The 144,179-nt window shown below is 40.4% G+C and overlaps 1 protein-coding gene across 2 annotated transcripts; it reads right to left on the bottom strand.

Annotated features, from left to right (window-relative positions):
• Positions 1-13,198: 13,198 nt before the first annotated feature.
• Positions 13,199-67,974, bottom strand: PTBP2 (polypyrimidine tract binding protein 2). 2 transcript variants are annotated; one of them, XM_082483630.1, is made up of 13 exons: positions 67,954-67,974; positions 54,750-54,825; positions 42,219-42,391; positions 41,632-41,775; positions 37,774-37,938; positions 37,587-37,697; positions 28,364-28,559; positions 18,286-18,425; positions 16,786-16,819; positions 16,242-16,334; positions 15,638-15,854; positions 15,458-15,535; positions 13,199-15,305 (listed from the first exon to the last, which is right to left on the bottom strand). In XM_082483630.1, exons 2-13 carry the CDS (start codon positions 54,769-54,771, stop codon positions 15,176-15,178), a joined length of 1,503 nt encoding a protein of 500 aa, XP_082339756.1. In that variant the 5' UTR covers positions 54,772-54,825; positions 67,954-67,974; the 3' UTR covers positions 13,199-15,175. The 2 variants fall into 2 exon arrangements, with proteins under 2 accessions (XP_082339756.1, XP_082339755.1); XM_082483629.1 differs by having other exon boundaries at positions 18,286-18,440.
• Positions 67,975-144,179: the final 76,205 nt, after the last annotated feature.

A 144,179-nucleotide genomic window follows, 5' to 3' on the forward strand; every position in this document is an offset into this window, starting at 1 on the left:
CAACTTGGGTGGTGTGGCTGGGGCCCTTGCCAGTGAAGACAGTGGCAAAAAAGTAATTGAGTATCTCGGCCTTCTCCATGTCTCAGGTGACCAGGTCTCCTGTTTACTTCCTTCATGAGAGGGCCCACATTTTCCCTAGTCTTCATTTTATCACTGACATCGCTGTAGAAGCCTTCTTGTTCCCCTTGACATCCCTGACCAGATTTAACTCCACCTGGGCCTTAGCTTTCCTAACCTGATCCCTGGCTGCTCGGACAATTTCTCTGTATTCCTCCCAGGCTACCTGTCCTTGCTTCCACCCTCTGTAGGCTTCCTTTTTCTGATTGAGATTGTCCAGGACCTCCTTGTTCATCCATGCAGGCCTCCTGGCATTTTTGCCTGACTTCCTCTTCACTGGAATACATCATTCCTGAGCTTGGAGGAGGTCGTCCTTGAATATTAACCAGCTTTCTTGGTCTCCTCTTCCCTCCAGGGCTTTATTCCATGGGACTCTGCCAAGCAGATCCCTCAAGAGGCCAAAGTCTGCTCTCCTGAAATCCAGCTTGCTGTGTGCCCTCCTCGTCACCCAAAGGATCTTGAACTCCACCATCTCATGATTACCACAGCCAAGGCTGTCTTTGAGCTTCACATTCCCCACCAGCCACTCCTTGTTGGTGAAAACAAGGTCCAGCATAGCACCTCTCCTCGTTGGCTCCTCTGTCACTTGGAGAAGGACATTATCATCAACACACTCCAAGAACCTTCTTGATTGCTTATTCCCTGCTGTGCTGTTCCTCTGACAGATACTGGGGTAGTTAAATTCCCTAGGCCATGTTAGGACTAAGACCTGTGTACCCACCTAAAACATAGGTGTAAAGTATCCTTCTGGCGTCTAGGACTAAACAAAGTTTCAAAGAGGCCACGACTAGAAGACAGCACTGTCAAAAAGAACTGCTGTGGGGCTGAGCCCTTGCTTTCCAGGACCCAGAGGTCTCTCAGAGAAATTACGGGCAAGACTCAATGCCAGTTACCTGTCAGTGTGATCTCTGGAGTTCCGTGTATCCAGTTTTGTCATCTTCTTTTTGCTACAGTCCGTCTCTAATACTTTTCTGGTATGTAGGGGAATCTCAAGCAAGTCTGGCAGTGTGATACACACGACAGCTCCAGAGCTCCCTTCCCCCAATTAAATACAAGCCTGTAAAGAAAGTCTGGGTACCTGCAATCCAACTGGAAATCCTGGAAGCTAAGACCTTATTTTCTGCCAAGCTTCAGTGGTTAGTTCAGGGTGAACAGCATCAAATACTGAAGCTCAGAGAGCCCCACCAGGAGGAACTGAAGTTCTCTCTAGCAAGGAACAAGGAGTCACAACTTAGTCCGTAACTTCAGGAGCATTAGCAGTTCTGTAGCATCTTGTTCTTCCTTATGTTAAAGCTCCCCTCACTTTCATTCAACAACAAACTACTGTCCTGCTCACTATTTTTAATTAATTGCTTTTATTTACCAGATTTTACATTTGTTAATCTGATCAATATCAAATTAACCTCACCTTCAAGGTCATTAGTGAACACGCTGAAAGAAACTGTTTTCAGAAAGCCCCGAGAGCAGCACGTACATCCTCCCTGTTTGACACTAGCAATCACCCTCTCTCCTGGCAATTGATCCTTCGTCATCGCTAGCCCTTCCTTGAGTATGTCAGTAGATTTTTGTGATCTAAAAAACCCTAAACTAACTAGCAATCCTGCCATATCCAATTGGTACCTTGCCTGAGAAACAGGCCCAGGCAGGTGTGGTGGGTCAGAACCCTCAAAAAACTCTTTTGGCTTTTCACATCAATAAAATGGAAAGTTTTGGAGTGTTTTTTGAAGCATTGCTACCACCATTGTAACATTATCCAGCAAAATTTAAAGTCTTATTTCATCCTGTATATACTTTGGGGTCAGTACCGGGTCCAGTCCTGTTCAATATATCCATCAATGACCTGTATGAAGGGATAGAGCGTACCATCAGCAAGTTTGCTGATGACACAAAACTGGGAGGGGTGGCTGACACACCAGAAGGCTGTGCTGCCTTACAGCGTGACCTGGACAGGCTGGAGAGTTGGGCAGAGAGAAACCTTATGAAATTCAACAAGGGCAAGTGTAGGGTACTGCATTTGGGGAGGAATAACCCCATGCATCAGTACAGGATGGGGGCTGACCTCCTGGAGAGCAGCTCTGTGGAAAGGGATCTGGGAGTCTGGTGGACAACAGGATGACCATGAGCCAGCAATGTGCCCTGGTGGCCAAGAGGGCCAATGGCATCCAGGGGTGCATCAAGAGTGGGGCCAGCAGGTCGAGGGAGGTCATCCTCCCCCTCTACTCTGCCCTGGTGAGGCCGCATCTGGAGTATTGTGTCCAGTTCTGAGCTCCCCAGTTCAAGAAGGACAGGGAACTGCTGGAGAGGGTCCAGCAAAGGGCTACAAAGATGATTAGGGGACTGGAACATCTTTCTTATGAGGAAAGGCTGAGGGACTTGGGTCTTTTTAGTCTAGAGAACAGAAGACTGAGGGGGAATCTTATCAATGCCCATAAATACTTAAAGGGAGGGTGCCAGGGGGATGGGAACAGTCTTTTTACAGTGGTGCCCAGTGATAGGACAAGAGGTAATGGGCACAAACTTGAACATAGGAAGTTCCTTCTAAACATGAGGAGGAACTTCTTTCCTTTGAGGGTGGCAGAGCACTGAAACAGGCTGCCCAGAGAGGCAGTGGAGTCTCCAACTCTGGAGACATTCAAAACCCGCCTTGACACCATCCTGTGCAACCTGGTCTAGATGAACTTTCTCTGGCAGGGGGGTTGGACTAGATGGTCTCTGAAGGTCCCTTCCAACCCCTACCATCCTGTGATTCTGTGATACATCCATATAAAGCATACCCCCCCTCCCCCTTTCAGCGCTAAGACCATCCCCGTTACCTGGGCTCCTCGCCGCTAAATCTTGTGATGTTCCTCAGACACAACTGGTCATGTCTCCCATCACACAATTTCTGATGCACTTGTAGATGAGGTCTCCTGGGGTTGGTACTCCATACATGGGACATGAAGGATGAAGACGGCACATTAGAAGGTATCGCTGTCTGGGTTCAGCTTTAGATCCATTCAGCCCTCCCCAGGTCAGTTCTGGCTGGTGAAGACAAGCAGTATCTGAAGCTTTACTCAACAGCTTCCACTGCGCTTACACCTGCAGACAGCCAACAACATAATTTGAAAGCCGGGGTTGCCACAGGACCTTTACGCCTTCACCAACAAGCACAAGGAGGCCACAGCAAGCACGTGGGATCATTCATGGTGGGAAAGACAGTGCACAGAGGACACAGAGGCAGTAAAACGAGGGGAGTAAGGTACAGGGAAGCAGCGCTGGATGGAGAACAGATCAGGAGAGCGGCTTTCAAAAACAAGCAGCGTGCGAACAGTGTAAATGCTCTAAATTTGGGGGGTGGAGATGACAGGCAGGCGTTGTGGTAGAGAAAAGAAAAACATTCATTTTATTTAAGGTTTGGTGTATCCAGCCTGAGCTAGATGGGAAAATGGGAAAGGAGAAGAGAAAGAGTAAGGGGTGAGGAGGCGCAGATTTTCAGACAAGATGTAAACTGAGTTTAGCAGAACAACTTCATTCTTTTAATATAACGTTCAGTCTGCCTCGACTCCAAAGAACAGAGCTATTAATACACTTCAGAAATTTAGTATAGGAACTAGTCTACGGTTAACTTTGCAGCATGTAATCAGCTGTATGTATGACACTGCTTATCACCTTTACTTTGTCATTAGCTATAAACAGAAATATTTTAGTCTATTCCTTGAGAACCTCCCTTATTACAGCTCCTTAAAATACTCTCATCGTACTGAATCAGTTTGGTAAAACCGCTTTATTTTTGGCTCACTTTCTTTGACATCCAGATTCCAGATCTGTGTTAATATACATGGCAATTATGTTCTAACTAGAAATGCCACAATATTTTACTTGGTTCATTACTACATAAATATGTAGATTTATGTGCATGGCTCAGAAGCAGTAAATATTACCATTATCTGTCACCATAAAACAGTAAAAGCCTGGCTCATGAAACACCATTTTCTTCCCTTTCTCCTCTTACACTACAGTGAGGGGCAAAAATCAGAAATGTTTCTTTGACAATTATTATGGCCTTTACAACATGACTGACACCTCAAAGTAAAACAGAGCCTTTGCCTCAAGAAACTTAAGATATAAATGTCAGCGCAACTCCATCGGGTAAAAGCAAACATCATTGTCATCATGATTAACAAGGAACTAACACATCGTTTCAAAAAAGCATTTCTGGAAACAGAACAACAGGAAAAATCCCACTGAGATGACAACCAGAGACTTGAAAAGAGTTGTGCCTGGAGAATCCTCTGGAGGACCCAGAGCAGCAATGGCAGAAACACAACAAAAGTGGCAAGATAAGCTAAAGGTAGGGAAAAAACAACCCAAACCAAAACCCCCCCAAAATCCATGCAGAATAATCAGCATCCCAGAGACCATCATCATTAATCCATGATTACAAATATTTTTTCCTGGCCCATTGGAGAAAAACCACATTAAGAATTTAAATAACTTTACTTCAGCAAAACATTCAGAACAGCCCATGAAGCTGATGTAATCCACTATTTTGGCAGCATGTGGCAAACCATTTCATAAGATGCTGTTGTAAAGTGATGCGTTTATTATGTTAATTTAATGTTACATCTCCGTATAATATACAGTATTTTAGTAATTATTAGTGTCTAGAAACTAGAGGTTCGTATGGGCACTTAGGTCAATGAACATCACAGTGTGTATTAGCTTAAGTCCTAGAGCTACTCAGTATTTCCACCTATATCTAAAATCCACACCAGTTCAGCCTTTAGGGCTGGAACAATTATATCAGCATTAAGTGTTTTGAAGCTGAGATTTCATCACATTTTAGCTGACATTCGACTTCTGTTGAAGCAGGCAGTGTTGTCTTCCCCCTCTTCCCAGAAGCATGCTCCATCTACTTGGGCATTTCTCTAACCGTTCAGCGACCAGGTCCAGTCCACTAAAGGGCAAAACCTGATACCGAAAGGGGGAGAGGGAGAAGAGAAGGGAGAAGTTTGACTTTTTTGGTAGGGAGGCTGTCAATTTAGCAAGTCGATTTGTGCAGGTGAAGGGTAAGAACAAGAGAGGCATCAGAACTGGCAGATCATCAGCCAAGAATGGGAGGGGCAGGACCAATCCCTTCAACGGCAGCAAGCCATAAGAACAGCCCAACTGTAAAGGACCTCCTGAACGATTCCTGGCTACTTCCTGCAGCGCAAGAGGAGCATGTGGAACACCTTTCTGTCCTTGATAGCCACGTTAACAAAGGGATAGGAGAAAGAAATAGGTTAAGTTGTTATTATCAATATATTTAAAGTGATAGGTCTATCGTGTAGCTAAACCTTTTGTATAACGTCGCATTTTGTTCAAGGAATCAGACGGTTGTACGTGTTAGAGACTAAAAATCCAGTTACAACTTTACAAGCATCAAGTATATTGCTTCTGGCCTTCCACTTACCAGTTCTTATCATCTCTGCAGTTTCACTAGTATAAGATGCACAAACTGGCCATTTTTCAGCATCACTGAATCAGCGTTTATGAAAATAATGTCAAAAAGCCTTCAGGTGATAGCAGTCTGCGTCACCTTCATGTGGGTAACTAATGGAGAAAACAAGTACGGCATCACCAGATTACTATTCCTAAAGATGAGGCGTATCATACTGCATACATGCAGGAGGAGCCACAAATCTTTAATTACTGTTAACCTAACTCCAGCTTCTAAATACTCAGAATGTGGATGTAGAACTGCAAGTCTTTGTTGTTAAACTACTTATGTATTTGAATTATTAGGAACGTTACATATTTCTTGGAGATTTTAGCGACAACTTATTTCCAGTGACAATAAAATAAGTTTGACTATTATGTGTCCAGTACAAAGAAATTCATTACAGCAGTGAGGCAATGTTAGGGATCACCTTCTAAGCACAAGCAGCAAAAATCAAATTTGAAACAAAGCTGACGTCCAAAATATTTAAATCTTGTAACTGTTCCATCTTCCATACTGCTTGAAATGATTGCAGAAGAAGGTTAAATGTTAACAAGCGTAAGACATTTTGATACTTCTAAAACCGCCAAATACAGGGGAAGAATAAGGAAGTCGGTAACAAACCTGGTAACCCATATAAATCACGCAGTTTAAAACATCAGCTCTTTACCAGCGGACGGAGTTGTTAGTGTCTCTGAACACTACAGCGGTAGTAAAGAGGCACACCTGACAGAGAAAGGCAACTTGATGTACAAGTACTAGCTCAATAGATTTACAAAAATATGTTCAGATTTTGTAGTAGAGATCACGGCAGCCCAAAGATCCGTTATATTTGTGACAATTATTAATCTGTAAAATCTTTTAAGAGAATCAACAGTCTGCAAAGTCTCAGCTAAATTCACAGTGTCTTTGATTATTTCCACTTTTAAGTGAATCACACCTGGCCTCGCAATGAAAGCGCTCTCCACAGACCTCTCCATAGTGCTGCTTGACAAATCTAAAAACCTGACAACATTGCAATTTGAAAAAAAAAAAAAATTGCAAATTCATTTTTGAAATTGAAAAAGCAAGAAAAATAATTCTTATAAAAAAAGGGCGCAGGGACATAGGCCGAAACTGGCTACGAAAGCGTACTTGCCCTTTCACCTGATACGTGCTGAGGAAGGTCTCAGCTACAGTCTCATCCCTGGAGAGCTGAAGTTCTTGTATAGCAATTCAGTATTTACATAATTTTCTCCTAGTTTCCTTTCCCTTGCACGCTCGGTCCCTACATCTGGATGAACCTTTTCTTCCCCCTTCAACCATGGTTTTGGCAGAGCAGAGCAGATGTCTGCAAAAGCGAAAACCTCAGCGTTCAGTAGCAGTTGCCTGGATACGACCTCCTGAATGGCAGAGAGCTACACTCAGTCTTTCCAGCACAGAAAATTAATGCCTGTTGTTCCAAGCACTAATCCTACTGCAAGTTCATCGAGTTCTACATTGACTATTATTGAGTTCTACTAGTAGAAATGTAAGTAACATTTACTGACAGACGTACCAAAAAAAATTACAAAGTAGGGGACTGACAAGTATAACTTTTTTTTTTTTATCATTATTATAAAGGAATGATTCAGAGCGTAACAGTGTTTAAGTTCATAAAGCATTTGAAGAGCTTCTGTCTTAGTATAACAAGGATGTTGGTTACTCAGGATTAAGCAGGTACTAAATATTAAGCGAAGCTGAAATTAATTTGATTAACAAGGATTTCCAACGAGGGAAACATCTCAAAACAGACTGGAAGACTCAGGTATTTTTTTAGGGCTAGTCAGTATCTTAATCCAAGAGCCTGAAGCGCATACAGCCCTAATTTGACTCTACAGCATACGCCCTAGAAGTTCTGAAGTCATGGACGCAACTTGCTATGGCCGTGGAAGGATCTGAGAAGAGTCCTAAAAGCCACCGAATCTGCAAGTCTTGGATCCCTGGAAACCCAGTAGCTGCACCAGATAATCAGGTTTTGCCTCAAGCGTGATGTCTCGCCGAGGAAAGCTCAGGCTTTACAATGCTGTGCAAGTACACTAAGCACAATTTATTTACTTTGCAGTAAATCTGTCTGGAGGCTCACCAAGCAGTTCCAAGTGTGTAAGACAGCTGGAGAGCTACTCCCAAGGCAGGAAGAAAATCTCTATAACCTTTCTTTAGCTATGGAGTAATAAGTTGTATATGTTGTTTCAAACCACCTTGAAAAAAGACCCAATTTATGGGATTCTTTAGGAAGTGAGGAAGCTGCTGTGGACTTCAAAGAGAAGGGTGTTAAGGGGTCTAATTCTTTCAGATCGGCAAAAACGCAAGTTTTCAAATGACTCAAAACTTGTCAAGACCTGGAATCAGAAGTGAAATGCTGAATCCCTTTCTTCAGGCAACCTATTCAGAAGACCTATGTAAAGCTTATAGATCACAGCCTACACAAATGAACAGTCTACATTCCTGTGAAAAAACTTCCAGTATTTTTAACGTTTGCTTTGAAAAGGGAACACCCATGAGGTATCCATAAGAAAACTGCAAATAAACGTCAATATTGATCTGTTAGTGAAAATATTTATATCTATAGACTTCAATTTTCCTAATTCCAGTGATAATGGGTGGTGACTTGGTAATTCTCCTACTGCCACAGCTGAGAACACATCCCTCGGTGGACCAAAATCGGCTGCAGACTTACTCAAACAAGGTATACTACCTGGAGAGAAAAAAAAAAAAAAAAAGCCATTTAGAGTTCATCCACAGCAGCTCAGAAGTGCTTGGCGTTACCATTCTCATTCTCCTTTTGTAATCAAAAGAGCAATTAATTTAAAGCTCACCCACCTCTTTGTAACAAGATGGCACCACAAACACCTTCAGTTTTAAGAACTATCCTGAGTGAAGAGCCACCGATGAGGAAAAAGGTCATCTACTATTAACCATATATTCTGAAGTAACTACACTCCAAAGATGAGGTTTAGCTACACGTAACAGACGAATTTGAAAATAATCACTTTCTGAAAACCAAAGTGGACTTAAATTGCAGGAAGAGGTTTAGGTCAAGAATATTTTTGTCCCTATGGTCTAACAATAAGCATAGCGAAGCACTAATGCGGACCGATTCAAGAAGTTGTGTGACTTCTGTCTTCAGAGTTTAAAAAACAGGTTAGACAAACCTCTGCCCAAAATCGTTAAGGTTTCCCAGAATTTGGTTGAGAACTGGGAAATGAAGGTGACCTCTGGTCTATTTGCTATAAACATCAACAGGAAAAATCTCTCTCTTTCCAAAAAGAGAGAGAAAAGGAAAAAGCCCCCCCTCCCCCCACTTTGAAACACAACCCTTGTTCACAAAAAATGCACCCAAATTACCTTAAAGTCAATACCTGGAGGGTTCACGTCCAGACAACAAAGCGCAGCATGCCGAAGAGAGTATTTTGTCGGCACAGCACTGGGGCTATTTACTAGCTGAGGCTTCTCCATGCTCTAAAGCACAGCAGCAAGGCCGGCGTCCCACCACACGCAGCAAATCACTAGCGCCTGTCCGGTGCAGCTGCCCAGAAACCTCTCTTGCTTCAGAGAAGAACAGACTACTCCAGCGTGATTTCGGCTGAACAACTGAAGGCTTCAAAAGGCCGCTGAGGCTGCGAGAGGGAAGCCCAGGGCACAAGGAACGAAAGGGGATGGGGTGAGCCCAAAGGATGCTGGAGCGCCGTTCCATGAAATACAGATAGTCAGAAATTTTACAGGTGACATTTTTTCCGATCCAAAAACGCCCGTTCCCCAACACGTGTCACTTTTGATGAGTCTTCTAACAAATCTCTTACTAGATCCTGCTAGCTCGCTTTATCTAGCTCTTTGGCACGCCATCAGTGTCAATCGTCCTAAACCACTGGGACTTGTAGCCTATCCTAGGGCTGAGGCTTCAGGCTTTCCGTCTCGCTGACTTCGAGGGGTGAGCAGGACTCATCCTGGGAAAACCAGCTTCTGCAGCAGTCCTCCTGCAATTGCTAAGCTCTGACACCTCAGTACACGCTGAGCGGAAGTGAAAATATCTCACACCTACCTCACACGCTGTATTGATTTTGACCAGACTCGTTCGTAAAACAACCCCCCAAAATAATTCAACCGATAACTCCCCCCTTTCCAACGATTTTTAAGAGCTATTTATGAAAACAACTTAAAGAAACCTATTGAAACTCCCCGATGCTCCTCTGTCCAATACTGCTCCTTTCCCTCCCATTTCTCCTGTAGCCCACCCCGTGTCCCCAGGCCCCGTCACCTCTGCTACCTCAGAGAGAGCTACGTCCATGCCCCTTCCGTAATTCCTGCCAAAACACAAGAGAAGGCAGCGGATTTTGTTTCCTTCCCTTCCCCATAGCACTGAAAGGAAGGACTTGGACCTCGCAAGCCAACTCATCATGAGCATAGAAATAGCAACAGCTTAGTACCCACGACCTCCATCCCCTCCGTCCGACAGAAGACCAGCCAGCGGCCGCAGGAGCGAGAGGGAGGAGACGGGGGTTATCCGCGGAACAGGACGTTCACATGCAGACAGTGCAATTATGCCAGTCCCATTTCTGTATGAAACTGGGCTAAAACTCATAAAACATGCAGTACTCTTCAATAATAGGAGTGCTATTTTGAGCTTTTTTTTTTATTTTATTTTGAGATATTTAAGCCAATCCTAATTTAATTCACATTTTCCTGAGAAAGAAAAGTTCTTTGCTTTTCCTTTGCTGCCTGCATGCAGAACTAATCAAGAAAGAATACGGAATTTAAACATTACATGCTGTAAACTTTGAAGGGGGGAAACCAAAGGAACATAATCCTCTCCCAAATTCGGTTTGTTGTTTGGGAAAGTTCAGTAAACTCGGAAAATTACAACAAAGGTATATCACGCAGTAAAAATGACCCTCAGCAAGGCAGGAACCTCGTCACTGGTTCTAGCAAGCTAATTGTGGACTAACAGAATAATTTACAATAGATTATCATTCTCTACAGTTAGATTACTGCAGTCCATCGATTAACTTTACCAGGGCCCATTAAGTAGAAAATAGCATGCCAAATCCCACCGTTTCAGAAAAATCAGTCTCTCTCCTTACCCTCCGCGTGGACCAGGACTGCACTAGCAGGCGGCAGCTGCTCCCCAGGAGACCAGGAAGGTAAGAAATGTCACACGTGTTGCATGACCAAGACCTGGGAAAAATCTACCTTCAAAGGCAACCTCGACCGCATTCACAACTCATACAGCCCTTTCGACACAGGCAAAGATTGCAGGAGATGGGACATTTTGCCAAATTATTTAAAAGACCACTTGTCCGCCTCAGGAAAACACTGAGCTTTAGGTTGCCTCAGTCTCTGGAATGGAATAAAGTCTAACAGATACAAAATTCAGCCTCGCCCCTACCTAACACAGCCAAACCTTTTAAAGAAGCTTTGCTCACTGCAAAACATTTTAATACAGGGAAACACATTTTTTGAGGTGGGCTAGTGGATTTACATACCTGTTTGCAGAGAAAGACATAATTCCTATCTTTTCTCTAGTGTTTCAACAGAACTACTTATTACCTAAACAGAGAATTAGACAAATTGTCTGGAGTAAACTAGGGTATGAAATTGCACTGCCTTAAATACTGCAGATAAGTCTCTGATTGGTGCTTTCATGCTGTAACATACTATAATAAGCGTACAGAAAATTACAATGAATCAAAGGGATTTTTTTTTTTTGTAAAATGGCTCATAAAACTCAAAATTATGTAAAATATTAAAAATGGCAATCTACAAATAGTCACATGAGCTGTTATTCCTGCAGGGCAAAGGTGCCCTTTAATATCATGTTAAATCACAATATACAGAAGTACTTCAAAGTGCATTCGCTTAACTTTGAAGTTTTGCCACATTTTTTAAGCTGAATGCTATCAGATTTTGTTTTACTTCATTTACATATTTTATTTGCCAGTGGACATTACCTGATCAAAGAATCATTTTTGGACTTCTCCAATCAATTTCTTTGCTCCATTAGAGAAAAATTACCAATTCACAATGAAAATAATAATAATAATAATAATTAAAAAAAAAAAAAATCAGCAATCGCCTTCTGTCATAATACCAGAATTATTTTAAAAATCTGAAGTTTGGAATATCAACGTGCCTATCGTAAAGTTCTACTAAGGTAATCTGAAAACTCACATTCCATGGAGTGTAAGAAGTTATTCATAAAACTTATTTTTAGTAAAATTTTAATAAAAACGATGCTTTGCATTTTCACATTCTGAAGAGCTAAAAATACAACAGAAAATTATTTACATTTTATAACAACAAAAATTTGTACAAATTACTATACAAAATGCAGTACCACCTCAAGAAAAACAAGTTTTTGAAAGTTCTAGCAGTTTGGACATTAAACCTTTATTTTCTGAAGAGATACCACTTTAAAGACTAAGTATCAATAACTGAACAGTGATTCTCTTCACTGAGTTCATAAAAAATAAAAACCCTTCCATGGCAATGATGACTATCGTTACTTTTAATTTTGGCTGAAACAAATATAACCTTATAATAAAAGTTACTGAATTTGTAACAAATCAAACTCAATATATATGCTTTCCCTTGAGGATTTTGCCACAGAACTTTTCAAAACAAGAAAAGAAGTATACAAACTTCTTTTTAAGGGAATAAGCCTGGCAAGAGATGAGTAAGTTACAGTTTTACAAAACCCCTGTATTTGTAAACACTCAACCACTGCAGATGTTTAAGTTATTTCAAAATTAAACATATGGAAATCACTGTATGCCGATACAGATGTTTTAGAGTGAAAATAGTTTGGCACAAGCTGAACTCATGGAATGGTAAATTGCAATTCATATTTCTCATTGAAACATGCAAGCACATTCTGATATGCAAAAGGAAATCTGACACTTTTTTACTTTAAAAAAACCAGGACATTATACTGTATCTTGATGATCTTAAAGGTCCCTTCCAACCTAGGTGATTCTATGATCCTATATAGATGAAAAATGTAAAAGATCAGCTCAGTCAGACCCTTAAGTACTGTTCAAGTCAATTGGGAGACAGTCACATCAATGCATTTGGGTGCCCGAGTTGTAAAAAGGTGTTGATTCACAAGTTTCACGTATGGATGAACCTGATTCTACTGGCATTTCAGACTGGGTGATCACTGTTATATCTGGAGTATAACTGGAGTCGTATCTTGGGTGTATTCCTGATAAAACAGGTAAGAACCTAATGTGTTTTATTTAATGGAGTGAAGACTAATGCAGCCCCCCTATGTTATATCAGAACCTTTAAAAAGCTGATCGCTATTTATTGATTTGAAAGCCACCCCAAAGAATAGACATCAGGTCACAACGTAATCTGACATCAATAAATCTACAGTAGTTGTACTGGAGAAGTGACAGAAAAATGCTTCGAATTGAACACTGACAGGTTTTACCAATGTAATGCTTCAGGACCATACAGTTACTCTGAGAAGGGGACTGTCTAAAAGTTTTAATTCTGTTTCTTAATGAGGGGAAAAAAACCCACACCACTCAGTTCAAAGTAATACGAAGAAAAGCTACTGAAGTGCCCAAATTGTTTTTACATTCATTTTTTAAACCCATGTCTCTGAAAAGGGGAAATGTTCTGGTCTGGAATATGTATGGTCCACTAATCTAATGTTAAAAACTGTGTTGCTTTAACCCATGAGTATACTGTATGATTAGTAGAAAATCTTTAGCAGACACAAAAAAAATGAAAGATGAAACTGCAGCAAGAGAGCATGGCAAACCTGAGAGATCTATTAGTGCATAAATCTGCTTAAAAACTAAAAAGATAGAAAGAGAGAGCTAACGGACTACAATAAAAGTTATGTCTTTAAAGCGGTAAGTTATAACAGGGTGGGAAATGTTTAATATGCACATATGCCTGCAAAGGGGTCACTATCTTTCTGAAAATAAAGAGCTGGTATTTTTCACAGCATCAGATTCATGTAAAAAGCCATAAATTGTATTTTTTAATATTATGCTTTTCCCACCCTGGCAGAGAATAAACATGAATTTAGAAGCACAGTAGAAGTGAAAAACAAAGAAGAGGAGAGAGAGAAAGCAGCAGAGAAAGACAGAAAAGGTGAATACAGAGCTACAGAAGTGTTTATTGAGCATGCTACAGAGGTAAGCAGAGTACACACAAAATGAAATTAAACAACCGTCAAACCTCCCAGCTTTGTTAGAAAATTAATTTTTAATTGTGCCACTTTCAAACTATACTGAATTTTACAATTCTAAAGATGTAAAAACTCAACTAATAGAAAATATACATGACCTTTTTTTTCTACATAGAGAACAGAATCTATGAACCTTGAAACTAAGTACATCAATTTCAAAAAGTATTGGTCATTTAAACAGAATCAAGGTAACAGTTCAGACTGACAGAGAACTGCTTTCAAATTAACTGGATCTGTAGATTCTGAGGCATGTTTATAGTAAAGTCAGATCAATTTCTAAATACAAAATATTTTGAAGAGATTTATTAAAACTGAATATTACAATGCAAGGTAAATTAAGACTAAAGGCACATAAACTTTGGTCCCACCTGGTTGTCAGTTTTAGAAAACTGCCACAAAATTTCCTGCAAGCATTTGCAGCAAACTTTCTTCATCGTTGAAAAATACATGCACCATTTCCTGAACTAGCTTGACCAGTCTGTACATGCTCAGAAATCCACAACCATATTCCATATCTTACTTACAAACTAAAGATGGCAATATATATTGAAATGCACATAAGTCATGTCAACTTCAAAAACATCTACGAAAAATATTCAGCCACAAACAAGACATTACTTAGTGCTGACATTTATATGATACATCCCACAAGAGTGTGTACAAAAAGGTTAAGATTCCACAATGCTTTTCACGTAGGGCTCAAAGTCACAGAAGTCACTTTTTGTCCTTTAAGAAATTAATATTCTGTACCTTGTTAATTTTAACTAATGCCTACATTCATAACTGAATCTAGACCAGAACCATGAAATACAAAAGGCCTTTTAAAAAAAAGAGCACAAAGCAAAAAGTAGCAGAAATCAAATAGCATCATTTTACTTTTTCAGCATAATGCATCTTATCCAATTAAAAAGAAAAATAAGTGACAAGCCAGCAGATAAAGAAATCTATCAAGCAGGAGAAACAAAAGCTTAACCTTTTTACACACCCCTGCCTAAACATATTTAAATTATCATGTAACAATGTGCCCCAGACAACCAAATTTGCTTTTTACTAGTTATGCAATTCCAGCAGTACTAGTTTTCCTTTTTAAGGCACGTACGTCAACTAAGTTGAAAAACTGTGGTATTAACTTGAAATCTTTCAAACAAAATGATGGTTTATCTAAACAACAGTTGAACAGCAGCAGCTAGTATCACTGCTTTTTACATTTTTTTAAAATTTTTTATTTTTTAGAACAACCAAGGAATGATAACAGCATGAAAAAAAAAATAAAAAAAAAACCCAACAGAAGACAAACTCTGGTCCCCACTTTCCTGAACAGTCAATAGGTGACAACACCAAACAATGCAATACACCCTCATTTTCAATCTGCCTTTTTAAATAGTTGACTTAGAGAAAGAAACTCTCAGATGGTGATTTTCTCCAAGATTGTAATTGTGAAGATCAATCAAAGCCTGAATAGCTTCTTCTACTGTTGACATCTGAAGAAGTGCCATCTTGTGATCTCTTCTGAAACAAAATAATGGCATTAGGAACTCGAATACTACAGGGGTTGCTCCTGTATGTTTGCTATCCTCTGTGCACTTTTCTTTAAGACATGCTGCAAAAACACACTTAGGCAGTCTTTTGTTAAAGCTATGTACAGAAAAGTTACTTACTGAAAAAATTTAAATGCTTTCACAGTGCCTCCAGTGTTAGCAAACAATGTGCGTAGATCCTCTTCTGCTACTGATGGTCTGCAGACAGAAAGAAAACAAGCATAAGCAAGAAACTGTTAGTCCATTCAGTGTGTTGTGAGTCATATTAATACTACTGGCTTACTGACAGCCAACACTTACGGAATATTGGACAGATGAAGTGTTGCAGAAGGAGGGAATATATTTTGAAAGTTTTTTGAACCAGGCTTCTTGAAGCGATGCAGAGGTGAATTACCAAAATCTTTAGTCAGCCCTTGGTCATCAAGTCCCTCTCGAGGTAGTTGTACTGTCTGATGTTTAGAAAGGGTAACCCGAATAATCTTTCCGTACATTTTTTGTCCATTAAGATGGCTCATGGCTGAAAAAGATAAGAGGCTTACTCAATTCACTGTTACTTTTCAATAGCTCGTGGTATATCACACATAACCCTTCAAACAAGACAAAAACCCAAGCAAATCAAAGGGTCAAAGAGCTTAGAGACTGGAATCGAGAACTAGGTCTGCAGAATCTGCATGAGTATATCATTTTATTTAAAGACCATCACATGTGATTCAGCTGTTGAATTAATTTAGGATATTATGCAGACCTTCTGGAATACTAGTGGATGCACTAAGATTCTGGATCTTGTGGGTAATCAGGATACAAGACAAACTGACAAACAAACATGCTTAGGTTCACCTGATTTTACACAGCATACTTTCAAGTACTTAGACTAATGGAAATATAAACAGAAAAATAATCTTACCCAGCTGTGACTGGTTGCCATCAGCCATCTGTATAAGAGCACTGTCTTTCTTATTGTATAAAATCTTCACACGCTGCACATCACCATAAACACCTTTTCAAAGTCAAAGGTAACCCAAAAGAAAAAGTTCATTTTAAAGCCAGTCATCTAAGTAACTATTTTGACATATCAATGGAACATTCAGACAGCAACAAGGTCACTCACTCAAACTCAACACTCTCACAAATGAATAAAGGAGATAAAGATTTTGAATAGTGAATTTTGAAAAGAATAATTTCTGATAAACCCTCAAAGCTATGTGAATGATATTAAATTAAAGACCATGCAAAATATATTAGCATGCATTAAAAGAAAAATTTGTGTCTATGGAGAGTTTTAAATAGCAAAAGAAAAATAGCAAAAGATATACTATTCAACTTTAAGCCAAAGTGCTAGCTACAAATAAGAATTAAGGTGAAACAAAAAAACAAAACAAAACAAAAAAAAACAAAAACAAAACAAAAATCAAATCAATAATAAAAGTATAGTGCTAACAATAACATACCGAAGAGGGTAAACAGACTTTGGGGCGTAACCATCTTTAGAAGGAGAGAAGAGCAAGCAGCGTAAGACAAGAAGAGAGAAGAGTCGAGGAAGAGCGGAGATGAACAGATCATCCATAACGAAGGGTGGTTCCCGCAGAATGGTGAGGTGGTCATGGATCATGGTTTCAAGGCGGTTAATTGGGGCAAGTTGGTCCGAGGAACATTTTGTTCAAGCACAGAAGCATGAACATAGGGAATGAAGACAGGGAACGTAGACAAAGACGAGGAGAAGGGTAAGACAGGGAAGGGCAAGGGAATTTGGGTAAAGACAAGGAAAGGGAAGTTGAACACAAAGGGAAAAGGATGAAATGGGGAAGGGAATACAGCAATGCAGAAGAAAAAAAAATAAGGAAGTGGGGAACAAAAAAAAAAATAAAATATAGGTCAGTACATAGGAAATGCAGGAATTTGGTCAGAAAATGGTTGGTTTATGTACTGTACAAGAAAAACTGAGTAAAATGTAGTCACCCAAGACAAATATGGGTAAAGTACATTCATATCAAGAGTAAACTACAGCATTTCATCTCAACATGAAAATAAATAAAAGAAAAAAGCATGCAATAGAAATTTTAAACTTTGAACTTTAACTGCGTAAGCATGGCTGGTTATGAAATGCAGGCAAAAAATCTTTCAAAATGGCACTCTGATCTGAAACATTTTAACATGCAAGACTGGATGACAAAATAGTACTAGATGATAAAAAAAGCTTAATGATTTACAGTGACAGAGGCCAGTTAAAAATGGAACAGCTAGACTGATACAAACTTCCCACATTTCATACCAGCTTTCACAGCCATCAAAATAAACGCACAGAACAGTAAAAATGCAAAACTAAATAAATCCCTTTAGTTTTCAGAGTTAGCAAGAAAGATACAGTTACAGTGAAAATGCTTTGCCACCATTTTTTTTTTGTTATTTTTTAAAGACAAATGAGTAACTGCAAAGAAAAAAATTACTAAGACAGACTGGAAGAGTGCCTCGTCAAGATCTTTGGGAGAACCTTCAAAGAAAAACGTGTTAGAGTAGTTCACATAAATTAAGACCTTAAAATGTGAGATACAAGCATGAAATGAAACAGCAAACAATTAGAAAAAACAAAACAGAAACTCTAGTTTATGTGATTATAATGGCAAAAGAAAGCATAGTTGCTATTTTGTAAAAATAAAGCTTTCAATTCAAATGTCAAACATGCAGTAGTTACCACATTTTTCTTAGAAAAAATAGGTAGCCGACTATCAAAATTTTGATATTTTAAGTTGTTAGCTACCTGGGAAAACAAAAGTATTTAACAATAATGGCTTTTAAATTAATTTTGGGGGATTATTAAAAAAAAAAACAGCAAAAATACTTTGAGCTTAAAATCGAAATGTAAGAGGCCAAATGAAAAGAAATTATAAAATATTGACAAATGAAGTGTGACTAAAGAGAAAAAGAAAAAAAAAAAAAGTAGTTTCACTGACCTCTTCATTTAAATTGCTAACAAGGAGGACTGTATTGCCACCAGCTGAAACTCCAGGCATTCCCACACGGCCAGCAGCAGCAGCAGCTGCTGCAGCAGCAGCATTTGGAATAGCCAAAGGACTCAGTGCTCCTGGAACAGCTGCAACAGGAAGCCCTAATTTTAAAATAAAGCATATTTTACGAAACACACACAGGTCGTTAAAACGTACCTATATCAGTAAAAGTGTTGCATACAACACTCTACAAAGCAGACCATTCTATTGTTAAAGTCATCCAAAGGGTGGTGAAATGAGTTGGTAAATTAACATAAGGAAGAGAAATGGGAATTTTTTTTTTTTATTCAGATCTTCAAAGAAGTGATGAGGTGTAAAAAGTACATTATTTTCAAATTAACATTTTGTGCACCAAAACTGTTTCCACTTAACTCTAAAATGCTTAGTGTCTACTTTATCAAAATGGTCTAAAGTAAATGTTGATCAAATCAGTAAGCAGAAACACTAATTGTGCTCTCTACATCATTACATCCTTATTTTCCATCACCCTTTGAGAGACATTCCTCACTTCAACATGATGCTTCAGACTAAACATACAACATATCTCTCAGAGCCTTAACATAAATGAGGTGGGAAGGTAACCTTCTAAATTCAAGATTCAGGGTAGCACCACTGATTATGCCCTGTGGCTTTTGGAAAACACTTCCCCGCACAAGCACGTTACTGTTAGCTAAACCTACAGCTATGCTTTTATTTCTTCTTCCAGGGAAACTCAGATCCTGTAGAGACCTGCTGGTTTTCCCTAGTCAAGTCATTGGGGTAATTAGGCAAGTGTGCTACTCCCAGGATATGTGAAAGGTTCTTGTGATACATGTGCACTATACATAGTTTACACAGGAAGAGCTTTATCTTATTTGAACAAAATTTTATTTGCACATTTTACAGAGTTCAGCAAAAGGACACTGACACAGTAAAATGTGCAAGAACCAATAAAGAAATATAACTTCAGTACTTTATTTTCTTTTACTGCAATTGAGTTCTCAGATTTCAGTATTTTGGCAAAATTTCTAATGTTTATATGATCATGCTAAGCTAACAAAACTTTTGACCAATCTTCCAGTATGCCAGGTAGATAGTCTAAATATAATCTTTACACTATGTACCTAAGACTACTTTCCTTCTCACATTAAGTTTTCTTTTAAAGGAAGTCCTAAGAGAAAATAAGTTCTTCAGTTTCAGGCAATGCCCAAATATTAAGCAGACAACAGTAAATATATTCAACCATTAATTTTAAAAAAGAATAATCCCAGACTTAGTATCAAAAGGAAACACAAAGCGGGAGAGGAAGGGGGAGAGAGTAAGCAAGGTTACAATTTTTTATTAATTTTTTCATTTCCTAGAAAAGATTTCTAGCTTCATTCCGACTCTTTATGTTTTGTTACACAAATTTATGAAAACCAAATAATTAACAAAAACAAAAAAAAAAAAAAGAGAAAGATTTGCTGGGCTAGACAAATGTCCCCTTGAAGCGAACAGGACATCCATCACTACTTTGCGATAGTGCTTGACAGTGTTACTGATCAAGCACTGAAATGTATTTTCTGGTCATTTCCTGTCAAAGCACATACCGAAGAAAAAACAGTTAAGCGTTCCAAGAAAGGAAAGATATAGAATGCATTCTGATAAAGTTTAAAAAATTAAAAACGTTAATATTCAGGGGTGAAACCAGAGGAATAGAAAGTTCTAAGTAATGACAATTCAAGTCATCTCTCATGATGGAATGAGGGAAAAATCTACTTGAATCAGAAGGCAACAAATATGATCTTTAGATCGTATTTTTGCATTATAATTTACTTGCACATAAATTGCATTATATGTGATATTTGTGGGACTGACTGCAATACACAAAAAAAAAGGAGGAAAAACCATATCTTGTCTTCCCTTCCATTCTGCAAAAACACCTAATAGATTTGAGACTATTAGATGGTCTATGGAAACAACAGCCAGTTACATTAAATAGGCAATAAAGTGACATACAATATGCTTGATCACGTAAGCCAAACGCTCTCTCTCTGGGGGCTAGGAAAGCACTCCCCCCAGGTATGCTACTGTATGATCATCCATTATGAGGGCTGCGCTAGGTCTTTCATCGAGAACACAGAAGTAACATTAGCTGTCAGAGAAAGGATATGAAATTCGATGGACCACTGCTAGTCCAAGCATAGCAATTTTATCTCTCAAAATCCATCCTGTGTGAAAGGAAAGTGTAATACTATATACTTAGGTATATTAATAGCAACACAAAAATCTAACATAAATATGATACATGTTTTGCTCTTGGGTTAAAGCTGAAAAGTATAGCTTTACTTTTAAGAAAACATAATTAATAAAGGATGCAGTTAAAGGAAGTACCCCAGCAGAAAAAGAAGTTTATTCCCAAAAATCAGACTGTAATACACAGGGAAAACTATGAATATCAAATTAAACTCTTCAAACAACTTTAAAAAATCCAGTTCTGTTCTAAAAAAATCATTTTGGAAATATACTTTTGAGTGGTTTGTATTGCATATGCTAAATGTCACATTTATTTATACTCAGCTACTGTAGAGGTTGTATAGACAGAAATGTGAAGAACGATACTAAGCTGTGACAGATGTCCATCTGAAGGGAAACAACTTACTTTATACTAGGTCAATAGCAATCATTTTGGTATTAGAAAATGCTGATATACTTGAGCATTTCAAATCTTCTAGTGTGTCTATGCACTTCTGCCTAACCTTAGAAGCTTTAAGCTAGTTCAGCATTTTCAGGAATAAAGGAATCTAAAGATGACTAGTGAAGTTCTTATGGCTTTTTCCATAGTTGGGCAGAGCACAGCTGAGTAATTCATACTTTAAAAGGCAAAATTCTTCATAGCATCAGACTCTCTACAGGACATTCTTTGGTCCCACTGAAGAAGTTAAAAACAAAGATTAATACAACACCATTCATACAAAAATATTTTAAATTATTATCCTTTGAAATAGATTAATCTAATAAAAATCTTAAAAAGAGGCATTAGTGGAAAGTGCTAATAAAGAAAGACACTGATGACAGGAAGGGAAAGCTGTGGGTGCCTTAACTACAGCAACATATTTCCAGCTGTAACATTAAACTAATATCTAAATTAGAGTTGAAGTTTAGTATTTGCGACTATAAGTAGTTCCTATTTTTAAATCTTTTGTTTGTTGTGGTTCAGTATAATACAGTTGCTGTTTATTCAAACAGTTTTTTCTTAAGATCTCCTGTAACTTTTTCTGGCAGGGAGAGGAAGAATGTGTATGTCTTTTCATATGTGAGGTGAAAAAAAAAAAAAGGAAAAAAACAAAAAATCAACCATCTGCTTCTGGTAATTCACTTTAGCCTGGCTAAATAGAGAACTTTGGCTGGACCTCAGGAAAAAAAGGAAAGCTTACATTCTCCGGAAAAGGGGGTTGGCAACTTATGAGGGCTATCAAGATACAACAAAGCTATGTAGGGGGGAAATTAGAAGGGCCAAAGCTCAATCAGAACTCAGCTTGACCACTGCAGTTAAAGACAGAAGAGATTCTTTCAGTATATCAATAGAAAAAGGAAGACGAGGGAAAATGTAGGCCCACTGATGAATGAGACGGGTGCCCTAGAGGTGGAAGACACAGATAAGGCTATTCTATTACTGAATAACTTCTTTTCTGCGGTCTTCACTGCTAAAGCTGTCCCTCACGAATCCCATACCCTGGAGGCAAGGGGGAAGGTCTGGAGAGAGGAAGATTTTCCCTCAGTTGAGGAGGACCGGGTCAGAGACCACTTGGCCAAGCTGGACATTCATAAGTCCATGGGCCCTGATGGGATGCACCCGCGAGTGCTGAGAGAGCTGGCGGATGTTATTGCTAGACCACTCTCCATCGTCTTTGAAAGGTCATGGAGAACAGGAGAGGTGCCTGTGGACTGGAGGAAGGCTGACATCACTCCGATCTTCAAAAAAGGTAAGAAGGAGGACCCAGGGAACTACAGACCGGTTAGTCTCACCTTTGTCCCTGGGAAGGTAATGGAGCGACTCATTCTGGATGTCATCTCCAAACACATTGAGGAACAGGAAGTTATTGGAAGTGGTCAATATGGATTTACCAAGGGTAAATCATGCTTGACCAATCTGATAGCTTTCTATGATGTTATAACTGGTTGGCTGGATGAGGGGAGAGTTGTAGATGTCATCTACCTTGACTTTAGCAAGGCTTTTGACACTGTCTCCCGTAACATCCTCATTAGGAAGCTGAGGAAGTATGGGCTAGATGAGGTGACAGCGAGGTGGATTGAGAGCTGGCTGTGTGACTGAACTCAGAGGGTTGTGATCAGCAGCACAGAGTCTAATTGGAGGCCTGTAACCAGCGGTGTCCCCCAGGGGTCAATACTTGGTCCAATTTTGTTCAATATATTCATTAATGACCTGTATGAGGGGACAGAGTGTATCCTCAGCAAGTTCGCTGATGATACCAAACTGGGTGGGGTGGCTGACACCCCAGAGGGCCGTGCTGCCATCCAGCGTGACCTGGACAGGCTGGAGAGCTGGGCAGAGAAGAACCTAATGAGGTTCAACAAAAGCAAGTGCAAGGTCCTGCACCTGGGGAGGAAGAATGCTAGGCACCAGCATAGGTTAGGGGCGGACCTGCTGGGAAATAGTTCTGAAGAGAAGGACCTGGGGGTCCTAGTAGACAGTAAATTATCCATGAGCAAGCCATGTGCCCTTGTTGCCAAAAAGGCCAATGGAATCCTGGGCTGCACAGGGAAGAGTGTGGCCAGTAGGTCGAAGGAGGTCATTCTCCCCCTCTACTCTGCACTGGTGAGGCCACAACTGGAATACTGTGTCCAGTTTTGGGCTCCCCAGTTCAAGAGGGACAGGGAACTGCTGGAGCGAGTCCAGTGAAGGGCAACTAAGATGATTAAGGGATTGGAGCATCTGCCTTATGAGGAAAGGCTGGAAGAGCCGGGACTCTTTAGCCTGGAGAAGAGAAGGCTGAGGGGAGACATTATTAATGCTTACAAGTATCTAAAGGGTGGGTTGAAGGAGGATGGAGCCAGGCTCTTCTCAATGGTTCCCAGTGACAGGACGAGGGGCAATGGGCACAAGTTAGAACACAGGAAGTTCCGTTCAAATACACGGAAACACTTCTTTACCGTGAGGGTGACAGAGCACTGGCACAGGCTGCCCAGGGACGTTGTGGAGTCCCCTTCTCTGGAGATTTTCAAGACCCGCCTGGATGCAGACCTGAGTAATGTGCTCTGGGCAATCCTGCTTTAGAAGGGGAGTTGGACTAGATGATCTCTTGAGTTCCCTTCCAACTCAGAAACTCCATGATTCCGTGAAACCAACCCATTCTGTGTCCAATAGTGATTTTCTCCTTCTTTCAAAAGATAACAAGACTCATTGAAAAGATGTCCAATTTACAGTCTCAAAGATTTCTGACACCTTAGTTTCATCACAGCTGAGGATGCAGTAGACGAATGAGTAATGATGCATGCAGGCTAGGATCATCTATTTGATTGATATGTTTCCAACCGATTACATAGCACACATAGACCTCCTTTCCTGGAAAGGTCAGACAAATTAAAAACCCACAGAAAACATAATTCTTGCTCTGTAGGTCTCCACTGCACTTGATTTGCTATTCTGATTTAAGCAAGTAAAAAATTTTAATAAATAAAAATAAGAACAACTTATATTATGATTACTGGCTATCATGCAACACACTGGTTAAGATTTGGAGACTTACCTGAAACTATTTAGAAATGTTAGCTACTTTGTCAACATGATTGACTGGTATCAGAAAGCTTTGTCGTTAGCTTTATTTCAGCTTCCAACAATTACAGACAACAGGTTTTTCCTTTTTCTGGACACTAATGAAACCAGAGCCTGAATGGCTTTGGGGGAGATAGCAGTTTTTTTTAAAAATCTCTGCATAACAGCTTATGAAGCTGTAAGTGTTACTACACTACATCGTAAAGGTAAATTTGCTGAAGAGGAGGGTTAATGTCATCCAGAAGAAAACTGAGATATGTAATGGTTTAGTATTAATGCAGATTTAAACACCAAAACTAACAAGACTCACAGCTTGTCACTAAAACTTAAATCACAAAATTACGCTAAACCTAAACCTCACGTCTGACATATGAATTACAGTGTACAGTTAAAAAAAGAAAACGACAACAAAAAGGCACCCAAGTTGTACAACTATCCAGCATATAACAGCATAACATAAGCAAAAGTCAGAACTGAGTCCTTACCACACTTTCTGTTAGTGATCTCATTACATACACATAAGAGAACAGCTACAGCAAGAATTTTAACATGAACGCCACAGGTTCAACTTATGGTATTCTTTCTGAGCATGCAAAAGAACTTGAAGAGCATCACATGGAGCTCTACTCTTTCATGGAGAAACATGCCCTTTGGGAACCATCTGTGAACAGGGCACGGCAGACGCTCTGAGTGAGTACACTCTGAAGTTACCTTTATCCACATTACAGAAATAAAAATTCTAAAGCAAATAAAATAAAATATTAAGATTAAAAAAAGAAGCAGGAGGAAGGTTGCTGCTATCAGTCTGCCATATTTTGCACATCATAGCTTGCCAACCTCCATCCTGTAACTCTCTTAACTTTTAAGTGTTCTCACCCTTCTCCTTTTGACTATATGAATAAAAACACAGCTATAAATTGCATGTACAAGCGTCCATTTAGGCTTTTCAGTTTTTTTCTATCCTTTGTCCTTTCTTATTTATGTCACTTATATTTTGTGCCTTTTTGCACAGTAAGCAGCCCAGAATGAGAATCCTGTTCTTCCATATTCAAACAAGCACCATTCCCATTTTGACAAATATCCAAGTGGCTAAGGCACCAACAGTACTATGGAGCCTTTTTGTAAACTTTTTCAGCTGTAGAGCTCAAATTCTATAAAACAAACAAACAAGAAAAGGCATCTAGAAAAAACAACAAAACTAAAACAACAACAACAAACAACAGATATCACTGTATAATCATCCCCATTTGACAGATGATGCAATTACAATATACGAAGCTCACCCAATTGGCCATGAGCAGATTTAGAAAATGTATCCAGCTCCCTAAGTCTCTTTCAATACAATGAATGCTTTTACAGAGGAAAAAACAAACCAGGATCTATAATCTCCCCTACTCATCAAAATAAACATGACTGACTTCACTGAAGCTCTGAACGTGTTTCACAGAGGCAATGAAAGTTACTCATGTTGTATACCTTTTATTTTCCTGCTGCTTGGAAAAACAGTGCATTTAAAGAGATCCATCCAGAGAAGGGGAATTAAAATACTTAATTAGCCAATGAGACTTATCTTCATAACTTTACTAGCAAAAGCCTTTAATATACACAAAACAATGAGTCTGATTAAAACCAAATGGTTAGAAAACTTATGTAGTTTTGTAGACAAAAATTACAAAAGCATCTAAGGGACTTTCAAGCCTAAAACACTAGAACAAAGTCTGCTAAAGCCACTTGGATAACTGTATCAGGTATAGTAACTCCAATTATTAAATGTATCCAAACTGATGCAATGATCCAAGCATCCTCAGAGTGTGATTCCACTATGCCAAGCCATGAACGTGTTAATTTGATGCATACCATAAGCATTATATACAAAGACAAATGTTAGTAAGTCTGAGATTGGAAATCAACCTCTCAGGATTCAGGAAAATGTCAGAATTAGTTACATACATAACGCTGCATTTGGCACTGTTTTATAAATCGTGAATCTTTAACTCTCTCCTCTCCTAAATCCCTGTCTTACAATATCTAATATGATGGGCCTCATATTAATAAGCAGCCTCTTTACTTTGTTTTTGTCTGCTTACTTCTCATACTGCAGCCCCATTTCTACATTCTAGTCATACTGTGCTGACAAAAGAATTACTAACTGCCTCAAGGGCATTTCTACAGCACTCATCTGTATGGTGTCAAACTTTTTCACAAGTACTCATCAATCTTCCCTATCAATCCACAAAATGAGAGATTTCAATTTTTAAATGATGGGCTGTTAAAAGAGAAAAAAAGAAAATAAACTTTAGCTACAGGTTCTTCAGAGACTTTATATTCTTAGGGTATTTTTTTAATTTCAAAAAATTCTGCTGTAGTTACAAGTGATTCACCATTTTTCCAAGTCATACTGGAGGATCTGAAGTCAAGCACTCCAAAATTTGTGGGAGATGGGTGTGTGTGGAATTTACAACTGGACATGAAATGTATCCTTCAAGTAATCTGATTGTGGAAAAGGGCAGATATAGCACAGCATTCAGCAGCCTTAACTACAATATTCGCCCTTTTCCTGGGCTCACATAATTCACTAAGTGCTTTCTAACTTCTGTAACACACAGAGAGCAGAGGCCCCTCTTTACTACATTAACTCTGACTTACTCCAAGCTGGAGCATCCTGTACAAAAAACAAGGCATGAAATCTATGTTGTTCTTAAGTCCTCTTTAGAAGAAAAATGGGAAATGATGACAAAAAAAATAAGAATAAAGACTAAGTGGGAAGAACAATGATCACAACATAATAAATCAGATTTTATAAAAGTCATGAGATTATGTCTGAGTACTATTAAATTTTGAAGAGTGAAAGGCATTTTCGCTTGACAGAAGTAGGAGTGAAACTTATGCAATGAATTGTGATAAATTAAAAAACCAAATTACAAATTTCTCCCAAAGCATGCAGAACATGCTGAATAAATTATTTTACAAAGACTCAGAAGACAGATTTATCTGTATCTTTCTCAGAGCATTTCACCTACTTCTTCTCATTAACTTGAAAGTTGAGATTACACTAGAACTCATGTAACTAGTTGAACTAGCACTAGTAGTACAACTACAGATTTTCTTCCTGTTATTTACAGAAACCACAGACTAGCACCTTTGGTTTTCTTAAGCAAAGAACATAATCTTCCCTCGTTGAAGGAAACCAACAAAATGTTACTTTCATAATCTGATATTACTGATATATATCTGATATGTCAGGGTATTGGTCAACAGCTGGCTGAGTATTAGCCAGCAGTGTGCCCAGGTGGCCAAGATGGCCAATAGCATCCTGGCTTGTATTGGAAATAGTGTGACCAGCAGGACTAGAGAAGTGATTGTTCCTCTGTACTCAGCACTGGTGAGGTCACACCTCGAGTACTGTGTTCAGTTTTGGGCCTCTCACTACAGGAGCGACATCGAGGTACTGGAGAGTGTTCAGAGAAGGGCAATGAAGCTGGTGAAGGGTCTGGAGAACAAGTCTTAATGAGGAGCAGCTGAGGGAACCAGGGTTGTTTAGCCTGGAGAAATGGAGGCTCAGGGGAGACATTATCGCTCTCCACAACTACCTGAAAAGGGGTTGTAGAGAGGTGGGGGTCAATCTCTTCTCCCAGCTAACAGGCAATAGGACAAGAAGAAATGGCCTCATGTTGCATCAGGGAAGGGTTAGATTGGGTATTAGGAAAAATTTCTTCACTGAAAGGGTTATCAAGCATTGGAACAGGCTGCCCAGGGAAGTGGTTGAGTCACCATCCCTGGAGGTATTTAAAACACGTGTAGAGGTACTGTTGAGGGATGTAGTTTAGTGGTAACTTGGCAGTGTTAGGTTAACGGTTGGACTTGATGATCTCAAAGGTCCCTTCCAACCAAAACGATTCTATGATTCTACAAATAAGCATTAGCATCAATGAAACATGCAAATCACGTTAAGTCTCCATTACAAATTTGGGTGGGAGGGTCAACAGTAGCAGACTACAGGATCATATGAAAGAGGGAAGGGCAGATTTGGTAATGAAAGTAGAACTACCTTGACTTTTCCTCACACTTTCTGCATTTCTCATTTTGTGATGCATTATCTCATTCATTTATGCAGGACTTCTGAAGACAATATTCTGATCACAACATACACTGAAGCCTGAATGTGCCATTGGACACTACTGCAATTTATGATCTTTAATCGGTAGAAGAATTAATAAGAATTTTAATCAAGTGACTCTGCAATACAAAATAACAATGTCAGAATCATACCTAGAAGAGAGGTCTCCTTTGCAAATGCTGCAGCAATAGCTGGGTCCAGCGCTGGCTGTCCATCACCAGACGGAAGATCAGGACGAGTGTAGTCCCTGCTTTTATCGTTGTTGTACTTGACATTCAAATTCACCAATTTGGAAAAATCAATCCGCAGAGTACAGCAAGCATTATAAATATTTTGACCATCTAAGGCCTGGAAAAGGGAGTCAATTTATTTAAAAAAAATACACAATACAGGTTGGTTGCACACTTTTTAAAACAAACAAAAAAAAAAAACCAAACCAAAACCATAAGGTCAGCATATAGATATTTATTCATCTTACTACATCTTACTACCTAGCTTAAAACCAATTAAGATTAAAATGCATTAACCTCTCTTAACATGATTCCAGGAAGTTCGATGTTTGCTTCTCTTACCTAGAAACTGCTTATGCACCAAAGCAGCAAGAGTCTGTTGAATATAGTCGATTAACCTGTACAGCTTTAATTCAGACATAATGCCAAATAAATTTCTCAAAGGAAAGAAAAAAAACCACCAAAACAAAACAAAAATCACACAACTACTTTTACACGGAAAGCTGACCTGAGGAAAAAAGTTTAAAAAATCTAGACTTAAATACCATGTTACATAGCTATCTGTTAAAGCAGATTATTTACATCGCTCCTGCACGTTTGCCTTCTCCCTTTCAAGGCAGAAAGTGCCAAAATTGAAAGAAAAGCAACCTAATCTATTTGCTAATAATGTTACAAACACTTTTTAAAAAATGTTATTTTCACAATTAATTGGTACTTCTGAAAGGATCCCTACTAACAGTAAAATTCATATGAACTCTTAACATGTTAAGACATCACTTAGAACTCTATGAAAACAGTCTCTAAAAATGTCTAATTAAACTTCTTCGTCTATATACGTTTCATCCATCTTCATTATATACCAGGCAAACTGATATACCTGCATTTTATTCCATTTGTATTTTGGGCATACCTTCCTTTCACTTGAAGTACTAACAGCTAAACATGAGAGAAAAAAATGGAAATTTTTGTAACTGTTTTATATTCTTAAGAAATGTTAGGAAGTGAAGACACAGCTCGTCTTAAAAATTAATCCATTGAATCACATCATTATTTTAAATATAAAACTATGTACTATAGACGTGTGGTGGAAAAAATAAATAAATCACACTTTCAAATACAAAAATCAGATCTTTTGTTTCTCTAGATTAATGCTGGACTGAAATGTACCACTTCTAGACCTGAGCTAGCTGTTGCACAGCTAGCTTGGTTACCTCTGCAACACACTTTCCACCACATTCAAGTTCTGGTAGGACTTGTTATTCTGAGCCAAGCACTGCACGAATCTGGTGTGCCTGCTGGGTATGGAAGCAACATAGCTTATTTCCATACAGTGATGCATCTGGAAACAGAACATCCTGCAGACACCTCCCTGGTAGGTCTGGGCCAGCAAGGCTGTCCTTCCTACAAAATGTATTACCACAACTGGCATCTCCGGGCTTGTGAAATAACGTAGAAGAATTACGACCATTAGCAGTCAATGTACAAGAATAAGTCAGCCAGTATTATTAAAACTTCCAAGTAATGGGTAAATAATTTTTTAAAATACAGAAACCTGATAATCTAGACATTGTCTCAACAAAGACTCAGAAATTAAAGAGAGACTCCTGTACACGAAACTCATCTTAAACAATGCTTTATACAATATTGGCAAAGTCAAATCTACTGTCCTGACTCATAGATTACAATCTGAGGATTAATTCTGTACTGTTGGAGTGGTGGTGGGCATTACCATTACAGAATTTGCTAGTTTTTTGTGGGTTTTTTTTGTTGGTTTTTGTTTGTTTGTTTTTTATACACAGTGGTAATACAGAATCCAAAACTTCTAATGTTGGTATTTGGGGAAAAAAATCTCACTTGAACACTTACAACTAAAAAGTATACACGGAGAATCAGCCATCAGTTTTAGAAGACTTCTTACCTTCTGAAAATCCACTAACATATGGATTAAAGGTAGGTCCAGTTTATGCAGCCAGAACTTACTTATTGTCAAAGACAATACCATTGCCATCAAGGAAATACCCATTCACATAACAACAGAAACTCGGTATGAATGAGACCAAAAGGCAGTATCCTTTAGCTTTGTCCAAATCACAGGACCATGACACAAAGCTCTACATCTTTAAAACACAGTCAAGATTCATATTATACCTCTGTGTGGAGTCTGCAGACACACTGATTTATGGCTGGCAGAAGGCTGTTAATGAAAATCTTTCAGTTTTAAAAAGTGGAAACCCAAAATATATCTGTAATTGTAGTTTCCAGAGTAGTCAATGTTTAAAGGGAGCCATGTAACTAAAACTTACACCAAAACAGCAAACGCTCCTCTTTCTGACAAATTCAGAGACCAAAAAGTATATACAAAAGAACAGACCACAAGAAAAATCCCTTGTAGCAGGGACTCAGACAGTCTGAAAGAACATACTGTACTCGATTGGAAGGAGACGCAGTCTTAATAAGTACTATAGTCACACTCTGGAAAAGGCTCCTTGCAATAGATCAAAACCAAAAAAAACCTCACCCCACCCACCTCTACCAGAAGTATCACACACTTCTAACAACAATGCAAGAAAGATTAACAGCAACTAGGGCTTTTTCAAGATTAACTGTTCACATGTAAAGTCACATCCAGCAACGTGTGGGTCCTGAGCTCCTTCTTATATGGCAATAAAAGAATCTGCAAAAAAACCTTCAAACCTTGTTCCTCTCAAACAGACATCCTGAAAAAAATGAGAAGACAGTAGCCATACTGTTAGTGAATGTACATACAGACATAATCTCAAAGAACTCTAGTTCTTTGAGCATTTATCTATACATACATTCACATGTGATATGGTAGCACACCACACACATGCCAAATCAAGGAGATCAAGTATCATGGGACCCTTCTACAAAATATGAGTATCATTCTTTGTTACCTGTGCCAGAAAACCCATTACTTAAGACTCAACAACAGAAGTATCAAAACTTATGTCATCAAGCCATATTAAGAACGTAAAGATACTGAACCATCTGCAGGGCCCTGACTTCCCTCCCTCCACCTTGTTACTGAGAAGTACCCTCCTCTTGGACTTTCCCAAGGGGGGAAAATGATTCTGATGAGTGGCTCACCTCCTGACAACTGCTTGACAGGAGCCCAGTTCCTGAAAACACATGTGGTATTTAGGAGCACGCAAACAAGACGGCTAGCAGAACATAGAGAAGACCAACAGAAAACAGTAGTAAAAGAACAAGGAAAAATTTCTTTCTCTATTCAGACTGACACATAACCCAAGGAGAGAGACACATGCCTGAACTAACACAGTGACCTCAACTGCACAGTGTACTCCTGCGTGTTACCTCAACTCCACAGTGCAGACACACTCTTTTCTGTACAATTTTCTCGGCCATTAAGATTGCTTTGGGGAGGGGATAAAACAACCAAGAAAACCCCACACCAAACGAAAAAGGACGACTCCTAATAATTAAGTATGCTGCATAGTTCTACATCAGCTACAGCAGTTCAGAAAGGGAGCAAACCAGAAATAAAGAAAATCACAATCCCCAATATCAGTGAAAGTTCTAAAATAGTGGAGTTGGCTGGAAAGAAGCTAGTATTCCTAGACAGCTACTACAGTAGCAACATTCAAAATATTTAGAAAGGGTCTTAAGAACTGGGATTATATTCACAAAGAATCCAAAATCTGCTTGTGTCTCAAGGCAGCACTTTTCACTGAAGACTAGAATAAGCAAGCAAGGTCTAAGAAAACAGCAGAAATAGGCCTGGGAAGTTGTAAGGATCCATAACAGAGAGCTATGACTGTCTGTCACAGACAGCAAAAAATGACCTTACAGGGAATGTCGCCAAAATGGAGGTCTGAACCACAAAACACAATACTCTCCCATTTCTTAAAAATAATGTCAAACCACCGCCTCTTTTTTCTCATAGCAACCAGGAGGACGAAGAGATAACTGCTGACTGAGAAAAGATCCCACAGATTAAGAGGCGAGACAAGAGGCTGTTCCAATGGAACAAAAAAAAAAAAAAAACAAACCAAAAAACCAAACCAACAGAAAGATAAAAAAAAAAAAGTTCAATAAATAGTATTTTCTCCTTCTGCTGATGTAATCAGCCACACTCAACCTCTTCTGCAGGACAGTAGGAATTTCTGTCTATCATGACACATGGATCTCTCACTGCTCAACGTGATTGTCGATGTTGAGAGAAGTGATGACAGCAGCAAAGGTGATCTCAGATGTCAGAAGTACTTCACAAAGTTACAACATTTTGTAACATACTGAACGACTGATAACACCTCTCTGATGCAGCTTCATGCAGACACAGATCTATCGGTAGGCTCCGAAGCAGAGGAAGAACATTCCTAGAATCGTGTCTTCTCTCAGGCTTTCCTCACTTGAATGAAGGGCTTTCTGAAGTAATGGATAGAATTCACTGCTTTTCTTTTTATTTTCAGGGCTCAACATGCCTGAACATCCTTTGAAAGAACAGTCCCTTGAGAAGTGCTCTATTCATAGAAATTATGCTTTGATCAGCTTCTCCTAAGGCCTGTACAGACCATGAACCTATGGAATGAAACGCCCCTGCAGGAGACAGTCAAGGTAGCCCTCTAAAAATCAGGATGAGATCTGCCACTTGCAATATTCTTCAACTAATTCACATACAGTACCTAGAAGACAGACACAGTCTGAGAGACAGATCATGTTTTGATATTCTCATTTCTTGGTTCAGAAAGAGAGCCCAGAGATCTAGCTAGCAGATATTTCTGGAGACACGTGGCTTCAAGACACAACAAATAGTGTACCTGCCCCTCTCTTAGTCAAGCACTGTAGGCAACCAAGATGATGATCCAAGACAGTAAACAGATCTCTTGCAGGATGAGCATAGCTTGAAAGCATTTACCAAGGTCTGATAAAGAAAAATCAAATTAGAGTGGAGGGGCAATACAACAAAACCCTTGCCTTCTCTCCAAACTCATGAGAAAAAAAAAAAGAGAAATTTAGTCACTACTCTTTCTCTTCCCAAAGCACACAAAGCAGGAGAAACTAGAAATACGATTTTTTTTTTTTTTTTTTTTTTTTTTTTTTAAGTGCTGCGTAACAGTTTAAGGCTTTGTAAAGAAGTAATCCTTATAGAATATACTCCAGTTCAAATAAGCACCTCAAAGTAACTGAAGGTGATATGATAGATATCTCTTGGGAGAGGTATATCTGTAGGATGCACTCGTGACACACATTTAAATGAAATTAATTTATTTTGAGATGAAAGCCTTGGATATGAGAAGTTTCTATGGCTAAAATGTGTATGTAAAACATGTTCCATTATCCAAAAATAAGATATTTTTTTTTTATGTGTTGTTCCTTGACTGAAGGACCAGTTATGTATCTTACTCTGTTCTACAAAATTTGAAAATTCAGGACACAAACACTGTTCCTGCACTTCCTGGGCTTTCTGATACAATGGATACAATCCAGCACTCTTCTGTTTACCTGAACACTACTTATCATTTCCAAGCACAAATTCAAGATGCCCGAAAACCCTTAATGCAATAATCATGGATAATTGCCCCAAACTAAATATCTTATCTGGAGATGTTCTTGCTTTCCATTCTGGCAACAGCTACGTGAAGTTCCTATTACAGATTTTAGGGCAATGTAGCCTACGAGAGATCTTTTGCAGACTGCTACCAGTGCAGAGCCACCCTAAAGCTGTCACTCAAAACAACTGGAAAGAAGACATCTTGAATGTTGAGTCAAACCTCAACAGAATCTCTCTAGAGGTACTCTGAATCACCCATGGGCCAAGTAAGAACCAACTGGCCAACTATAACAGAAACTCTCAATCAGACTTCTGATATTTTTAACTCATGTTGTATCAAGATGACTGTCATGCTCTACGTATGAGTCTCGGTTAATCCTCCATAGATGAGGCATTAAAAACTCTGTTAATATCTAAGATTTGGCAAGAGTACTTTTGGTGCATTTACACAAAGACAATACTCTGGATTAGCCAGCTGTTCAGACAGAAACACGGGCACTCTAATCTTTTTATGGTATACCAGATTACTGGTATTCAAATATTTTAGTTTGCTGCTTATGCTGAGGGTACTGATGATTTACTACAAAAATGAGCTAATTCTGATGCTTAGAATATCTCCTTATGCATACAGACATCTCCAAGACATCACCTTCTATTTCATTAGTACAGTAGTAGTTCACTGTGCTCTACTGTTGCACATTCTCAGTATTTTCTCCAAACCGTGGCTAAGACTGCTGGATTGCACGGAACCTGAAGTTTGCCGTCTTTGCCTTTACTTGCTGGTGTAACGAACTATAATGATCCAATCTGAGGGTGGTGATAAAACATGAATCAGTGTAGCCATAGTCTACTTTTATAGGAAAAGAGTTTCTCACAAAGCAAGTGGAGCAGGAATGCAATTTACTTGCTCATTCAAATAGCAAGAGTGGTCCCATAGGGCTAGCGGTTTCATATCGTATATTCTTGTCAGTGTCACTATTTTCTCAGAACCTTCAAATGAACAGCATCTCTCCTTGGTACTTACATCACTTGAGTTTTTCAAATTGCTCTTTAACTTCCTTAATAAGTCTTCAATTTCTATTAAGGCCACATTCTGATTTCCTGTGAAGAGTGCCAGTGGAAAATTAAATTTCCCCATTATCTTCTATAGTAACAACTGATGGAAAACAAATTGAAAACTTCTTTACTCTTTTACCATGCTTTTAATTTTGAACTCCATGCAACTGAAGTGTAGCCACCACATCCTCTTGCTTCTACTGTATTTCCAGTTGTATTTAAAATGGAGGGGTTTTTCCTATCATCTGTTTCTTTCCTTTAAGTATTTTTGGTTTGGTGGCACTTCATGTTTTACCACAGTAGCTCAACCATAAGAACTGTACTTATTTTACTCTAATTAGCTTGGGAGGGTAGTGGGGAAATCTAACCTTCCTTCAAATTTAGCATTCTTCAATACTTGCAGTTGGTATTACTCTTAGCATTTTATCTATTTATGTATCGACTGGTTAAAATACTATAAACCTACAACTGTTTCAACTTGTCACTAAGATAATCTCCAAGATCACTCTGACAATGACTGTACATGCAGGAGTCACTGTTATTCAATGAAGTTTAGTCATTCACACATGAGCTACCACTAGTGAGCAGCTACCCTAATCAAAACATGCAAAACTGGAGAAACAAATACATGCTTTTTTTTTTTAAATTATGACCAATACAGTATCCCACAAGCTAGTATAAGTTTGTCAGAAGTCAACAACAGCAAGAGATTCTTAGGTTCCTTTCATACTTTTACATACCTCATCCTTTTGTTATTTTGTCACTTCTTTACAATATATTCCTAGAATTACACTGACAATTTTCAAATCACTACAGATCATTTCACAGATGACATCTTTCCATTAAATCTTCTGATAATATACGAAAGACTCAAAAAATGAAGTCAAAAGATTTATCACTTGATGTCATATTTTGCTTCAAAAAATGCACTTTAAAATCAGCGTTAATGTCTATTATGGAAAAATAACTTTCCAAACACAAATCAAGACTGAATTATAACATTCTGCACTAAACACATTAACATTCAACTGTTTATCAAATATTTCAAATATGAATCTAAATTACTACAGTCAATTTCTGCAGCAACTATAGGTTAAAGATCTAGTTTCTGTATTACCATTTTAAACTTACTTAAAACCTGAAAGGTGTATCCCATCCAAGCAAATTTTTACATAATACAGCAACATATTGCATTTCCCTCCACTCTGAAATACGATCTAATATTTGGTATTATTCATGTCTGGAAAGGATATCCCTAATTTAAATTGTACTCCAAATATACAAATATTTCCAGACTCTTTTTCAGGAGTAGATTATCTTAAAGTAGATCATCATAAATCAAATTGCAAATCTTGTCTTCAGCTAACTTTATTTTTCTTAATAGCATGAAAACTTACACTCTGCTTTTTGAAAACATGTCTCATTTTTTGTGATTCCCTGTCTTGACCACCTCACTCTCTTTTAATCAATACCCAGTACTGCATTTGGTGATGAGAATAAAACTGACCATCCTCTACCATTTAATGAAGTCTTTATTTCAATATAGTCATCATTCTTTACAAGAGAAAACTAAACCTTTTTTTTTTTTTTTTATTTCCTCTACTAAGAGATATTCATTGCCAACTTAGTCTGAGGTGCGAGCTTTTCAGTTTTTCCTGAAGTTCAAGTATTCTGTCATCTATGGGCAATAAGCACTTTCTATGCTGCCAAGCAACACTTAACCAGCACATCAATTTTAATCAGCCTTCCACAACCCCAGACTGCATGTGAAGGTTTGAAAATATGAATTCATTTCATTTATCTCTTGGAAAATAATAATAATAATAATAAAAAAATCTAGCCTTGCCCTTTGGTTCAACTTTCCAATTGCCACAGATGTGAACATATCCCATTAAATTAATTCAAAACATCTGGTCTAGATGACATGCTGTAGATCTTTGTCATTTCCTATAAAACAAAAGTAAGATCCTGCTCTCATCTGTCACTGCTGCAAAGCTTCTTCATTGTCTGGTCCCATAAGTAAGATTTCCCTCTCTCTTCTGGGCATTCATGGTTATAATAAAGCCTAGATTATTTTTTTTTTGCAGATATTAGAATTTAATACTTTCACAATCCTATACCCAATCCAAAATCATGTCTTTGTTTTGATGCTTATAAAGTATCTACCAACAATAATCCCATGGGTTTACTAAATTTGCTGCTTACAGTGAATTCATTATGCATTAACATTACATCCTACATTTTACTTCTGGTTGACATTTCCACTATTGCAGTCTTGTATATTATTTCACCTCTGTGCAGTCCTATTAAAATACTTGTTCTTAATTATAGATGTATATAATTCTTTAGACATAGCATCCCTTAGACAGAGTATCCTCAAACACTGATTTTATGCACTATAACATTATTATATAACTCCCAGTTATTTTTTAATCTCAAAAAATTCAAGTAAGTGGAGTATGACACATTATTATGGTCAGTACTCTGTTATAGTAATATTTTACAAGTGTTTAGAGTACAGGAAAGTTTCCGGCCTTAAAAGAGAACTATACTTACTAGTTTTGCTTGCTGTGCGTTCACTGGATCGCCATACTGCAGTAAAGCTTGAAACTGGTTATTCTTTGTGAATGTGATTATCTTCAATACAGCACCAAATTTAGAGAATATCTGCGAAAAACATTGTAAAGTCTTACACACAAGTTCTTCCTAATCATAGCTCAAGCTAAAATGAAATTTGGCTTACCTGATGAAGAACATCCAGGGTTACCGGATAGTACATATTATCAATAATTATTCTAAGTACTGGACTCTGAGCTGGAGTCACTGCACTCTCACTAACAGTGGTCCCACTAATGGGAGCATTTGTTGCCTGCACAGCCGTCACTGCCTGAAGAACAGCTTGGGCCCGCTTAAAAAAAAAAAAAAAAAAAAAAAAAAAAAAAAAAAAAAAGAGAGACACAAGACATTTTTTAATATTTCATTATGATAACTAGAAAATAATTAGCAATGTTAATATAGGTAACTTCAGAAACATAAAATTGTCCACTCATTTAAAACTCAGAGCTACAGACATAACACAATGGAAGTGCAATGCAGTCCGAGTCTGTGAGAAGAGACAATAAAAATGAACACATCAATTAATCCTTATGTCACAGTAAGGAGGGGCTTCAAATGGCACCAATATGAATCTTCCTAGTAGCAAGCTTATTGTTCCACCAGTAAGGATAAAGTGAGGATTTTGTAGGTTTCAAGACTCTTTAGACTTTTTTTCCTTTCCTTTAAAGGAGGAAAAAAACCAACCACCACCAAACAAACCCAAGCCTACAGAAAACAGAAGCATTTCTATTATTTTTCAACAGATTGTACAACAGTTAACATTTCACTGCCATTTTAGCTATGTAGAAGGCTGTGATAGGAAGGGATAATGCTAAACTAACACTTTCAAACTTCGTTTTAACACAATGAAATAATACACAAGACTGATAAGTGTCAGAAAGTAGTATCCACAGAAAGGTAAACAAACTGGTGTCTGTCATCCACCCTCTTTCAGAAGAAAAACAAAATCCTCTTCGTGTGGGGGGGATTTTTTTTTTTTTATTTTTTTTTTTTTTTTAAACACAAGCAGGGTTTTAGAAATTCAAAAGTAACCACATGATGACATCACAAGAACACACATCTATGTAACTACTTCCACTGCCAAAATTGACAGTATCAGAGAAATTAGATGTCTTTTTCTGAGAAAGAAAAAGTGCAGAAAAAAGCGTTTCCATTTAATACTTTCATTACAGTAGCTTTATGAAGCAAAATGATACAAAACAGGGAGACAAGTGAGCATGCCAGGTAAAAATAATCATCACCATATTAACGCATACTGCATATCTTAAAGGTATTAGAACTACTACACAATTTCATGTCTTACAACTTACATGATACTCCTCATACTGAAACGAATCAATGAGTAAGGAAAGTGGGGAGGAAAAAAAAAAAAAGACCTGGTGAACACCAGTTGGGAAAACAGAATTTACGTCTACGCTTAACATTAATTACTGTAACTCTGTAAAAACATCTTCTGATAACAACACGTTCTTTTTTCCCTTAATGTATGAAATACACAACTTTCAAGCTGCCCACGTATTTGGCTGAATTGCATAATTACTTCCTACTGCTTCTGTAAGCACAGAAGCAGCACGTATCAATTAAAACTCACTCCTTCAAGTCACTGGAAAAGTTTAGACCAAAGCAAAAGTTAGCCCAAACAACCAAAACTTGTGAAGTCAATTTTAACATATGACCCTTGTTAGCACTATCCATCTATGCTTATATATCATATTTCATTCCTCTAAATTTAATACGAATACATGAAGGAATACAGGACTTAACATTTGCAAAAAAGGAAAAAAAATCTATAAAACTGTCAAGACCGTAAGTATTTTGTCAACCAAGTTCAAAATAACATTTAGTATCCATATATACAATGCCACTTTTGAAGACATTTGAGTAGTACATAAAGCTTTTTCTTATTTTTGCAAAATTGAAAATCATTACAAGAGATCAGCTACACCATTCAGAAAGCATAACATTTACATATTTCTAAATGTTGCAATGTTTGTGCAGAAAGACTAAAACCATGCATTTATGACAGGCTGATGATTAAAGAGAATTACAGTTACAGAGGTCATTCTGTTGTCTATTCTTCTGAGTCTAGATACTGTATGAACCAAAGCAAGAGGTGTTTGTTTTAAATCTGAGTTTAAATGTTCCTCTCAGTGTTTTGGTGTCTCACAGGAAAAGGATTTTCATAGAATTATAAAGCTGAGATGAAAACTTAAATGGTCCCTTTTGAATCTGTTTTTTCAGAGCCAATTCATTCTGAGTACATAACTAAAAATAATCTTGGAAGCTACTATTATTGAGAAATTCAGAATAACACAGCTTAATGGAACTTTTCCTACTTTCTTTATTTCTAAAGCCTTGGCTGTTTAAAGTACTCCTTGGTTAATTTTTTTTTTTCCTATCTTCTTTATAACAAATGTAAAAAATTGGAGAAAGGTGCAAGTACACTACCTCTCCAGTTACACGTACTAACATCCTGACTTCTTCATATCTTCCTGTGTGAGCATCCAGAAAAAAACAATTTCAAAATGAATTTGGCTGGATTTGAAAACTTTCAAATAAAGATTAAAGTTTGGAGTATCAAAAAAAAAAAAAAGCAGACTACAAGCAGTATCTGCACCACCTTTATTTTTCCTTATAGAAAGTAGTATATCTAAACATTCTGTGTTTTACAGAACGTATCATGAGATGCTAGTTACTGAAAACTTACTGCCAAGTACCTATTTATATTATTTAGTTCTAAATTAAAGAAATAGAGACCAAGAAGACTAGGGATATGTTAAAATTAGCTATTTATGCGTATGGTGGCATAAAAACTGCTGAAAAGTCACCACATCCTATATGTTAAAAAGGTGAACATGCGAAGTACAAAGCCAGTATCACCACAGAAGCCAAAGGACAATATAAGAGAAAGCTTCTTAAGGGAGTATGTCGATACGTGTGTGTATCCTCTATTCTCTTTTTTTCCAAAAGTAAATGAAGGTCTTTATTTTTCCTTACTGCTGACATTTGGCTGGGGGGTGAGGGGGTAGGGGGGGAAGGCGGGGAATCTGATTTTTTTAAAAGTATCTTTAGCAGACAAACTATCAAAACATTCTAAGGAACTGGAATTTTTAGAAAGATCAACAGGAAAATCAACACTATACTTTATCTGAACCAAGACGTCTTTCAGCAAATTACCCTGAAAATGTTTTTAAAGGTAACAGCTCTAATTTTACCATTTGCATACCTCACCTAAGACAGGACACAAATAACAGAAACTGTAACTTGGTACTTACACTGCCTTTTGTAACATCATGTACGAAACTAACCTTAAGATAATTATCTGACTTGTAAGCTGATGTCTCTTTCTCCCCACCCCCCACCATACGAAATAGTCACCACATTACTTCTGCTGATTTTCACATACATATGCATCTACATTTACTGTGAAATAAGTTCTGCAGAGGCAAGAGCGAATCATTTTTTTGTCCTTATGTATATTTGTCTCTACAATGATCATTAAGGTATTCTTCTCCAAGAACAGCAGATCACATAGCACTGGTAACCCTAGCTTACCAGAGCGATCATTCAAAACACTGAAACGTCGGCATCGGCATTAGTCATTATCACTAGGGAAATTCAAATTGGCATTAGAATCTCAAGTGTCAGAATCAGAAAGTTAATTTTTTCATCCTACAGTCTCTAAACTAAGATGAAAACTTGTTTTATGAAAAAACTTAAAGTTAGAAGACCCTTCAGAATCTTTTTTTTTTTTTTTTTTTTTACGTTAAGGAAACATTAAGAAAATTCATCGTAATGGAAAGGTCACACAGAAAACAAATCCCTTTCAATATCACACAATGGAATGATCATATATAAGACTACAGGAGTGTTAGAATACGGACAAAACCAAATGATTTAAATATACGTCACATGAGTCAAGAGTACACGCCATGCCCCATTTTCTACTGTCTGCATTTGTAATACCACACAACAGTAAATATACCTGGTTAAGCGTGTTATCAGTTTTTAATTCTTTATGATTGGAATACTGGATATAGATAGGTTGGTTACGAAGATGAGGTGTCACAGCAGAGTAGTAATTAACCATAGTGATAGCTGCTTCTTCTGTAGCAAGTTCCAAGAACGCCTGTAATTAAACAGTTAATTTTCAATATTTACTAGCAGATAATCTTCGTATTAGCAGCACACGAAAACTCTTAGTTGTTATAAAAAACACTTAAAGGATTTGATAACACATTTTAACAAAATATCAGTCTTCAGAAGATGTCATTCTCTACATACCAACTTTATTTGCTCCAAAACTTCAACTCCAAAAATTCATCTATGAAGATGCACAACTAAATATTTAGTGTACAGCTAACTTTTTGCTTTATGTAGCTGCCACCCATCCCCTGTTCCCCCAAAAAGTTTACTAAAAGACAATGTAAGTTCATAAAAATCTTAAAGGAACAAAGGCTTTTTTTTTTTTTTTAAATACTTACTGTTATATGCGTTATTTCAATAGTATTTTAACAGGATATTTCTAAATTAGACAGTAAGCATACTAAAAAATGGAAAGCAGCAAATTACCTGATTTTTCCCTTTCAGCATCAGGATGTTGGTTACCTTACCAAAAGGTAAACCTAAAGCAATAACTTCTGTTTCTGTCACTTCCCCAGGCAATTTCCTGATATGAAGAACACGAGAAGGAGCCCCATCCATTTTATCGTCACCTTTGAATTTCTTGTTGTCATTACCATTGGCTGAAAGACATATTCAGACTCTATTTGAAAAGTTACTTATATTAATAGTGCTTTATTAAAAAAATGCTTTGAATTATGAGAAAATTTTTATGCTTGATCTAAATAAAATTCAAGGGTTCAGAACAAATTCAAGACAAATGTCACATAGTTTCATGAAAAGTGGACCGTTCAAGACTAACTCAATAGCTCTCTGTGATAATTCATTTTCTAAAAAAGAAAAAACCCACAGCAAATCCTTTTCATCTCACTTTCAGTGAAGTATCTCATATAATAGCATGTAAGAATATTAATAATGATTCAGAAGGGCTCACACAGGAACTCTGAAGTACATTAAAAAAAAAAAAAAAACCAAACAATTACAGGTTACCCGGAATTTTTTTGAAAGGAGAAAAATGGTGGTGAACAGTTACTAGAAGATTTCCTAAAGGAAAATTTTAAGGATTGTTTGCACTAAGGAACCAGACATAAAAAGTAGAAAAGTATCAAAGCAAGACTGGAAGCATTATTAATACTGAGAGAAGGATCACACTGGAGAAAGGGGATGACCCAGGACTGACATCTCAAAAATCTGATGAAATCAACAACCTCAGAATTTAAGTACCAAGTACAAAAATGTCCATGATGAACTATGGGGTCATCCATAGAAAACAAAAAAACAACTAATAAAAATGATGCAGCCAACATGGATAGGAGGGGGACAAAAAAAAACCAACCCACCAAACAAAAAAAGAAGAGTCAGACAAGATTTTCCTAGCAGAAGCAGGGAAGCATTATCATCATTATATAAAGCAACAGAAAGATACTATTCAAAGTATTGTCCAGAATTCTTGGTACAGAATTCCAGGAAAATTCCAGCTTGAGTTTCTTCTTCTTGAACAATACAGAGTTAGCCAGTTGCATAGAAGAAGTCTTGCTTTGGGAAGAGGGCCAGAAAAAAATCAGTAAATTTTATTAAAATTTGGTTAAAAGTTAATTTTGGTTAAAAGGTAATACAACCAGTGCCTGTAAGTATGTCAGTGGAGTGCACACGAGAGAGTCAGGAGCTAAAGAACAACACTGTCATAATATATATGGATATAAATGAAATAATCAATGCTGGAAGTCAGAATGCATTTAGATAGCAAGTGTTCAGACTTCCTTTTTTCTGCTTCTGGCTATAAAACATGCAAGTCCCTTTGTGAGCTATTCAATCTCTGATTTCATGTTAGAAGAGTAGTACAATAGCTACCTGTATTTCCAAAAACACACATACAAATTGTGACTAGTAGAAAAATACTTGTAATTATTAGGGTTCAAATTCATCGGTTGAGGTCTAATACCAAAGAGGATTTAAAAACAAAATTATGAACAACACTACTTTTATTTACTCACTAAAAAAAGTAAAAATAATAAAGGGGCAGGGGGGAAATCAATAAGAAGCATTTACACATGTTAAATCCTCCAAAAGCTGCTTCTTTGTAAGAAAGTTGATGGCTGCAATTTCCAGAGGGAAGAGAATAAAGAAGTCCTCAATTATCACTCAATATAATTCTGAATTTGTGCCAGGAAAATCATTTACACCTAATCTGATTCCCTGCATAAAAATATTGCATTTATTTATGACTGACGAGCACAGAAAGTTTTGCTAAGGGTCTGCCTTAATTATAACCAAGAATTCAAGTCCTTAACTTAGTTTGCCTAAACCAAGCCAACTTACTAAAGATTAAAAACACAGAATGAAATGGACTTATTGTTACAAGTCAAGAACATTCACACTCCATATCTGGATTTGAAAAGTCAAACCAGGTATGACATTTAACTACTTTTTCAATGCTATCAGGAAAATTGGCAAACTTGTCTCTGACCAAACTTATGAACATACCTTTTACTTTTTCAAGAAGGTGGTCATTCTCCATACTTCCATTACAGGAATTGATGGAAAGAAGAATAAATCTATGTACCAGGAACTGTTTCCATCACTCCCTTATATCTTTTTCTAACAGCTAAACCTCTTCATTCTAATTTGAATGTTTTTACCTTCCACTTTATTTATCTATCTTTAGATTTAGCTAAATCTAAAATTCAAGATATTCCATTAGTTAAAAATAGTATGCCTCAGAGGCAGGTCACCCCTTTACTCCCACTCCCCACTCCTTCTCCCCACTCCTTCCCCCCCCCCCCCCCCCAAATATTCCAGGACTGAGCTTTTTAAAAAGTTCTTGTACTGCAGAACACATTCTAAGCCTTTTCCACCTTACTACTGCAGACAAAACAACAAAAAACTAACAATATCAGAACTGGTCAAAATACAGCTAGCAGTATCTCCAACTGACAATGCTAGAAGGGATCAAATCCTCAAATCCATGCAATAGCATGTACTTTATTTTGGTCGGCTGCACAGATGGACAGACTTTGATGGAACACAGAAGAGTAACATTTCCAAAATGCACACCGAATTAGGATCTGAAGTCTATACAAGGCTTTAACCTGTATCATTTTGGTAAACATAGTGAGACTGGGCTTCTGAGTAGTCAAATTTCACCTGTTCAAAATTACACAATATAGCAGTTATCCTCAAAGTCACAGACAGCCAAAGTACTTTTGTTTTTCACCTGAAATGCATTGCACAATAGTTTTCCCTTGTTCTCAACTTATATCTCTACCAAAAAACCCTAGAAGAAAGCATTGTAAAGTGTGATAGGCTTAACAATGCATTTCAAACAACGCACTACTAACAAACTTGTAAAGAATAAAAGAATTACAGGGATACTGAAACTAGATTTCCAATGCGTTTCATACTTAAGCTAACTAATTTTAATTCATTACAAGTTTCAAAAATTAAAAAACTTTCTTTTCACTTTCTCGTTTGTTTTATATTTAAACTAAAAGATTTTCTGAAACTGATAAGAAACCTATGTCTTTATTACACCACCAGAAAAGTATAGAACATGAATGCTCAGATCAGTACTTTCAGAGCTGTTATGTCTTGTGTGGTTTTCAACATATAACTTTGATGTATTAACTTTTACACAGCATAACGTCCAAGAATTTTTTTTTTTTAAAGCTAAAGCTTGCATTTGGATTAGGCTTTAGGTAATCCCAGTGTTACTAGTAAATAGTACCACTGGCCAGTATATAATCACCCACATATATGCATTTACAAACAGTATTAAAGGACCATTTCTTTGCATTACCTGAATAAATTGTTTTTCCATCTATCAGCATTTCTACCCAATGTGTGGATTTTACACAGTTTTTCGACTTTTGCTGCAGTAGGTTTAATGAAAGAAATATTTTGTTGTACTCTATATATTTTCCTAAAGAGCAGTTAGCAGCTTTAACTTAACTTGTGTATACAAGTCTCTCACACAATTTTCTTTTTAAACTTAAACATCTACTAAACTATTCTTTAAACATTTTTGCTTACTGTAAAAAAAATAGCTACATTGACAAGTGCCTGTGCTAAAATCTTTAAGAGAAAAAGTATATATATAAATACACTAAAATAATATATACAAAAAGATACAGAATTATGCACTAAAGAATACAATGCAATCAGAAAAATGGGGGGATGGGACAGATGGACACAGGATGAGGGGACTGGCAACAAGCATTCCCAATGCTGTGTAAATGCCCAAAGAAAGTTTTCATCAGCAGGGCAAGCAACCATGACAAAAAGTGTTTACTACTTACTGGCAGAAGTATACTTTGCACAATGAAAGCTGAACTGGTAACATTCATAACAAAGGAAGCCCACCTTCTCAAAGTTAAATTTACCCCAAAACATTTAACACTGCATTTTATGAAGACAGAAGAAATTAATACAACATTGATTATTTGTGAAACAAATAAAAGTTAGCTTTTAGAACAATTATTAAGAGTTTTCAGCACTGTATGAAACCTTTCTCCCTAACTTTAGTCTCTTATTTGCCATTTTAAGTGGTACTTCTCAGCTGGAGACACATCACTAAACCGCCCTTGGGAATAGAAAACCACAACACTTAGAACGTGGGAACGCAACTTGTTCAGAGCCACTGAAAGATGAATTCAACACCTCTGTTGTTAAAACAACAACTTCATTTTCTAACAAATTCTATCAGCATAACCAGTGTCAATAAAGGTTAAAAGGTAAGTCAAGAAGAGCAAGGTAATAAAAGAATAACATTATCTTGCTGTAGAAATGGCATCTACAGAGACAAACAAGCAACCTGGAAGATCCTTCCCTATACAGTCAGAGAAAGACAAAATTACAGAAAATTGGGAGAGGTGGCAAGGCGATGTTGGAGAGAGAAATCTCACAAGCCAACTAATAATTACTGCTAAGGAACTGCTATTAAACTGGAAGCTTCTTGGCAAGTAGCATTTCATCAGGTAGTTTGGCTTTCACCAGATTTGAAAAGCCTGATCAATTCAAACCTCTTGCCACCAACACTTCAACAAATAAAAAGATGCACTGAAGAGCATAATGCTACAGTATCTACACTGGGGAAAAAAAAATTAAAAAAATCACCGTGAGAATAGCATGACTAAAACACAGTGTTTGCATTAGTTCATCTACTAATCAAGTTACAGCCTTAAAAATAATTTTTTTAAAAAAATCAGAAGTCTAACTCTAAATACTCATTATATTAAATTCAGACTACCAAAAAAAGCTCTGTTCTCTAACTGATGTAAGTCCTCTTTGGCTGTCCACCAAGGAGAAGAAAAAAAAAAGTTTCCATGAGACATCAGTTGTCTACTCCTAAACAAAATCTAATCTCTACAAATGGCATTCAAAGCATTACTCTCCCATCTAAATAGGATACTCCAGTCTAAACAAAATTGATACACGAGCCACATCCCTGTTGCATCGAGTTCCTTCAATTTAGCAGAAATCAAGTTGTTGAAATTAAATGCTTAAGAGTTGGCAAAGCCTATAAATGGCCATTATCTAAACAACTTGGGTCCCTGGCATTTTTAGTTAGAAACTCCCATTTTAATAAACACAGAAATAGAAACCCACATGTATGAGCAACAGAATGAAGTTGTGTATACACAAGGCATACTGGAAGTCCATAGCATTCAATCGTTCAAGCTATGAAGACTCAATGCTCCCGAGTGGTTTTTTCAGAAAACCTGATCTTAAAGTTCAGCATAAGTCCTAGCAAACAGTGAGTAACTTACTTCCTGCTGATAACTAATTTTGAAAAAATATTTTAATAAGATTTCATCCTAGGGAGTTTTTCCTCTGCAGACTTTTTTTTTTTTTTCTCCGAGAAATACATAAATACCCCCAAAAGTGTTCAGAGGCCAAAAATACATATTTTACCTTGAAAATATATGAAGCCTGTATTTTAAATGTGTATTTTTCCTTCACAATAACCTTCTTTCATATTCACAGAATCTCCTAATATAGAAACGTAACTATGTGGCTATGGGCAAAGATTCTGTATACAATAAAAAGTTGCTTTCACCTATTATTTCCTGGAAAGATGGCGAAAAAATGGTAAAAATTCATCACGAGACGCTGATTATAAGTCCCTGCATATCTGCAGTACTAAAATAACTGATAAACAAACATCTTTCTGTGGGAGTCAATCTCTGTTTCACAACTGTCAGTACACACCAACAACCAACTACAACAACAACATAAATACTTAGGCTTTCCTGAAACACTTATTTCATTCTCCAATACAATCAGTTTATACATTAAAGACAAGAAGCTTACTAACAGCATTATTCATTGTTGTTGCTAATGTATAAAGTACTTCTTGTTTCACTTTATCTAAATATATAAAATTTAATGTTATCAACAGGTAGAACATAGGAGACATATCCACACAGGAAATATCTAACCAAGAGAAAGGCAATGGAATTAGGAAGATCCCCGAGTTCACAATTCTGGATTATGACCAGACAAAGATTAAATATTGCAGTGGTTACTGAACACAATCATCTGCATAAAACAACCAGCTAAGGAACCACAGACAACCACAAACTGGAAGGGTGTAACAGAGACTATTGTGGTTTCATTTCTGAGGTTCTTTCCTTAAATATATATACATCTGTATATAGATAGAATGTAGGAAGATGAGACCTTAGGTCTGATCCAATGACGAACTTTTCCACAAGTCCCAACACGTTCCCAAAACAAGAAAAACAGGACCTTTGTTTTAACACAGACAGCTTCAAAAGTTCAAACTAAAGATAAAATCTGGAACTTAAAATGTTAAGAGAAAGAACTAAAAAGGAGCTACTACACCTAAAAATAAGATAAAAAACACAAAGCATGTGAAGTTCTCTGAAGTCTGCACTTGTTACCCTTAAAATGAAAGATTACATGTTCAGAGTTAATTACGGTTGTTTGGTTGGTGGGGTTTTTTGTTATTGTTTTGGGGCTTGGAGGGGGGGGGGGGGGGGGGGGGAGTGTGTTATGCAAGATTTTATACTTTGACATACTTTATATCCCCTCATCCCTGCCTTGCTTGACCACCACTATACTGTGGAAGTCTTATCACTTGAATGAAAGCATTAGCCAGTAGCAAAAGGTGGATTTTTACCATGGACTTGGGTCATGTGCAAAGGAAAATCTTGATCAATCAATGATAAAACTATCTTATAGTACAAAGAATATCAGGAGTTTGAGCTTAAAAAAGTAAACGTGGTCAAGCAATTAAAAAATTAACTACACCGTTTTTAACTAAAGACATGAATTAGCACATTCGCCCATAGGCTGCACCTCGTTTCAAAACCCACTGAGCAAGTTTTCTAAGTAATCACGACTTACAATGAATTACAATACAGTATAGTGGCTGTTCAGGGTTGCACAGTCTACAACTAATGCACTTTTGGCCCTTAAAATATGTAAATATATTGGCTAGAGTAAAACGCAACTGAAATGGAACAAAAATGAATTACCATGGCACAATGATGCAGACAGAAATTAACTAAATTAGTAATAACAGTCACATTTTATTTCGCCCATCCTGAGGGTTTTTTTTGAGGGGGTTGTTTGTTTTTTTGTTTTTGTTTTTTTTTTTTTGTTGTTGTTGTTTTTGGTTTTTTGGTTTGTTTTTTTTTTTTAAAGTTTCTTGATTTACAAAAGTTATATCATTCAGGAATTCAGAGCATTAAAATTTAGTTCATCCACATTCACATGCCCATGTCAATCTGTAGAAAACTGTAAATTATAGTCTATTATTAAATTATTATACTTTCCAATCACATGTGCTGTACTTCTTCAAATCTTTCCAATTACTATTAATTGTAATCAATTTGCAAACTTCAGAAGTAAATTACCTATGTTTAAGCATCATTAATGTTAACTAATAACCAATTTTACTTAATGTGCCATCAAAACCAGCACATCTATGTTTATTCCCCAAGTTAAACACAGCACTTGAAATATTATTAGCTTGTATGCCTCAGTGCTAAGTATTCTGTTAATACAATGAATTACCTACCAAAGTCACTGCTGCCATTCCCTGCTAATGAAGTAAAAACAAGATCAAGATTAATAGCATCGTTTAAAACTCCAGGAGTTTGGTGAGCTCAATTGCAAAATTATTTTCAAAATGTTTTTACTGATTGAACTTAAACACACAAATGTGAACAATGAAATTGCTTACAGCTATAGTAAAAACCTGCCAATTCTTCTGCTGAAATCCCTTGTCTTTGATAAGCCAATTTTCATAAAACTTTCACCAACATCTTTCACTTTTTATCTAAAGCCCTTAAAAAATTTTAAATTTTCTTTGTGTGGATATCAGCAATACAGTTCATGGCATGAGAATCTTCACATGTATAACTGTTCCTAAAACTTCCATTAAGCAGTCCTCCACCTGAAAAGAAAAAAGCCTCTCAAGAAGTTTGGCATAAAAGTAACCCATCACTGAGGAAATGCCTTTTCTAGTTCTTAAACCAACTTATTTTCTTAGATTTAAAAGCTGCAGAATAAGCAACTGCAGCTGCATATTTACTGAATATACAGAAAAAAGTTTATTTACAATGTGCATAACTACTGTCTTTAAAAGCATCCAGGGTCAAAAATATTTTTTTATATCCTGGCTTCAGCTCTGGTTTCTCAGAAACCTGTTACCAAACAGTATTTTAGTTTACCTAAGCTGTCTTTCTAGTCATTGTCTGCTGTGCATCAACAGGAAAAAAAATGAATTCACGGTTCTTTATGAGAGGGTTATGCTCTCCAAAGAGATTGGAACCAAGCAAGACTATGATAGAAAATAAGAATGGACTTTGACAATATTTTCAGAAAAGCTGAAGGAAAACTGTCGTAGTAGTTCAAGCCGTAGCACACGGCCTGTGGTTCTGACAATACAACTTCAACACATCAACGGTAGCTGGTACCAAAAAGCTCAGAAACTTAAACATCTAACATCAAAAAAGAGAACTTCTTAGAAAAGCTTAGATATTTGCTGACCTAGAACCTTAGAAGCTGTCTTCCCTTGCAACAAATTCTGATGTAGTAGATGGGATTCTTTCCTTGATGCTTACAGAATGATGTTCTGCCATATTGCTCATAAACTAATTCAGGGGAAAAAAATCTTTTATATTTAAATAGAAGTGCTTAATTGAAATGAAATTCCACAACAATAAGGACAGTAACCAAACAATGTCCAAAGCAGGAGATACAAGGGTTCAGAATTAAGTCGTAAAATATCTCACGTGGAAGTCATCCTCAATCATTTCCTTTAAGGCTATTCTTCTACTAAAGACACACAAAGTACTTAAGATAGTAACCTGACTTGTAATAAACATTAATATAACAAAGCATCAATTTCCTTTCACCTATACAGTTTTGAAGATGGGTACTGATGACAAAGCTGTTTAGAAAACACTCAAGGATCAGGCCTTGTATTTTGAGCAATGTCCTGTGGACAACAGTCCAACATGCAAGCATTTTCCTTAATTCCATATTGGTTATCAAATTGCCAGTGGTTCAAATAATCAAGAAAACCAAATGTCTGTCCAACAGTTTTGCAAGTTTCACAAAAAGACAGGGAGGGATTAATATGTAAGACTCCCTGTAGGGCAGAGAAAGTATGCATCTTTCATGCTTTTCTCTAAGAAAGAGAATTAGAGCAAGAGAATTCATAAAAGCATTAAAATACTACAGTATTCTAACTGAATGGCAGCTGAATACCAAAAAAACCCTAACAGAACTGTTCCCATGATAAAAGGGTAGGATGATCATTTAAAAAAAAAAAAAAAAAAAAAAAAAATCTCATCTTCAGTCTTATCCCTAAAGATACAGCCCCCAGTTCTACCAAAACCATCCATTTCTATGGAAAGGTCATTTTTTTGGTCAATGTAGGCAATTTGGTTTAGGTTAATATTTCTACAGCAGAGATTTAAGAAGAAACAGGGCTGTGATTCACAAGTTTTTGCTCTAAGTTTAGGCCTGCTAAGGCACTATTACCGACAACTGTTTTTTTTGGTTGTGTATACTTCTAGCAATAAGGCCCAGAGTTTTACAAAGACAAACTGTCTTTTTCTTCTGTTTATCTATGCATTTGTTTGGAAAAATATCATAGGAACAGGTGTTGAAAATACCAAGATCAAAACCAGAATAGGTTTCTATGGACTCCAGAAAACAACGAACAGGTCTTATAAAATCATGACACTTCCAAATTCAAGAATGAAAGAGCAAGAACAAGTATTAGTTTTAAGAGTTACAGAGCAGGCCAATTGCTACAACATGTCTCCTTTACAAAGGACTTAATCAATGACAACAGATTCTCTTAAGCCCTAGAAAATCTGAAGATTCATCACTACCATGTCTCGGCTACAGAAAAAAAACAAACAAACTGTGTTCACAAAAGTTTTAAATTCTTATAAAGAGAAAAGTAACACCAGAACTGAAGCAAAAGGAAGACATTAATTCGGGCATAAAAGAATACCTGAATTCATTTGGCTTCAGATGGGTACAGAAAAATTAACATGGGTTTCCATTTCAGACCTAATTACTTCTGAGTCTACAATCTGAACTTGTAAACTCTGCAAGTCTGGAGTAAGTACTTCCAGGCTCATGATAAACAAGATAGCTATAGGAGGATATATTCAGAAAGAACAGTGAACTGTGAATTTAGCCTACTCTATATGCGTTTTTTATGCTATTTAATAAAGGCAGGCAGGCAGAAGAGAAATTTGAACACAATCCCGAGAAACTGCTTAAAAACAAACAAAAAAGCCCAAACAAAACTAGCCTCCTTTCCACTGGCCTCTATAGAAAATGACTTGAATGATAATACTACATTCAGCTTGGAGTTTTTTGTTTGTTTGGGATTATTTTTCCACTGACCTTCCATATATATTACACAATAAACATGTAAACTTTTATAACAGGCAACTGACACTACAGGAACCAGGCCACTACTTAGACCACTGTTGTTTGTTAATGAGACCACTTCTGAAAACTCATTTATGGTTCTGGATGTCTAGGGAAACATCAAGAAGTCTTACTCGAATAAAATGTAGAATCAATGAATTTTAAAAATCTCTCACAAGTGGTTGTTCTTTGGTAGAAAAAAAAGAAAAAAAAGAACCACCCTAAATCAACTTAAAAAGGGGGGAAACAAAAACAAGGTGGGGACAAAGGAGAATCTGGATTTGTTAAATACATCAAACTGCCAAGTCCACATAACGGAACCAAAGCACTCTTTCATTTTAAGAACTTTTTGAGAAGAATTTCTATTTTAAGTTTGAGGCTTCTTAGCCAAGCTTCTTTATTATTTTGTCTGAAAACTCCAAATTATAAAACTTATTTCATTTTTTTTCCCCTCTAGTTTATTTTTTTCCTTTGACAAATTAACTTGCATTTAGTTTTCTTAACTAAAAGTTTGTCTGAAAATATATGGAGAATTTGGTAACATTCGGGACACCGTCCTGGCACAAGTGCTCTCCCTCCCCACCTCCCACTGCCCAAATCCAAACCTCACACACACACACACAACCCAAGCGCCTTTTCATTCTAGTTTCCCATTTAACTAAAGCAAACTGCTGAAGTGCTAATATCCAGGACTGCAGAGGATACCAAGCAAATGAAAACAAGAAGGAAGACCTCTTTTAGAATCAGAAGGAAAGCAGGGAAGATAAACGTTCTAGGTTTCTAAAATGGCTATGAGTGCACTACACTGCATTTTTGATCTATTCCAAAGAACTATCGTGTCCTCACCTTTGGCTATGGAACTGCCAAGGAAAGTGGTTCTCCTGTCTTCTGCCACCACATTCCTCCACCCCACAACTGCAATTGTGCAGCCACGTGATTGATTGTAAGCTGCTCCAAGGGAAAAACTTCGCTTTTTGGCAGTACAGTTTAATGCTGGATTAGCACTCCAACACAGACAGTGGAACACAAACACGCAGAGTTGTTTGTTTGTTTTTTTTTTTTCTGCTTGTGCTAAAGATGCAGGAAGGGAAAGCACATTCTGGCAAGAGCTGCCACCACAGCTCCCTAACTGTAACATGAAATTGCACCCTGAATCCCAGTCTTTTACTACTAGATTAAAAGGAAAGAGTCTGCTCAGTGACTCTATTGCTCAGCACATAAATACAGGAAAATTGATCAGGCATATTCAAGCAGTGAACCAGGCAACTATTTGGAAAGCCAAGCAACACTCTGATGCCATGAATCAATTCCTCCACATCTCTGAGGGAAGAAGAAAATGCATGGAAGGGGGGCAGGGAAGAGAAAAAGCAAGACCTCTGAAGTGAGCTCTTCAATGGAACTCAATGCACGTTCAAAATACAGAAGCATTAACTGCAATAGAAGTCATTTTAGTAGGTGCCAATTCACGAAAAGCCTTTCTATCCAGGACCACCAGAAATTTGACTGAAGAACAACCACGCTCACTTTGCACTGACATTCTGAGATTGTACTGCTGCAGTCTCAGACTGAAGTAGCAAAGTGAAGCTTCCTGTTTTAGCAGTCTAAACCAGAACAGAGCTAAACTCTGTTCTCCTGAAACCGTACCAGATTATGAAAATGGCAGTGTTCTTCCCTGTAACACCCAGACTTACAGATGTCTATGTGTGGAAAAAGCTAAAGTCATTCATACAGGAGCTGTTAAGCTGTTTACCTTTGCTTGCTAATTGTGATTCCTTACTTTGAAGGCAGCTGTACAAGATAAGCATAATTTTTCATCCCATCGCCCACCAACAACTTAATGTACAGGCATCTGAAAGCTGCCTTTTGTTTTATGGGATTATTCTTCTCAGATACCCAAGGTTTGTGAGTATATACATGATCACTACAGTCTAATGCATGCCAACAGTTTATCCCTCTATAGCACAGTGGATTCTTGTTTCAGTGTTGTCCCCTTGTAAACAGGAAATGAATCCAAGTATAAATGATAGATTTCTCCTTTGAAAGGGCATCACTTACCAGTAACTACCATGCTGCTCATGTTAGAGTTCGGGCTATTGAGTACACTGCCTGAAAGAAGTTCGTCAGATCCTCTCTAAAAAGAAAGAGACAGTAAGAGATTTTTTTCCTCTATTTTGTGATTTTTAAAGATGATATTAAAAATGTCATTTTGACAGGGAAAACCTTTAGAAGAACTTAAGCAAGCATAACCAAGCCTATTCAGATTTGGCAGACTTCCTTTTTTCAGATAAGTGCAACCACTTGAAATTTAAGTAAAGCAGTATATTTACATGGCAATCTTTGAAACGAGAGCAGCTTAAGCACAGTTGTTTCACCCAGCACTGAAATGTAGCCACCTCCAGACACAATGAGAACTGCTGAACGATAATTTTGTCCAGCATTTAAAATTAAAATGTTATATTATAATATATTTAGTCTATTTCAATAACAGTTAAATTAACTTACTATTTTAATATACATATATATTACATTCTTATATCTCACTGAAATTACAAGAGAAATCTACACAAATAGAAATATGAAGTTTAGCTCAATTCTAACACCCCTATTTTAATAAAGCAGACTTGTCGTCATAGGAAATGATCAGTTTTCATTTTGGGGACATCCATTGGTCCTGCAAAACAGACTTTAGGGAAGGGAATTACACCTTCATTGTAATTCTTAAAACATGACAAGTATCAATTAACTGGTCTTTCTGAAAATGACTCAGTGGGTTGCAAAAAATCAGAAGAGGGTTTATTACTGAAAAAGTACAAGATATCTTTTCCTCTCAAATTATTTTCAAGATGGACATTTGACATAGCTGAAGAGGCTTTTGCTTCTTTTCACACTTTTTTTTTTTTCCTTTTACCACCCAACCCCCTCCATCCCTCAAGTCTTCATCTCTCAAAAAGCTTCCAAAATATTTAGGTGATCTTTCATTAAAAAAAAATTTAACAGGGAATAAACCTGACATCTTTTGAAGATCATCTTTAATTTCTTATTGGTTCTTTTCCACACTTCATAAGTATTTCCCCTGAACCCCTAACACTAATCCAGGCAACTGCTAAAATGGAAATGAGGAAAGAAAACAGTTACTACCCGTCTTTATAAAAATAAATGTTTTTAATTCTGTTGTGGACACTACAATAGATTCTCAAGAACAGTTAGTGAATATGTTTCACGGGGCATACCAACACTGCATACTCAATTAACCTGAGGATATTACCTTTCTAGGCAGCACAGTTGCAAGATGCATGAAATCAAACCTTTACCATTTTATCACAGTGCACTGTATGTGTATCCACACACAGAAGAGTATGTTAAAGTTTGTTTAAACCACATCTGAAATTCAGAAGCTCTTTAAAAATAGTATATATGTGCACACATACAGCCATTAAAGTTTACCTAGTTTTCAACATCAGGTCTAAAGAATCTTTATACAGTTTATTGAATACTCTAAGCTCTTAAGGGTACATAGCAATCAAAGCTGTGCCTATCAAATCAACAACAGGTTTCCTTTAAGATTGAGTAACACCTAATGCCAAGATCAAGTAGGACCATGAGAAGGTCCATATCTTGTCCTTTTCAATGTAATAACAGACTTCTAACCATACATAACTAAAGAAAAATTTAGCTGGACAAAACTGAGAAACAAGTCAGAGAAGTTACGGAAACTCTTGTTAGTCAAACTACATTGCTTTCTACTGTAAATACAATACACTAACCCAGATACTCAGTATAAGTTGAAATATAAACACTCTGTCTTTCTCTTTAATGTTCTATTTTTCTAACACAATATTTACATGGGTAAAATATGGCAAAGTTCAAGATTACTAGCAGTATTAGCTCACTCAGTGATAACTGCAGTTACTTCTGCTCACAGCTATCCACCTGGCCTTGCTTGGAAGCCCTTGCCTGTAGCCTGGACAGCTCAACTGAATAGGCAGAAGCAGCGGTAGAGACAATCAGTTCAATTTGTTTTCCTTAATATGCCAGGCATTAATTTGCAACGGTACAGCAGTTACTACACAAACAGCTGAAACATCCCTAGTACCAAATGAATGCTCCTCCCAAAACCCGCAGAAACTTTGCAATTCTGAAATACCTCAAGTTTGAGTTGTCTTCAGCTTCAAAAAGTTACTTACATTAGCAGCTGCTGACTAGCAGAATGTAAGAGTGATTACATAAACTTCTGGTTCCTAGTAAATCAGGCTTTCAGAAAACTGTTAATTTCTTAATCCACAGCAGAAAAATCCAAACAGAGCACAGATTACTCAACGGAGTGGATATTCAGTTACTGTATTTGTGTTTCATGAACAGTTGAGTTTTCTCTTCATTTTGAAACACATGATTTTGCATTTCATGAATACATTCAGAGTAAATCACAAGATTTTGTCATTACACTTCAGAAAGTCTTAACAGTTTTGCTTCAGAAGAACAAGTAAATTTGAATTCCTTATATTGGCATGTATCACAAATTCTGTAACATTTGTTTTAGTCTCATAAATCAGAGTTCACAAGTATGATTCACAGATGTACAGGTTCATATGCGGAATGTTCTTCCAGTTCACCGCGAAATCACAAACCTATAGCAAATCCCTGCTAACTCACTCCCATACATACTTGCCAAGCTTTTGGTAAAAGACAAAGATATCTTTTACCACGTGAGTAATCACCTTATTAGATATACATGGTTATTTTTCCTTATTGGTTCTTATGCAGCCTAGACACCTCTGCACTTCATTCAGTATGTAACTTTAAAACCAGCTACACAGCAAAAAACACATGATGTACTTGGACACAGAGCAGATAAATAACAAAATCAAAAGCAGTAACTGCCTGGTAATTGTCATTTACTTTTGTCTAGTAAAGCAATTTAATATAAGCATTTCAAGTAAGCCAATGCACACTATTACATAGACCAGCACTTCTATGTGACACAAGCACCTCCTGAATTACAGCAAGGGCAAAAATATTTATTTTACTTACATTTATTCAGCAGAGATAATACTTTATTCAATTTGTGGTTTGGGGTGCTTGGCTTTGTTTTTATGCTCATCTTCTTTTAGAGGGTGCTAGGCCAAAAAGGACTGCCATCTTGCTCCAAGGTGAAAGCTCTTCATCACTCTACTACCTCACACACGAATTTCAGAATTATAATCCATTTCCCAAGCATCTTGAACATTTGCTAGTCTTGTTCTCAAGCACACCAGTTCTGCTAGTCAAATCATGCAAAGCAAAGAAACCTTTAAACAGATTTAGGTAAACTCTATCAAGTGTTTCAGAGATAAGGAAACTAAGCTCAGATCTTTGAAGGACATAGAAAATCACAGTCAACAAAGAATGGAAGATCCAAGAGCAATGTTCACTTAACTCTCTTCCTCATCTCCGCACACTGCTGTGTTCCAAAGAAAACAAAGCAAGTTTGAGATTGTACAACAAGAATGAAGATCACAAACAGACAGATCACAGAAATGTCCAAATCTGAGTTTAACAAATGAACAAAACACACCAGAATTATTTTATTCTGTCATAGACTGTAAAGCAAAGCTCCTACAATACCAACACCATGGAGACTGTATATCCATTTTAGCATGAGGGAAGGAGATCATAAAGGACAAAATAAGTACAAACATAATTATACTATTAATAGGTCATCTTCTGACAGCTAGTCCTCAACAGCACAATTTTTCAATGCTGTATTTCTATTCCTACCAATGTCAAGAAGAACATTAATCTATATTAATATTCCATAAAAGCTAAACCAACTAACTATTCAGATCAGAGATATCTAGAACATTTCTTCATGAAACCAGCATCTGCCAAAATACTATCACACACAAAAAAAAAAAAAAAGAGAATTGCCAAAGTAACGCCTTGCAGTGAGTGAACCTTAAATTTGCTGCGGAGTCAACACTGTCCTTTCAATGAAGGCCATGTTATCATACCCTTGTCCCCATGAGAGCATTTCCATACACAGTGTGAAAACTGAATAAACTGTACGTTAACATGCTACCAATGGAATTATGCAAAACTGACATATAGGATCATATTCAGAAGATGATGAAAAATGTACCAACTCAGACTCTGAATACATATTTCAGAAAATTAAAAATTGTATATACAAAAATTATTTCATATACTGTAAATTGAAGATACCACTTCGATATTTCAGTAGTTTCTGTGAGTACAGTTATTGTATACACTATCTCTTCTACAATTTACAAAATCAATTACACAAAGAGAACGAAAAAGCCCCTAGCTTGGCAAATTAATCTCCTAGCTCCTTGCTTTAATAGTCGTAGCTAACTCGGAATCCCTCCTTACACAAACTGGATTTATTTAGCAGGATTTCAGATTTCCCCCCTTAACAACTATAAAGCTTCATGCTATCACAGGTTATATTAAGTAGCTATGTAATTTCAGGAAGTCATTACGGTCATACTATCCTTCCAGGCTAACAAAAAAATATACCATTTAGAAGCCTTTGCCAACTATTTTTCTCATAGTCTCGACAGGGCTTCAAACGTGTCAAACATTCCCAAGATTTTATTATATCCAAGGCAAAAAAAAAGCCAAAGAGTAACAACCTCGGCTTGAGAGTTACCAAAGAGGCTTAGTCTTTCAAGCAAAGTACTTTTTGACAACTGTTTATGAAAAAGAAATATTATCAGCACTTTTCCCAGTAATTCAGGGCTATGGAGACTCTAATCAGAAGTTATGGCTGAACCTAACATAACAAACTGAGGGTACTACAGAAGGCTTATTAGAAGCATGTGTAGATGCACTACAACACTACAAGAACACTAAAACCAGTAATACTAGAAACAGTAAACAAATGACAAAACTGCACTTTGTTAATAAGTCAACAGCATCATCTAAAATAATTTCTTAAATTCCCACTAGAAAAGATAAAGAATAAGCTCAAAGATATTGAAAAATACATTTTCTGATAAGTCATCTCATTTGTGGTATTTGAATTTGCTGGTATTACAAACCTCTCTCAAGAACAGGATGCTTTTGCCCCCACCACTTCCCTCTCTCTCCCCCCTCCTCCCCCAGATGAAAGAGAAAAGGGGAACTTTAGGTGCACTGCACATTTACCACAGTCATTCTCAGCCTACAGGCACGAATTTCCCAAGGGGTATGACAAGCCAGGAGACAGATCTCATGATTTAAAGAAATCTAACAGCATTGTAAAACACTTCATTTCTAACAACATCTGGGAACAATTTAAAGAAAAAGCCAGAAACCTGACAGTATGGGAGAGGAATAAAAGCATATGAGAATTCCAACCCAGACAGTAAACATTCCCCTCTAACAGATACACACTTGTAAACACACTGCTTCAACATTCAAAGTCTGATTAACTTTGGGGAATGGATGTTGGAAACAATACAACACACTTTCAACCCCCAAACACAGCATTTATACACTTTCTTCAGTTTACATGAAGGCTTCATTGTTAACAAGATAACATTTTTAATGAAACACTGCATAAATACACCTGCACATACTCTTCAGTGAAGAAGAAATACTTGACCTGCCTTATGCTCTGACTATAAGCACTAGTGTCAAAATGCATAATCCTAATTACCTAATAAATAGACTGTAACTGCTCTCGTATGTATAGGGTCATAGAAGACTTATTCAGGACAGGACAAGCCAAGTCCAAATATACAAACCAAAAGAAATTCTATGCAGGTTCACAGGTATTTTACAAAGCACACAATTTAAACTATAAGCTTGTTATCACTTCATCAGAACCTTATATAAAAGGAGTGCGTCTAGTTGTTGTTTTGTTGTGGTGGGTTTTTTTTTTGAACTACACTATTCAACTATATTAGCATGAAATCTTATCACATAAGGCCATGAACTCCATGGCTGCTTATTAACTCACTTACATCACTTGCTTTTAAATTCAACACGAAGCTGGCAGGATACAATATGACCACCGTTCCATACTTGCTCTGTATTCGCTTTTTTCACCACTTGAATTCTTTTTCATGCTGTTCTCAGCCAACCGTATCTTGTTTATATATACTAACAACTAACTTCACCATTTTTACATTCATATTTTTTCAGTAAGGAAGGATATAGGAGAAAATTAAGCTTTTATTCTTTTTTCTTGCAACCGTATGCATAGTATACGCCATACACCTAATCTATGAAAAGACAAAGTCTGTAGAAATTGAGAGAAAGCAATCAAGGGAATCTGAAGAGTCTTTAAGACTGAAAGGAGACAAGTCTCAATTCCTCTGAAAAGCCTTCAGGTTTTCAAAATACAATGTGGAAAAGAGCCAGATTTCTCAAAGCATACGAAGATCAAGGTGGACTATTAAAACAGAAAGCTGAAGAGTCAAGAACCAAATCTCCAACTTAAAACCCTGCCACCCAGCCTCATTTGGAAACCTTCAAACTTTCAGTTGTAATGAAAGACTGCAGGCAAGAGTTTAGTCCAATTTCAGTCGATGTCTCAAACATCCAGGAGGAAGTACACAGACAAGACAATCTATTCCAGCATTTCAGACTTCTATTCCACTTTTACCAGGAAAGAAAGTGTTACTCTGAAGCAGCAGTACATAACTGGTAGTAAATTAGAACAGGTGAGAAAACTCAGTAGAGTTACCACCTGGATGTGTTCTTAGCTTTCTAGTTAGAGAATGGTGGTTCCTAGATGTACAGATTTGGTCCTTCAGCAGCAGTTTCTACATCTTAAAAAAAGATCCATGAGGAAGGTATTTTCTACTTGATTCCCTATTATTTCACAATAATAAATTAAAAGCATTAGTGCTATTTTGTCTATAACTCAATACCCGTGTTACACATTCATAGAAAGACCGATTTTATGAAAAGCTATAACCAGCTGTAGGTACTTGCAGCTGTAAAAAAATCCCGAGTCCCTAAATCAAATATCACGGTCCCATTAACATCTTACAAAACCACAACCTCACTTGAAACATCTACCCTCAAAAGCAACAATCCTACCTTCTCCCTGGCCCCAGCTACTTGTTCCTGTTCTGTCCTCCTCAATTCTGTATTGCTACAGGCATTTATCAACCACACGCTTTGGTACAAATCTGACTAAAAAGATGTAACTCACTGTTGTGTCAGCTTAGCTTTATCCTAGTTAAGTTCCCAAGAGAGGTTTGTGAAGTGGCTACCCAAACATTTGTTGCACAAGTATTACAGTGACAGAGAAAGATGGAATGCAGTTTCATTTGCTTGTGAAAACATGGTCCAAAGCTCTAAGAAATGGGAAAGGTATTGTCATGCTGGTATTAGTTCATATTTTTCAGATGGTACAGGTGATCACATTTCTCTTCCTACAATCCACTCAATTAAACACAAATATAGCTGTTCTGTTACAAATGAAAAATAGGTGATTTCCAATTAGTGACAGACATAAAAACACATCAAGAAGTGTATTAAGACTTCCTTACATTGATGCCTACTTGCTACAGAGCACAAACTAATTTTCAGCATTTTTCCTTCTCTTCATTTTCAGCTTTCATTTTTCCACAGTGGCAGAATGAGCATTAAGGTAAAAAGCGCAAAGTTACAAAGAAAAAAGAATTGGAGTACACTGTTCTGGGAATAAATATGAAAGTCATTTCAAACAAGGTCAATTTACAGAGGTTATTGTTAAAAACAGAGCAGATGTCTTTCATTGTAAGAAGTTATTTTTTGTCACCAAGGTCATGTTCCCCATATCACTGCTAAAAAGACAAATCCAGATGCCAGTTCTAAACTTCTGAAAATGATCACACTTAATTCTTACTTTGCTGCTAGAATGTCCTCCACATTTTTTGCTGCCTACTGTTGCTATGACTAAGTATTATTAAACACAAAAGTTGATTTAAGAACATTATCCTAGCTAACATAAAATTAAAACAATTCCTCCAATTCACAAACAAACCGTTTTTCTGATAGCACTGCCCTGAGAAAACTGTCTGATCTACTAACAATTATATTAGACATGCAAAGATAGATCAAAACTATCATTCTAATATTTTAAATACAATAAAACAGACCATCACATGGCATTTGTCATATGAATGAGTCAGTTTTTTATCCTACCACTCCCTGACTTTTATTTAAGTATCTAGAGTGATGACAGTGAAGGCAAAATAGATTTCAGAAAAAGAAGAAACTGAAAGGAAAAAGCTATTTAAGTTTAATCTAAACTTAGGAATCAAGAAAATGTATTTATCTACTAACAGAATCACAGAATCACAGAATTATCAGAGTTGGAAGGGACCTCTAGAGATCATCTAGTCCAACTCTCCTGCTAAAGCAGGATTGCCTAGAGCACATTACTCAGGACTGCATCCAGGCGGGTCTTGAAAATCTCCAGGGAAGGGGACTCCACAACCTCCCTGGGCAGCCTGTTCCAGTGCTCTGTCACCCTCACCGTAAAGAACTGTTTCTGTGTATTTGAACGGAACTTCCTGTGTTCTAACTTGTGCCCATTGCCCCTCGTCCTGTCACTTGGAACCAATGAAAAGAGCCTGGCTCCATCCTCCTTCAACCCACCCTTTAGATACTTGTATGCCATAATAAGGTCTCCCAACAACTTGCTAAAATTTCTAACTGATTTTTTTCTATGCATATTTTCATTATACAGTGTACAGTTCAAATAAAAAGTCATAATATATCCACAATACTTGTTTCCACCACAAGGAAACTCTCAGTTATTAGTAGCAAGAAAGGGTCAGTGTTCTATAATTTTGTAAGAGAAAAGACTACCCCTCAGAACTGCATTTTAAAAAAAGTGGAAAATGCTTCAAGAGTACTTACAGATGCTGCTAGTTTGTGCTCTTTCCCTTTTCTCCATTAGCTCATCACTCTTCTGGTTTTAGCTACTGCCCTTCGCCCATACTATTATATTCCCCCTGTTAAATTTCAGCAACCAGGGAAAAGGGAGACTTTGTGACACATTACTGTTTGGAAAACTGTTAGAAAGTACTAGGACAGGGCTTCTTAGCACCTTCTACCCAACCCTGACAAAAACAACTAAATACACAGCAAGAATTGTCTCTTTTCTTAAGCACACTGCAAAGGCTGATGCCCTCACATTTGGGGAAAAAGGCTATTCCCACATCTTTAAACATTACAAAACTACATTTACAGGAATATGAGAGTTTTCCCTCCTAGGTGTAACTGAGGCTGTCCTCGCCTGACAGCTTAAGATCGGTTTTTGGCCAGTGTAGCCCCAAAGTAGTGTCAATAATGTCAAATTCCCAAATGATATGTACCAAATAATGCACCCACGAAGGACTGACTGCTTCTTTTCTCACATCAGGTGGAAGTACGCATCAGCCATTCTGAAATGTGCAACGCATGTACACAAAATGAGTCACAATTGTTCAGGCCCCATTTACTGCACAGCTATGCATGCCATCCAGGAGAAAGATGATACATTAGACTGAAGTGGCACACACTGAAATACATAAAAGAGAACTACCATCTTCAATACACACCAAAAGTTCATGTAAGTTATTCCCTGCACCTGTGTGATGCATATTCGTTACACATTTTACACCCCTCCGAAGATTCTTTTAATTAAACTCCAGAGAAAAGAAACACTACATACTTCATACATTCACTTTAACAGTTGAAAAGGCTCTACCACTCCAAGTGCCAAATCAGTTTAATTATCCAGATTAAAGCATCATAACTCTAAAGAGAACACAAGACAGCAATTCAAACTAGTTATTAGATTCTGATATTCAAACCTATATAGCCAGTGAGCAATGAGAAGTTTGAGACTAGAAGCTAACTAGCAGGCCATTTCATTTTTAGTGACTAAGGACCTCACGTAATAGAAACAAAGTAAATGAGGTGTACCTTTTTTTTAAAAAAAAAAGCAAACATTTTATATAATATGGCAATTTTTAAAAGTATGCATGAAGAAATCTAGAAATGTAAAACGTACAGAATTTCTTCAAAAAATTGAAAAAAAGCAATGAACTATGTAATATACATAATTACTGGAATCCTTAGCTCTGTTCTATTCAAAAATACTTTATGCAAACTGCTTATATACAACAGGAGTTCACAAAGTAACATCAAATAGAGCTAAAGCTCATTCTTTTTGTATTATTTTGTAAATTGCAACATAAGGGGTGAAATGCATGCAGAGTGACATTTCCTTGCCTCCATGAATTCTAGGTAAGGAAAACAAGACATTACAGACCAAATCAAACATGAACTATTTCATATGTACTTACGAGATTATTAAGTTTTGACATGTTCTAACACTTTCAGACATTAAAACACACTGCTCCTCTCCCACATTTCAGATGGGAAGCATGCCCCCACTGCATATTTTGAGTTGCACAAATCCTCACATTTACTCTATGTAAACCAAGTTTTCAAATAGCATTTGTCTTTTTTTCCACCTCCATTTTGAGTTTTATGTTTTTCTCACCTTTTGGTGTTAATTTCTGGTGACTCAACACATCAATAAAATCAAGATTGAATATTTGGAATTTCAATGAACAAAACTGTTTTAAATCAAATCAAAGCATAAAGCACAAATAAATGGTAATAGCTTCAAATTTAGCAGCTTTATTAACTGGTAACTCTGAGACTATAAAACTGTTAATAAAATGTTATAAGCAAGTATTCCTTTTACTTTATAGTTGCCTTGCCCACATGCAGTCCCCAAAGCTCAAAAGCCTTTTTTTATTCAAAGACAATTCCCAAACTACAGTAGTTAACTTCTACCATTACTCTTTTACAAACGGGTTTAAAAATATAACTAAGACGTTCACTTTTCTGTTTAAGAGAGAAACCAGCCAGACAATAATTAATATAATTTTCAGAGTTGTATCAACATGACTGATGATAATAAAATAAAGCAAATTTTCCAAAAAGAAGGGTGACCTTACAATCCTAGTTGTATGTCACAATCCCTTTCTCCAAGCATAATTGATCAGTATACACACAGTAGGTCCAAAATCTCAATAAAGCATCAGGTCAAACAAACATCCTGGATAAGTTGATTTCACACAGGTAAATCCCTGCCCACCTCCAATGGCTATCCAGTCACAACAAAAGCAGTGGCAAAAGAGCACTAAAACTGCTGATGCAACTCCTTAGACTCAAAACTCACTCTCTACTCACTCCCAAAGCACCCCAAAGAAAAGATAACAGCCAAAAAAAGGCTAGATGCATGTTCCCAGGTCTTTATATACCACCTATACATAAAGCATTCCTTTAACTCTAAAACATCATTTCATCAAGAGCAATGAACAGTCACCAGAGAACTCAGAGGACAACTGTTTCACATAGCCTTCCACAAAACACGACTGAAGCTAGCATTAGACTGCTACCCAACTGCAAGCATCATTTAGCAAGAAATTCCGTTTTCCATTCTTGTTAGTATCTTGACATAATTACAGAGGTTCCAGAATACAATCCAGTTTACTCCTCCCATATTTAACAGCTTTCTTCAGGAAACCATCATAATTTTATTTAGTCCCACTACTTCCATGCACAAATGGTTTCCTTTTAAAATCCAGAGAATAAGTCCATGTTTACAAGGCAAAGTGCACTAGACACTGTTTGGACACTTCTGTGCCTCTTCTTGTATTTATTTTAATCACTCACTCTGGTACACCTGCCTTGCCTCATTATAATCATAATGTAACTTTCTAACAGAAAGAAGCAGTTATGTCATCTCAAGTGTCTTTATTTCATTGTTTGGCTAGTATCTAAAAACACGGTTCCAAAATTGCACTACACACTTACAAAATATTTGATGAATGCTCAAATTCTCATAAGATTCTAAGTCACCCATAGTTAAGAATGAAAGGGATACTGAATCCATTTACTTCATCTCCTGAAGTGAGAATGTCAGAATTTAAGGTTGAAGCAATACATGATCTACCTGAAATTGCTTCCTCATTAGACATGATTGAGGGCAATTTACAAATTATTTTGCCCCAAAGGTATTCATGTTGGGCAGTTTACTTTCAAAAGACTTGAACTTCCTTAGGTATTCCTCCAAACTATTAAATACACGTCTAAAGTTTTAACCAGTTAACACTCTGTCCTCCCAGGTAACAGAGAAACTATCGTGCCAGATGGTATTTCTGATTGGGATTAGCTCCCACAGTAATACTTCAATAACTACACTTCCCTCTTGATTCAGAGAGTGATTTTAAGCTTGTCTCCAATACTGCAAGAACACGTGGAGCCAGATGGGTCCAGAATCTGTATAACTGACTTCTTACATATCCTGCTAGAAGCAAGCCTGCTCAGAAACATAAAACAGGTACATCTGACAGAGTAGCTGCTGTTTCCACAGGCTAGCTGTATTATATAAGAACTAGTCCAAAGCCAGCAGGACCAATACTGAATCTCAGCCAAAGAGCTTTACTAGACAAAACCTGGCTTACCAAGCAGTTAACACAAATCAGCTTCAGGTGAAAAGGCAGCTACGTAGTACAGCTACAAAGTCCCTGGACAAATGTGGTGAATTAATTGTATCCACTAGAAAACTTCTAGGTTTCTACCACTGAAACAGAATTTCTTGCATGCATTCATTAACATAACCTAAAGTTCCCTCGTCCCATGTATCTTTGCATTCTCATTATTTCTCAGTCTACTTCTACAAAGTCCTGATTTAATTCCTACAACAGATTTGAATACAAAAGTGAAATAAATAGTAAGTTAAACACCATTTGGAAGCTCTTTCCTTGTTATAACAAATATGATAAATTCATAACTAAACTTGAGAAATAAAAGGTAAAGCAAAGCAAATGCCCACTTCTCTGTCTATATAACAAATTCTACCTCCCACATTTTTGTGTCCTATTACAAACAGTCACTTCTTTTTTAACTTCAGCAGTAACTGTTTTGAAAAAAGAAGGGGAGGGGGGGAAGAAAACATGTCTTTTACAGTCACCATACAACAATGAGAAAGTGTTGTTTTGGAAAAAAAAATCTGCAAAATCAAGCTTTAAAATAAGAAGCTGACACCACTACATTAATCTAGAACCACTGTTTACAGCTCAGTACCTAGAAGAGTCTTTTGTGTAGAGCCTCCAATTTACCTCTGGGGATTTTTGGTTAATAAAGCATATACTGCTGATTAAATATCAGCTGACAATGACTAGTTAAAAATCTTACAATTTGCAATTACTGATGCTCAAAGTAGTTCATTTCATATCAACAACTTGCCCCCTTATTTGCTAAGTGTACATCCTACCTTCACACCAACTGCAACATCAGTGACAATGCTGTAAAAAAGAAAACAAAAACACAAGTCAACCAATTTATCTTCATAAAACTAACTTTTCAAAGCACTGCAATGCCAAAATAATGAGGAATCGAAATAGCCAACAACTTCCCCAATCAAGAAAATATGTTCCAAGAACACAGCAGGACTGAGGTACTGATGTACAAAAGAAACCTACAAAAGCCACTCAGCTCCCCCAGCTCACAGGTTTCTCCAAAAGAGTCCCAAGTTTCAAGCAAACATTACTCCAAACCAGCACTGTCAGGAAATTTACTTAGGAAACTCGGGTTTCTGGACTGCATGAGAACATAGGGTGAAAATAAAATAATTTATAAGTAAGTACAGAACTTTTCTCATACACCTCTATTAACTAGACAGGTAATTCAGCAACATAGCCTACCCTACAGACCTTTTTAGAGCAGAAAGCAATGAACACATTTTTTTAAATCAGCTTGAAAAAAAAGAATGTATTGTCAGGGACACCTATATGAAATTTAATGAAATTTACTCAGGTACACCTGCACAAAACTCTGCAACAGGTATGTCAAGGTACAACATCTTCTTAGAGGTTGTGACATCGTAACTCACAGTGTGTAGCACAATCCCAAAAGAAACCTAAGTCCACCCCCCCAAAAAACGAAAGCAAAACATGCATACGTGAAAACATTCCACAACGTAATACTCATTAATGACAAGACTTCTCAGACGGGATTTGTAACTCCCAACATCACAATCACAAGTAACCATAAAAAGCCTTTAAAAACTCTCAGTTGAAAGGTTATATGCTTAAAGCGTACCAAAGAGATGCCTTATCTGTTTGAAGCAATGTAAACAACTTAATAGGAAATCTGGAAGATGTTGTATTTACACTGACGGAGGCTACAACCACCAGCCTCATTTTCCAGGTCCAACAGAAAGAAGGCCTTATGTACAGTGGCTGCCCACCCCACCTCCCGACCAGGACCGAGGGCCCTCGATGTCCCGTACGGCTGACTCCTTCAAAACCTTCCCTTCTTTGGCTTTTAGAGCCAGCCTCCAGCATACACAAAGGCATCTTTCTACCTGGGGGGGGGGGTAAGGGGTGGCGAGCCAGAGGGCTTATTAGGCAGTTTCTGAAAACAAAAGAGCTCGACATCTGGCTCCTGCTGGTATTGCTCCTCCCCTCCCGCCAGCTCCAAAACAAACCCGAGCCCTACAGAGCGCCCCTCCTCACCCCACGGCTGGGGGGGGGGGGGGGAGAAGAAGGCAAAGGCGAGGGAGAAGGAGAGGACAAGAGGCTGTGGAGGGGACACCTGGGGGCAGATCTCGCTCTCTCTTTACAGCCAGATGAGGCGTCTCGGGCACTACACTAAGTAGGGGGCGGCCCACAGCCCTCGGCAATTTGAACGGGAGACCCTACAGAGGGGCCCGCGTTACGGAAAGACTGATCCCCCTCTTTCCCCCACCCCGTACTGGGCCTCGGGCTTCAGCTGTCCCGCGGCGGGAAGCCCGCCTGTCCCCGCCGCCGCCGGGGCAGCGGCCGCTCCCCACACCCTCGGAGTCGCTCGCCCGCCGATAGCCAGCCGCGGCGGGGAGCGAGCCCCCGCCACCGGGACAAGTCCCACCACCCACCGGCGGCACAGTCGCGGTAGTGCCTTCGCCCCCACCTCTCCGGTCGTTACTCACCCGTCCATCGCTGAGCAGGACAAAGCGCGGACAAGCGGGACAGAAAACCGCGCGGGCAACGGTACGGGGAAGCTCTGAGAAAATGGCGGCCTGGCCTGCACGGAAACCGCCGAACGTTGCCGAGCGCCCGATCCGCTCCTCGTCCCTCGCCCTACAGAGCATGCGCCGGCCGACTGGGCAGGCGCACTCGGCGCCGTTGAAGTCTCTGCCATCAGCTGCCCGCGCCCCGCCGGCTCGTGGGGCGGCGCGAGTCTGCCCCGCCTGGGGCGGGAAGCGGGAAGGCGCGGCTGGGCACGACCGTGCGTTCCTCAGACACACCCCCCCACCACCACCAGCCGGGACTCGCTGTGTGTGGTGAGGGGCGGGGGTGGCGCTTCTCCTGTCCCAGCGCGCCGCTTCAGGAGCCTGCCTGTGGGTGCGAGGGAGGGAGGTCGCCTCAGAGGAGCTCGGTTGACGGTCCGGCCCAGGGAGAAGGCCTGGGGGAGGTGGAGGCAGGCACGCTCCGGGAGCTCCTGCGTCCGCCGGCGGTCTCTGCCTCCCGCTCCCCGGCCCGGGTGAGCCGCCGGGCCGCACTTGTTGCGCGGAGAGACTTTCCGCACTCGGTGCCGGCACTTCCCACCGCCGAGAGCCTGTCCCTTCTCGTCATGGAAAACGTTGAGAGGCCGCGCCAGGCCCGGGCAGCCCTGCGCACCCCGTCCCCTCAAAGGGCACAGCCCCGAGGGGGACAGCCCTGTCCTCATCGCTCGGTGCCTTCAGCTGCGCAGCCGTTTATCAGGATACAACCTGTTGACTATACAGCTGGCCAGTAGTGCTATTTCAAAAAATAATGAAGGTGAACGTACAAATTAACTGTGGCAGGGAGGTAGGCTGCTTCTTCACAGAAGTTGGTGTAGCTGTGATTCTTGGTAAACTACTATATCAGGGCACAAACTATTTGCTCTACACGGCGATTAGGAGATATGCCCCCCCCCCCCCTTATTTTTTGCCAGATCTTGATATTTTGTCACAAATCTTACAATGCTTGACACAAAGTTTCTGCAAAGAGCTGTTTATCGGACAGTCCTGGATTGCATTCAAATGAAAAGTCAAACTAAAGATTTCATACCTACGAAGGAAAGTTTGAAAATGTGATCCAATTGTTCCTAAAAGATCCCGAACCCAGAAGGATATTAAAAAGCATTCAAAACATCTTTCTTATTTTCTGTATTTTGATTTGGTGTAAGTCCCCTGAGTCTGTCACTGAAACTATTGCAGTGAAGCCCGATAAAGAATTTAAGAGCCAAATAACTATGCGTATCTCCATAACTACAAAATTTTCACTATGCTTCACTACCCCAGTCTCCCTCTCCTCTAACTGACCCTATGAGTAGCCCAGTAACTAACTTAACAACTAGGATGTTGTTTTGCATGTACTAGGAGTACATGCAAATTTTCATTTCGCTCCATGACTTTTTGTTGTTCTGTTCTGGAAAAGTCACTCTGGCTCTCTGCAACGATCAGTTTGCTAGGTGGAAAAGAACTAATGCTGCTTCTCCTAAAGGCCAATATCGTTTGGCTACCTGCAACTACCTTCTCTTTCAGCAACTGTCTTCGGCACCCACCACTGACCACTAGACTAAATGATTTATTATTCTCATTATTATTCTCATTCAAAAACATTTCATTTGTTGAGATTCTATCATACCAAATACTGTTCTTTACTTTTTTGCTTTCAACATTCTTATGTTTATTAAAAAAAGCCTCTGGTTGTAGCATTCTTTACTGATTGCATGTGTTAATGAAGTACTATGCTTGAAAATAACATTGAGGACTTCAGAGATTTAGTATTGCTTATAACCATTTCTATAAATCCAGTGCAATTTTATATATTTACTCTATGTTTATCATTCCTGTAGGTTCTGGCATGTTTAGTAGGCTTTGAACCATTGGAGGTTGAGGTTATAGTTGGTTTCTCTCATTCGCCACTGCCACTTCAGTCCTATTTGTTGTCACACTGTATTGAGGATTTTTTGTCTTCCCTCCCATTATCAATCTAAATACATCTTGTCCTGTTTTGTCTTAATAGAAGTACTGATCCTTCTACTTCTTAGCAATTAGCAGTAAATCTATCTTTCAATCTGAATTCTCTCTCACTGCCTGTCTTGCTTACCTCCTTTGCCTTTATAGTAATGCCATCTTTGAACCTGTGCTTCTCATCGCTTTTGTGATATTTCTGTTTTCTCCTTCTTTCATGACTCCTACCAGAATCCATCTGATTAAGTGAGCTAATACTCATTCGGTTTATCCTCTGACTTAGATGCTCTTCCATATAAGGGAGACAGAGGAGTGCGTGTTGAGTGTTTATCGCAGAAAGAACACTGGAACTGAATTTGCAAATCGTGGCGAAATAATGGATGTTACTTTATAGATCAAAACTCTAGTCCCCCTGAAATCATCCATAAAAGTGATAATTAATCAATCAGGATTTTACCTAGAGCATTTAATTTTAGAAGGGAAAAAAAAGATACCAATCATGAGCGTGTTACTAATAAAATGCCACAGCATCCTCTTGCCCATTTGTTTGTTCAGCATGGTATTCCACTTTCCTCTTCATGTAGCTTTCTCTTTTTATACTATTATATTATTTTTAGTATGCTTTTGGATGCCTTGTAAAATATCTACCATATTTTGGACATTGTGATAGTATAAACAATGACGGTCATCTGTTTTCTCTGTAGCTAGAGTATGTCTTTGCTTTGCCTTTCTCATGTTTTAGAAGGTCAGACAAAAATTGTTGCCAAAAAATCCCCTTGTCCTTAGGACCTGTCAACTTTCTGCTGAGGTCATGCATCAGATATATCAGAAGGCAGCTAAAATATCCGCTAATAGGCAACTATTCAGTAAAACACCTCTAGCGAAACCCTCCACATTCAGTGGTTATATTATGAAACATGAGGCCTGATATCCTCTATCTGTTTTACTCTAGCTAAAATGTAAGTGTAGATATTATTATTAGCTGTACAAAAGTTCCATACTTTTTAAATCCTAGTAATCTTTTTGCTGCAATAGTATTTTGTTTTCCAAAATAATTTCCTCTGGTCATTGATATATTTAGATGTTTCACTTTCATTGGTTGTTTCCTTTTTATTTCGAGAACAGCTAATAAATAATAGCCTGTGTGGTTCAGCAGCAGTATGAATAGTTAGTGGTGTATGCTTAGTGAAAGATTGTAGGAATTAGGAAGCATACAAAGATATTTCCTGCAGTACATTGTCCCAAATTGAGTCCCTGGAGTTGCTGGGGAAAAAAATAGCATCCACACTCTCAGAGAATATCTTGTCCAAAGAATTTGCCTGAGTACTTTTTGACATCAGCAGCATTCTAGGGCAACAAGTTAGGCAATTTAAGAAATCATTGCGTGAAAAATATTTTCTTTTACTTGTTTCAAGCCCACTGCCTGATAATGTCCTTCGATGTTCATCAGTTCTTTTGTTAAAAAAAAATAGATGGATAATTTTCCCTGTTCACCTAACCATGCCGTTCATTAATGCATATACCTTCATCATATCATTTTCAGTTATATTTCAAGAGTCCTAGTAATTTTAATGTCTCCTCTACTAGAAGTAATACCATATTTTCAATAATTAGTTTTGCCTTTTTTCTGCACCTTTCCTAATCCTATTCTAGAAGACCATAATGGTCCTCATTATTCAAGTTACAAATCCAATGGCTTTATATAAGTGCATAATAAATGCTTTCTGTTTTATTTCTGTTTTTTTGTTGTTGTTTTTGTTTTTTTGTTTTTTTTATAATATCAATCTTGTTGGCACATTGAATGCTGCTAAGCCATGAGCTGATATTTTCACAGAACTCCCCACAACTCAAGCACTCTTTGCTGTGTGGAAATCATTCATTTAGATTCCAGGATTTTGCATGTATAGTTTGGCTTGGTTTCTCTCTTGCATATTACTTCAATTTTTCAGCACAGAATTTAACTTGTCATTTTATCATTCAGTCACACAGGATCATGAGAGCTTTCCGCAATTCTTTACGGTCAGCTTTTGTTTTTATTACCATGAATAATTCAGCATCATCAGCAAACCTGGTCACCTCGATAATCACTCTTTTTTCCAGATCGTTTAAGAATATGCTGAGCAGCGCAGGTCCCTGTGGTACACTACCAGCGACCTCCCTTTACTGTGAAAAATAGACCATTTTTTCTGGCGCTTCATTTAATATCTTTTAATGATCTAGTATTAATAACATAATTAATACATTACCAATATATCAAATAACATAACTGTTAATCCTGTATCAACTTAGTTTCTCTCAAGAGCTTTGGGCAAAGTATTTCAACAGTCTTTTTTTGAAATTATATCAAGTTGTTTCAATCAGATTACGCTAAAACTCAAACCTAGTGACTCCTTCAAAGAATATGATACTTTTTGCTATTAGATGCACTTGCACAGTACCAACTCTTCATTTGTCCCTATCACCAAACTAAATAGCCCTGTCTCTTTAGTTTCCTCATATTATTAACAGCAGTGTCATTGAATGGTGGTGTTTAATACAACAGATCCTCTGGATATTATGGGAAAGGTTGATCATTCAGTTTACCAGTCTTTGCTATATTAAACCACATTATTCTATCTTAAGCCAGTTCTTATCAACTTCATAAATTCCCCAGATGCCTTTGAGCAAAGTCCCAATGTTTATTAGTAGCTATTAATCTTTTGGTGCTCCTGTAAACAATATCCTTAATCAACATTTCTTCCCAGCAGTCTGTGTTGATCTACTTTGTTTTATTGAACTAAGTTTTGAAGCTATCAAGTAGCTCTTACAAGCCCAGTGCCCTAAATAAATGTCTCTTTTTCAAGTCTGGGATGATCTCAGCAACATTTTGAAATATAAAGACAACTAAGAATAAAAAATCAGTGCAGGGCAATTTGTGTCCAAACTAAAATAATAATACAAAGCTGAAAAAGGAGTCTAGAGATATGTAAACAGAGTCTACAGCTTTTAGGACCATGTTTGTGCAAAGCCATATTTTGTTCAGCAGTGCGTGTCTTTAATCGGAGGGAGCTGCATTGCCTCAGGTCGGGTTGGAGCTGGGAGATATTTTGTGCCTCCGAATACCCCGTTCATCCCAACCAGCGCTTGTATGTGTCAGTGGCCTTGATCCCTCCTCAGTCACGCCAGCAAGTCCCTGTGCCCCGAGGCCAAGGCTTAACTCCGCCTGCCCTTGTGCAGAAAGCAGGAGGGATATGACCACCCTGACACTCCGATCCCTTTGAAAACCTGCACCAGGACCGCAGCAGAACAGTATTTTGATTCCTTATCGCAGGATGATGACTTCTACTTTCCACGCTCTCTGCCTATAATGGTTGTAAATGATCGGTTTTGCCCTTTTAAAATCAAATTTTACATCTGCTAAGTCACCACAGTAGACAGCAAGCACAATATTGGACTGATATCTGACCTAAGAAATAAGTAAAGAACTATAGACATGTAAATTTGACATAAAGGCGATTGCTATGGTCCAAGTCTTGAAAAGTCAACATATCACTGCACTGCATCTCATACTCCTGATGGTATTTGTCAAAAGTTGCTGTTGTTCATGGGGGGAGTTGAGATGATAGCTGCTGTTTATTCTCAAAATGCAGATATCTTAGTTGGGTTCAGATGTTGCAAAAGGTTAATGAGATATTCTGTCACATGTGGCCAGAAATTCTCTGAAGTTTGCAAGCAGACGGTTAGTAATGCAGTGTGACAAGCTGCTCTTGTTCTCCAGCTACATCAGCACTCCTAAAGGACAGCAGACTACAGCAGAAGATTACTCTCAAAATTATAAAGTACATTAGTTTTGGCCACGGCAAACTAAAGTTCTTAAAAAAATTAACACCCGTTCTGGAAACATAATGAATTTAAGAACAGGATTATTTCCATCTTCCGTCTCTAATCTGTTGCTCTTCTATCCGGCACCCATTTTCAGATTTCCAGAGGGAGTTGATGTTCCTTTTACCACATAACGTTTCTGACTGTTTATGCTACATAAGAAAGAAAACTGTCTGCTTGGTATGGTTGATAAAGCAAATTACAGTTTTTAAACAGAAAATGCCAGTTAGTCTAGAGAGGAATATTTGTGACCTCGGAAGCATTTGGATTTTTCTATTATTTCCAAATCACAAAGACAAGGAGAGTTAAGTTTGACAAGGAAAATTACTGAGGTGCCCCGATCTGTTGTCGTTACTTCGCCATAAGCGAGATTTTTGTGTACTGTAGCAAGTCAGCTTTAAATTACAGCTAACATAGCATGAAATTCCCATGGAGCGTGAGGAATAAAAAAAAAAAAAAAACAAACCCAAAGCATTAGCTTATGGGTTGCTTTCTGGTGCTTTTTTAGCCATGTAGCCTGAGGTACGGCAGACGTCACTAGTTCTACTTTTGACAGTGAAGTCTTAAGATTACTGAGGCGTTCATGCCCATGACACCCCAGCTCCATGCTCACCAGACCAGCCGTGCCATCCCGCAGCTGCGGGGCTACCCACTTCTCCAAAAATCTTGTTTGGAGCCTGGGAGCAAATATACCGGTTCGAGCTTGAGCAGGAGCCTGGGAAGGGGCTTTGGTGTTTTCTCATGGATTGATGGAAGGCACTGGGTATGATGCCGGGAGAGTTTTAGATGCAGAAAAAGGTTTTTATGTGCATCTATTTTGGGCAGATTGTCTTCAAATGGTTTCACAAGGTATTTGTAGCTTTTACTGAAATTCTCTAAGGGTTGCCAGCTGCGTTGACTGTATTTATTCAGTGACTGAAAAGACTGTAATAGCAACTGAACACCGTAATTGGTCCTCACAATCTGGATTTCTTTTCTGATATTAGCAAAACCACTATTCACGTCTACCTTCTAGCATGCCAGCAACTTCTGCTTTTTGTGGCTGTCTGTTTTTCTAAATCTCAAACCCAGATGCCTGTTATAAGCTATTATTAAAGAACTCTGTCGTGTAGGGTATGCCATTTGCCTCCTATTTATACGTATTGTATCTCCCACCGCTGCACACTACAGGAAGTCAGAGTTATGTGAAACTGATACGCTAAGAAGTATTTCAGCTGAGTAGATCTGAAAGAATAATTTTATCTAGACTACTTACTACAGAAAGATGTTTAAGTGATCCCAGTCAAACTGCTGCTAGGCAAACAGACAAGTGGGTAGAGTATATACAGTAAAGCAATTAAAAACCAGCATGCCACAATTGTGGCACCTTAGCTGCATTTTACTGAGGGCATTTATGATACCCAAATCCTGAAACAAGGAGCGTGTGAGGACAGCTCAAGAAGATTAATAAGGAAGACTGGGGGAGATGCTATGTTGTTCGATAGCCATCGTATTGAGTGTAGGAACTGTGTGAAGGCGGTTGGCACCGCTGCAGGTTCACACAGCCAGGAGCAGAAGCTAACTAGAAAGCTGCTTCCATGACCCTGTTAGGTAAGAGAGAAAGTGGCTACCCAGGTGGGCAAATGGGTATTTTATCTTCTAATTTCTGAATCTCTCAATTCAAAAGAGACTGTGTCTCTCCAGGCTGCTTTAAACTCCAGTGTCTTGCCCCGAAAATCATTTTGGCTTGCCCTTGGTTTTGGGTCAGCTGCAGTTCACTCACACTCCCAATAGCTAGTTTGGTGCCACAGCAGTCAGCCTCTTTAAACGATAGTCTAGATCCATCTCCTTCCGTTGCTCAAAGAAATACCTCAACAGCAGTCATCTTACAGGCTGTGACGTATCAGCATGACACAATAAACAAATTGTCTTTTCATTGTTTCCTTTCTCACCTATATATAGGTGAGAAAGAACCTTATCAGGTTCAACAAAAGCAAGTGCAAGGTCCTGCACCTGGGGAGGAAGAATGCTAGGCACCAGTATAGGTTAGGGGCGGACCTGCTGGGAAATAGTTCTGAAGAGAAGGACCTGGGGGTCCTAGTAGACAGTAAATTATCCATGAGCAAGCCATGTGCCCTTGTTGCCAAAAAGGCCAATGGAATCCTGGGCTGCATAGGGAAGAGTGTGGCCAGTAGGTCGAGGGAGGTCATTCTCCCCCTCTACTCTGCACTGATGTGGCCACAACTGGAATACTGTGTCCAGTTTTGGGCTCCCCAGTTCAAGAGGGACAGGGAACTGCTGGAGCAAGTCCAGCGAAGAGCAACTAAGATGATTAAGGGATTGGAGCATCTCCCTTATGAGGAAAGGCTGAGAGAGCTGGGACTCTTTAGCCTGGAGAAGAGAAGGCTGAGGGGAGACCTTATTATGGCGTACAAGTATCTAAAGGGTGGGTTGAAGGAGGATGGAGCCAGGCTCTTTTCAATGGTTCCCAGTGACAGGACGAGGGGCAATGGGCACAAGTTAGTACACAGGAAGTTCCGTTCAAATACACGGAAACACTTCTTTACGGTGAGGGTGACAGAGCACTGGCACAGGCTGCCCAGGGAGGTTGTGGAGTCCCCTTCTCTGGAGATTTTCAAGACCCGCCTGGATGCAGTCCTGAGTAATGTGCTCTGGGCAATCCTGCTTTAGAAGGGGAGTTGGACTAGATGAACTCTAGAGGTCCCTTCCAACTCTGAAAATTCTGTGATTCTGCGATAGGCTATTTAATTTGCTTTGTTGTCACATCCATGCTTCTACATCACCTCCCTGTATAGCTTTTAAACAGAAATTACTCCATGGATGATGCTGGTCAGAAAAAATTTGGAAATGGATTCCCATCCTGGAAAAATAGTCCAGATTCCGAAAAAAATACTATTCTGAACTGGAAAATATACGGTAAAGCTGCCATTTTTTTGTGAAAAGTCTTACTTTTACAAAAAAGGTATTACTCTATGGGAATATAATTCACAGAAATATTTCCAACAAGCTCCACTCCATGGACTTTCTTACTTATATCTTTAAAAATGAAGAAGCTGTTTTTAAGCCAGCAGTGTGCATGAAACTGCCTGTCCAGTCATGAAAGGGTACACTGCCACCAACACTTTTTATTGTTAAAGATATTGTAATAATATAGTTAAATAACTTTGTGATTACGATAAAAGGTTTTAAAAAATCTTTATTCCTTCTTGTAAGAGAAGTAGGAGTTGATCACCTCTATAGTTAACAATGGTGCAGTCATTTCTCCCTTTAAGAACACCCTATACTCTGCCAAGGAAATATTGCCTTCAATTTTAGGAATGGTTTATTGCTTTCAAAGTTTTCATATCAGTTAAGAGATTTCATTTTCAAAGATTCTCACTCTGGAGGAATGCCCCTTTGAGGATTTCCTCACAGAAAGAGGTGCCTGCTTTGAAGATTTTCATTTTTTAAAAAAACAGTCACATTTCTGGGGTGTCCTCTTTGAAGACATTTTTCTGTAACACTTAAAAGGTTTCCATTTTGAATATCTTTCGCTGCCATGGACAGCATCCATTTGAAAATATTTTTCCTCTGTGATATTCTTTTTGATAATTTATACAGTCTTGTAGGAGTCCATAAAATAATCCTTATTAAAAAAGCCCAGGAACGTAATGCTGTTCCTACATAAGGTGCAAAAGGGTTTGGAAGAACTTCTGTAGAATGGGATGTTATGAGAGCACAGTTTTGGAAAAATTGTACAAAAATAATTCCATTTTCTAACATCAAAGAGTAAAGTGGAAAGGTGAACTCATCTGTCACTTTCATGACCTTTTAAAAATTACTGTGAGACACTTTTTACTCCTTTTAAATTATTTGAGTTCAGAGTTCAAGTTCTGGTATTCCTGAAATCAATAGCAGAAGTCCCATTTCAGTCCAGCTGTGCAAAGAACATTCTTTGAAATTGCTGTGTTTTCTTTCTTTGTTTGAGAACGTATAGCTTTAATTTACTGTGTTATCGGGGATTTGGAGTTCTTTCTTTGTTGGTGTTGAGTTTATTTAAAAACAGCATGTTTTCTCCATTTCTTTTTTGTCACCTTTTTAGTAATCATAATTATAATGTCTGTAAAACTAGGCAACCTCAGGCCTTGTACAAGACTGGGCTCATTGTTTGTTACATAAAGTCTTCTGTCCGATGTTGATCTGTGAGTTAGACAGAGGGTGAGTCAAAATACATCAAAACAGCCCCTTAAGCTTATATCTAAGACTAGTTTGGGGATATTTACTCAGGCTGTGGCTTAAACCTCTGGCCTGAGCTGGCTCCTGTCTGCAGGGCACAGAGCAGGAAGGGTTCTCAGACTGCAAATGAGGAGCTGGAGGCAGGAGAGATGGGGTCTTGGGGCTCTCCTCTGATAAAAAAAAAAAATGACTGTGAGTCCGTTTGGATAGCTTCAATACAAAGTCAAACCAGATGAGTTTAGATCACCTGCAGCAGTGGCTTTGCTTGATTTTGGACTGGAACAGAAGAAAAGCTCCACCTCCCCAGCCCCCCTTCCCTCTCCCCCGCCCTCCCCTCCCCCCAAAAAAAAAAAAAAAAGAAGCAGACACATCAGATGAGGAGGTTAATCATTGCCACTTCTCAGCTAACAGTCACCATGTACCGGCTGAGACATTATGCCGGACTGGGCATTAATTTGCACAAAGCAATAGTTTGCCAGGGAGTCACTGGGCTAAATGCTTGACCTCAGTTAAGTTAGCCATAGCCTTACAGAAAACTACCGTTAGTCAAAATTCAGGCATCCTAACTTCAGCTCAAAAATAGAAATCATCTTGAAGTCCCTAAATTTATACTTTGTCAGATCGTCAAATGGAGAACCTTTGTTACCTGCAGTACTGATTAGCAAAAGCTATTGCAATAATGAAGGAGTCTCCAAGAATTAAAGCTAATCTTTTCTGATTGTGGGTCTTCTATGTAACCCCCACAAAAAAATAAACATTAAATAATTATTTTACAAGTACTGTGCTCAGAGATTTTTTAATGGGTTGTATGACTGTCCAGTAGGTGGGACAGCTATGCTGTCTGCAATGTAAAGATCTCGGCTGGTAAAAGCACACGTCATTAAGGGAGCAGTCCTCATCAGCCATGTTACAGTCAGGTGAAAACTAGGTTCTCACAACCAATTAAATTACTTTACTAACATACTTGGAAAGCAATCATAGCTTTAGTGTTGGAATATTTCACCTGTGTCTTGTAGAGTGCCAGGCCAGTACTTAGACACCTGTTTGTGACAACAGAAGGATCTATGCTTTTTTTTAGGTCAAGAAGCAGAGAACTTCCTGCCCTTTGTCTTATAACCTCAACAAACATCTCTGCATTCAGAAAACAAAAGGGATTCATTTCACTTTTTTTCCATGACAACACAGCACTCTCGTCCCAGGGCTGCAGCCCTGGCTGTACACAACCCACAACATGATCTTCACTCCACTACCTGAGGCAAAAAACAAGCAAACCCTATAGTATGAAAGATGTATGCAATCACTACTGGCATATAATATTTGTAATAAAAAGTAAAACTGATCTCCAGCCCTGAAGAAAGCAAATGTACGTGTATTTAATCACAGTGGTAGAAAAAGGTGAATTTGCTCTGGAAAACAAATTTCCAGATGGATATAGTACAAGCAAGAGAGGGAAGGTGGGCAAGCAAATAATAATCTAGTTGTCAAGAATGGACCTTTGGACCCATACGAATGTGTACTGAAGTCCAGTATGAGCCATGTCACATGTTTTGGTGTTTGAGATGGTAGAGAGCAGTAACGCTCCCAGCCTGCCCAAGGTAAGCTGTCTGTCTAGCAAGAATGCTAGAAATAAAATGGTAGACTTCAAGCTTTCAGGTCAGAACTTGTCTTGCTGGTCTGAATCCCAGACTTCAAGCTTAGGGACCACAAGCCCTAAACCTTAAAATCTCTGGCTTTTGATTGTCTAAACAGCAGGCATACATGCTCAGCTGAAAGGAAAAGGTTTTGGTATACATATTCTTAATTCAGACACCACATATTTTTATTACTGGTAAAGAGCAGAATAAACCACCAGGCTATCGTTACAGTATCCAAGGTACCTCTGCTCCTCAGCTTGCTCCTTACCTGCAGCGTGCTTCCTCAGGCTGTCACTTCTGGAATCAGACGCGACACTCTACGCAGTGCCCTGTTAAAGCCACACTCAGCTGGACAATGCATTAATAGTGCAGGTTGAGGGTAACGGAAAGACAAAGACAACTGCAGGACTCATTTTCACTCTTCTGCCTTCTCCACTTTCAGTTGGGTTTGCTCTATTTTTCTCAAAAGGACACAAGTGAAACAAAGCAGGCTGAGGTTCCCCAGAATTACCAAGTTAATAGCATTCTTGTGTTAGGGTTTGTTCTTCTTGAAGCAAACTAGTCTGAGTATTAGCTAAAGTTAAGGTGCTCAGGCATGCACAGTGACGGCTCGACTGCAGCACTCTATTCTGCAGAGGTTTGCAACAAGATGTGAAGATTTAATAACACATTGCACTTAGATGTCATAAGCACCTTTCATCCAAAGATTACAAATGCTGTACCAGTATAAATTAAGTCTCACAAGTCTTCTGCAAGACATATAATAATTATTATGTGTTTTTATTGGAGGACAAACTGACTCATTTCAAGTCACAGAGCAACGGCATGGTGGCAGAGGAAGAAAAAGAGGTTTAGGGCTGAGTCCTGGGTCTTCCATTGCAACCACAATGGTACCTTCAAAACTATAATACTCACCGTGAGACTCTTTGGTAACAGGACAGTCATACCTTTGAATTTCATATCTGCAACAATAAAATACTCTATAAATAAACAAATTAAAATGCAGACTTTATGGCATTGACAAAAATTGTATTTTGAATTCCCGAGTAGTTAAGCATGTCTAGATTCTGATCAACTAGCCTCCTTCCTCGGTGGTAGTATTACACTCTATATGCTCAGCTTTCAGTGAAAAATATAATGATCCCAACTGCTACAGTCGGAAAGATAATTTTTAAACCATTTCACTTCTGGAGGTACAGACAGCCCAGCATATTAGCTGTTTGAGGTGTGTGAGCTGCCTTACTAAACTGAAGCTGAAATGTCGGCTTAGCGATACAAGTATCAAGACTTTTAACTGTTTTAGAGACTATCAGAGTATCTCAAAAAGGTAGGACATGAAATCAAACACCCCCAATCTCATGTCATCCTAAAATGGCTGATTACTGTCCTACATAGTGTCTGTCAAGAGCCAATAATAAGCCACAAGCATTAATCTCCATTATAGGCTTGTATAAAGTATGACACATTTATAGACTCAGTGCAGATTTGGACATTGTCTTACCAAGAAAGTCTATCACTTCTCAATGGTCAATGATTTTTAAGTAGTATCATTAAGTACAGGGGATTTTGGCACTAACTCTACCAAAGGGAAATAAGCATCTCTGAAAAAGTAGGGGCCCTTAATCATGCAGAAGAAGAACTTTGAAATTACCTCCTAAATTAAGTAAGAATCAATAACACATGAGGCAAAGCAGAGGGGAGAGGAGATTTGATTTTGAATGACGGGGAAGAGGGAAGAAAAGGAAACCAGCTGGCGGGTGTCTCGGCTGGTGGCTCTCTGCTGTCCTGCAGCCTGAGGACTGAGGGGGGGCATTTCCTTACAGCACAGATTCGTTAGCCACCCACAGCCTATCAGCTGCATATAAAGAAGAGAGGATAAGAAAGACAAGCTATTAAATTTGATTTTCAGACAAGTGTACTTGTCTTTCTGTATTTGCCATTGTAACTTGGTCTATTGGATTTTGTAAAGAAATACTTCACTTTAACACGGCTTAAGAGTAAGGCTTCAAGCTTAGTGGCTAAAATCACAGCATTCCATCTCAGTAGCTGTAATGATCCATAAATCCAGGTTACTGGAGCCCTTCTGCAGTGCCCACTCTCCGTTTCCCTGGGTATTGAAGGGTGAGCTGCAGAGTTTAGGCGATAGGGATGCAAGGAGTACCTTTGGATGACCTGCATGAGCCATGCAGGCAGCAGAACATGAAGAAAAGGAGAGAGAAGAGTGCTGGAAAAGAACTATGTTCTGGTTTATTCTCTACGCTTGCAATTGTCATAGCATATTAATAAAAGCATGCAGATTTTAATTAAGCTGAAAGTGGTGTAGAATTTCCAGCAGAGCGCCACAAATCTGGCTGCAGAACTTAAGTTGTTCTTAATTCTGGATACGCAGGACCTTTATTAAATGTCACAAGAGTAAACGTAGTTTGAAGAGAGGGAGAGCTGCTTTTATGTCCAGGTTTTTACTTAACCTAAATGTAATTGGACTAGCAGAATTTCTAACAGGACTTGTAACTGAAAAGTATTATACATTGTATTAATTCACTCTTCATTAAAATTTTAACAAAAACTAGAAAATGGCACTCCTGAAAAGATCAAGAAGGAAAGCGACGACAGAAACCCCTCTGTGAACCTGTTACCTTTATGCAATGGGATTTCTGGTCAGATGAGAGGGAAAGCTGGAGAACGGAAACTTTCCACAATATTTTGCTTTCACAACCTGGTAGAGCTGCCAGAAGAAATTCCTGGCGAGCGTAATGCTGACCATAGCTGGGACGCAGCAAGCTTTTAGTTACATGCTTATCCTCTGAGTCACACTCCATGGCAGGCTTTCACATTACTGCCTTGCCCCAGTCTACATCCTTATAAAGAAAGAAGCAGTACTTAAGTATATCATCAATAGCAGCGTGACATTAAGAGGGATCAATCCCTGAGTTGCGCAACACCTTTCTCCCAGACTGGCACAGGTCTGTCTTTTTCTCTGAGCAGCCTTCATTTAATGTGATATAAAAAGAAGAAAATAACTTGTATAAATACTGTGTCAGAGTTATCTGAATGCGTGTGCATGGATGAGGACATAAGCAAATAGATAAACATTTATTTTGCCTTTTTTCTACTTGTTTTTAAACACATCAGTGCTGATAACATAATAGCCAGGATATTAGAAGCCAGGATCTAGAATACCATTTTTATGTGAGGAACAAAAAGAAGACAAGAGAAATATTTTTTCAGTCAAACAGTGCAGGTAGTAACCTGCGAAAAAATTAAAATATTTGTAAATAAGCATAGGTCAAGAGCGTGTATTACCCATCATTGAATTAGAGACAGCAGATGAAGCTGCAGTGGCAGTACTGGGTGCAGTCCAGGCTTACGGTCAAGGAGGGGTCCTTCCAAAACCCTTGACACAGGAAAGAACCAGTCAGACTTGGAGAGTTGAAGTGACTCATCCAGCAAGTGCTAACAGAGGCGAGACTGGAGCCCAGCTGTGGTGACACTCAGTCCAAAGCCCTGAGGAGAAGAGAGGTTCCCTGGCTAGGAGGTAAACAACCTATTTAATTAGGTCCCCAAACAGTGCAGAACCTCTTCACAGCTGGTGCGTGACCCAGCCCAGGTCTGGAAGACATTGCCTTCCCTACTGCTGCTTCTCCTGCTCTGCGGACGAGGTTTTGCGTATTGAGCCGTCTTTACCTTAGGTTTATTTCAATGTTCTGCCAAGAGAGGTTCTTGCATCTCTCAACAAGCTGGAACAATGCAAGTTACAAGCTTTTAAAACGTAGAATGGGTGATTTACTGGTAGCATATGTCAGGCCATGGTGCATTTCTTTAAACATTGTTTATTAAAGTGTCCATAATACCTGAAAAGAAACAGTTTTTTTCCCTTTAACCAAATTAAATGATGGCAAAATTTTAGTGACTGCTGAGACTGTTGTTAGCGAACCTCCAGCCGGTTCACTGAGGACATAGTTTTTGTTTGAAACAGCAGCTTGCTCGAGCTGTGCCGTGGTACGGGCTTTGAGAGATCTAGCTTGCAGACAACTGCTCCTTCCTTTATGTAGCAGTAACTTTCTCGTCTGCCTCAAGCAATTCTTTGGGATGTCACACATCAAAACACAGCTTTTCTTCGTTTGTCCTAATAGGTAGCAAAGAGTTCAGAGTTTTTAGGTTCAGAAGCTGATGTAGTCTTGTTTTGACCTTCCTCAACATGCTGAATGCCCTCCAGTGCTCTGCACTGGAGTGTGGCGAGCGCAGCAGAACCCCCATCAATCTCACGAAGAGAGGCAGTGCAGCTGAGCTGCACCACACTTCAAGAGCATTGCCCCTATATATTAAAATCTGATGTTGCAGCCCATTTGCTGCAATGGTAGGTGCCTCAATAGCTGCAGTTAGCCTTACTGAATATTCAGCATCAGCAGCTTTGTGTTCCTCAGCCATGCTGGTTTACTGGCAGCATTTAATATCTTTTAATTAAAAGCGAGCAGTAGTAACAATATACCTTAACCAAATGTTATAAATAAAAAATGCCTATTTTTCTTTTCTGTTTGGAATGAGAAAGTCATTGCCATCCCTGCAGCATTAAACATCTTTTCTATCTATTATTTTCTTTGGATAGGATGTAGATCTTGCCAGAGTGACACATAGCATTACGCTTCTGAGCCTGCATAGCCCACAGCTCCTTGCGTCCCCAGGCTTAGAAACTTCAATGAATGCTGGGTGCTAAATCTATGTAATAGATCGTTGTAATGCTTTGTTTTTATTTATAATGCTGCCATTCTCCTAGCACTCGACAGAGGTACATATCATTACCATTATTTGGTAGATGAAGGAGTTGAGACAGGGTGAGCTATTCTGACTAGCCCACTGTCCCAGCACGGGGATTTGGAGAAATGGAGCTTTTCTCATGCCATCTCAAGATTTTTGGAGTGAAAATCAAAATCAAGACAAAACATACGGTATTCCTCCAACTCGGTGGGAGATGTTTCGGTGGCCTGCCACTTTGAGGTATGACAAACCTCGCTTCAGACAGAAAAATAAGAACTGAGAAGGCAAATGAAGAGTATATGAAGTGACGCAAAATATGAATAGCAAACAAAAAGTGCCTGTAGATTTACAGAGTAATTAGAAGACCTCTAGGAAAGGTACTCGTATCATCCGTTTTGGACAACTTCTCGCATCCAAATTAGGTGCGCCTCATCACTTCACCTCTCATCTACTGTTGGCCTTTTATCTAAAAAGTGGAGCACACCCCATTCCCTCATCCACCAGGTAATGAAAAATGTTCCGCATTATGGGAAAGAAGCATTTGGTCATGTGTGGGGTCCTAGGTACATGACCAGGCATGCAACCATCATGCAACAACACAAGGCACTTTTGCCAGGAGCAAAGGCGGCAGCAACTCACAAGCAAGAATAATTGTGCTGGAAGAGCCCAAGGTAGGGTTTTCCAGGCTTTTTAAAAGTTTGGAGCGTAGGTTTCCTATACTGCTAGTAGATACTAACTAAGGGGCAATCGAATTTCAGACACTTTGGTATTAACTACAGAATGCAAAAATAGTTATGTAGAACTCTGACTTGTTGCTTGCTATGCAATCACCTCAATCGTTTTGATTTACACATGAGCTGCGTAAGGTTAAGAAATGCTTCATCCGCTGTGCACTGGCCACTCAGACAGCAAACATCTGGGGATGATTCCACCCGTTTCTTACTTTTAAGGAATCTCATCTGCAAGCAAAGGAGAGAGAACATGACTCTCCGAGCTCGTGCTGATCTCAGCCAGGCTCCGGCAGACCAGGCTGCGGTGCTGCTGGGCTGCCCTTGTGTGTGTCACGCAACAAAGCGCGAGGCCCGAAAATGCGGTCCAGGACCAGCCAGGAACAAGACCACCCTGGGCTGAGTGAACAGCTGGATTGCTCTGGCAGCAGGGAGGGCTCAGATAACACAGCCACAGACATTACTGCTAAGTAGTCAACAAAATACAATTTGCAGTGCAAAGCAGCTGATAGTTACTACTTCAGGGCTGTATACCCTTGCACGAAGAGAAGCTAAAATTACTCTTTATGATAAAGTTAATGGTGTACAGTTTGTAAGTTAGTTATAACAACACCTCAAGCATTTCTACAAAACTTAATTTAATATTCCAACTCATTAAAAATCTTATTATAGAAACCACTTACAGGCTTTATAAATGCATTTTTATATTATTAGGGAAGGATGTTAATAAAGAACAATTTGAATGCAGAATGCACATGTAGAATAAGTTGCTTATAGTAAAACTAGCTAAATGAAATTTGCTGTCAGCAAACCTCCCAACTACTTTCTTTATCTGAGTTACAAATGTGTACTTAGACCTTTTCCTAATAGAAAGAGAGTACCAGAGAATTCAAGGGACTGAGATAATAGTACAAGCATTGGCCATAAACCCCTTCTGAGGACCAAAATATCCCAGAGCAGGCAATGACGAGCATGTGCAGTTGATTATGACAAGTGATGGAGCTCGCATCCCTAGAAATCTCTCTCTCAAGCTATAACAATACTTTAATAGTGAAAATGAGAAACAATATTGAATCTTAGGACAAGGCTTTACAGTAGCTCTGGTAGAAATGAAGTTTTGATCTACTTAGAATGATATTTGTTATGTTTAGCCACTAAATACGCTAGTGTTTTATTATTTTTATTGACTGCCGTATTGTGACATTGTGTGGTGATATACCAGCAAAATTATTCATTAAAATAATGACCTAAAAGTGAGCATGTTTCATCTATGTAACTGATTTTTAAATGAGGCAATAGACTAACAGTGATTAATGAATGATTTATCATCAGAATAGAAACCAATAACGTTTCACATCATCTGTATTCTTCACTGGCATTATTTGTAGTTGCTATTCATAGCATGTAAATTTTAGAAACCTGTAATACATGAATCTTATATGACATATTTTTATCCTTGTGTTTTAAATTTTTGTGCGCCAACAGGTTCAAGTAGGTAGCATTTTAAATCTTTCTAAATAACAAAATTTGTTGTTTGCAATAACACTTAAAATGTTAATCTGCAGATCCCTGTCTTAATGAATCAGTAGTGTTTTCGATGTACCAAATAAACGCAAAAGGTCACCTTATTATCCCCCAAAACTACTGTGAAGTCATCAGAGAATTAATTTTGTTATTCTGCTGAAACCGCATGCAATCACCCAGGTTCATATGGGTGAAGTATTATTAAGTTCTGCTCACTGACACATACCGCAATACACGAAATAAGAGCTAAGAAGTGCAGGCCACTGAAATTACTCCTACAATGCAATCAGATTGGTTTTTCTAAAGCAAGCTTTTCGGATGCTTTGGCAGCAGCCCTGTAGATGCAGCCGATCCTCTGTTGCTGCTCCCTCATTTTTCTCACACCCCTCTCCGGAAGCGCCCCAGCAAGCACCGCGGAGCCAAAACGCACTCCCCATAGCCCACAGATAGCCCCCGTATGGTGGGATCCACACTGGTGTTTTACACTCGGTTGTGAACAGGCCACCAGGGCCAGAGAGAGGGAAGGAGAACCTGTTCCATCTCCCACGGCAGCAGGAAGGGGTGGGAAAGGACGGGAAGGGGTGGAGAGCCAGGGCTGCAGGCTCCGGGGCAGGGCAGGCAGTGAGATATATAGTTATTAATACGCTCTTGATTATGGAAGTACCGTACCAGACAGCAGGACCCCCAGAGCCACTCAGGGCAGTGTGGTAGGCACCCTTTCCCTGGGTAAACTCCGGGCAAAGCCAGGCCAGGCTGGGCAGGCTGCACTGGTTTTAAACAAACTGTGGGAATTGTATTTCATACACCTGTGCTGTTTCAGCATCCTCTAGTGCATTTGCTCATGACCCTTTCATTTATCGCAGCAATAGGTCTCACATTTACGAGGATGGAGGACTTAAAAAGAACGAGGGTTTTTTTGTTCTTTTCAATATCTGTTCCATTGATGCTGCCCTTGTGGGCTTTCTGCTGCTGTACCTCACTCCCAATGCAAATGTCATCATCAGGTAAAAATAAACTTTAAGACTGCCTAAAAGACTACCTAACAAAGTAGCTTTGTTTGCCTTTAGCAATTTAATATAGCTTCAGCATAAAAGTTTGCCCACATGTGGATGAAAAAGCTTCGGTGCATCTGTGTGCACTCCGGAGCTGACTTTTCTCTCCTCTGGGCCCAAGAGCTGAACTGATTTAAAGGTGCCTGATCATCTTTTAAGTACATAGCCACAAAGTTCAACTGGTGCTTTGTGATTAAATCTTAGCTCAAAAGCCAGAAAGCTGAAGTGGCGGCACTGAGCCTCCAACCAAAGTGCCTGTAGCAGTTCTTTTATATGGAGGCTGTTGACACGGAGTCCAAGAAAAGATGGGAGAAAAATGTAGTTATAATGAAATTATGACCACGCTTCTACATTTTTGTAAATGCCCGATATTTAAGCAAAATAGCAACTATTCATTCATTACCAGGACTTACTGATGTGAGCCAAAAGCAGATTGAAATGTTGGGTGTTCTTCAAGCCGCAGATGTTAGGTTATCTCAGGAAAATGACAGCAGGTTCTGAAGCAGAACGCTGAACTTTTCCGCCGTATCTGCTGTGCTACCAAATAGGCTGTCGTGATCCCGGTTCTTACAGTGACGTGCCAACAAAACTGGTTTTATATCACTTCTAAGAGTTCCATAACAGGATGTTATTCACTGCTAACGTATTTTGGTTCATATAAATGCAGAAAGAATCTGTGACGGGTCATAGTGTATCACCCTGTTATTTTTAGTCCATGTACATAATTTACCTTATTCATTGCTACAGGGGCTCGGCAACTGATTCAGGGCTGTGATAGAGGCTCAAATCAAGTTAGAAAAAGAGCATTAACATTACAATCCGTACAAAGTACAAACCAGAAACTCAGATTCAATTTGGGGGATGAGAGTAGGCTGGAGATGCTTCACCTGCTCCTAATAATGTCATGAGTGCTATGCAACCAGATACGTTAGATAAGGATTTCCTGCTTTAATGGTGAGCATAAATAAAGAGGACCAGTGCTCTGATGATGCAAAATGACATAGCTCTGTTGAAATAATGGAGCTACAATGATCTAGCAGAGAGTCTGGAGACAGTTTAAAGATACTGCTTTCATGAAACTTGGCAGGACCACTCAAATCAGTGAGATGAGAAAGAGCTGGCAAATAATCAGAAAACATTTTGCCTGTCAAAATTCAAAGCTCCCGTTTCTGGGTTTTCTGAAAAGCAAAGGGTGGGCAGATGGGTTCTCTTTGCTCCTCCTTTAATTCAACCAGTTAAATCGCCAACCAGTAGACTTACCACATCTTGACGTGACAGTTAATCGTTTCTTCTTTCATGACACTGATATATTAAATATTGGGGATCAGGTTTTATTTACTGCTCTCACTTTCTGTAATCCAATCAAATGAGTCTTCCCAGCTGCCCTTAAAGCAAAGTAAATCTTCTTTTCTAAACCATTCGTAAACAAATCCTCAGTGTTCATTGTCAGATCTAAGCTAGGAGGTATTTTATGTGACCACAAGCAGATCACTGTCAACAGAAAAATTAGATGTTACATCACAAAATACTGTCGAGCATATTTCAACAGACAAGTGTACACGAGCATTGCATTTTTTGAAACAGAGAAATCCTAGCGTAAAGGCCTACCGTCCGGTCCATGTAGTATATTCCAGGTATGCGGAAGAAACGATGCGCTAGGGAAACTGCAATATATAATTAATAATTAACACATTTCTCTCCTCCTCAAAATTGTGTTCCTTCCCATGAAATCAGACCTATTTCCTGATCAAGCAAATGTTCTACTTGAAAAAAAAAGATGCACAGCATCATAAACAGTAACGAATACCTTAAAGTCTTGCTTTGCATATCCATAATGCTCTGGCTCCAAGGATCTCAGATCATGCTTCATAAACTTTAATTGAGCTGCCTCTATCCCTATGACATAGCAAAAGATTACTTCCTGTGTTTTATAGCTAAATGATAGCAAGAGAAATACAGAGGCAAATCCTGCCCTCAAGCAAACGGTCACAGAGACTCTCCTCATTGCCTTGCCAGGACAAGAGGAAGATGCGCTAGCTTTCGGTGCTAAGGAGCCGGGCTGTTCTCTGAGGCGCCCAGAGGAAGCAAACGGGAGCCTGCTAAAGCAGGAGGAAGAGGTTCTGCAGCTGTGTCCTCTCCTGCGCTGCCAGCGGGCAGCACACCCGCACAGTCGTGGTACCTGCCTCGGCATCTCGGCAGGCTGAAGGCTAGGATTTCAGCCCCCAGGTTTGCCACATGCATTACCAGGCAGCATGCTAGTGGCTACAAATGCACCTCTGGTCTTAAGTAACTTAAAATTTCCCATTTCCATATTTTTAAAGTTCTCTCTAACACAAGCAAAATAAGGAATACACATGGAAGGTAGTTCTACTGGCTTGAAATTAAAGTTCTGGGGTAGGTCAAACATTACAGCTTTTCTTTTGCACAGCTTCACATTTCACACCTCTTAAGTGGTTTCAGAGACTGTACCATAAGCACTGGCAAACCACAAGTTCATGGTTTTCTAGTTTTCCAGGTTAACTCATTACTTACGTTGTTCTTATTGCTGTACTTGTTCTCATTGCTCTGCTTTGTGGCACCTCCTGGTGACCTTCCAGAACCCTCTGTCATTCTGCATGTGTAAAAGTGCAGTGGACACCTTATGAGAAATATAGACACTGCAAATGGAGAAGACATTTACATAAAAAAAAAAAGAAGTAGGTATCACAATTAGCTGCTGACAGAGGCTAACTTTGCAAATGCACATGAAGTAGAAACCCACTGTAGATCAGTTTACCAACTGGTCTTATCAGGGTTCTCTCAGCAGTCACCCTCCTCTCTGCTGTCCAAGGCATCGTTATCAACCAAGTACTACCTCCCCTGTCATTGCAGGGAGGACAGGACAAGGCTGCGTATGGAACAGGATGCCCGAGTCATCATTTATTATTCAAATTTCAGTACCACATAAGCTGAGCAGCGTACAAACAAAAGGATGATCTGCACCACAGGATGGCATTAAGCGGCCATAAGAAAAAAAGTAAAGGCTTCTCTGAGACACCAGCATTGTTCTATTTAAGTCAAAGCATAAGTCTCAAACAGGTATAATCAAGAGTAACAAGACAAGTGTGACAAACAGCAGGACACAAAGCATTTTACTAGGGGGAAAAAAAGGGCATGATTTGATTAGTAGTAATTTTCAAGACAAATGACTGTCAGTGGTTTTAGCTGCCTCTCATAGAAAGGCATTTAAAAACATTTTTACTAAATTAACATTGGTTTTGTTTCCTGGTGAATGCTCTCTTTTACATTTCCAAATGTGTGGGGCAACATCCTTGCTTCTCCACCAAGTCCTTTTGTTTCCTTTTGGTGAAGCTATGGAGAAACAAAAGGTCCTGACCTCAGCAGGAGAAATCCCCTGCCCTTCCTCTTCTGCTCACAGCAAAATCGTCTCCTCTTCAGGCATTTGTTCCTTAACAGACAAACGACTGATGCAACCACATTATTTCGAGCCTCTCCTTAGCGCTGGCTGCTCCTTGAGCTCCTCGCTGTTCCTGCCCTGCCGAGCCACCGGTGGTACAGGGGCCCAGCGGGCAGAGTGGTGGCAGCGAGCTGCAGGCCGCTCCTTGCTTTCCCACAGCATCAGTGGGACAGGGCGTTACCAGGTCCAGGCTATACGTACCGGCTATACGTAGCTCTCTGGAGATGCTGCATCAGGGATTAACAGACTGAATGTCAATGGAAGATCTGTGTAGAAAGAGCTTCTGCCTTGAGGTTACCGCTGACCTCAGCTGCGTAACTTCCCCGGGCCGGGTTTGTGTGAGACCAACAGGCCCCGCTCCCCGCGGGGCCGGTTGGTGCTGCCTCTTAGTTGGGACCCAAGCTTGCCAGGGCTTCTCTGAGAGCCACCCTCGCGTCGGTTAAGAGGCCAAACACACTCTGTTTGCAGCGTTGCTTTCGATTGCATTAATTGCTAGTCTAGAACTGTGTTGAAACTCTCTCTCTCCAGACTTTGGGGGTGTTCCCGCAGTAGAAACAGCAGCAGTGTAACACGTTTTTGTGCAGCACAGTTACAGCCAGTAGCATCCCCCAACTGCTGCGTGACAACCATAGCCCAGCCTCCCCACACAGGGGTGATTCAGAAAAGGCTCCTGAAGGAGCATAAACTTACTGTATCTCCCCATTCCTAAGGAAGAACTGCATTTGAAAGCGGCTTTCTAGGATTCTTGTTCAGCTGTTTATCGTGCTGTTATTGGAGATCAATACCTCTTCAAAGGGAAGATTTCTATGAACAGCCAGAGTAATATTTTAACTCTAAATAAATTACTCGGCATTCCAATTTGTCCTGAATTCTCCAGAGTTCCCCAAGGTCACATACTGTCAGGCTGGAGCGATATCTCTGGCTGAATCCGTCTGAAAAGCAGAAGACAGGGCACCAGGTCAGGTACGATCTCCAGGTCGCTCCTGTTCATTCTGGCAGACGGCTCCTTAACCTGGGGAAACAGGCGTTTCGTGTTGCCGCTGATCTCATTTTCTCAGCATGTGCATGATAAGCAGCAAAGCAGATGAACTCTTAAGAAACAAAGATACTTTTTTAATGCAAATGCTTCCAGTAACTCAGAATAAGGATAAGGAAATATGGAAAATATAGGCTGTATAAGCAGAATTGTTCTGACACAAAGAAACATTTAGCTAGACTTTCCATAAGGCAGCTGCAGCTCTGTGAAGTCAGCAGATTTGTAAAATTACAACATCCAGTGTTTATTGTTTATAATTAGTGATTTATCTCTCCACTTCGACTTCAGTGGCCATATTACTATGTAGGAACCCAGCACAATTATCCTCATTTATGAATATTTTGAAAACTATCTTCTCCTAGAGATTATAATTCAAAAGGATTTTTGTGCGTATATGTGTATTTAAAGGTGGTAGTATTATGGGTAGGATATATACACCCTGAAGGTGTAACTAAACTTTTTACGGAAAGTTTCCCGCTCTTTATATTTTTAAAGAATAGATCACATAGTGAAATGCAGAACTGATCATGCAACCTTCTGATGGGCTCATCAACTAGGAGGCCAGGTTAGCCTGGCAATTAAAGACAACACACCAAGAAACATCTGGAAACCTCTGTACCTCTTCTGTAGAGAGAAAGAGATTAGACAGTGCTCCCAGTTGACTGGAAAAATTGGCACAGTAGAGCATGACACCACGTAGAGTTGGGACGGTTGCACCTCAGAGACAGGAGCGCACCGTGCTACACCTCTGCACGAGGCAGCAGGTTTCATCCCGAGCTGGGAAGCCCATTTATGACGCTGGTGTGACATTCTGCCAGGAAAACACTCAGCAAACCAGTTTTGCTTTATGCAAAGTTCTGCTCTTCACTCTTTCTTTTTTCATATCAGAATGCTTCGAAACCTAAAATTTCAGAATTCCCTATGAAATGAAAGGGCTGGGAGAAATGCTTTGCACATGAACAAGGCGATTCATTTCAATGAAAACAGGATGTCTTCTAGCTTTGACCTCTCTAGCCTTTTGCCATAGGAAACCATGCCATGCTGAGAGAAGTCACTTCATAGCTAAGAAGTAAAATTAAAAGGCTTTTCCTTTGAAATATCAAAAGAGGTTGAGGGGTTTTTTTGGTTGTTGTTGTCACCTGTTTTAGTCACAAAGAAGGTCAGCTTCAGCCCACTAGGAAATCCTTTCTGGTTTGATGACAAGTCAGGCTGGGAGCGGGAGGCTGTGCTGGGTGGGTGTCCCCGGTACTGGCGGCGGGAATTGCTCCCACGCATGTGCCGAGTCTCTACAGTTGGCACTGAACACCATGAAACAGTTGTGCTCCTTTTTGACAGCGATTCCTTCGCCCAGTTAGAAAACATCTGAGATGGTGTGTGATGAAAGGCCGCGATCTTGTGACAGACAGATCATTATTGCAGCGGCTAATTAGCCTTTGCTGATTCCTGGACGACGAGATTAGCATCAGCGAGGCTGGGGAAATCTATCGGGAACAAAAAGGGACACAAAAGACAAACAATGGAAATTAAATCCCTTGGTTAAACAGAGCAGTGAGGCACTCTTCCCCAGGCAGCCTGAAGTCAGGGTCTCTGCCTCCCTGCTGTAGGAAAAGATGGGGAGGGGAAATATTGATAAATAACAGCACCTTTGGCACTGGGTGGGCACCGGGTGCTGTACAAACAAGATCCCTAAATAGGCGCTGTCAGTCCGGGCTGAGCTGCAGGTGCTGTGTCCTGACAGCAGCCATGACTTGAGGACAGCCCAGCAACTTCTCTTTGGACAGACCTTCACTGGAGCGACACTGACATAACCAACCTGCTGTCTGGGGATTAGCGTATCACAGTCAACAACGTCTCTCAGGCTCCTGAAGCTGGAGGAATTTGAGCATATGTACTTAAAGATAATTATATGCCTACAAAATCAGGTCTTAAGACAGAAAAATGGGGTGACATTTTTAGAAGCGCTCGGCAGTGATAAACTTCACTTGTATTGAGGTCAATGGGATTTCTTTCTACATGTCTTAAGTGGGAACTGAATTAGGTCAGTGCCAAAGTGCTTTTGTAAATCAGACCTGTGTGGTAAGCAAGCAGGTACAGTGTGTTCCTTGCCTTTAATGACAGCTTAGGGACATCTCCTCCGATGCAGTGCAGCGTGAAGTCCCTCTTGATGACAAAGATGCTATTTTTTATGTCTAAATACCCAAGGTAATTGTGTATGTGAGTGCAAAAAAAAAAGCCCCAAACCAACAACATTTGAAGTGCTCTTAATAGGTTACAAAATTAGATATCTGAAATTTTAAGAAAAGACGGAACGTATCTATTTCAGTCTCCTCTTTAGAAATTCTCCATCCAATTAGGAAAAAAGTGCATCTCTGCTAAGAACAAGAATGAAACGGCCATCTTTCAGGAGAACAGTCCATTTGCAGTGGAGAATTATTAACCACTAAAAAGTCAGGAAGGTTCAGAATAGAAGAGTTTCCAAATCCTTACACTGAGCAATAATGCCCCAGTAACGCTACACCAGAGCAATGGATAGGAAATGAGGAAAATCCTTAGAAAAAAAGGATGATTTATGAAAAGATTAGACACACAAGTGTGTTGAATATGCATGCACAATTGCATGCTTAATTTGCACACCCAATTATTGCCATTGTGCATAAAATTGAATAATTACCCATGAAAATAACTGATTATGGTTATTTACTTCCATAATGACTTGATTTGCACATACAATCATGGTAATTAGGCACACAAATTAGTCATCACACAATTGCATGCCTAACCTTATTAAGAATCAGAATCAATGCATTTATTTTAAATTGCATTTGTCCAATTCTGTTGTACTATGATTTTTGTTATAGCTGGGTGGGAGCTGACATCCGTAGCGGGGACCAGCTTCCCAGCCTGCCTCTGTCCTGGTGCCACCCTTCGGGCATCAGCAGAGCCCGCAGAGTGCCCCCACGGCTTGGCTCCTACACAAACGATGAAGGAAATACCATAAAAAGGGAAAAATCAGTCAAAATGTGACAAGAATTTGGGAACAGCATAGAGTTTGCGAGCAGTTACTTTCAATTCCAGAATGAGGTAAATAAAAGAAATAATAGTGTCTCAAGCATTTGTGGGGAGGAAATGAAAAGTTATGTAGAGGAAACAATACTTTAACGATGCTTTTCAGGGTTAAAACTTTAAAATCTTTTAAGTACTTTGTAAGCAGTTAACATCATAATGTTTCTGAAAATCCAGAGAAACTATTGCTTTCGTTTTATAGGCAAAGCCAGTTAAGAATGGAGATGTTCAATGCCCAAGCCTGCATCAGTTCTCTGCTGCGCTCCCAGAAATGAAATCCAATTTCAGCTCCCAGATTTGTGATTTCACTTATTAGTCTAAATGTCTTCCCCTTGTAGATGTCCTGTCTCCAGGTGCAGTAGGTGAGGATACCTTTATTAACTTTCCTATAAATCACATTTTGCTAGGAAACATAATAAAAGCCTGGGGAATTAGTCAATAAAATAGTGCTGCTTCTCTATCACTTAATAAATGCCTGGGTCCTGCGGTTGGAACTTGGTATGCTCTCTAATTAAAAAGAACAAATATGAGGAAAATACTGGCAACTTGAAATATTGAGCTGTTTCATGGTTGTTATTGGAGCCTTCTTGAGTACAATTTTCTAGTAATTGGACCAGATGGACACGAAAAAAAATTAACATGACAGTTTAAATTGAGTATATTACTACATAGAAAGGATCACGCGTGACAGATCTGTGAATTTCCCTGCATAAATCACTAAAATCCCTACTACGTCTGTACATATAATCTATACTTTTCCCCCTATCGGTTTTGAGTTAACGCCAAGGTAGTTAATGCTGGAAGAAATATAGGGGTTAAAACATTTCGTCCTGAATGTATCTTTTTTTTTGTTGTTGTTAATTATGTGCCTTAATTTAGTTCTTGCTTAATGCACTTTAGAATGAATTGTATTTCTTGTAATTGCTTTATTATTACTTGACATTAGACCTTATGTTAAGCAATCAAAGTGGTATGGCAGGATGAAAAGGAGGGACGATGATCAAGATACAGTGAAGATGAGTTTGCATCCTTAAAGCAATCACACAGTCCCCGACTGCCAGAAATGCTACAGGATTAACATTACACTTCCTCTAAATTGTATCCTATCAAAGAAAAGAAGAAAAAAAGAATTCCCTGAGCGAGCAGCTATTTGGTTGCTGTTAGCTTGCGACAAAGTTTTGCTTTGAGGAACTGCAGGTGGGATCTGTTGTCAGCCTGACTTCTCTGCTGTTTTGCAGTGAAACTCACAACATTTTTGGGGAGACACGGCCCGGGGCCAGGAGGGGCACGTGCTACTGCAAAAGCCACATGCTGCTTCTGCGTGCGCACACGTGCCTTTGAAATGCCCTCAGAAATCAGTGGCAAAAATGCCTTAATAAAACCGGTTAATGCCACGATACAAGAGCTCTCTCCAAATCCCTTAAAATATTAGGTGTCAAAACATGCCAGAAAAATATAGTACCTTTGCAACAAAGGCCCATTAGTATTTTATAGGCAGTAAGAACCTTAAGACTCCCCTATCTTAAATCCCAGGGAAAGCCATTCAATAGAAATACCTCAGGACTTCCAAAGGAAATGTTAACACCTCTTGCTAGTTTAATTCTTTCACAAGGCTATTTTTATAAATCACAAGTAAATGATGGTTTATAATGTAATTGCAACCAGTCTGAAGTTAGGACACGAAAGACAAACCCAACCCCAGGAGGGGTTTTAACTTTAAACCATTCATTCAGCAGCGCGTGGTCCTGCTGTAGCCTGACAGCATATTGATTTGATGTGCTGATCGAGTGCTAGTCCCACAAACAAAAAAAAAATAAAATATTTATTTACATGCATAAGGCTACTTTAAAAAAATAATCTGTATATTTCATGCTGCTAAGGGGGTATTTGTTTAGTTGATGCAATATTTTCCATAATGATTTCTGATTACCAAAATGCATAGTACAAATGGTAATCAGTGCCCCTTTCAAAGCAAATGCTGCTGCTAAGTACCTCCTATGAGTTTAATCACAGTGTGCAATTCACACCGTAATGTGTTATAATTGCCCCCTACAAAGTTGGTCCTGTTTCATTTTAATATCGCTGGACTAACTACTGAAACTCAACATGAGTTCCTTGAATGCCGCATTCTTCATTGAGAATTTTACATACATAATTAAACTCAAATAAGGGTACCATAAAAAAGATGAGGAATTTTTAGGAAATACCTTGGGTTTTAATAGCTGTAAAATCAGTGGTGGTACTTTGAAAAGTTCACCCTGTTGGACACTTTACTCTCAGATCCAGTCTGATTGCCATTTCCTTCAGACATTTCCACCTATTCTTTTGTCAAGGAAAAGGTACATACTGATGCAGTAGAAAGCTGTGTATCAGCTGGGGGTGCTGATTGACGAGAAGCTCAACATGAGCCAGCAATGTGCAATCGCAGCCCAGAAGGCCAACTGTATCCTGGGCTGCATCAAAAGAAGTGTGGCCAGCAGGTTGAGGGAGTTGATTGTTCCCCTCTACTCTACTCCTGGTGAGAACACACCTGGAGTACTGCATCCAGCTCTGGAGCCCCCAACACAGGAATGACACGGACCTGTGGAGCAGGTCCAGAGGAGTGCCACGAGGATGATCCGAAGGCTGGAACACCTCTCCTATGAGGAAAGGCTGAAAGAATTGGGGCTGTTCAGCCTGGAGAAGAGAAGGCTCCAGGGAGACTTTACAGCAGCCTTCCAGTACCTAAAGGGGGCCTATAGGGGGCCTACAGGAGAGCTGGGGAAGGGCTTTTTACTAGGGCACGTAGTGATAGGATGAGGGGGAATGGCTTCAAACTGGAAGAAGGTAGATTTAGATTAGATATTAGGAAGAAATTTTTCACTTTGAGGGTGGTGAGGCACTGGAACAGGTTGCCCAGAGAAGTTGTGGAGGCCCCATCCCTGGAGGTGTTCAGGTTGGACGGGGCTTTGAGCAACCTGTTCTAGTGGGAGGTATCCCTGCCTATGGCAGGGGGGTTGGAACTAGATGATCTTTAAGGTCCCTTCCAACCTAAACCATTCTGTGATTCTATGATTTTGTTGTTTTCTAACATCAGGCAGTTTATCCTCATTTTCATGCACCTACAAAAGTTATTCACACTGAGATGAGATGATGACTCTTACATTACTATTTAAAACAACTGTTGAAAGTACCCAGGGATATAAGCTGCAGAAGAACATAATGCTGCACAGTGTTTTGAGCCAAAGACCTGAAAGAGCAATTGGAGATGGAGCATGCAACTCACCTGTTGTCAGTCTATGCAATCCACCTCTAATCTTTATAGCAAAGAGTGTTTGCATGGTCACACAGCTAATGACATTACTCATTATGAATAACTTTCTGGCTTCTTGTGACTTATTTATGAGACAGTCTTTGGGTTTTCCTAGTTAATGAGCGTTACTCAGAATATTTGAGCATTCCCCCAATAGTTCCTATTGGCCAAAGTGCGCGATCATCTGCCCACTTTGCCTGTCAACGACATGAGACACATTTGGGGTGACCCAGCCCTGCCGCAGCCAGGAGTCCTGCTTTGTTGCAGCCCCTGGCGAGACCCTCCTGGGAGCCCTTTCCTCCAGGGCCTGCCATGGAGAGGTGCCACCAGAGATTAATGAGATCACTGGGTGGAGGATGGGTCAAAACCAACTTAACCTTCCTGGCTGTTTGCGACCGGCGTTTTTGCTTTTCCTTCACAGGGTGAGCAAAGGTTTTAACCTGAGGAGAAGCAAATGACAGAGCATCCTCATTGAGACGGGTCGCCAGAGCACAAAACACTGCCTATTTAACTGCCTTCGTGGCTGAAACCCAGCGTAAGGCGTCACGTCAGCTTTCCGCCGGCTGCTAGTTCATCTTGGGTAGTCAAAGGCACGGCGAGGCATGGGTCACGGCGCTGGAAACACCTCTTGCCCTGCTGACACCAGACCTGCTAAGAGTGATACGATCACTTCAATTACGCTGATTACATCAATCAGAGCTGCCGGTGAAATTACCGAGGGGAGCCGTGGCCTGGGACTGAAACATTTTTTAATAAAACTGATGAACTGTTCCCATACTTTATGTCTGTCCCTGACCTCCTGAAGAGAATTACCTGCGTGCTGCCTTCTTTCACAGCGCACGCACTGCTGAGCTGGGACTTCCCACCTCCTCATTAACTGCAGCTCCTGTTGCCCTCCTAACGAGGGCTTTCTCGGGAGTCCCAGCAGCACACAGCCCTGGGCTCGCTCCCCTCGCTGGGCCACCCTTTGCAGTCCTGGGACAGGCACAGCACCTACCCACCAGCCCCTGAGTGCTCACTGCTGCCAAGTATCCCACACCAGGCACAAACCCAAAGTGTTCCCAGCCTCTCCTGGCTTCTGGAACCAGCTTTTACCCACAACGTCACATCTTGGTCCATTTTTCTTGAATGCGGCACACAAGGGTAACCTAGCATGCTCAGAGAGGAGAGGCACAAAAAACCCCCAAACTTTTGAGTAGCTGATGTTACTGATGCGGGGCCGGTGACAACTTGTTTGGCTGCAGTGCCTAGAGCGGTGGCTAGAAGGGACAGCACACAGGAAGCACAGACAGTTTTTGCTTGCCTGTCTGCTACCTCCATTGTTTCCTAAAACCTAAAATATGCACCCATCAGGCATTTCTTTGAGCCTTCATCATTTGACTTTTAAGAGGCAAAATGGCCAGATCATGGAGGCTGATGGCACCCGAAACCGGGCTGCCCCCAGTGTCAGCCAGGGACGTGTGACACAAATCCTTGCTACTTGCTGTGCCGGTCCCATGTTTTCCTTCTACCAGCTTACATCTCCTCACTTCTCATTCTGTCCTCTTTAACCACTTCTTATCTCCTTGTCCTGCAACACTGAGCAACCAGAAAGGAAAGTCCGAAGCCACAAATTCCAACTTTAGTACACCTTTGCTGGGTCTCGGGCTAGTGCTAAAATTGTGTGCGGTATCTGGCCTATGTTCTTTCTACCGCCCCACCAGACAGATTTATCCCAGAGACAGCAAATTCCTTCTCATCTTTGTCTCTCTCTCCCTATCTTAATTCTGGATTTTTGTTGTATAAAGAGAAAAAAAAAACCCAAACAAATACAGAACCTCTGCAACCAAACCTGCTCCAAACCATTTCAATCAATTAATGCTATCTTGAAAAGCATTTGCCGATGTCAAACCCAACAACTGAAAATATTCTGTGCAGCATAATGAATAGGAAACAAGATATGCATTTACTTTAAAAGGTAAAAATGGATCTAAGATGTGAAATAATGTGTACTTTTTCTAACCTGTAACAGGAGGTGAAAATAATGGTGTTTATCAAAAAGGAGATGTGGCACTGATAAAGCACAGAACTGCTCTTGACTGTATCATGTTGAACCATTAATTGTTATCAGGGTTTTTTCCTGGGCCGTGCCCCAGCCCTTTGTTGTACCAGCACGCCGCGCTTCGCCTTGGTGTAAAACACAGAGTTCAGACTTTTCCTTCTTTCGTGGAAGCCGCTTCGGCATTTCAGGTGTGGTTGGGGTGGAAGGGGGCTGCGAGGCTCTGAGCAGCACCCCGTACACATGCAGGAGTGCGCAGAGAGGATGTTTACACGAGTATTGACTCAGAGACCTTTCATTCCTGAAGCCTCTAATACCTTGGAATCACACACAAACGTGCCAGTTTTCTGTTTTAAGAAAGCATTAATTCAATGCGTAACTCCACAAATTTCAGACCCAAGGACTATTTCAAATGTGAACTTCATAACGGATCTTCCAAAGCTATTATAACCATTGTCAGAGAGCATTCATGTTTTCATAAGTAATTAAGGCAGAAATTCTTGGGTATATCTTGTCAAGGTCCTCTGAAGATTATTCCCTGAGCTGCATTGTTTGAGAGGGGGGAAAAAAAAAGACAGGGGAGGGGAAAAAAAAATAAATAAAAAAGCAGCATGAATGGTAATTACTCAAAAGCAGTGCAGAATAAAGCTACAGTAAATTCCTTCACAGTTGAACTCAACTGTTTAACACATGAAAACTCTAATTGACAATTCTGTACCAAAGTGTAAATTTGTCAGGGAAGGATACGCAACAAGTTTTTGGGGCTTTGTTTCTTTTTCTCCTTGTACATCATAGTGAGTGCTGTTGTGATTTGGATCTATTACTTCTGAATATTGCATGAAGCTGACAAGCACTTGTCATTTAAAGACCACATGGAGGCATTTAGTTTTCCATTTAGACATAATAACACATTATGCAAATAAGCTTGCCAAGGAAAGCTGGAGGCTTACATGAAATAAACTGTCAAACACCAGTTGCTAATAAATGAACATTTCTTTATAGATTGTCTTAATTTGGGCAACTGGAAAATAAGCGTAGCTGCATGGATAGACAATCTTTCAATATGAAATTCTGCGGATCGCGAGGAGCAGAAGTCTTCCCAGAAAATTAATGTTCCTTGCCTTGACAAAGTTAAACAAACACAGGGAACTTTAAGCAACCCTGTAAAATATTTACACTGTATTGCACAAAACAAGAACGGTTTTGAAATCGGCTCCCCGCATCCCAGACGCCAACTGGGGCTTTGCCATGCCCGGGGCACGAGCAGGCTGCCTCTCGCCAGGGCTCACCCCGCGGATGCCTGGCACATCCCTGGGCTGTGGGCACCGCCTGGCAGCGTCCCCCCGTGTCACCCCAAAGGGACCCCGAGCCCTCGCAGCCCCACGGCACTGCCCGGGGCTGGTACGCCCCGTTTCAAACGGGCAGGGCTTTGCCTGTAGCTTTTCTCTGTGCCGTACGCAGAATTCGAGAGTATTTGGAAGGAGACCTCGGGCTAGCTTGGTCATGGGGGAGCAAAGTAGAGTATTTAAAATAAACAAACTGAAACACGGAAGCTCGGATCAATAACGGTCCCGGTCTTTCACGTGCAGGTAAGCAGCCAGCTCAGAGATGCTTACATGAACCTTCGCCATACCTGAAGACAGACCGACCTCTTAAAACAACTCTTGCCAACCACTACGGCAGGAAACCCAAATTTCTATGTAAGAACTGGAGGTTACCAGGAGTCAAAAGAGGGGTTTTGTTGGAGTGAACCGCTTCCCCGTGGCCTGATAACATATTATTAGAAATTGTGTATTTCTTTATTGTAATGGGAGAAGGGCTCTAGCTTTGAGCTGTTCTGTGCCACGTTGAAATATTCTGCTATTCAAGAAGGAAAACGTGTTTTTGAATGCCAGAGCCTGCTGGGGAAGGATGTGCTGGGAGGAAAGGGTCACCCGCTTTGTCCACTCTCTAAGCGGGACAGGCTAAGAGCAGGTCTTGAAATGGAACAGTAAAAAAAATGCAAACCAATCAAACACCCACCAAACAAAACAAAATACAGCATCAGTGATCACGCTCTACTTGTGCAAATTAAAAGCTTAATGGCAGATATTGATTTACTAGTTCACTCAGTGTAAAAATAACCTAATTGCTCTACATCTTTAATATCGCTTTGAAGGGAAACTCAAGCCAATGTGTAATTCCAGTGGTTAATTTACCATGTCGTTCCTTGTTTCTATTTTTTAATAACGTGAATAACGTACAGTTGTTTCTAAATTGGCACCTTTTCATCCTTTAGGAAACTACACCCTAAAGTAATATTCTGTCAGAAATCCACTCTTAATTGGGCTAATCAAGTAGTATTTCCACTTTAGGAAGGAAGGATTATAGTCTCATTTACTGAGAAGTTCATATGACAGTTGCAGACATTTATATTTGAGTAGCTGGTTTGGGATCTGTCCAAATCTTTCTTTTTTTGCTTCTTTTTAATTAATATTTCAGGCATACAGGATAGTTTCTTCTTTTATGGAAAGGGCATTGACGGATTTTATTTGCACTGGGCATTCTGCCATTAGGAGGAAAAAAAAAAACAACAAAACCCCAACAAAACCTAAGAAGGAGTTCATGAAGTTTTGCTTTGTAACAAACTCAAATTTTTTCACGTATAGGGGAAACTTTACCTGATGAAACTACAACGTCCCTCTGCTGTACAGCACGACTGAGGAGATGATGGAGTTACCAGTTATTTTAAGATGAAGTAAAATTAGGAAACTGGTGCTTTGTGTGATCCGAGCAACCCTCCCTAAATGACGAAAAGAAAACTACGTTCAGAGTCACTTGAAGCTGGAAATTTGTAAGTCATTTAAGAACTTTTGCAAAACTCCCTGAAACAGCTCAAAACCTCCCTGTCTTTCACCTCCCTGTGCAAATCTCACTGTACCTTCACTCTCCCCAGAGCTGTAAGATTTAAATTTAGTTTTTAATAAAGTCCGTCAACTGCTTGTGGGTGGAACAAGCGCAAAGCAGCATCCAGCTTTTATTCAGAATTTATCCCTGTGGTGTGAGGCCGAGGAGGCACCAGGTAGAACACGAAGAAGATTCATTTGAAAGTGAAAGAAAGTGTTTCTTTACAAGACAAGCAGCAAGCTTCTGGAAGCTGCTGCCACAGGAGCTTAGAGAATGACCACGTCAGCGGATGCAAGAAGCATTCAAACAAATCCATGGTCCATGAACAGCTATATCAGAGCCTCGGCTGAAGATCGTAGCTCTTCAATCAAGAAACTTGTGAAAGAAGTGTACAGCACTGAAGGGGTTAGGAGTGAAAACAAAACCTAAGCCCAAAGGAAACGCACTTTCCTAGTCTGTATTCCCCTGTTTATTTTATTCATATGACAGCTGATTTCAGAAAACTACCGGCAGCTCCACTAACCCTAATCCGCCGTATTGTGTAAATACTGCAGCATTGCCACAGGCTTATATGCAGAACAGTGCTAATGTTATCAACTCTCATCAATTAACAGAAAGAGGATCCTAATAGCAGGCACGTTTTGGTATAGTCTTCGCACTACTGAACAAAACTGCTTTTGAATTTGGGAATCAGCTGATACAACGTGGTAAAAAACAGAACTACTGATTCCCATATTGGGATCAGACAAGGGCATCAGGATAGAATTTTATTAGATTATTATTTCCTTGCTCTCCTCTTGACACAGTCAATCTTTCTTGCAGGGTTTACATTAATAAATAATTACCTATGGCAAGAGACAGAGATGCATAAAAAGGCCATACAAGTGCTCTCGTACAGCAGGCAGCCTTTTAAAAAACAAAGATGGAATTGAAAAACTTCACTAATCCAGGCCTTGTCATCTACAATGCTGTTGAAATAACCCCCTAAAGCACTGTTGAAAGGCACAACAGAGCAGTGCATAAAGCAAGAATCGGTCGACTTCTGGATGATACGGTCTCGACTACGAGGGCATCTCTTTGTAGCAAAGATTAAAGGGAGAGTGCCTTTTCCTGAATGCTGTTGACTTATACAACTACCATTCACTTTCTTTTTGTGGTCGAGAATGTATTATTAATGTGCAGTCCTTTAAAGAATGTGCTAAATTCCTCCTGCGTTTAGCACTTACAAAACATACAGAGGGGAAAAAAAAAACCCGCCAGTGGTTTTTACAGTCTAAACAATAACAAAGTGCCTCCAGGATTCATTTTAATGAGAAACGCCAGCATTGCACTGCGGAAGTCTTGAGATGGGCAATGCACACCAGCAGCTTAATTATCATTTCGGAGGCAGAAACTATGTGGATTTTATAACACTGCTTCTAGAAAATAAATATTCTGTTAATCACTGCAAGAGTTGCATTTCCTCAAAGGTACCATTGACCTATCAATGTATGTGCCACATACATTTAGAAGGAATAGGAAATGAGAGCGCTCTTCTTCTTTCCCCTCTCCGAAGCTACAAGCTAGGAGATTTTCTTCCCTTAGAGCTAGCAGTGGCTTTTTGATTTCTATTTTGGGTTTGGGTTTTTTTTTTTTTTTTTCAGTTTGAGATTAGTACAAATTTTTCTGAGCTTAACAGAGACTTCAGCAGGCGTGCAGCGTGACACCCACGAGTCCTGCGCTCGTCTGCGGGACAGATTTATCACCGTTGGCATGCCATGTAAACGATGGCTTCAATCCCTGCCGGAACAGTCATTGACTTTCATGAAGCTTTTATGGATCACCGAGTCCAGGGGCGTCTCCTGATATCTTTTCTGGACTTCTGGATGACATTTGCAAGGCAAAGCCCTCTCTCTGCCCTCACGCAGAAATTCTCCGCTGGAGAAAGCACTTGCCTGCCTCCAGCAAACCCAGTTGGCAGCTGACGCTCCGATGGCTGCAGCCTTCAAAATGGGAGGTGATAAGAGACAGGAATTTTAACAATACGGTGACTTGATTCATAACCTCACTGAGCATATTTGATAACTACAGTCTAATTTCTGGTTGTAATTCAGAGGAGGACTGCATTGTTTTACAAGATAAATGTATTAATCCCTATTCTTCTGTGGTGGGTATCTAGGAGATTAACTACATTGCTGAATGTGTGAATTTGTCTGTGACCAAAACCTGACATGAATACAAACTATTTCAATGATTTCTAAGACTCTTTTGTTAGGGAATAATCTCCAGACAGATGTCCGTGATATCTGAGCAGTCAGTCCCACACTGTATCATTTATGTGGAATTCATATCCCAAATAAAACTGACTGTACTACAACTTTTTTGACTTCCAACTTCTGCATATTTTAGCCATTTTTAAGTTCTAGCCTTCCCCGATTCACAGCATTTGGAGGGCTCAGGCTCACAGTCAGGCCCTTCGGAAACCACACACATGATGAAATAGGTTCGGTACAGACCTTTGAATAAGACAGTTTGTTTAAAGTAATACTTTGATAGCTTTCTGCAGGAAAGCAGCTCTTGTGAAGTGGAAACATTTTCCACGTACCAGTCACAAGAGTGCAGAAATGTATTTCTTTCTCCTGCTATTTCAAGTCCTGCCAACGCTACTGATCTTACTCTCCCACCAAAACCTTTATCTTGGCCCCAAGCAGTGACAGTCTCGCTCGTGTGCGATCCAGCTGCGCGCAGGTAGGGAGAGCCGAGGACCTGATGCCTGGGACTTTGGCGTGGGCGCTGCAAGGTCCCGGCTGTGTGGATTCACGCACGTGTGCGGGAGCTGCTGTCACCGAGAAGCCCCCTCTGCCTTGTCGTCATTGCTTTGTGACCCAGCTACTAATGCCAATTAATTAACACCAATAAGAGTAGCGCTCGTTGTGCTGCAAGCATACCAACTGCAGTGTCCATGCTGAGCAAGTGCTTTCAGTATCCCAGTATTATATACAAGGTGACAATGTCTTTTTTTTTTTTTTCCTGGGACTAGCAATATATGATGCTACTTGAGAGTCATTAATTCTATCTCAAATTATATTTTGCAACTTCTGCATTTTTCATGTATTCAGGCTGATTCTGGTTCCTCTGAACAGATTAGTTATTTATAAATGTTCAGGTAATCCATGCAAATAGATTGCAGTAAGGTTGTTTATTAAATCTTTTTTTTTCCCCACCTGCTACGGGTAGATGTGATTTCTCATTTCTGAACAAGTTTTACAAGCAAGTGGAAAAAGTGAACAACAATAAGTAATGCATATTTAAATTAAATTTTTGGATCCGTGTTAAAATTTGTGAAGCTTTTAGAATAAATGAGTATCCCCCCCGATTACTTTCAGAGAATGAATGCTCTCTGCATTTATAATTCAAAGCTGGATCCCAGGACAGAGTACAGAGGACATTGCATACAGATAAGATCTCCAGAGGAGCTGAAACATTATTGTCTTCCGAAAAAAAATGAAAGAGATAAAGCCTGCCATCCCCAAGGCCTCCCTCCTGGCTGTCCCCCTCCCCGGCTGGCACTCGGGGTGGTGCAGAGGAGAGGACAGAGCAGGGGTGCTGCGGGGAGCCACGCTGGGTACCCCTGCGCCCCGAGGCAGGGGGGACTGCAACATCCCCTGCTGTGGGCATCACCCCCTCCCCAGCCCCGACCTGGGGCAGCGGCAGCAGCCTGGCTCCCCATCTCCGGCTGCCCAGGCAGGAGGAGGCAACTCTCTAATCCGGGCTGAGGCCCGTGCCTTGCTGACACTTGGGTTTCCCCTAAGGATTTTCCACCATTTGTTTATGCCTAAAGCCAGCTCTGCGGAGAGGAGCAGGTCGGATGGGCAGCAAGGCTTATCCCCTTTGTTATACCAGTGCGGGCTCTGCTGTTTGGGGCTTGCTGATGTCCTCAGAACAGTCACCCAGCCGCTGCCCTCTCGACAGGTACCTGCGCAGCTGCTGCCGGGCACGACTGGACCACACAGCCACGCTGAGCTGCACTAACGAGCAGCCCAGAGCAAGACTTGTCAGCATAGAAACCTCTTCCTCACCAGCCAGGCCCTGGTATTTGTGCATCCACAGCCAAAGCACAAAGCCAGCACCAAAACCGTATAAGCCAATGGTGGTGTGGGCACCACAGGGGCATGGGGGAGCCCCTGCTCTGATCACCACTCTCAAGAAAGGACTTGAACCAAAGATTCTGTATCCTGGCTGCACGGGGACTGGGTTATTAGCATAGCTTTCCCTCCTCTTGCAGCTAGTTGACTTTGTACAACTAACTTCAAATTACCGGGATAAAACCCCAGACATTATTTCCCCATTCCAGGGAAGTGACCTAAATATGCAGCATCCCAGCCTGTCCCCATCCCAGAGCAATTTGCCAACAGCAAACCTCCAGCGGCGGAGAATGCAACAAAGCGTGACAGACCTGGCCGGCGGGGTGTCCTCTCCAGGATGGAGGAGGCAGGGGCTCAGGTCCCTTTCCCTGAACGCGTGCGATGTTTCATGCCCGTGCTCCGAGTGGCAAGGTGCCTCTGTAAAAGCGAGCAGGAGTGAGGACCCCAAGCGACTCTGGAGTCTCTCCGTATCCACAGCAGAGTAACTACCTTCACCACTGAGAATTTCAGCCAGGAATATTAAAAGCTACTCTGTTAGAATGAGGGGAGCTTTAACAATTGTTATTATTAATTTTAGAATAATTAAGTGAGAAGCTGTAAGGCTATCATTTTCTCAGCAGGACCACAAAATCTTTCAGCTCTGTGAAATGTTTTACTATGCCCATATGTTTGGCTACAGCTGAGTCCAACTATAAAAGTATGACATCTTTTAATTACATTTTAATGAAAGCTGTAACTAATCCAATAGCTCATTTGTTAGTACCTTGTGGGAGAAAGAAAAGCTCAAGAACAACCTCAGAATTCTTGGGTTTGGAGTCTGCGGAGAGATACAGGATGCTTGTTATGCCAAATTTCTGCTAAAAGCCTACAGCATTGGATTTTATTTGCCAATGACCACAAAGAACATCTACATTTAAACAGGTAGATGCTTTGGTGCAGCTCAGTCGCTCTTTCCTCCATTCATCATCTTTCTCAAACACTGAAGGAAGCAGAGAGATGTGTTCCTAGACCACGTGCCCCTTGCACATCTAGCTTGACGGGCTGCCCAGTGACTTCGTTGAGCTTTGAATCAGACCTTTACCAAGCCACCTCCTGTTGAGACCTCTCAAGACTCCCTTCTTCAACACAGCGAGCGGGATGATTTCAGCTATTACATACATTGAAAAATTGGTTTTGAGCCTTCAATAGACATAATTTCCCTCATCTCTGAAAACTGACATCTCTTATGTTCATCATCAATAGACTGACTTTGTCTATAGGGCAGGTAGGCAAGATATAAAATACAGTCATAATATTCAAAATCACTGCATATTTCTCTAGAACAAGTGAACTGTAATGTATCTTGTGGCTTCAGCCTGAGACTTGGAGAGCTCAAGGACAGTCTGGAATTGAATACATGAAGTGGTGGGCTAAAAAAAAAAAAAAAAAAAAAAAAAAAAAAAAAAAATCAGGAAAAAAAAGCATTCAATTTCAACTACTGGGGAAGAAAAGTGCTTCAGAGAGGAAATCAAGCATTTGGTGGGTGTAGTTTGGCCCCTAGTGGATAGTAATTCTCATTGTCACATTGAATTGGTAGCCTTTGCTTAAGCAAAAGCCAGGACAGAATAGCCCTAGAAACTAAATTACCTCTCAGCTTTGGAGATGAAGCTTGCTTCAAGCCAGACCTGAGATGAATTTGCAGTCTACTGACAGGACTGGAAACTAAACAATGTTTGCTTCCTCAGCAGGACTGCCAATACATTTAAAACCCACATCCAGAAGATGAATCCTCGTCTTTCCTCTTAAGCTACAAAATATTCATCTGAACGGAAAGATCAGTGAACATTTTTCTCTTTCCTTACTAATTAAGAGGCAAGTAATATGCTTAATTTGCCAAGAAACCAAGTCCTTGTGCTTCTCCTGTTGGGCAGAAGGCTCCAACAAATACACTTGATGGACCCATGTCCATGGCGTCACTGTGGATGGCTGCCATCATTCACCCCAATGAAAGTGATGCAGTTTGCTTGCGATTATAGACTCCTATCGATTTCCAATTTTCACCAGACATGCTCAAATCCCTTGGGACCTAAGCATTTGTAGGTCCCTATCAGTCTTGCAGTAAAGAAGCGAAAGCGGCAATATAATTGGCGCAGTGTAGCAATAAGACTCTCCCATTCTACTTTCAATTTAGTCCCTTACTGCAATTTCTTGAAGTAGATTTCTTCTTAGTATTAATGGCCTCATAGAAGGTTCTCAAAGACAAGATTAAACTTTAAAAAGAAGCATACGTATTTGGTTGTCTTAAACTTAATAGCCGCACTCTTAATAGGAATGCTATCTCCCGAGTAGACTGTACTACATAACGTTGGCTTTATTTGTTGTTTTGTTTTGTTTTTTTTTTTTCCACTAGCAATATCAACTGATGTTTTGTGTGTTCCTGTGCTGCTCAGTCACAATATCTATCACACATTTGATCAAAGCATTTCACACCAGTAAAGCACGCTCATAACAACTGCATATTTGTAGTATTAAAATACGGCATACATAGCCTCAAGTTGTTGCAAGAGTGATATTTGCGCAGACTACAGTAAAACCAAGGTGATGCATATATAATCTCCCTCTGTAAGGTGAAAAGGGAAAGCGCATCAGCAGTATTTCTGTTTAGAACAGCTCTTTCAGCACAAAATTAATTCTGGCCCTCCTCTGTAATACCTGTGCTCCAATCTGAAAATTTAAACTGCTAACACAGGGTAGAAAGGTTGAGATGTGCTGAAGTGATACAGAACAAAGCATTTGCACAGGGAAATCAAAGCAGATACGTTTCTGTTTGCCAGCAGAAAGTGGCATGACATTTATTGTTGCTGTAGGGGCTCCCCTACACGCAGTACATAAACCCAGTGTTGTTCCACCAGGTTACGTGAGGGAAGCAAAGCTAGCGCGCTTAGCCTCTCTGCAGAGCGACGCTATTTATGACACGGTAACGAGTCCCATCAGGTAGCGAGAGCCTGATTTCATCAAGGCACAAGCGTATACTCATTCAACTCGGTATTTGGAGGCTTAGCGTCTCAGAAACACCTGGAAGGGTCAATCCGTGCAAAAACGGTGTTTGAACTGTAGGTGTTGTACTTTGTTTTTTAACCAGGTAGTGTCTGAACCTGACTACAACCTAAACAGGCGATGTTTGATCAAACCCTCTTTTCTTATAAAGCAAACCCACAAGAGGTGCTTCTTATCTACCGGAGATGGAGGGAACACAAGTACCCTTAGAGCTTGCCTGATTCTCCAACACAGATACTCAGTGGACAGTAAGACATTTAAACAAGCATCAGATGCCAATTCCCGGGAACAGATGATTATAAACTCCTCAGGACTGCATGTAAGTGTTTGGAAAGACTTAGCACCTATTGCGGGCACTACTGGAAATGAAATAAATTTTAAGTGCCTAAATGTATCTGTAGCAATGAGAATCAGTATAACCAAAACGATGTAAAGATGCAAGCAAAACGAGTTTTGTAAGCTGAAGTAATATCTTACACTAGACATGGGAATACAGGGAGAGAAGCAGTTCAGGCATACAAATCTTTCTTCAGACAAGAAATGCTTCAAAGCTTGCTTTCTCTTTGAAGCTATACAAGTATACCTCCTCACAAACTTCATCTAGTTTAAGTGTGGCTGAACACTTGAAAAAAAGCTGATCCAAAATATTGGTGCGAGGCTCCTGTAGCACAAGATGATTAAACAAAAAAACCCAAACGAAATAAACAAAATAGTAGGCGAACACCTTCAAAACTACCAGGATGGTGAGAGTGTGCTGCAAGAGGAACACGTTCCTCAATTATTTTTAAAATAAAGTTTAATTGAAAAATTACAGGTACAAAAACCTCACTGCAGTCACCTTGAAAAATTGTATTGCTAATGACAACCTGATTTACTCCTTTTTTTTTTTTAATCACTAGCATCAGTACTAGAACATAAACATGATAGAGGTCTCGATGGCTTCCTAAGCAAGAGCCCTGTGCAACCCACTAAAGCCTACAGCAGGAATCTTCTCCCACTGCAGCTCACCAGGAGCAAATCAAGACTTAAAGAAACAGGATTTACAAGGAGTAAAGAAGCAAGGGCCAGGATTTGAATGTCATTCTTGGAGAAGGAAATGCCTTTTTTTAAAAAAATAAATATATTATTGAGAAAGAATTTCTAGCCAAAAATACTGACAGTAAGAATAATGACATCCTGCAATAATACCTGACATTCTGGGCCCTTAAATGGTAAAAAAGTTTAGATTCAGTACCGATAGTAGTAGCTGGTATATTTAGCAAAGAGTAAAAAGCACAACATGAAAACTTGAGGAACGTGCCTGTTTTCTCTAAATGAAAAGGAGCAACTCCTTCACTTGAAGCAATCGGAACAAAAGAGACATACAGAAATATAAGCACACAAGGACTATAACGTGCAGTCCATTGGGAATAAACAGGACAGTTACAGGATGCTCACCCTGGACTCAGTTATGTTGAAATGGTTGGCCTGGTGTAAAAGACATTCCAGTTTCAAACAAGTGTTGAATTAACAATTTTGAAGAGATCTCATTTGAACGATTGGCTTGAAACCCTTTGAAAAGTATTTTCTTGAAGTATGTATCTGAAAGCTCATCCAAGTCAGAAAAACATGCTCAAAGGCTCCAAGTTCAAAGGTGGTTTCCAAAATAGATCAAAAATATTAAATTATCAGGTGAAAGCATAATGAAACTTTCTTATTATAAGGAGGAGCATGAAAGATCACAGAAACCAATGTGTATTTAGCCGTGGCAATATGCTAAGAAAAAAAATACTTGAGGGCTACACCAGAGAATGGGACCGGCTATCTGTGTATTTGACCTGTCCTCAAAACCAAACCACTATCACAGGCCCACAGTCTTCACAGAAAAGAACCAACGTACATCACCTGCCAATTTTACCACCATGGTCTCCCCACACAGAAAACAACAAAATCACAATAGCATATACTGAAGGATCTTTAGAACAGCAACTGATTTATAGAAACAGAACACATTCCTTGCTAAAAAAAAAAAAAACAAACCAAACTATCTTGAATTATTATTTTTTATTTTTAAAGTAAAAAGAGCCCATTCGATTCTCCCTGCTATAGCCAAGAGTGAGGAAGGTACTTCCAAGTAAAGAGCCTCGTAGCAATCCTTGATTTCATCATGACCTCTGCCTTAGGAAGTGCAGGTAGTAGACACAAATGTTATTTTAAAACTAACCCTGTGATCACAACACAGCAAAATCGGTAAAGTGCTGCTGTTAAGCGAGGACAACATCCTCCCTAGCAGACAGACATAGGTTCAAAACTCTTTAAAGGAAAAAACAGAGACTGAATAACCTACCACAATGCACGTCGCTCCAAATTAGCGATGGCCATGACACGGCAGTAAAGCCAGGAGCTCACGTCTCAAATTCAGATGGAAAAAAAGTCACTGTGATGAATCAGATGAAGGGTAAATGCTCAGCAGGGCAATAGAGCGGGACCTGGGCCATGGCACCACCTGACATTCAGAGAGGGGAAGCTACAGGAGTTCAGATAAAACAAAAGGCTAAAGACAGGCACCAGCAGATTGCTTCGTCTGCCTTTATTCATCTCAAAAATAAAGAAGCGAAAGAGTTGCTCTTTATGAAACAGAATAGCCTGTTGGGGCCTGACTGCACCCTAACGCTGTAACTTCGTGTTTCGGTCAACCTTATTCATAGCCAAACCCAGAACAAGAACAGAGGATGCTGCAGGTACGTCGTCACGTGTCAGAAGCTATAGCACAGGTTGGGGTGTGTCAGGACCGTGTACTTCACCAATACGCATTTCCCTGTACACATTTCTACATTTTGAACCCATACAGGATACTCATCTGGAAACTTGTGTCTTCAGGTTCCCACAGCCAGCCATTTTCTCCCAGAAGTGTACTTAAGCGGCATCAAAGATTTATTTTGAGCAAGAAGCGTGGCACGATCAACCCCTTTGGTCAAGAGCACATCCATCCTCATGCTAAGTGCCTGTAATTACAGAACTGTGTCAATTATCCCACGAGGAGCGTTTTGAGCCCCGCTGCGGAAAGGCCAGCGTTGTTCTTGTCGTGCCACGACCTTGCCTCGCCCACACTGTCGTTAGCGGGGGCAGAAAGGTGAGAAGATGAAGGGCTGGCTTCCTCCCTCCTGGGGAGTAACGAGCAAGGCAGGGGGGTTCACAGGCTCTCCCCAACATACCTGCTGAGCCGGTCCTCCCTTTGAACCGAGATGCCGCGCTCGGCCCTTTTTTTATAAAGATTATCTCGTCATGTAATTTCTTGAAGCTGAAACCCTGTTTAAAATATACTCAATCTTCTTCAAGGCTCAGCGTATTCAAACTGAGCTGCTCTTGTTGCATTAATGTTTGTGCGAAGGGAAAGAGATGCAGCACTTGTTTGAGAGCGGCAAAAGGCAAAGTGCGACAGAATTCCAGGTTATAATTCTAAGCATAACAGTATAGGACACTGTCAACCTGAAATCTGATTTAAAAAAAAAAAAAAATCCAATTTAAAGCATTTCTAGGTGTTGTGCCTGACTGAGTTCAAATGAACTCTTAAGAAATCATTTTACAGTCATATTTTCCTCTTCTAAAGATGTTTTCCTGCTCTGCTGAAGTAGTACACACACAGGAAAAGAGAGAAACTGCTTAGTTATAAGGATGCTATTGTCACCGTAAAAAGCACATACACTTTAAGCAGCAGAAAGTAAATACCCTCTAATCTCTTTCAATTACAGTTGTCTCAAAGATTTAACTACAGTCTATTTCAGAGAGAAGCCAATTCAACATTGTTTACCCAACCTATTACATAGATTAATATGCATATTAATATACATGCAAGATACGTATGTGTGTATCTACACCTATAAATACATACACACACTACAGTTGCACAGAAAACCAATATTATGAGGTGTGTGCTATACAGCCTTGGTGCTATGCCATTAACTTCTGCTCAGTAATAGCGAAGTTCATGGCATTTCAATGTCATTAAAAAAAAAATCCGTGGAGTTTTGCATATCCTTAAATGGTCTCACTTACAGTTTAACTTTCAAAACTCAGTGAAATAAATAGTGTGCTGTAAGAATCAATTCCTACATTTGCCCTAAATTCTGCTTGCCTGTGATAACCTATTAAAAAGCCTCATCAGAAGCATTTTAATAAAGCAAAGTTATATGAATTTGGATTGACATCTTTATGAAGTATAAGTAATCTGTATGAGAATTTTATCATTCTAAAAATAGTAGAAGTGAAATTATGGAAACATCTGAAATACAGTAGATCAGTTATTTCCCACCCCCCTCTACCTTACCAGCAAATATATCTAGTCAGGACCTTCCCTTTACAAAAGGTTTTGCCATAAATGTTTCAATTTGATATTTCAAATCTCTCTTATGCAAAGACGACTCCCATGAAATTAACTCCTCTCTGTTCACCGCTGCGTAACGCCGCTGTGACAACTCCGGTAATTGCTTTCATAGAGTAAGCAATACTCAGAAAGCATGAATATTCCTTTGTGAAATTTAGCAATTACACATAACTGGAAGGCTTGCGTCGCATGATCACCAGCGCCGCGCCACGGGGATGGGCTTTGCGAACGGCCGTTTGGAAGCGATGTGCCACCCCGCACCACCTGGCAACCCACCCCGCCATACGCGGGGGACGCTGGCTGGCAGCCCGTCCAGTAAGGAGACCGCCTTCTCATTTGCTCACCCTCAAGACCAGTGGGGAGGGTGGGCATGGGACTGCTGCAGGGACACGGCGCAGGTACCTATGGGGCACCCAAACTCAATGTATTCCCCAGGGCACTTGTTTGTGGAGGACCCTCTGCTGGTGCGGGCTGCGTTCAGTCCCGTCCCGACACACACCGCCCTGGAAACCAAACCACACGTATCGCAACAAGCAAATGCCATGACACGGTATTACCAAAAGACGACAATGCCCGTGGTGTATAACACGTGCAACAGGCATCTTCAGCATCTGCTGTACTCTCCAGACAGGAAATAATGGATTTGCATCGCTGAATTAAAGAAATGTTTTGAAAATCAGACCTGTTTTAATACCTCCAAGCAAAACCAAAAAAGGAACTGCCTCCTCCAATGGCTCTCCCAATACAGCGATGCCTGGATCATCTCAAAATTAAATATACCTTGATATTTGAACTGCTCAGGCTTCAGAGCCTCAGCCTCTGGCATTTCATAATACTTAGGTAATAAACGAACAATCTTCTTTTATCAAAAAAATAAAGGGGGGAGGGGAGAACACAGAGGAAATAGTAGCTGTGAAATGGAATCCACTGTTTCAGACACCAGGTCTCATTAATCTTGCTGATGAATAGGATCTTTATAAAAGGAGACCCTGCAGTCGAGAGAATTGAAAGGAAATAGTATGGAAAGCGAAGCTGCAGTTTCTTGTACAAGTTCTTATGTGCTTTAAATTAAGTGGCTTTTGTGGAGGTTTGAGTAAAAAAAAAAAAAAAAAAAAAAAAATCCAAGTAATTCCCGCTTTACAAGAGAAATGCACATGGAAGACACTGATGCTCCTTTTGCTGCAAGCCTTTTCTGGCTAAGAGATTAGATCAAGAATACAGCCAAAAAAGGAATGGAAATGCACTGTTCGGCGATTAGTTTATGACATTCTACCCTATATATAGTGCCTATTTGGCAAACCCTCCTGCAGTTCTGTGTTTTTCATTGCAAGTGGCTTATATCAGTACTGACATCTTGCAGATGTTAGTAGCTTTGATTTTTTTCCCCCATGTTGCAAATGAGTTGGCATGGAAACAACTCTTTCCTGGCAACATGACATATGATTCAAGGCAAAATGCATTTAACACAGATGAATAGTTCAGGAATATGCCTATAACAAAAAGTCATCTTGAAAGCTGCTTTGCATTTGTTGGTGTTTATGACAACTTTTTCAAGATACTCTCAAAAAAAAAAAAAAAAAAAAAAAAAGTCAACTGTTTAAAACTAGGTACCAGTGATGAATTTCTCACTGCTTGATGCTACTTACTCTACTTCATTTGTTTCAATAATGAGGAAAATATTAAGAGAAGAAAAACATTTTGAGAGGTTATTTTCCCATTCTTTTAAACGACCTTTGTTGCATTGGTTGTTACGTTTAGAGGTAGGTATGTTAACCCTGATTTAACTCTGGACCTGACGGAGGCAGTCAGAGAGTGCTGCTGCTTCCAGGAACCGACCAGACCATTTTTTTGCAGGACCAGCACTACTGGGAGGGCAGCAGCGACTCAGCCTCACTCACCCCAGGCACTTTCCCTGCCTCCGAGACCCTTTGACCAACAGCCAGGACCACTGTGGTGACACTGGCGGCTGGGGCAAACACCTTCAGGGGCAGCAACAACAAGAGGGCAGTTGCTGGAGGCTGCTCATGGGGGCATGAGCAGGTCTCCACTGGCTCCCTCCCCAGCCACAGTCCTCACTACAACTGGAACAAGTTGGGAAGAAGCAGCAAATTCCCTCCAAGCCTATCACTGCCGGCTCCTTCTTGAACCTTGGAAAACATCTGACTACCCTTTTCATCTTCTAAAGGTATCCTTGAAGAAAAAAAAAAAAAAAAAAGCTGGAGGAGCTGTCTTGTTTCGAGCAAGAGCAGAACCCACACTTCACACGGCTAGAGCCCAAGAAGGAAAAGCAGGTGGAGAAAGCATGCCATCAGCTGCTCCTTCCAGCAGACCCTCTTACTGCAGACATCACAGGCTTTACCTTCTAAGTTGAACTAAAACCCCACACTTTCGTAAGCCTCCAGCACAGTCTATCCACAGATACCTGCACAAGCACGCTAAATGCTGCTTGCTCCTGCTACACAGTGCTTGTGACATACAGTGGGTTACTACATGGTCCCATCCACTGTGCACCAAAATGCAGTTCTCATGCCAAAGAGTTTTGTTTGTAGACTGTGAAAAAGGATGTGAAGGACAGCGTAGTTCTCAGTTAACAGGAATTTTGGGTTTTCCTTGTAACATACATACATTAGGTGGCTATATATATATTTTTTTTTTTTTTAAAGTGGCCTTTAAATGCCAGCAAGAGTGTTTCAAAGAGGTAGACAAAGGAGCTGAACCTGCAGCAGGGGAGAGGAAGGCTTGCATAAGAAACCAAAAGAAAGCAAGGGGTGAGAAGCCTCGTGGTTTGCAGTCAATGCTGGACATGCAAACAAACCTTCCAGTGCTTGTCTGAACCTAATCCAAACTTCAAACCTTTTGAAATATTATTATTACTGAAGGAGTCTGGTGAGAACTCACCTCAGTGATTTAGAGGAGTCTGCTTTCAGTAAAATTAGCATTTAAATGAACCCAATTAAGAAATGCTTTAAACTGAGCATGCAAGAAGGGGGTATGGGCGACTTGTCTATTAAAAAGCTCTGGAGTGCTACTGCGTGAAAAACCAAACCCTTTTGGGGCACTACAGTGAGGGCAGTAAGCACCAGGTTCTGTGGGTGAAATGCACTGCCTGGTAACATCAGTAGGTACATTTTACATTTCATTGCCACAGAAAGAAAAAAAAAAAAAAAATCTTTTGCCTTACTTAAAAAAAAAAAAAAAGACATTAATTGGCAAGGGTGACATATAAGATGGTGACTGCTGCCTGCTCAATATTTATCTGACTTCCCATTGCTGAGCATTCAGATTAGTTTGCAAAAAAGATACACAACAAACATAAATGTCTGCCACATAACAAGTGTGTATTGAAGCATCTTTTATGTACTTGGCTCCCGTAGTGTGGAACAACCCAATCAGTAGAATAAGAAATCTGCACAGACTCCATTTATTTTACTGATATTTGAATGTAACTTTTCCCCTAATAAATGCATCTGTTTTGGGTGATAAATTGTCCATTAGAGAAAGCTCAAGTGGGTTTTTTTTGAGTTCTGTTTTGATTACGCTGCCGTTAACATGATGTTGCATTTACTATTTGAATTTTATCATTGTTTCTGCCATCAGCTGTGCAGTACAGAAAAAAAAATTGCCAGAGTGAGCTTATAATCACAAGTATTTTAATTTATTTAATAAATGACCTAATTGCTTGCCTGAGATCTATTTTTCTTCTTTCTCTTGACCCTATTGAGAGTTAATCAGTTTCTTGGTGCTAATTAGATGTCAGCATTAGTAGCCTGCTAATACATAAGAGATAATGACACCACCGTGCAAGACACAGTGTCCAACACATGACCCTGTTTCCTTAAATTATACCCTAAGGATCCATCAGGAAGCCTAAAGGCTTTGTAGTTTACAGCAGCAGTTCCTTCTTCTGAATGTGGGTAGCGGTACAAATTTGACACACGAGTGGAGAATTAGACACAAGATACACCTTCTCACCGTGCAGGGTTTTAACAGGAATGCTGGCGACTGTTCTTGTCCCACCTCGTACGTGTAGCATGCAGCGTATGCTCAGGATGAAAACAATGATACAAAGAAGGCTTAAATACATTTCAGTTTTTTAGACTAATGAACTGCCAGCTGGAAATTAAAATGTACATCTTCCCTTTACAACTCCGTAATCGCACCTGGAGGCTTTGGTGATGCTGAAGGAGCAGCGGAGAGCATTTTGTGCAAACGTTTCTTCTACCTGCAGCGCCAGGAGACGCTAGCGCAGCAGAGCCAGGTTTCACGGGGGCTTCACATAAGACTACCAGCAACAGGCTGGTCACAGCTGGAGAAGGGAGGTTCTTCACGTGAAGGTGAAAGCTTAAACACTCTCGTGACACGTTGACACGTTTCATCACAACACAGAGGTGTTAAAAGGGAATTCCTCATTTACAGCCTCATACAATCATCCAAACCAAGTGCACGCTCTTGGGGCAGCATCTGAAGCTTCTGCATTGTGCTTCTGCTTGTGGCTTCCCAGCCTTCTGCCATCCCAGATCTCTGCCCCGCTTTCCCTGATGCACTACATCCCCTCCTCCCAAGCAGATACAATTAACTCAGAGCTGCAACAAGGCCACATATACAACACGTGCTCAAACACGCCTTGGAAGTGTTCTCTGAGCACAGTAACAGTGTCCTTCTGGGGTGTCTGGGACAAAAGCATCGCAGAGGCTATCAAGAGAGAGGTGACCATAAGGGCCAAGCACAGAAACCCAGGGAAGAGCAGCTCAGCAGCACTGGCAGTGACCCAATCTCCCTGACCAGTGGCTGCTCAGGAGATCCCAAGCACACATAGTCAAGCTTTTTGTCATGTGCAGGGTGCGCAAACACTGCAGAGGCTCAGCCATGGGAGGGTTTGCACTCAGGCTGGTTGCAGCTCAAGCAACTATTTGCCAGAAAAAAAAAAAAAAAAACAACCATGCAACAGCTTTTTTTTATGGAGAACGTAATCTGGGTGGCAATCAACACCAAAGGTCCAGAACAAGGCATGCAGCATGACCAGGCCTTCTATAAAACATCCTCTTAGAAGAAGCAATCTCAAGAAAATTTTGCAGAGCCTTTTTTTCAGGTCTTCCCCTCCATAAAACCGTGTTTGGAGTTCAAGCAGGCAAATCCCTGCCAGTAAGGGCCTGCTATACTGTGAACCATCATTCATCATTCAACATGATCTTCTCAGTTGTTTAAACAAGTTCCCGCGTCTCTACAAGTAAACTGAGGGGGACTAAGAACTTTTGCAGCGAAACAGTTACAAACCTTACTCTCCGTTGGGACAAGGTCCCCCTGCCCGTCCAGCTATGGTGCTCAGCTTCACTGTGGAAAACAACTGGTCTTAATCCAGTCCCTTAGTGTTGGAGGAAAAAAAAATTGCCTTACCTACTAGGAAATCCTACCTAATAGATAGTAGGACCTCAAACCTTGTTGATAGAAGTTCAGTGAATATGCCAGCAAAAACACCTGCTAGTACAGAACTGCTGATGAGAGCTGGAGTTTTGAAATAAAGTTTCTGGATTAACAAAATCTCTTGAAATGTTAAGCACTCAACCCTAAAGTTACCTGCCATCTTATTGCAGCCTTTCAGTACTTAAAGGGAGTTTATAAGAAGGATGAGGACAGATCTTTTAACAGGGCCTGTCGTGACAGGACAAAGGTGTAGATTTAGACTAGATACAAAGAAGAAATTTTTTTTACAAGGAGGGCGATGAAACACTGGAACATATTGCCCAGAGAGGTGGTAGATGCCCCATCCCTGGAAACATTCAGGGTCAGGTTCGATGGGGCTCTGAGCAACCTGATCTGGTTGAAGCTCTCCCTGCTCATTGCAGTGGGGTTGGACTAGGTGACCTTTAAAGGTCCCTTCCAACCCAAACTAGTCTATGGTCTTACAGCTTCATGATGGCAAAATCTTCCGGAGTAGACTTGACCTTAAATGTAAATATGCAGAAGGCGGGAAGCAGGGTGGGGGAGAGGTAGTGAAATTGCAATCTTTTCATGACTGCTCGCTCTCAGAACACCGTGACCAGTTCCACACCTGAAAGTCACTAAATGCATTTTCTGTTTGATATTTTTAAGTGCTGTTATTCCTGAGAGGTGTTAATGGCTCATCCATTAGTTGTGACCCAGACTTCACAACTTCACCCTGACTTCATTAGAGCAATTGTAGGGGTTAATGCAGTCTACTTTTATCTGGCAGTTAAACCTCTGAGGTTCATTTGTATCAAAGCCACTGTACAAAGGAAGAGTCTCCTTTGAAGGCCAGTGGCCCTACAGAAAGATCTTTGAACTAGGGACAATTCTTAAGGGGAAGGCTGGAGTAAAAAAAGAAGCCTTGTTTGGTGTGCAGAAAGCAACAGAAACTCCAGAAAGGTACAACACCGGGAGGTGGTCACATCTAGCAGGAAAGCAATGATACCTTACCAGGGTTTCTGCAAGAGGCCTTCTGAAAAGTTAGATTTTTCTGTGTTTCACAAAGAAACAGCAAAAAGATACTACAGTATACTACTGTCTCCTACAGTGACGGAGGTACAATGTCAGCCTCGGTGCAAAAGGCTCGAAGAACTTTGGAATTTATGGGCTAAAATAACTGTAACCCCCAGGCGCTATGCAGCAGGTAGCTTTCAAAAGTCAAACTTAATGGTGCACAAAGCATGAGGCTGGCCAACACATCCACTAGCCGACCGATAACTTCATGAGAGTGTGCATGCAGTAATTCCTACCGTCCAGGTGAAGATGCTTTACAAATCACGGCATGGTCCTTGGGGTGCAAAATGCTGAGCTCACCTACCTCATAAGGCAAATGCCCCAAAACGGGAGGGGAAGTAAATAAATTAGATTGCCTGGCTCACTTGTGGGCATCCAGGGAGTCCATGCATACAGACGGCCTCTCAGAAACATCCCCGCTGCAGCAAACCCTCCACAGTATTGGAAAAACAAAATTGTGTTGTTAATTGCAGATAGTAAGCATGACTAACACTGAAGTGACCATTTAAAACATACCCAGATGCTAGCATCCAGCTCCGTATCGATTTTCATGGGGCAGCATAACAATGGAAAAGAGTGGGAAACAGTAATCCAGACCCTTGCAACATATCTGGATCCCCAACACAACCCGAGTGTGGATAGATACAGGCACGTATTCCACAGAGACCCAAAGGAAACCAAGCAGGGAAAGAGGAATATAAGGAAGAAGATTGCATTTTTTTTAAAAACTCTGAAGGTATGAAAACATGTGCCCTCAAACTAGATTCGCTGTAGCTCCTGGAGAAACACATGCAGAATTCTCCACGTGAGAGAAAGCACTTTTCTGAAGAAATATTGCATTGTTGAACACACTATCCCCAAGTGGACAACAGAGAGGTCTCACATTTAAAGAAATCAGAATTATAGCTACCCCACAGTCCAAGAGCAAGCTCAGTAATTAAAGAAGTTGAAGCACAAAGAAACATGAAGAGGAGGATGATGATAAGTTAAAGGCAGGAGCGGAGGTGGCCCTGCTCTGCTGGGAAGAGAGGTAAGTGCTGGATTTAGCTTCCAGAGCAGCACCTGGGTATGCTTGGCCACCAGTCAAGCCCCAGTGAAGGCTGTAGGCTCTGCCACAGCAAGACGGGGAGGATGTGACCTCATAAGCCGTGCTACCCAGTTCCCACTGGTGACTGGTGGGACCCGCAGGGGTGGCAGGTGGGTTATCCCCCAGCTTTGAACCTGGTTCAACAGAGGCAGCAAACGGAGCAACACAACCCCTGGCACAGGAGCTGGGGCCGCATCCGCACGTTGTGGATACGTGCACCGCTGGAGCTTTGCTGCAGCTGAGCCGGCACAAGACAAGGGGCTGTGTTGCGCTTTCCAGCCCTGGATCTCCGCTCCGCTTGACTCTGATCACATGCACACACGTCAAGTGGGTACGTGAGTATAACCAGATCGAGTTTTACTACTAATGTATACAAGAGACTGGTTTACACATTGTAGCAGTGTAAATATTTATACGGCTTACAGAACAATTTAAAGTCCTTAATTCCACTTGCAAGACTAAAGCTGGGAGGACAAGTGTTAGACCATTGCTTAAAGCTGAACATCCCTCCAGAAAGAGCAAGAAAAAAATCCACATGCTTTATTTGTTGAGTTTAGGGATTGTTGTTGTTGTTTTGGGTTGTTGGTTTGTTTTTTATTTATTTTTTTTTTTAATTGTCTTAAGTGAACCCTAGCAACCATTTTGGGGTTCAGTGAAAGGCTGCTCCCCAAAAGGACCATCATTCATAGTAACTCAGTGCCCCTTGCTCAAGGGAGCTTTCCTTGAGGCTGGGATTCGTGGTCCAACTTCACATGGCTCCCAGACCTCTCCTGGGAGCCTTGCACCAGCCTCACGCTGCTCCAGTATGCCTGGCAAGGGATTTTCTGTAGCAAAATGTGGGAGGGGATATTAAACTTAAAACTCTTCCTGCTTAGGGAGAAAGTTTATAACCACACGTGGAAACTTGCTGTTTGATATTGCTAGCAAGATGCCCAAAATGCCGTATTACCCCCCGAGTACGTTGTAGCATTCAGGACCATGCATAGGTCTGCTATGAATTATTCTCTGTAAATATCTCTACTATATTTAACCTAAAGGAAAACCTGAAATAAACAAGGGAACCAGGCAACATATTTTCCAAAAGCCATGGGAATACGGAAACAAAAATTAAAAAAAAAAAATTAACCCAGAGTCAAATAATAATAGATCACTAATTAGCAGGCTCTTGTGCTTGTCTACTGAATAGGCGATAAGTTAACCAATATATGCCTGACCTTTTTAAGTCATATTTCTAGCAAGGAAAGTCATGGCTATTAACTGCCACCAGGGTGCCATGGGATTCATGTTCAGAGGCTTCCTTTTCACTTTGTTGTTGTAGCCTCTCATCTTTTACTGACATTACACACCACTCATCACGATCAGTGTCAGAAGCTATAACAGCATCTGTTGCAGTGGCAGCTTCTGCTGGATGAAGAGTCTCCCTCTTTACCTTAAAGAATGTCAATCATTTCTCATTCTCAGCACTCAGACTTGCTCATCAGTTAGTAACAACACTTCCAGCTACACTGAACGTGATTTTTGAATAAACACCGGACTGAGATCATTGGAAATGATTGACAGCTTATAAACCACGCTTTTCAGAAACCAGTAAGGAATGAAAAAAACCCACCCCCCTATCTTTCCTTACACTGTCATTCGAAACAGCTTCTACCTGAGGGGGCAGGGGACAAAAAAAACCTGGATTTGTGACACGTGAAGGCCTTACAGGTAGCTTTCTGTAGGATACCTTACAGGGGTCCCCATCTCTTTTCTGCTAGTAACCACGCAGGGGAGGAAGGAGAGATATCAGAAGTTAATTAAAGAAAATAACATCATTTAACTATCAGACACCTAAGTACCCAGTTAAGTTTTCCCTCTGGAATAGCTGATATTCATTATCCTCGGCATAACTATCCCCTTACAAGCTGTATTTGTTTGCTCTTCGCGGAGTGTTTCCAACAGCATCAGTCCAAGACGTGCCTGGGCAACCGCCAGGTGGGTCAGTGCCCACCTCACACGCCGGGACACAGCCCCGGCCCACCCTTCCTCGGCTGCTGCGGCGTGACAAGCGGGGACCCGTGGGTGATAAGCTGCATGCATAAGAAAGTTATTTCTAAAACCAAACCAAGTGGAACAGATCAATATGGGCGCAAGGGAAAAAGAATCTATAGAAGTGAAAAATGGTGGCAATCTGTTATTTCCAGGGAAATAAAACTTGCCTCTGTGGGAAGGTGCCTATTAGTCTGCACAGGTGGCAGGTGTTGTGCTCCGTCTCGCAGATTTGCCTGCTGCTCCCATGCTATCACATTCCCGCAGACCAGGGGTGCCAGTCGGGACTACTGTCCCCCCCAGCCCTTGGGTTTGCAAGCACAGCTCAGCTGCACCAGTGCTTGCTCCTGCCCAGACCCAAGGCCCCGCTGCGGTAGCAGGGCTCTCTCTCGAGAGAGAGGAGGATAGGAACATATGGATCACAGCTTGGAAAAAGAAAAATTGCAAGCAATTAAGCAAGGAGAAAAACTGAAAGTATTTACACTTCTCTGCCTCTCACGTCTGAACTTTTAACTCAAAAGCTTACCATTGTTTTTCCAAGTTTTCCCTCAACTTTGCTGGATATCAGGAGCTGTAGTCTCACAAGCAAGCCTGGAGAGTGAGACACTTGCCTAAAGTTGTGTTTAATGTACAGAGGCTTCATACATCCTCTTTTGCTCCAATTTGAAGTAATCAGGCACATCCTCAGCAGCTACCTTCACCTCCCGTTAATTAGCAGCTCATCATGCCACCCTGAAGCGCATACTGACACCTCCTCACACCCCAGTGAGGAGAGTGCTCACAGCCGCGGCAGGAGGGTCTCACCAGGGCTGGGCACCAGCCCAGTGGGAGATGCATCTCATGAGCCTGGAGGAGTCAGGGCTTTTGGGACAAGGCTTCCCACTTGGTGGCACTTGTTCTTTTTGATCATCAGGACCTCAGTACCCAGCTGAGGCCAAGGAGCACTCAGCATGTGTAAAACCTGGGGGGGGAAGAAGGTGTGGGTGGCCAGAGCCTGCCCAACACCCCACAGTCCCACCGACTTTAATATCACCTCTGAGCACAGGACCTGTGCCTGAGAAGTTGCTTGTCCCAGCCAAACCAGACCTTAGCAGTAAAGTGGCAATACAGGATAACAGATAATTTCGCTGGGTTTTGAGACATACCTCACAATAATATTTCCTGTAATATTCAATTTTTTCAAAGCTTCCTGTGCTATTTATATCCTATGCTCAATGCTTCTTTTCTCTTTCTTTTAGCATTGAGCGTGATAAAAATGCTTAGGAGCTCACTATGAAGTATCTCTCTTAAATAATGAAAAGAAAACCACTGTGTTTTTCCTTTGTAAAAAAAGTATAGGCCTCTTTCAAAATAGAGAAGGCAAGAAACCTCTAGAAACAATTTCTTATATCACACTCCATAAGCAAAGCTTTTCTCTCATTCCTTTGCAAACACCAGCAGGACCACAGCTTACCAGTACAGAATCAGCTTCACTGGAGCTGGTCAGACCTCCTCTAGCTCCTTATACATTCCTCTCAAGAGTGAGCAAAGTACCTCAAAATACTGAGCAGAAACATACCCCTGTCTCCCAGATGGGCTTAGATGGCAATGTTTTTTAATGGGAAAGAAAGCGGACACTTCTCACTTAACAAAAAGATATTTTTCTATTTCAACAGAAGCTTTTGAGAAAAAAAAACAAACAAACTACACCCATTAGTTTGTTTTCATCCAGTTAGAAGACTGTCTTAGTAAGGACACATAGCTTACTGCAGTACTCGCAGAGCTAAAAAGTGTCAATACTAGCCCCAGCCCGGCTACTTACTCACTCCACGGGTAGGTACAGCTGCTCCTTCCCAAGTCTCTCATCTCAGAAGTAGCTTGTTGAGTTACAAAGTCATGTCTTAAAAAAAAAAAAAAAGTAACTCAAACACTTTCCTTGACCTCTTTCACCCCCACAGACCCCCTCTCACCTCCCCAAATAACAGCATGGGAAGAAGAGGAGGAGGAAGAGGAGGAAGAAGAAGGGTAGGGTGGGGCGGGGCAGGAGGTCATTATCTCACCTGCTCCAGGTCTGTGTAATCCTTGGCTCTTCCTACACAGCTGGTTTCTGAAAACTTTCTCCCCCCCAACTCCATTTTAATTTTAACAGGACTCCTAGTTCCTATGTATCTTATTGACTGATCACACCCATTGCCTCCCCCAGTCATGGTAAATTTTATTTCCCTTTCCTCCCTTGAAAGCCCTTGGGATGTTTAAGGTCTGGAGAGAGCTGGAGATGGGAAGGACGAGAGCCCCATTTAAAGTTCCCCTCCTCTGCATTACAAAAGTCAGTGCGGGCATAATAGGAAGAACTTTAATCCATAAAGTGGATCAAAAAAGCTCCATGTCAAAGCCAACGGGTGCCACATAACCTCCTGCTACTTCTTGTGTCAGAAAAAGCTCAGTCTTCCCCAGACCGAAGGTGCAATCATGCTAAAATGCAAGGCTGGATTTTACTGATAGGTGGATTCAGTGGGTGTTTTCTACTTGGAAAAAAAGGCCTACATTTTTAAATGCTCCTGCTTTTGAGTGACAATTGGGTACTCTCTAAAGGGCTCTGAATGTCAGGTGCAAGGCAGGCTGAAATCTCTGCAACTCATTAAAGTGTATGGAAATTCCAAACTACCACTTTTTAGTTGCTGATTGGAAGGAAAATTTCGACACTAGGACTTGTCTTCAGGGCCATGACCCAAACTTAGACTGCTTGGACATTTACATCCGTGATGTAGGGTTACATTGCCTATTGGTCGTTATTGAGCTCTTGAAAATATGTATGCAAATGCTCAATTTTTCTTATAGAAGTTGCCAAAGATCAAACTAACCCTCGGCAGCTTTTCTGCAAAATTCACCCAGTCTCACAGCTGTAGGTTGTCATGGTTTGTTTGCTGTGCATAATGCTCGGTGTTCTCAGCTGAGCTTGCGACCGAGTGTGCACATGTGGTGAACATCCCTGTTCCCTAAAGTTTAGCACTGTAATTTTGAAAATGATTGCATAGGCAAGTGCTGCTTATAGTGTATAAATGGCAAGATTGGGGCTGATAAGGACGAGGCTGGCAGAGAGCAACTGTTGTTATTACTACCTGTGATTTGTTGAATCTCTTAACTAAACAATTTTGAGAGATATGAAAAGTAGCATTGCTCAAAACAAGTGATATAGAAAATGATGACAATAGTCAAATGTGAGATAATCTTAAAGGAAAGATGGAAAGCAAAATCAAAACCAGTGTAGAATGACAATGTATTTTATGAACAAAGAAAAACATGGGTCTAGTGAATTTGGGGTTAGTTTTTTTCTCTTTTTTTCCTTTCTTCTTGCCAGTACATCATTTTGTACTTCAAATTCAAAGTTCTGGGATAACATCTCCACAAACAGAATTGAAGCTTTGCTTCATGAAGGTTTTCCTTTGTCCATTATCTATTTATGTTTTACTAATACTGTAAAGTATAAAATAAGCCTTTTAGGATAGATTAGACTGCCACCAGAAAAAACATATTCAAAGCAAAAAATAAAATTGGCAAAATTAGTCATTTTCAGTGAAACAGCTTTCCAGGTCAAGGATTACTTGCTGAAGAAACACCAGCTGAAGATGCAGCATTATAAATGGTCTTCTCTCAGCCACTTGTACCGGTGGCCGAATAATTCATTTCTTAGTAAGAAATGTGATGGTCTATTAGCAGAAAGAAAGATTAGGTGCACATAAATCAAACATTTCAGAAACATATAAACATGCATATAGCATCCGGGAATATCCCATTACCCTATTTCAGAAGATATATGTAATCAATATTTCAAATATATCTAGTTAGTTTCATATCATTGAGTTTTAAGTATTTCCCCCCTCTGTAAAATGGGCAGGGCTTTCAGTAATTTTCTGAAGTGCTGTTTGACCAAACTAAATATTTGAGCTAGGTTTTCTGTGCTGTTCAAACAAACCAGGCCAGAGACAAAACCAAGGTGATCTCCCACCAACAGATGGAGACAAAAAGGGTAGCTCACTGCGGTTATCAGAGCTCTGTTGAGAGAGTATTGACTTGAAAGAGCATTAATTCTTCACCTTTTTCTGGCTGAGGAGAGCTTCTAAAGCATTGGCTTTTTTCCTCCGCCCCTAAGATAACCATTGAAAAAGGGTTAACCTACATTTGGTGGAAATCAGTCTATCAGAGGCGGTAATTTGTTTGTACTGAGCCTGGAAACAGAAGGAGGCATTTGCAAACACCAATCTTTTCTCTGCTGTTTGCATCAAGTAAATATGTTTTTATTTGATAGTCTTTTGCTTGTTTCCAAAAAGAGCCCTAGGGAAAGGGAGAGCCCTTGGGCCTGTGGCAACATTTACCTGGTACTCTACCGACAGCCCCTCTTATTATTCCATGCTTCTTGCAGGAGAAGGACTGGTTCATGGTAGAAGACTAGCTCATCTCTGGATATCAATTAATACAACCCCAGTGGGCTCTGAGCTTGAGTATGTATTATGCTCTTTTCATAAAAAGCCATTTTTCATAGCCTGAAACTCAAATATTCTTTTTTTTTTTTTTTGCAAAAACTCACATCAAATGGTGCATCTTTCAAGAAGGGCAGTACAAAGCAGTACATAGGATAAAATGTCTGCTTTCAAAGCCAATACCCCCAAACCATTTCTAATAGCCAACAGCTGAAAATTTAAAGAAAATCTCCTATACGGAATTGTCTTGCCAGAGTCAGAGGGCTGTTACTTAGTTATTTATTAGGATATATGGAATCAAGGTTTTCACAGAAGTGAAAAAAATGCGTGAAGAAATCCAGATATTATTTCATGTTGTGGTCTACAAAGCCTGGAGTATGCAGCATTCCTTTCATTAATTCTGTACGTTCCCTCAGGCTTACACAACCTGTACTTCAACACCTTTATTATGGTGGCTCTGTGTCAAGGAGCACATTTCTGAGTTCAGTCTGTGAAACATCTATAGGCATTCGTATTGGGCTTATACATAGAAGGATGGCCAGGAGCTGGCTTCAACCCAGCCATGGAGGGATTTGACTCCACTCAGCTGTAGAAGGGACGGAGGGATGAGTCACCTGATTTCCTTGAAGCAAATGTAGATTCCTCTTGGCAGCACTTACATGTTTCTATGCTCAGAGTTTACCAATGGGCAGCTTGTGTTTGTGCAGGAATAGAAAAACAGAGAAGCAGTTACTTCAGAAGTGGAGAAATTCTTGTAGGTCCCATACAGAAAGCAGCACTGGGACCTTCCCATCCTTTCCGGGAGAGATGGGACCCTTTGCTGGTGTGGGCTCACCCAAAAAAGCCTGCAGAACCTGCCACAGTGCTGGCAGGCTTCAAGAGATGCCAGGTCAAAAAGCGGGGAATGCTTTTTTTTCCCCCCCCTGCATATTTTCATAGGGTCTTAAGACACTATGTCTGGGGGCAGGGGACACCTGCACCGACAGCCAGCAACCACGGCTTGTCAGAGGAAAGGAGGCTTTCTGGAAGGAAAAAATCACCCTGACTTCTGTGAGGACTCATGCATGTGCACATGTGACAACCTTTGGACCTACAGGGAGGACAGCCAGGAGAAGCAGGCAGTCCCGTTACTTCTCTTGGATGCCCTCAGTAACAAAACTGCCCGAATGAGGGACAGAGGGTCGCTGTAGCCTGAAAACCAGGCAGAATTTCCAAAAGAATATGAAAAGTTGTGTAAAGCTGCCACGGTCCATTACTGCCAAGCTGGAGAGCTTGTCATCCTTGGACTTTGCATCACGCACCACCCTCATCAGGTAGCAAGGATTCAGCAACCAAGATTCTTTGACCAAGCACTATGAAAGCTAAATCAAAAAAATATGAACGTAATGTTTGCTCTTGACCTGAGACATCCCCATGTAATGAGCCAGCTCCCTTTGCACTGTTTGCCCAGCACCCAGCGAGCCCATCTGCGTTCCCCGTATCAGCCTCTTCTGCGCGAGCGCGGTGCTGCTCGGCACTGTCTTCTCTGGGCAGCCAAGGCTGCAGGGACACCCGTGCTACGCGGGGCTGCGCGTTACCAAGCTGCAACTGCCACGTTACAAGTGGTATGGAATTTGTGAGGCTGCTGTTCATGTTTAATACACACAGATAGGCACCCAAACGCCCTGCCTACAGTAACACCTTGGACATCTCTTTTTCTAGAGATCTGTGAGGTTTCTGAGAAGAAACCAAGGTGACGTTGCACCATCGAGGGCTTGGTCTGCATGCTGTTTTACAAAAGCGAGATTCCCTCCTCCCTTGGACATCGAGCAATCATCTGTATGCCCACAAAGCAACGGGAAACTGTTGGATGGTGCCACTGGTGGCACCATGGAGAATTTGGTTGGGTAGCGTGTGTAGTCGGTGTGCGTGTAGGTGCGGCTTTTGGACTGGTGTTGCAAAGAATGCTCATCTGACTTGTGTGGAACAGGTAATCTTTTGGGATCAAAGGAGGTTTTTGGCCCTTGCAGCTGCAAGCAGTTAGTGGGTGCTGCATTTTGCCTGTGGATGATCTTTATGGCTCACATTAGCTCTGAAAGGGCCAATAAACAAGGGAGAATAATCTGAGACTTTTCGGTTGCTAAGGCAATGAATTAATCAGCATGTATGTGTTCAGCATATTCACATGATCCTGCCAAGGCCTACAGCTTTAGGTGTCCCGCTATATTTTTGCCAGCATGAGAGAAGGGAGCAGAGGAATTGGCAGAGAATGAAGTGTCGGTGGTTAGGGCTGTAATAAAAATTTTGGAAGAAGAAAGCAGCACCTACTGCATGCACCACATTCATGTATTACGTGATGTTATAGCATGCCAGCAAAACGTGGCTCTTTGCCACCATTCTGTGTAACAGCTTCATTTAGCCTAATTATTGGGTATAAAATCCTCTTGTCCGGTAAGAGCTGATTTCTCCTCCCAGAGTTGTGAATCCAGCCTTAACCGTATTCGGTGCGTTTGATCAGATTTACAGACCCTGAACCAACTCCGCAGCTGACAAGACATTGCTTCACTTAAATCATTAAATTTCTGTCTATCTCAGGAGCCGGGTTCTTTAAAACCGTCTTGGAGTAAGATGCAAACCAGCCAAGCAGCACCAACATCATTTCCAAATCCAAGAGCATCAGTGCGTGCTCTGGAGGGCTGAGGCTAGCGCAGCATAGCTGATGTGCTTAGGTCAACCCACAGTTTGTAAATGTTTTCGGTGCTGATCAAGCAGTCCAACTAAATGGCTGTAAATTAAATACTCTGATCCCTTCTGATATGTGCAATTAACCTGGGGGGAAATAAAAGGAGGGGGGGATCTGAAAAAGTTGGGTTATTTTAGTTGGGAAGATCAAATGAAGTGATTTGGTTCTTCGGTTCAGGATGCATTCCTGGTTACCTGCTTAAACATCAGACGTGGGGATCTTTCTTACAGTCCTTTACCACAGGTCAGCAGATAGCCAGATATTCCCGTCCCTGCCACTTTCCTCGGGGCCATAGTCACAGGAGCATCGCGGGACAGCACTTTGCACTGTTCTCTCCCTAAGCTGCTGCGCTTCCTCTTGTTTTCTCTTTCTCTCTCTCACCTGTAGACACGTCACTGGGCTCCAGCCCCTAGCACAACCCCTGGTTCGCGTTTCTGAATGATTTTACATGTGCAGTTGTCGCGGGCGGTGACAATACATGCCCGCTTTTCGGTTTGGAGCCGCTTTTGTTTCCTAAAGAAGCTTACCTGCTCCGCCCTCTGAAATAAAGGGCAGCCTTCCGTTAGGGCCCATGCAACGCCACACGTTCAGCGAGGTTTAGCCCAATCTGAAACAAAAAGGCACCGGTAAGAAGGAAATCCGTGGCCTGACCTGCAGTGTCACACCGGGGAGAGAGCGAGGCGCACAAGCTGCCGCCATAAGCAGGCAGCCGGTTATCGTCGCATCTGGAGCTCTGAGCCCGGTCCTTACCCCAATTTCAGCCTGGCTTTGTGTGAATGTAAATCTCCTTATCAGCGAAGTGAAGATAATGCTGCCGCAGCACACTGTGCAGTGTAGGAGAATTAAACGGATAAAGTTTATAAAGTGTTTTAGATGTCAGACAAAGTCCATATAAACGCTAAACATCCTTACGGAAAGCTCCGATAGCTGAATATCACAAAACTAAGAGGGAGAAAGGCATTATGGACCTGGCAGAGAGGCCGGGTCTGATCCTGAGCGCTAGCACTTGTGGAAAATCAATTTAATCCCGAGGAGAGCAGCCGTGGGAGGGAGGTGCAGGCAGCAGGGAAGGGGTGGGTGCAGGCAGACATGCCCCTCACCGTGCTCCCCGGGCCCATCCTGCTCATCCCTGTGTTACCCACTCGAGAAGACCCTTTGTCTGGGGAATCTAATTAAAAACCATTTGCAGTTAATTAGCATGCAGGCCTGGCCTGCGATGGCAGGTGTCGCTGGGGCACAGGACGGCACCGAGGATGCCGGTGCTCTGCAGCCAGCCCCGCACTCCTCTGTCCACATCGTTGAGGGGGTGCACGGCCGCTGCCCTCCCTCTGCTCGCCTTCACCTCCCACCGCCCTCCCACCGCTCACAGCCCGGCCCTGGGAACACGCGGGTGGGAACGAGGGTGTTAATTTAGATAAAGCATTCAATCCGAAAGCCGTTCAGTTCTACCGGTTGTTGTTGGGTCGAAGCCGAGTGACAGGCGGGCAGTGCCTGACGCATAGCTGAAGCTGTAGCTCTCTCTACAGGCTTCACGTACAGTAGCTGCGCAGTCACAGCCAGACCGGCACAACGGCAAAGCCTGCCCTGGATCGTCACCCGTCAGCCAGCGCCGCTCTCTGCCGTGGCTCGGTGTGTGCGAGCACCACGACGGGCCTCCGGAGGGCACGGTCATCCTGGGGGGAAGGTGGGTGAGGAGGGATGGGGCTGCCTGCTGCAGGGGACCTCATCCTTGCTGCAATGCTCCATGGCTGTAGCCCATGCAGCCGTGCTCGAGGCACCATTGAGCTCAGATGTGGCCAGCAGCGCACCACGAGCACTGGGGAGCTCCAAGCTGAGGGGCTCCAGCATGTCCCACAGTCACGAGCACGTACACATGCAGACACGGTCCATAGGTCTGTGGCCACCACTCCCGGGGCACGGAGCTGAGGAAGAGCTCTGCATGTCCCACGGGCAACCTGGGGAGATTTCGTAGCCTCCTCCGAGCTCTGGGGTGACGCGGCTGTGCACTGGAGAGGTAACTGCTCCAAACACTCCTCCATGAGCTCCGGCGCACCGGCGATGGAGGAGCAGGCAGAGCGTTTGTAGGGGGGAGAGCGGGAGAGGCCACAGCCTCGGAGCCCCTGGGAGCAGGCAGCACCGGGAGGTACGAGGTGAAGGGCAATGCCGGATCCAGCCACAGCCGTTAATACTATCACAGCTGGGGCTTTTTTTGCTTTTCCTAATAATTTCTTGATAGCAATATAATGCGATGATTCCTTAAGGTAATTTCATGTGGTAGATTTATTGGGAATATTACCTGCATATTTAGAGTTAAGAGGGACAAATATTTTATTTCCTTCTTTATTGCCCCATTGTTTATAAAGTTCTCTTTGAATCTTGTAAAGACATTTTTTTCATTTCCCTTCAGAGTTTGTCTTTCTCTTTGGCAAACATTGATTTTTTTTTCATGTTTTTTCCAGTGAACCTTGAAATTAAAATGTCTTTTTTTGTTTAATTTCTTTTTTGTACACCGGACTCATTGTCAGCACAGCAAGAGCAAGGTGCTTTGTTAGATTACTGCTGCTTCAAAGCTACTGAAAGGAAGAGTTGACCACATTTTATCGTAAGTGTATAGTTTCTTCATGAGTTGCAATTATTCTCTTTAAAACACAAAGCCAATCCCAAGTCCTCAGCATTTTAAGGAAGCATTTTAAATTTTTTAGTATTTCAGAGTCATTTTTTACCATCATATACCAGTTTTAAGAATTGCAGAATTCTTTCTTCTCTTCGTGGACAAATCGCACACACTGAAATGGCTATATACAAAAATACTGAGGTTCGCAGGCAGAGAGAATATCTTTTATTAGACCAGCTGATATAGTTGGGAGAAAGAAAAAAAAAAAGGAAAAGCTTTCAGACACACAAGCTCCCTGAAAGCGTTTCTGTTTTTTTTTTTTCAACTATACCAATTGTTCTAATAAAAAATATTACCTCTCCCTGCAAACCTTGCTTCGCTCCTTCCCTTCTACCATTGCAGTTACAGCAACACTATTTCTAGCAGGAAAATAATTGTATTTGTATAGCAAAGAAACCATATCACCATTTTTCCAAGTGTTTTTCATCCAAAACTACTGTCTGTTCCTTCTCCTACAGTAGAGATTTTTGTAAAGTATTTTTAGAAAAGAATAATTTTTATGTTAATTACTTTGTCACTGTCATTTTATCTGCTGTAGCAGAAGAATTCTCTGTCGCGCAGTCTTGACTAAGAATGCTTTTTTCTTTTGCTAAGTATCCAGGCCACTGCAGGTTATGAAATTAAAGCTTAAATTATAGTAGGGTAAAGTGGTTGGACCCAGGAACACAGATACATTTGTATCTTTGGTCAGCCCGATGTGCCACCAGAAAGTTAGGAAATTCTTCAAAATATTCAGCTAAAATTAAATCCTCCATAAATTAGAAGCGTTTGCTTTAGCTTTGTGACCTAGGGTTATACATTATGCTAAGCAAGTATAAGAGTCCATGTTCAAAGGCTAAAGAGCAGTAGTAAGTGTTTAAGGCAGCAAGAGTTGTGTTTAAAAAAAAAAAAAGTCTTTAAAAATGGATTGTTCTAGGCTATAATAAAATATGAATTGTAAAAGGTTAATTGACAAAATGATACTCGTCTAACGCCGTCTCTGTAATAGCAATCATTGCTGAATCCATAATTCAGGGGTCTCGCTATATTGACAATTACATTTCCTCAAAGAGACTCCAGTTATTTCCTCACTCTGCTTAACCTATGGTAATTAATTATAGATTTACAAGTGGTACACAGGCAGATACAGGTATCTGCAACCGCTGCGCTACTGGCAAGAAAGAAAAAAGCGCCTGTCGGCAGCCCGGGGCAGCCCGGGTATCAGGATGCAGATTCATGCCATGAATTGACCTTTGCCTCGCTTGCCGTCCGAATCGGAGAGCCAGTGCAGGTGATGGTAATTACCCTCATCGCACATCTGGCATTCAAGGAAGGGCAGCCTTGCCTCAAGGTTGCTGCACTTAGGTTCAAATCCCATTTTTGCAGAGCCTCTGACCTGCAAATCTGTTTTCCCCAAACTGTACTTCTTATTCAATGAGATACAATACGTTAGCAGTGAATAGAGCGGTAAGATTTTAAGAATAGTAACAAACCCAGTCAAACTTCTTCCCTGTGGCACGTTCTCAGAGTGCCAGATACACCTCCTCGCAATCAAAAAGATTTCTTTTTAACTTTTTTTTTTTTTTTTCCCCTAAAGATATGCCAAATGAGAGCTATTGTGTTTGTTTGTTTGTCTGTTTAAAAAAGCAACAGTTCCCCAACAGGAAGATAAATGGAGTCACTGGTATTGCTGTTTTGCAGAAAGGGTTTTGCCAGGCTCTGGCAACGTCAGTGGCTTTTGTGAGCAGAATGAAGTGCCGCACGTTCACTTCTATCCACAACTGCCGCAGCCTGTACCCCCCCAAAATGGCACAGACGTGCTAAGAAGGGGCTATTATAATGACTCCGTAATTACAATTCATTACTTTTTTTTTTAACAGTACAAACTTATCAGCTATAACAAAAGATGTTTAAGAAACAAACCTTGTCAAAATAAATGAATTAAGAGCATTCATTCTGTTCCAGAGTGTGAAGAAGTTTGCAAGGTGATAATGAATTCTGTAATGCATTAGCCACACTTCTTAAAATGTGTGTACCGCTTACTCCGTAACTCGCTAAAGTTTTGTCATTCTCACTGAATCTCCAGTTATGGGCACAAATTAGCAGGATTTGATTCTAATTGGACTTTGAGGAATTCAGCTATTATTTTGCCAAACGCATGATGTTTTCTCTGTGCAGAAGCCTGTTAAAGCTGCATGAAATCCATATGAAATCCATAGGCGTGCTACCGTTGGGCTTTGCTGTGTTACTTGGCAGAGCCTTGTGCTGGAGAAGGTGCAGAACATCTGCTCGCCAGGATCCTGCTACGGCTGGGGCCGTCCTGTGCGTTGGCAGGTGAGTCCTGTCCCGGGAGCTGGGGTCAAACCTGCTCTCCAGTCAGCATAAGCTCAAGCTGGGAGTTCAACAAAAGCAAGGCTAGGGCATGATTTGGGCTATATACTGCCAATAACAATTTGTGGTCTGCTTTCCCAAACCGTTGCTTTCTTTCCATGTATCAGACACCTTCCCCCATGCCAGGAAATTCAGTCCAGGCACGACTGAATGTAGCTCCAGCAGTATTACCAAGTCCACCCACAAATGCACTGATTTTGATGCAGCTCCCTCCTTGCTTTAGTCCCTTTATGATCTGGCCACCAGCACAATCTTGCCATCCCTCTACAAGCCTAACCCTGCAGCTTATTGACTTTGTTTTCAGAACTGCCTCGACATCTGCCTAATGATCCACTTCACATCCATTATTTTATCGCCTCACAATCCCGTCCATTACTGTTGTTCTCCTGAAGGAACAGGGACCCACAGTACACAAAACAGATGAATGACATTTCTGCTTCCTCCCCGAAAAGCGCTTCCCAGACAGCCTGCAGACCTTGAGCTGCTCTCCTGTCTTCTTATTTCATGACTTTTCTTGTGAAGCATCTCTTCTACCTAATTCATTGCCATCCTGGTGTATTCTGTCTTCTCATACCCTTTTCCTCCCCTTTCCCCAGCACAGTCTTTCCATTCACCACCAGTTCACAAATTTATGCGTGTCCCATATCACAGCACCAATCTGGATGCTCCTTTCAAATATTAGAGCTTCTGAAGAGAGTCGCACTTCTGACAAATTTTGCATTTCTGTGTGCAGTAAATGAGCACCCGACACGTTCCAGCAGTGGCATGGCATAGCTCATTTAGCATTTCATCAGAAGAACACTCCTAATACTTAACACAAAAAGAAGGAGATGCTGATGACTCCTCCTCATCTAAACCAAATGCTCTGAGGAACCGCTCAGATTCCTGGAGCCTTTTAACACCGTGGTTTTTGTTTCCAAAACCCGACGGCAGCTCCTGCAGACTTACCCTGGTTTTTTTCCCTCAGAGCAGAGCTGTGGTACTTTTACTGCACTACTTTTGTCTGTGCGTGGTGGTGGAGTTCACCACCGCAGTCCTGCCTGGTTCTGGGAAGAGAGGTTGGCTCCCCTCCTCCAGGCTACACCGCTTCCCTCCTGTTGCACCTCAGACAGAAGCACCGATGCCGCACTGGATTCGGGCTCCTCCGACTCCTGTGGGCCTCAGCTCACTGTCCCAGCTTGAGAACTCAGGTTGAGGCCTGTCCCCATGCCTGAGTGCACACGTTTGAGAGATGCTCCGTAATACAAGAAGAGTTTGCTGTATTCACCATAGTAAACCAAACCAAATTTTTACGGAGCTGAGCTGTTTGCAATCCATCTCACACAGGGCTATGGACGTCTTCAACCCTTATACTTTCTGATTCTGATAGAAATTCTTTCCCCCTGCTATTTAGAAGCAGAGACAGGCACAAGGAGGTCAATGCTCCTGGGGGTCCAGCTTTAGATTTTTGGCGTCAAAAACATGAACGAGCGTGCAAACAAAGGGTATAGAAGATGTATGGAAGAGATGTATCTGAAGTAAGGAAGAAAAAGAGGTGGACAGATATCCACGGGAACAGTCTGGGACATTGGTCCCTGACCCGGTATCCCAGTGATTCCCAGCAAGATGAAGGAATACAGTGCACGCAAGAAGAATTTTTCCTACAGCAATACAACCCAGTTATTGCTGGAGTATGTTTGCACCTCAGTGCTGTGTACAGTGATTCAGGCTACTTGAAAAGAAGAGAAATCTGGAAATCTAGCCTTGATGGCTCTTTCACAAGCCTATTCCTGGTACCCCACTGCAATGTGTTGTGTAGACGCGTATCCCTCACCTGCGCTGGGGCCAAAAAGTGCAGCAGCAGGGAGGAGGTCTGCAGTCCTCCGTTATGGGAGATGATAGAAAGCATGGAGCTGTGGAGATGCTGAAATAACTAAACACATTTTGGAGCTGCTACGTTACACTGCAGCCATTCCCATCCCCACAGCAGCCAAATTCGAGGAAGTGCAAAAGCAGAATCTCACTAGTCATATTCATTTGCGGGGAGCAGAACCAAAATCTAAGTGCCAAACTCATGATTAAAGTATGTTTTAGAGTGGCAAATAGACATGAACATTTGTGCCCAGAAAACAGTGTGCTATTTGAATACCGATCTCTGTGGGAGACCCACTATGCAATCGGTAGAGCCGTTCATGAATGCCAAACATAAATCCAGCACTGAAACTGTCACGTCTGCAATAATTCCTATTAGATACCTCACTGAAACTGCCAGAATTTTTAAAAAGCATATGGTAAGTTTTAGTTAATAATGTAAAAGGCATTTCTTAAAGTTAGGATACGCCTTACCTGTTTACGGGCAAACAGGTCACAGGAGGCAGTTTGCCTCACAGGTGAGAGGACATCGCATGTCTCAGGCGTGGGAGCTCACCCCTCTGCAGCCTGGCAAGCGCCACCACCAAGGACGGGTGGGAGGACGGCCAGGAGATGTACCCTCTGCAGTGTTCAGAGCAAGCCTCAACAGCAACGGCCACAAACCACCCCCAGGGCTGTGACCCCCAGGGTCAGTGTGTGCCCCAAGCCCAGGACCCACCAGCACCGACTGTGACCCCATCCCTGCTCCTGCGGGTGCACGAGCAGAGCTTTCCACTTCTTCATCTGACCTCTGCCAAAGTCCTCCCCAGCCACGGTGAGCATCCCAGCCATGTTCTCACTCACCTTTCCAACAAAATACAGCATTCTTCATTAGCAACGGTTGTTCCTAGCTTACCACGATATTCGGTGGTAATTATAGCTGTAAATGTTTGGAGGTTAAGGTCTATTCTCTAAATGTTCGATATTTATAGCTATGGAACAATTCATGAATTGTCACTTTCACCTAAAATGATTCACAGTTATAATTGGAGAAGAGCTTCCGCTGGAAAAATTAGGCCATACTGACCCACATAAACAAATTCAGTAAACCACAACAAGTTGCTGGAATCTATTTAAAATAATACTTTGGCAGCACAGCACAAAAATAATTTACTGACTGGTTAGTCAACTTAGGGTCCATCTCCCAGCAACATATATATAAATATTCTGGTGAAATAAACACATGTTTTTATTTGCTGGAGTAGAGATGGCAGGTGCTACTATTGTGGTTCATAAGGCGACATTAAAAAAAAATAAAATTACTTTTGGTATGAATTAGGTGAACACTCAACCGTGTCTGCAACTGTGCAGCTCACAGAGGAAAACTTTCCTCTACCTACATTACAAATAACTGTGAAGTCTGGATTCAACTTAACTGGAAAACACACCACACACACACAAAAAAAATAAAGCTCTCCAACATGTTATTTATACACTGTATATACTGACTATAGAAGGAACTGAAATTATTTTCACTAGCGGCATATGTGTAATTTAATATCATCAGTGAAAACTAGAAGTAGCTGAACCGGCAGGGATAAACTCCAAGCAGGGCTAATTTTTCAAGTTTGGGACACAAAAAATGGGAGCTAAGCAGAGCTCTTGCAGCATCTCTGCAACGATTACAGCAGTATTTTCTGGAGGAAAGGATGGAAAACGAAAACTGTGCGTGGGAAAAAAAAAATGAGCGGAGAGAAAACAAACCCTCCCCCACTGCCCTACTATCAAACTTCTCTTGAATGGATCCATTTCTCAACCCCCTCTTAAGGAGAACAGCCGTGTGTATAGCATGTCTGTGGAGTCACAAGATGATACCCTCCATTTCATATTTCTTCACCTACTCTGGCTGTGCATAATGCTGTCCCTGGGATCTCACACCTCATCGGCTCCTTCTCTGCTCAGAACGAGGTCATAAAGCACTGACCTTGCATCCTGCAAAACCAAAAACATCCCATAGGTTGCTCTTGAATTTTTTCCCTTGAAATCTCCAGGCTAGGGGAAGGCATTGAGAGCGCATGACTCCTACTGACCTTTAGGGAAACTTCCCCCGTATCACTGCCTCTTGCACTGAAAATAGTCATCCCCCCCCCCAATTTATGTTTCCCTCTGCAAGCACAGCAGATACATCCAAGACCACTGAAGGACAAGCCTGAAGAGTGCAATAAACTTTCAAGGCATGGCATCCACGGGCTCAGAAAGGCTCCTCTCTCTGAACCTGGCGGCATGGTACGCAGCAAGCCACCATCCTCACATCCTTTTGGAAAGCAGAGGAAAGAGTAAGCCAGCTTTGTTCTCCATGGGTCTCCTACTCTGAATTTACACCACGGTGTAAAGGAAGCTCACGGATTTGCGAAGGGGTCCTGTGTTACCGTTTCTCTTCTGGCTTGGGCAGCAGTGGGGTTTGGATCGAGGGTCCCCAGCGCTGCACAGGATGGGATGTGAAAGCAGACTGCCAGAGCAGAGGCAGGGGAGAGCTGAAGCATAAGCCAAGACATACCGGAGAGGAGTAAGAGAGGTAACTCAGACTGTAAATCAGCGACTGTAACTCAGGCAGCAGCACGCAGGTCACCTGCTCCATGTGCCGGCACAGCCGCTCCCTCTTTTCCCAGGCACGGGGACGGGCGATGCCGTCTGCTTCAGCTGTTCCTCCTGGGGCCTTTAAAGGCTGAGTTATTTCTCACTAGTTCATCGTACAGCCCTTTGCTGCAGGACCGGCTTCCTCAACTGTCACTAGGATACGGTTTGCCAGTAATACATCCATATAAAACAAAGTTCAGCACAGCGGATGTAAATAACTACCATTACAATCACCGTAGTACCCAAATGCTGTGTAAGTGAAAGGCGATTTCCATAATAGCCTTCAAGTTAGATATATATTTTCTCATTAACAATTTACCATTAGTCTCCGATCTCAGCAACTCAGAAAGCTGATGCAGATGGACCAAGAGCGGCAGTAGTGCAGTGACCCTGTGCCCGGCTGGGTCTCCCCACTCGGGCGCCTCAGTACATCGTGGAGGGGGTCCCCAAATCAGCACATTTGGAAAGATGAGCTCCGCATCCCTGACCCTGGGACAGGCCACTTCTGAGACACTGCCTTCGCCATGTTAATGGAGAAATGTGGCCACCCAACACGATGCTCTGTGTGACACGGGCAAGCTGGGTCTCGCGATAAACCAGATATTTCCGTCCCAGCCCATCTCCATTAAAAAAAAAAAAATAATACTGTTCATGACTTTACATTCATAAATACTCTCACAATGTCAAGGGATGGGGGGGTTTCATCAATTCATTAGATCTGCTCCCATGAATTATTTATATGCAGTGCTAAAAATGGTTCTGAAACATTACAAGAATTCAATATCAGTTTTCACAGTGGGATTTCATCATTTTAGCAGTGGAGCATAATAGCCTAATGCAATACTAATACGATATGGTGCTAATAGGGTACAATGAGAGTTCTCTCTAATATGCAAACATTTCCATGTTGCATTATTATTTCTTTTAAGTTAATATGATATGGTGATAATATGATGAAATGAATTAGTTTCATATCATTGTTTGCATGAGTTGCGCATATTAAAAGAATATTTTCCCCCCCTCCCCTTGAATTCACTTGGAATGAGCTTGAAAATTTACCCTGTAGTTATTCTTATGCTAATGAGGCTGTTTAGTAGGAAACACTCCCGCTGTTGCTTAGCCAGCTGAAGAAAGAATAGGCGCGTGTCACC

This window comes from Vanellus vanellus (genome assembly GCF_965231255.1).
Source record: "Vanellus vanellus genome assembly, chromosome: 5".
NCBI lineage: Eukaryota > Metazoa > Chordata > Aves > Charadriiformes > Charadriidae > Vanellus > Vanellus vanellus.

Bases quoted from the DNA above. Each gene is read 5' to 3' on its own strand.
- PTBP2 (XM_082483629.1), bottom strand. From the start codon at position 54,771: ATGAGCAGCATGGTAGTTACTG. The intron at 18,441-28,363 runs GTATGATTCTGA...TTTTAAAATTAG, and splicing joins AAAGGAGACCTCTCTTCTAG to GGCTTCCTGTTGCAGCTGTT. The intron at 15,306-15,457 runs GTAAGTAACTTT...TTGTTTCAGAAG, and splicing joins AAAGCATTTAAATTTTTTCA to AGATCACAAGATGGCACTTC.